The 144179-nt window shown below is 44.4% G+C and overlaps 2 protein-coding genes across 3 annotated transcripts; one reads left to right on the top strand and one right to left on the bottom strand.

The window, feature by feature from the left end:
* Window positions 1-16832: 16832 nt before the first annotated feature.
* Window positions 16833-100834, top strand: ccdc78 (coiled-coil domain containing 78). Its single transcript, XM_060840954.1, has 22 exons — window positions 16833-16954; window positions 21074-21276; window positions 23323-23486; window positions 28066-28155; window positions 33914-34057; window positions 36487-36683; window positions 39049-39223; window positions 48000-48131; window positions 52800-52931; window positions 54200-54286; window positions 59580-59759; window positions 64528-64701; window positions 65683-65733; window positions 66909-66997; window positions 69697-69775; window positions 78127-78252; window positions 78377-78588; window positions 82596-82770; window positions 83327-83367; window positions 84720-84801; window positions 94744-94844; window positions 98777-100834. Exons 1-22 carry the CDS (start codon window positions 16833-16835, stop codon window positions 98859-98861), a joined length of 2841 nt encoding a protein of 946 aa, XP_060696937.1. The 3' UTR covers window positions 98862-100834.
* A 6559-nt stretch (window positions 100835-107393) lies between these two features.
* On the bottom strand, window positions 107394-127530 carry antkmt (adenine nucleotide translocase lysine methyltransferase). 2 transcript variants are annotated; one of them, XM_060840153.1, is made up of 6 exons: window positions 127462-127530; window positions 120843-121003; window positions 118744-118848; window positions 114708-114848; window positions 110117-110167; window positions 107394-107668 (listed from the first exon to the last, which is right to left on the bottom strand). In XM_060840153.1, the coding sequence occupies exons 2-6, from the start codon at window positions 120999-121001 to the stop codon at window positions 107474-107476; spliced, it is 651 nt and encodes a 216-aa protein (XP_060696136.1). In that variant the 5' UTR covers window positions 121002-121003; window positions 127462-127530; the 3' UTR covers window positions 107394-107473. The 2 variants fall into 2 exon arrangements, with proteins under 2 accessions (XP_060696136.1, XP_060696138.1); XM_060840155.1 differs by having other exon boundaries at window positions 107581-107668; window positions 110110-110167.
* Window positions 127531-144179: the final 16649 nt, after the last annotated feature.

Here is a 144179-nt window from a genome sequence, read left to right on the forward strand (position 1 = left end):
CAAACATTACAATTTTACAAGTTTCCATGAGATCCTCCCTCATTCTTCTAAAGCCCAATATAGCCTTAACCGATCCAATCTTTCTTTACACGCCTATGCCTGTTATAGAGATGTACAGCATGGAAACAGATCCTTCGGTCCAACCCGTCCATGTCGACCAGATATCCCAACCCAATCTAGACCCACCTGCCAGCACCTGGCCCATATCCTTCCAAACCCTTCTTATTCATATACCCATCCAAATGCCTTTTAAATGTTGCAATTGTACCAACCTCCACCACTTCCTCTGGCAGACCATTCCATAAACATACCAGCCTTTGCGTGAAAAAGTTGCCCTTTAGGTCTCTTTTAAATCTTTCCCCTCTCACCCTAAACCTATGCCCTCTAGTTCTGGACTTCCCCACACCAGGGAAAAGACTTTGTCCACTTATCCTATCCATGCCCCTCATTATTTTGTAAACCTCTATAAGGTCACCCCTCAGCCTCCGACACACCAGAGAAAACAGCCCCAGCCTGTTCAGCTTCTCCCTATAGCTCAAATCCTCCAACCCTGGCAACATCCTTGTAAATCTTTTCTGAACTCTTTCAAGTTTCACAACATCTTTCCGATAGGAAGGAGACCAGAATTGCACTCAATATTCCAACAGTGGCCTAACCAATGTCCTGTACAGCCGCAACATGACCTCCCAACTCCTGTACTCAATACTCTGACCAATAAAGGAGAGCATGCCAAATGCCTTATTCACTATCCTATCTACCTGCGACTCCGCTTTCAGGGAACTGTGAACCTGCACTCCAAGGTCTCTTTGTTCAGCAACACTCCCAAGAACCTTACCATTAAGTGTATAAATCCTGCTAAGATTTGCTTTCCCAAAATGCAGTACCTTGCATTTATCTGAATTATATTCCATTTGCCACTTCTCAACCCATTGGCCCATCTGATCAAGATCCTGTTGTAATCTGAGGTAATCTTCTTCGCTGTCCACCACATCTCCAATTTTGGTGTCATCTGCAAACTTACTAACTGTACCTCTTATGCATCCAAATCATTTATATAAATAACAAAAAATAGAGGATCCAGCACCGATCCATTTGGCACTCCACTGGTCACACACATGCACTTTGAAAAACAACCCTCCACCACCGTCCTCTGTCTTCTACCTTTGAGCCAGTTCCGTATCCAAATGGCTAGTTCTCCCTGTATTCCGTGAGATCTAACCTTGCTAACCAGTCTCCCATGGGGAACCTTGTCAAATGCCTTACTGAAGTCCATATAGGTCACATCTGCTGCTCTGCCCTCATCAATCCTCTTTGTTACTTCTTCAAAAAATTCAATCATGTTTATGAGACATGATTTGCCATGCACAAAGCCATGTTGACTATCCCTAATCAGTCCTTGCATTTCCAAATACGTGTACATCCTGTCCCTCAGGGTTCCCTCCAACAGCTTGCTCACCACCGACGTCAGGTTCACTGGTCTATAGTTCCCTGGCTTGTCTTACCACCCTTCTTAAGCAGTGGCACCATATTAGCCAATCTCCAGTCTTCCGGCACCTTACCTGTGACTATTGATGATACATATTTCACAGCAAGAGGCCCAGCAATCACTTCTCTAGCTTCTCACAGAGTTCCAGGGTACACCTGATCAGGTCCTGGTGATTTATCCACCTTTATGCATTTCAAGACGTCCAGCACTTCCTCCTCTGTAATCTGGACATTTTTCAAGGTGTCACCATCTATTACCCTACATTCTTTATCTTCTATATCCTTTTCCACGGTAAATACTGTTGCAAAATACTCATTTACTATCTACCCCATTTTCTGCGGCTCCACACAAAGGCCGCCTTACTGATCTTTGAGGGGCCCTATTCTCTCCCTAGTTACCCTTTTGTCCTTACTATATTTGTAAAAACCCTTTGAATTCTCCTTAATTCTATTTGCCAAAGGGCAGCACGGTGGCACAATGGTTAGCACTGCTGCCTCACAGCGCCAGGGACCTGGGTTCAATTCCCGCCTCAGGCGACTGACTGTGTGGAGTTTGCACATTCTCCCCATGTCTGCATGGGTTTCCTCCGGGTGCTCCGGTTTCCTCCCACAGTCACAAAGATGTGCGGGTCAGGTGAATTGGCCATGCTAAATTGCCCGTAGTGTCAGGTAAGGGGTAAATGTAGGGGTATGGTGGGTTGTGCTTCGGCGGGTCGGTGTGGACTTGTAGGGCCGAAGGGCCTGTTTCCATACTGTAAGTAATCTAATCTATCTCATGTCCCTGTTTTGCCCTCCTGATTTCCCTCTTAAGTATACTCGTACTTTCTTTGCACTCTTCTAAGGATTCACTCGATCTATCCTGCCTGCACCTGACATATGCTTCCTTCTTTTTCTTAACCAAACCCTCAATTTCTTTAGTCGTCCAGCATTCCCTACTCCTACCAGCCTTTCCTTTCACACTAACAGGAATATACTTTCTCTGGACTCTCGTTATCTCATTTCTGAAGGCTTCCCATTTTCCAGCTGTCCCTTTACCTGTGAACATCTGCCCCCAATTAGCTTTCGAAAGTTCTTGCCTAATACCATCAAAATTGGCCTTTCTCCAATTTAGAACTTCATGTTTAGATCTGGTCTATCCTTTTCCATAATTATTTTAAAACTAATAGAATTATGGTCACTGGCCCCAAAATGCTCCCCCACTGACACCTCAGTCACCTGTCCTGCCTTATTTCCAAAGAGTAGGTCAAGTTTTGCACCTTCTCTTGTAGTTACATTCACATATTGAATCAGAAAATTGTCTTGTACACACTTAACAAATTCCTCTCCATCTAAACCTTTAACACTATGGTAGTCCCAGTCGATGTTTGGAAAGTTAAACTCCCCTACCATAACCACCCTATTATTCTTACAGATAGCTGAGATCTCCTTACAAGTTTGTTTCTCAATTTCCCTCTGACTATTAGGGGGTCTATAATACAATCCCAATAAGGTGATCATCCCTTTCTTATTTCTCAGTTCTACCCAAATAACTTCCCTGGATCACTTTTCTTGACATGAGCGAAAACATTCAACCAAAGACATTCACATTAAATGGATTCAATCCCTTCATCTGTGCCAATGTCAAATTTTCAACTTCAAATGTTGAGAAGATCCCACAATCCTGCTTCACAGCTGTTCATGGGGATTGGCTGTAGGACATCATTGATGGGCAAGCTGGAGATTCTGGAGGTTAAACTGTGAGAAATGGATTTGTAACAATATCCCAAAGCTCGTAAAGCTGAGAGGTCAGGTACCCGGTGGACTGTTGCATCCGGACAAAGACAGATGAGCATCATAAGGATGTGGGTTACTTTTTCTTTTTCATGATTCCTTCTAGCAAGGAGAGTTACTGAAAATGAAAGACCACTGGATGGTTACACCAGCAAAGAAGACTTAATGAATATTGCCATTTGATTGTGATAGCAGCACAGAAACATCTTGAGATCCCTGGCCAAATCATTGAGTGTTTTGAGAAGGAGATACATATGGAGCATAAGAACATCAGAAACAGAGGCAGGAGTAGGCCGTCTGGCCCCTTAAGCCTGCTCTGCCATTCAATAAGATCATGGCTGATCTTTTCATGAGCTCAGCTTCACTTACCCACCTGCTCACCTTAATTCCTGTACTGTTCACATGTCTGTCTATCTTTGCCTTATAACATTCAATAAGGTAGTCTTAACTGCTTCACTGGGCAGGGAATTCCACAGATTCACAACCCTTTGGGTGAAGACATTCCTCCTCAATCTGCTCCCCCTTATAGTTCTATTGGGCCAAAGACATCAAAGGGCATGGAGATTAAATGGGTTCAGTGTACTGAGTTGGATGACCAGCCATGATCATATCGAGTGGCACAGCAGGCTCGAAGTGCCGAATGGCCTACTCCTGCTCCTATTTTCTATGTTCCTATGAATGAAATGAAGAGTCAGAAATTCCTGTCTTTCAAGTAATGTAATAGTTACATCAGCTTGTAGTAATAACAATACTTCTCTTGATTGTGGGCATATTGCATGTGTGAAGTACATCCATTCATCCTATTATGAGAAATTGATTCCTAAATACCATAGGCAGCTTATTAAAATGGTAACATTTGATAAGAAATTGGTAAGTCGCAGTGAAATGCTTGGATGATGTTTGAGTTCAGAACTTGCTGCAATATATTCTGCACACAACGATTGCCTTAGCAAACAGGGTGGATGAAGCCGAACCTGGCTGACGTGCATTAATGTTTCACATTAATCTGAGTACTGTAATAAAGGATTATGGAGTGGGTGCAGTACTGAAGGAAGCATCATTATTTGTGCTGACTTTCTATCAAGTGACTTCTCAGTATCACCCCACCTTCTCTTGCACATACATTCTTCCTTTTCAGATACTGTTACAATCCCCTCTTAAATGCCTCCATTGAATTGTCTCCACTTCTCTATCAGACAATGCATTCCAAATCCCAACTGCATGCTCTATAAAAAGGGTTTTCCTAGGGTTGCCATTGTTCCATTTGCCAATTACATTAAAACTGTGCCCTCTAATTTAGAACATAGAACAGCACAGTACAGTACAGAGCCTTCAGCCCTTGATTTTGTGCCAACCTTTTACCCTACTTTAAGATCGGACTAACCTACATAACCTTCATTATACTATCTTCCATGTGACCATCCAAGAATCGCTTATATGTCCCTAATGTATTTGACTCTACTACCACTGCTGGCATCTCCCCTAAACCTTCCTCCAATCACCTTAAAATTATGTCCCCTTGTGATAGCCATTTCTGCCCTCAGAAAAAGTTTCTGCCTATACACTCTATTTTTACCTCTCATCATCTTGTACACCTCTATCAAGTCACCTCTCATCCTTCTTCACTCCAATGAGAAAAGCTATAGTGCCCTTTCTTCATAAGACATGCCCTCTAGTCCAGTCAGTATACTGGTAAATCTCCTCTGCACCATCTCTTAAGTTTCCACATCCTTCCCATAATGAGGTGATCAGAACTGATCACAATATTCCAAGTGTGGTCTAATCAGGGCTCTATAGAACTGCAGCATAACCTCATGGCTCTTAAACTCAATCCCTCTGCTAATGAAAACCAACACGCCATTCATCTTCTTGACAACCCTGTCAACGTGGGTGGTAACTTTGAGGGATTTATGGATATGGATCCTATGATCCCTCTGTTCCTCCACACTGCCAAGAATCCTGCCTTTAACCCTGTATTCTGCAATCAAATTCATCCTTCCAAAGTGAATCACTTCACACTTTTCCAGGTTGAACTCCATCTGCCACTCATCAGCAAAGTTCTACATCCTGTCAATATCCCGTTGCAACCTACAACAGCTCTCCACACTAACCACAACTCTACCAACCTTCATGCCATTGGCAAAAGTACTAACCCATCCCTCCACTTCCTCGTTCAAGTGTATTATAAAAATCACAAAGTGCAGAGGTCGCAGAACGGATCCCTGCGGAGCACCACTGGTCACCAAGCTCCAGGCTGAATGCATATGCTATCTACCACTACCCTCTGTCTTCTATGGGCCAGACAATCCTGTATCCAGACAGGCAAATTTCCCTGTATCCCATGAGTCCTTACTTTTTGAATGACCTACCATGGGGAACCTTATCAAACATCTTGCTAAAATCCATGTACACCACATCCACTGCTCTAGCATCATGAATGTGTTTTGTTACATCCTCAAAGAATTCGATAAGGTTTGTGAGGCATGACCTATCCCACACAAAGCCATGCTGACTATCTCTAATCAAACTATGATTTTACAAGTAATGACAAATCATATCTCTCAGAATCCTCTCCAATACTTTACCTAGCACAGATGTGAGACTGACTGTCTATAATTCCCTGGATTATCCTTATTCCCTTTCTTGAACAAGTGAATAACATTTGCCACCCTCCAATCATCTGGCACGACTCCAGTGGACAGTGAGGATGCAAAGATCATCACCAAATGTGCAGCAAACTTTTCCCTCACTTCCTATAGTAACCTACGGTATATCCCGTCTGGCCCAGGGGATTTATCTAACCTTATGATTTTCAAAATTTACATCACATCTTCCTTCTTAACATCAACCTATTCAATCATATCAGTCTGTTTCACACTGTCTTCAGAAATGTCAAGGACACTCTCAGTAGTGAACACTGAAGCAAAGTATTCATTAAGGACCTCCCCTATCTCTCCAACTTCAGACACAAGTTCCCTCCATTATTCCTGATCAGCCCTACCCTCACTCTGGCCACCCTCTTGTTCCTTACATAGCTGTAAAATGCCTTAGGGCTTTCCTTAAGCCTATCCATGAAAGCTTTTTCATACCCCCTTCTGGCTCTCCTCAGTCCATTCTTCAGTTCCTTCCTGGCTACCTTGTAACCCTGTAAAGTCCTGTCTGATCCTTGTCTCCTCCACCTTAAGTAAGCTTCCTTCTTCCTCTGACTAGATGTTCCACATCCCTTGTCACCCAAAGTTCCTTCACCCTACCGTGCCTTCCTTGCCTCAGTGGAACAAACCTGTCCAGCACTATCAGCAAGTGCTTCCTAAACAGCCTCCATATTTCTGTTGTGCATTTCCCTGAGAACGTCTGTTTCCAACTTAGGCACCCCAGTTCCTGCGTAATAGCATTATAATTCCCCCTCCCCAATTAAATACTTTCCCATAGCATCTGCTCCTATCCCTCTCCATGACTGTAGTAAAGGTCAGGGAGTTGTGACCACTATTACCAAAATGCTCTCCCACTGAGAGATCTGACATCTGGCTTGGTTCGTTGCCAAGCACCAAATCCAATATGGCCTTCCCTCTAGTTGGCCTATTTACATATTGAGTCAGGAACCCTTCCTGGACACACCTGACAGAACTGCTCCATCTGAACTATTTGAACTAAGGAGGCTGTGATCAAAATTAGGGAAGTTAAAGTCACCCATGACAACGACCCTGTTACTTCAGCACCTTTCCAAAATCTGCCTCCCAATCTGCTCCTCCGTGTCTCTGTTGCTATTGCGGGGCCTGTAGAAAACTCCCAATAAAGTGACTGCTCCTTTCTTGTTTCTGACTTCCACATACCGATTCACCTCAATGACCTTCCTTTCTGCAGCTGTGATACTATCTCTGATTAACAATGCCACTTCTCCACCTCTTTTACCTCCCTCCCTATTCCTTTTGAAACATCTAAACCCTGGAACATTCCTGCCCCTGTGATATCCAAGTCTACATTATGGCCACAACATCACAGTTCCAAGTAATGATCCATGCTCTGAGTTCACCACCCTTATTTCTGATACTTTTCGCATGAAAACATACACACTTCAACCTGCTACACTGACTGCACCTTTCCCCTATCAAGTGCCTATCCTTCCTCACATATTCTCTGCGTGCTGTATCTGCCTGTTCACTAGGTAAAAACAAGGGCTGCAGATGCTGGAAACCAGATTCTAGATTAGAGTGGTGCTGGAAAAGCACAGCAGGTCAGGCATCACCCAAGGAGCAGGATAATCGACGTTTCGGGCAAAAGCCCTTCATCGGGATTCGTGATGAAAGGCTTTTGCCCGAAACATCGATTATTCTGCTCCTTGGATGCTGCCTGGCCTGCTGTGCTTTTCCAGCACCACACTAATCTAGACTCTGGCTGTTCACTACCTACTCCTTCATCTGATCCATAGCTCAGGTTCCCACTCCCCTGCCAATCTAGTTTAAACTCTCCCGAAGAGCTCTAGCAAACTTCCCGTCCAGGATATTGGTGCCCCTCCAGTTCAGGAGCAACCTGTCTTTCTTGTACAGGTCCTACCTTCCCCAGAGGGTATCCCAATGATCCACATTTCTGAAGCCCTCCCTCCTACACCAGCCCTGCAGCCACTTGTTCATCTGCACTCTCTATTCCTAGCCTCACTAGCATGTGGTATCGGTAGCAATCCTGAGATTACTACTCTGCTCGTCGTGCCTTCTAGCTTCCAACCTAACTCCCTATATTCACTTTTCTGATCCTCATCCCTTTCCCTACCTATGTCATTGGTACCAATGTGTACCACAACTTCTGGCAGCTTAACGTCCCCCTTATAGAATCCTGTAGACTTGATCCAAGACATTCCTGACATCATTTGCAATCCTTCTACCAGTGAGAATAGTTTTCCACTATCTATTCTGTCCAGACCTTTCATGATTGAATGTTCCTCTATCAAATCCAGGGAAAACAGCCCTAAGCTCCAGTCTATATATGTAACTGAATTAGCGTGTATTAGGTTCATAAGATGCAACAGTACTTGAATAGATCAAACCTAACAGGAGACGAGATGGAAAGGATGTCCACTTCACTTGTCTTTATTCTTTCGTAGAATGTGGGCTTCATTGGCCAGGCCAGTATTAGTTGCCAATCCCTAATTGCCCTGAACTGTGTGGCTTGCAAGGGCCATTTCAGAGGGCAGTTAATTGCATTGCTGTGAGTCTGGAGTCCCACATAGATCAGACCAGGTAAGGATGATGGGTTTGTTTTCCCTAAAAGTGATTCATAAACCAGATGGATTTTATTTTGTGACAATCCATTCATGGTCACAGTTGAGCTGGCTTTTAATTCCAGGTCATATTCCTTGAATGGCAGGATTTGAACTCATTTCTCTAGAGTATGGGCCTGGGCCTCTGTATTCTGAGTCCAGTCACTAAACAGCACCTTCCCAAGTGTAATGGCTAGAGTTAAGTCTGAGAATGTAGGTGCAAAGGGGGTAAAGTAAGAGTAAACCCCTCCCCCTGCAAAAAATAGCCCTTACACTCGTCCTTGGCATTTAGGAATGTGTGCATTAACTCTAACAGAGGGCCCTAGAGAGCAGAAGGAGTTCACAGTAACCATTCCCTTTCTCCCCAAAGTAATAGGTCTGATCCCTAAAAATTGCAAATGAAAGCGCTGCATGAACAATTCAGTTCGACTGTTACAGGATCTACCAGCTCATTCAACAGCTCACAGCAACCACTCCGTCTGTCTGCTCCCTGGATAATAGCTAGGAGGCGGGATTAGTTTACACTAGTGTTACCAGGGTAACAATGGAATACATTGCAGTGACTCTGGGAGTCAAGAGGTGGGGGTAAAAACAATTCAAATCCTGACAGGCCACCAGGCATTCACAGCCCCAGAGCTTGAATACATCTGTGATAAATTCCAGGAGTTTAACACAGTGTTCCGTCATACCTGACCATTGAACAAGGTAGGAAATCTCCAGGGTTAGGAGATGACTGGTGCGTTGGAATGCATTGACGGTATAATACAGCAGGCTGTGACTGTCTGGGAGTTGGTGTTAGGTGTGATTGTTCGGGTGGGTAATCATCATGTAGATCCCCATTGTGATTGGGAACTTGTGCTCTTTGAGACACGTCCAAAGACTTTGGATTCTGATCCCAAAGTCCATACACAGTTGTCTTGTGGAACACAGGTGTAACTTTTATAGTTAAAAAGCAGTGGCTGCTATTTGTATCTGTCGTGGAGAAGCTTCCTTGTATCGCATCCGTCCCCTTCTGCTGCTGGAAATTCTAATGGAAATTTCAGTTCTCCTGGTCCACTTCCGACTTTCTGCTGAGGAAACAGTCCAATGTCAATGTAAATGGCATCTGGCATGATACGTACAGATTAAATGTAAAATAATTCATTTCTACTGCCAACAAGTAATCATCCAATCTGTATGGCTGGGTTAAAACAGGAATTTCTAATAGGAGGTGTATTGAAAAGTGAATAGGTTTTCACTAGTCTAAGTGCTGTCACTTTAAGGCTGAATCCAGCGGTGTGTGGGAGTTACAGGAGGAACAATGTTCAGGCTGTGGGGTTCTACGTGTCCATCTCTCAGTGTGTTAGCGAGGCTAGTCAGAGAGAGAGATAGAGCTGATGCTGCAGTCGACTAGTCAGCTGGACTGACCTGCTGCTCTGCTCAGTGACAAACAGCCTCAGTCTCCATATTGAGCAGTACGGTGGCTCAGTGGTTAGCACTGATGCCTCACAGTGTGGGGACCTGGATTCAATCCCACACTTGGATGACTTTCTGTGTGGAGTTTGCTGTTGTCCCTTGTGTCTGTGCAGGTTTCCTCCCACGGTCACAAAGATGTGCAGGTTAGGGTGGATTGGCCATGCTAAATTGTCCATAAAGTGTCAGGGATATGCAGGCTATGTGAATTAGCCACGGGAAATGCAGGATTACAAGGATGAGAGGACAGTGGATCTGGATGAGATGCTCTTTGAAGGGTCGGTGCTGACTCAATGGGCCAAATGGACTGCTTCCACACTGTAGGGGTTCTATGACTGCTTTACTCCTCTTGGATCTGCTCGTGGCTGGAGAACAGCGTGGTCATATACTTTTCCCTCACTGGGACATGCCCCATTGAAATCTGAGCAAATGGGCAAAACAGAGCAATAGAAAAGAGAGAAAAAAATCAATGTTTTGTAATATCAACATGAAATGATAGGTTTATCGAATTCTGAGATTAGATTCCCTACAGTGTGGAAACAGGCCCTTCAGCCCAACAAGTTCACACTGACCCTCTGAAGAGTAACCCACCCAGATCCAGACTCATGCCTGGGCAATTTAACATGGCCAGTTCAGCTAACCTGCACATCTTTGGAGTGTGAGAGGAAACCAGAGCACCCAGAGGAAACCCACGCAGACACGGGGAGAATGTGCAAACTCCACACAGACAGTTGCCTGAGGCTGGAATTGAACCAAGGTCCCTGGTGCTGCGAGGCAGCAGTGCTAACCACTGTGCTGTCCTGATATTGTGAGGACAGAATTTGGATGTGCAGTTTGCTTGGAGTGGTGTGAAGACCTTGAAAGCTACAACCGTCCTTGCCGTAAGCAGCTCCGCTCTGCTCCCCCTTTTGTTAGATTATCCTGGGACAGAATGTCAGTGCTGGTGTTGCACTGCAGGGTTTGGCTGGAGTGCCATCCACTTCTGGGGCTGATGTGGAGATGGTGAGAGGTGGCTCCTTTGGAATGAGGGGTGGAGGTGTGTTGAAGGGGACTGGGGATGGTACTGCATACTCTAGGAAGTTCTGTAGGGCCAACGGTGAGAGGTTGGCTCTGATCAAACCGCAGTTGGGCCCTGTATCTAAGGAAGGATGTGCTGGTGTTGGGGGGGGTCCAGAGGAGGTTCACAAGAATAGGATAAAGGGCTTGTCATTTGTGGAGTGGTTGAGGACTCTGGGTCTATACTCAATGAAGCTCAGAAGGATGAGCCGGGGTAGGGGGATCTGATTGAAACTTACAGAATAGTAAAAGGCTTGGATATAGTGGACATGGAGAGGATGTTTCCACTATTAGGAGAGAGTAGGACATGAGTGCACAGCTTCTGGATTAGTGGTGCTGGAAGAGCACAGCATTTCAGGCAGTATTCAAGGAGTAGTAAAATCGACATTTCGGGCAAAAACCCTTCATCAGGAATAAAGGCAGAGAGCCTGAAGCATGGAGAGATAAGCTTGAGGAGGGTGGGGGTGGGGAGAAAGTAGCATAGAGTACAATGGGTGAGTGGGGGAGGGGATGAAGCTGACAGGTCAGGGAGGAGGGTGGAGTGGATAGGTGGAAAAGACGATAGGCAGGTAGGACAAGTCATGGGGACAGTGCTGAACTGGAAGTTTGGAACTAGGGTGAGGTGGGGGAAAGGGAAATGAGGAAATTGTTGAAGTCCACATTGATGCCCTGGGGTTGAAGTGTTCCGAGGTGGAAGATGAGGCGTTCTTCCTCCAGGCATTTGTTGGTGAGGGAGCAGCGGTGAAGGAGGCTCAGGACCTCCATGTCCTCAGCAGAGTGGGAGGGGGAGTTGAAATGTTGGGCCACGGGGCGGTGTGGTTGATTGGTGCAGGTGTCCCAGAGATGTTTCCTAAAGTGCTCTGCTAGGAGGCATCCAGTGTCCCCAGTGTAGAGGAGACTGCAACGGCAGCAATGGTTACAATAAGTGATATTGATGGATATGTAGGTAAAACTTTGATGGATATGGAAGGCTCCTTTAGGGCCTTGGATAGAGGTGAGGGAGGAGGTGTGGGCGCAGGTTTTGCAATTCCTGCGGTGGCTGGGGAAGGTGCCAGGATGGGAGGGTGGGTTGTAGGGAGGCGTGGACCTGACCAGGTAGTCATGGAGGGAATGGTCTTTGCGGAAGGTGGAAAGGGGTGGGGAGGGAAATATATCCCTGGTTTTGGGGTCTTTTTGGAGGTGGCGGAAATGTCGGCGGATGATTTGGTTTATGTGAAGGTTTGTAGAGTGCAAGGTGAGCACCTGGGGCGTTCTGTCCTTGCTACAGTTGGAGGGGTGGGGTCTGAGGGCGGAGGTGTGGGATGTGGACGAGATGCGTTGGAGGGCATCTTTAACCACATGGGAAGGGAAATTGCAGTCTCTAAAGAAGGAGGCCATCTGGTGTGTTCTGTGGTGGAACTGGTCCTCCTGGGAGCAGATATTGCGGAGGCGGAGGAATTGGGAATACGGGATGGCATTTTCGCAAGAGGTAGGGTGGGAAGAGGTGTAATCCAGGTAGCTGTGGGAGTTGGTAGGTTTGTAAAAAAATGTCAGTGTCAAGTCGGTCGTCATTAATGGAGATGGAGAGGTCCAGGAAGGGGAGGGAGGTGTCAGAGATGGTCCAAATAAATTTAAGGTCAGGGTGGAATGTGTTGGTGAAGTTGATGAATTGCTCAACCTCCTCACGGGAGCACGAGGTGGCGCCAATGCAGTCATCAATGTAGCGGAGGAAGAGGTGGGGAGTGGTGCCGGTGTAATTACGGATGATCGACTCTTCTCCGTAGCCTACAAAGAGACAGGCATAGCTGGGGCCCATGGCTACCCCTTTGGTCTGGAGGAAGTGGGGAGATTCGATGGAGAAATTGTTAAGGGTGAGGACCACTTCAGCCAAACGAATGAGAGTGTCGGTGGAAGGGTACTGTTGGGGACATCGAGAGAGGAAAAAACGGAGGGCTTGGAGGTCCTGGAGGATGGAGGTGTAGAGGGATTGGATATCCATGGTGAAGATGAGGCGTTGGGGGCCGGGGAAATGGAAGTCTTGGAGGAGGTGGAGGGTGTGGGTGGTGTCTCGAACGTATGTGGGAGTTCCTGGACTAGGAGGGATAGGACAGTGTAGAGGTAGATAGAAATGAGTTCCGTGGGGCAGGAGCATGCTGAGACAATGGGTCGGCCAGGGTGGTCAGGCTTGTGGATCTTGGGAAGGAGGTAGAACCGGGCAGTGCGGGGTTCCTGGACTATGAGTTTGGAAGCTATGGGTAGGAGATCTCCTAAGATGATGAGGTTCTGTATGTTCTGGGAGGTGATGGTTTGGTGATGGGGGGTGGGGTCATGGTTGAGAGGGCGGTAGGAAGAGGTGTCCTCGAGTTGGTGTTTGGCTTCAGCGGTGTAGAGGTCAGTGCGCCAGAGTACCACTGCGCCCCCTTTATCTGTTGGCTTGATGGTGAGGTTGGGATTGGAGCAGAGGGATTGGAGGGCTGCGTGTTGTGAGGGTGAGAGGTTGGAGTGGGGGAGGGGGGTAGACAAGTTGAGGCGGTTAATGTCCTGGCGGCAATTAGAAATGAAGAGGTAGAGGGCAGGTAATAGGCCAGCGCAGGGTGTCCAGGTGGATGCAGTGTGTTGGAGGTGGGTGAAGGGGTCCTCGGAAGGTGGGCGGGAATCCTGATTGTGAAAGCAAGCTCGGAGGCGGAGGCGGCGGAAGAAGTGTTCGACATCACGGCGTGTATTAAATTCATTGATGCATGGACAGAGGGGGATGAAGGTGAGTCCTTTGCTGAGGACTGATTGTTCATCCTCAGTGAGGGGAAGGTCTGGAGGGATGGTGAAAACTCGGCAGAGCTGGGAGCTGGGTGTGGGTATGGAGCTGGAAGTGGGGGCAGAGCCGGTAACTGGAGTGGGTGTGATGGTGGGGGGGATGGGGGTGGAGTCATGAGCAGGGATGGTGTTCCCCTCGGGGTTCTGGGGGCTGGGAATGGTGACAGTGGGATATGTGGGGGGGGCGTGTCAGCAGAATGCAGGTGAGTGGCGTTGGTGGGGGCAGAAGTGGTGGCAGACACGGCAGTAGGGATGGCAGAAGTCACTGAGCGTGTGGCATCAGCGATGATGTGAGGGGCAGAAGTGATTTCACGTGTGATGTATGAGGAATTGTGAGGGGCGGAAGTGGTTGGAGGAGTGGCCTTGATGGGAGAGGAAGTGACATCATCAATCAGCGTGGGGGTGGCAGCTGCACCAGCCGCATGGCTAATGGTGTCTGAGCAGTTCCAGAGGCCGGGGAAATCTTTGAGGAGCGCTGGTTATGGAGGTGGGTAGATAAAAGTTTGTTGTACTTACAGTTTTTGATGTTTGAGATGGAGTTGAAATACTGTTTGTTGAGAGTATGAATTCTCCTGAGGATGTAGTACAGAGTGGGTCCTTTGCAATTCTGAGAGAGTGTGGTCCTCAGATGAGGCAGGGCTGACTGTAGAGAGGTTAAGAGCCGGCGCATTGCTGCAAGCGTGGAGCAGAGGATCTTGAAGGAGGACTGTTGCTGGTGTTTTTGAATCTGTAGTCTGTACTGTTTGTCCTGTTCGGGTCCAAACTCTGCTGGTTTAAAGGTGGTCCGGAGTCCGTGTGGGATGAGTTGGTTACGGAGGCAGGCACTGAGGAAGCAAATGTGGCTGTGGTAGCGAGTTTGTTTCAGGACATGGTTGAAGAACTTCAGGGCAGAGGAAATGACCTGGGAGTTGCAGTGGGAGAGGGACTCCCTGAGATTCTTGTAGAGAGAGGAGGAAAACTTCTTCAAGGCAGGCATCCTTGCAAGAGGATTCGCAGTAGGGTTAAAATCAACGAGGTAAAAACAATGTCTGCAGATGCTGGAAACCAGATTCTGGATCAGTGGTGCTATTGTACCCATTGATCCTGATGCGGTCTCCTCTACATTAGCAGAGCGCTTTAGGGAACATCTCCGGGACACCTGCACCAATCAACCACACCGCCCCGTGGCCCAACATTTCAACTCCCCCTCCCACTCTGCCGAGGACATGGGCCTCCTTCACCGCTGCTCCCTCATCACCAGACGCCTGGAGGAAGAACGCCTCATCTTCCGCCTTGGAACACCTCAACCCCAAGGCATCAATGTGGACTTCAACAATTTCCTCATTTCCCCTTCCCCCACCTCACCCCAGTTCCAAACTTCCAGCTCAGCACTGTCCCCATGACTTGTCCTACCTGCCTATCATCTTTTCTACCTATCCACTCCACCATCCTCATTGACCTATCATCTTCATCCCCTACCCCACTCACCTATTGTACTCCAAGCTACTTTCTTCCCACCCCCACCCTCCTCGAGCTTATCTCTCCACGCTTCAGGCTCTCTACCTTTATTCCTGATGAAGGGCTTTTGCCCGAAACATCGATTTCACTGCTCTTTGGATGCTGCCCGAACTGCTGTGCTCTTCCAGCACCATTAATCCAGAATCTGGTTTCCACCATCTGCAGTCATTGTTTTCACCATGAGTGCACAGCCTCAGAGTAAAGGGACGACCCTTTAGAATTGAAAGGAGAGGAATTTCTTCAGCCAATGGGTAGTGAATCTTTGGAAATCATTGCCGCAGAGGGCTGGGGAGACAAATCATTGAGTGCATTTAAGAAAAAGCGAGATAGTTTCTTGATTCAGAAGGGGACCAAGGGTTATGGGGAGAAGGCAGGAGAATGGGGTTGAGAAATATATTAACCATAATAGAATGGCAGAACAAACTTCAGGGGCAGAATGGCCTAACTCTTCTCCCATATCTTATGGTCCTGTGGTGCATTGAGAAGCTGGAGATCTCAAGTCTAGGAGTTGTATTGTGCAGATGGTGTCACTGTTCTCTAAGGCAGGGCTACCTTACCATTGTGGACTGGCTCCTTAAGAACTGATTGAAAATAATTGAATGAGGCCAGCTGCAATTTGCCACTTGTTCCCCAGCGACATTCTGTAGTGGGTTGGGGGTGGGGGGAGGGGGGGGGAAGTGTGGTGCAGATTCTTGGCAATGGCTTCCTGGCCCAGAGGATTCCCCTGACTACCTGGAGGCAACCCTTTCGAGGACCATCACTCTCTCTCTCTCTCTCTGTCTCTCTCTCTCACACGCATACCTCAGTAAAGATGGACTCTCTCATGTAAGTTTTAAAGTGGTGGGGGGTGTGGGGGGAGACGGGGAAGAAGGCCCACCCATTTTTGAAGCATGTTCTCCCTTACCTGCCCCTTGCTGTAATCTCTTCAGACTGAAAGGTCTCTGATTAACACCCCGCCCAGCTCTGAGAGCTTGGAGGGCAACCTCCAGGGCATTAGACAGGCACTCATAACATGTAAATTGACAGTGACAGTGCCACCCCTGAATCCCTCACCTGTGATCCCTGAATGTAGTTACCAGACCCTGGGCACTTATGAGCTTTTATTTCTAAAAAATCTCCCTTTGTCTGGCAATCACAACTGATTTTTTTTAAAGTTCCTCCCTTTTACCTCCCCATTCACACCCACTGTTGGGATCTCTGCAGTGAAATCAGCTGCAAAATATCTTTCAGTGCAGGGTAGCCACATACATGCCTATGTGCTGTCTATCTCCACGAAAGCAGGCACGGGCCAGTTACAAATTGGGACCCAAAACATGGACCACTCCGTAGCTTGGCATCGAAAACACATTCTGAGCTGAGATCAGCCAAACTCTAATTGAATGGCAGAACAATTTCAGAGAAGCCATACTCATTCTGTGTTGTTGATGATATGCTCAATGGGTGGAGTCATTTGTTCCTACCATTGATTTCCACAGTGACCTGTCGGAGAACATCACAGACATCAATCTTCAAATGCTCATTGGCTGTGAGAATGAACATCGATGTAGTGGCGCGAATACGGCCCTCTCGGAGACCAGAGCAGGGCCTCAGGCTACAGATCTCAGAGGACGGGAAGGCCATCTACACAGCCTCAGCTGGAGGAGCCTCCTGCAGGTAAGCTCTGGAAGCCAAGAAAAGGGCACATTCCTGGGCACACCATGTGACTTGGCAGGAAAGCCTCAGCAATCTCCTTCCTCGCTCAGACCTGAAGTCTCCTAAGCACCCTGAAGCAACTCTACAACTCAAAGCAGAAGAAAAAATGTTAAGTTTTGGCCATTGAGGCACAGTAAGGTCTTTGAAAGGAAAAGTTTAAATAATTAAAAGCTTCAAAGGATAATTCAAAGGACAAACGTAATATTTGTCTGTAGGATTTGGCACATTGCAGAATGCTGACTTAGGCATTAATTAGGAGCATGGCTTAACATTTACAGTTCTGGTCACCCTGCTATAGGAAGGATGTTATGAAGCTGGAAAGGGGTCAGAACAAGGGTGTTGCCAGGAGTGGAAGGTTTGAGTTATAACGAGAGGCTGGATAGGTCGGGACTTTTTTCACTGGAGCATAGGAGGTTGAAGGGTGACCTGATAAAATGATGAGGGATGCAGATAAGGAGGATGACAGATGCCTTTTCCCCAGGGTGAGGGATTCGAAGTCGGAGAACAGACATATTTTTAAGGTGAGAGGAGAAAGATTTAAAAAAGACAAGAGGGGCAATTTTTTTTTGCACAGAGAGTGGTTTGAGTGTGGAATGAACTTCCAGAGGTGGATGTGGAAACAATTACAACCTTTAAAAGACATTTGGATGAGTACACGAACAGAAAGGGTCTAGAGGGATATGGGCGAAGAGCAGGAAGGGGTGGACTAGTTTAGAATCCCTACAGTGTGGAAACAGGCCCTTCGGCCCAACAAGTCCACACTGATTCTCCAAAGAGAAACCCACCCAGACCCATTCCCCTACATTCACCTCTGACTAATGCACCTAACACTACGGGCAATTTAGAATGGCCAATTCACCTAACCTGCACATCTTTGGACTGTGGGAGGAAACCAGAGAACCTGGATTAGTTTGGGGTTATGGTTGGCTTGGACTGGTTGGACCAAAGAGTCTATTTCTCTGTTGTATGACTCTTCAAATAGAGTCATGGAGTCATACAGCACAGAAACAGACCCTTCGGTCCAACGTGTCCATGCTAACCAGGTTTCCCAAACTAAACATATCCGACCTCCCTGCATCTAACACATATCCTTCCAAACCCTTCCTATTCATGTACCTGTCCAAATGAGTTTTAAATGCTATAACTGTACCCACATCCACTATCTCCTCTGGAAGTTCATTCCACATATGAACTGCCCTCTGTATGTTGCCCCTCAGTTCTTTTTAAATTATCAAAACCAGCCTTTCTCTCTTTCACGAAGCACCATTACTTCCAGTGTTGTATTTCCTGTCCTTTTTAATCCATGATCATTGTTTTGCTCATGGGCAAACTTTGGGAATAGGCAAGCTTAAATGTAATATTTGACTCAAAAACAAATAACCGTAAATCATTTGTGACCATATGCAATTTTAAAAAAAGTTTTATTTTGGAGAATAGAAATTTCAAGTACTGACAAAGAAACAACAGCATTTCTTTTCCGCTTAACTTAGTTTCAGCAGTTTGTAGGCAAAATATTATATTATGTCAATTGGTGGCATAATAAGCGACATTAACTGACAAACATAACTTGACAGTACCTCTCCCATTAGTATACCACCTAACAGCATTAATGATAGTACCCACAGCTAATTTTAATTCCTGGTGGAATTATTTGTGATTTACTGCTATGCAAGGTTTTTAAAATTAGTTATTAAAGCTACCAGATGTAGAGTGCAATTTCCTACAGTAAGTTGTAACATTGATAATATACCAGGTTGTATTTATCAGGGATGCTGACTCTTAGCAGGGAGACAGTATTATGGGTTACTGCTCCTCAGATGCTGCCTGAACTGCTGTGCTCTTCCAGCACCACTAATCCAGAATTTGGTTTCCAGCATCTGCAGTCATTGTTTTTACCATGGGTGGCACACATTACTGCCTCACAGTGCCAGGGGCCTGGGTTTGATTCCAATCTCTGGTCACCATCTGTGTGGTGTTTGCACTTCCTCCCATCATCTGTGTGGGTTTCCTTTGGGTGCTCCGGTTTCCTCCTCCAGCCTAAACACCAGGAGGAAAACCGTGCAGACACAGAGTGAATATGGAAATGTCGCACAGATAGTCACCAAAGGGTGGAATTGAACCTGAGTCCCTGCCACTGTGAGGCAGTAGTGCTAACCACTGAGCCACCATGCCACCCAAGTCTGCTGATGTAACACTTGATTGAGACTATATGTGTGTATGCGATTTAACATCCACTTATGTTCATAAGGGGTTACAGTTAACAGACAAAAATATCAACTAGGCAAAAGTGAGGTCTGCAGATGCTGGAGATTAGAGTCGAGAGTGGGGTGCTGATAAAGCACAGCAGGTCAGGCAGCATCCGAGGTACAGGAGAATCGACGTTTCAGGCAAAAGCCCTTCATCAGGGATGAAGATGTGAGCTGAGGGGATGGAGAAAGAAATGGGAAAGGATGGAGTTGGGGGTAAGGCAGCTGAGAGTGTGATAGGTAGACGGAGGTGGGGGTAATGGTGATAGGTCAGAGAGGAGGATGGAGCGGATAGGTGGGAAGGAAGATGGACGGGTAGGACAGGTAATGAGGGCGGTGCCAAGTTGGAAGGTTGGAACTGGGGTAAGGTGGGGTGAGGGTAAATGAGGAAACTGGTGAAACCCACATTGATGCTGTATGGTTGGAGAGTCCTGAGGCGGAAGATGAGATGTTCTTCCTCCAGGCATCAGGTCGTAAGAGAGTGGCGATGGAGGAGGCCCAGGACCTGCATGTCTTTGGTGGAGTGGGAGGGGGAGTTGAAGTGTCCGACCATGGTGGGGTTGGTTGGTGCGGGTGTCCCGGAGATGTTCTCTGAAGAGCTTTGCAAGTAGGTGTTCAGTCTCTCCAGTGTAGAGGAGACCGCATTGGGAGCAATGGATACAGTAAATGACATGTGTGGAAATTCAGGTAAAATTCCCTGATGCTTATTTCGTCTCTTACTGTGTGTCTGACTGCTCTATTTCCCAACTATTTTGATTCTGATTTACATTTTCGCAATGAATGCATTATTAAAGCAGTTTGAACACTGACAATAAAAGCTAAATATGGGTTGTTCGGCTGTCATGCCACAATGGCACTCTTTTGCTGCCTTGCGCTTTTGTGAACTGCTACAGAAAATCACGCTGTAGACGATTGCTATAGAAAACCGGTCCACCCATTCAGTAGAAAGTTCACGTTATTCAAACAACATCCACAATTCATCAAATGCATTATAGCCAAAGGCTCTGTGAACTACAGCTCCCAATCAATTCATCTGCAGTGACCTTTAGTCCCAGTTTATTGCCTCCCCCAATTGTTCTGTTATGGACCCCCTCACAATATTTCAAGAAGGTAGCCCAGACCTTAACTTTGCTAGTTGTTTTAATCAGGTGTAGAGTGGATATTCCAGGAGGGATGCAGCTGGTCAAAACACTTAGATGTAAACAAAACAGAATTTATTTACAAGATTACTGAATGAAACACAATCAAAAGAGAACAGAATGACATAATCTATCAGTAAACCCAACAGACTATCAACTTAGTGATGCTGTTCCAAATACTTGCAACAATCCCCCTAAACACCCCATTGGCACAAAAGATAACATCAAACTCAGCATCTGACAGGAGAGATATCAGAGAGAGAGCACCAGCCTGGAACACTCTCTTCCATGTCGCTGTTTCTTGGATTAGTTTCAAACCTGCTTGACGGCTTTCTGTGAACAGCCAGACTACCAAAACCAAATCAAACCAGAGAAAAGCTGAGCTGGGAAAACTGACCACTCCCCTTTCATTTTACAAGTTTTTTTAAAATATGAAGGCCTTTTTTTGGAGGCAGTGTCTGTTAGCTATAATCAAACTGGCCCTAAAACCCATCCAAAGGAGGCTTTTCAGAGTTTGTGTCTTATACGATCTTTCTGGAAAAGAAAGAACAACATAGCCTTGTTAAAGGAGCAGCAGCATGACTCTTCTCCTTCCCGAACCAGCCTCATGTTCCATCGTGAAGCCCGTGGCCCCAGACCTCCTGCAAGAAATGGCATCCTGGATGTCCAGAACTTTACTATGTCTTGTTGTTCAGATTTCAGGAGATCTTTGACCAGAATGCTTCCACTCAGGCCATTTTCACCAGGACCGTGCAGCCCCTGCTCAGCGTGTTCATGGAAGGAATGAATGCCTGTGTTGTTGTATTTGGTGAAACCAACTCTGGCAAGTCCTACACATTGGTTGGAGAAGAGAATGATCGATTAGCAATCATACCTTTGACAATTGATTACATCTTTGGTAGGTTAATCATGGCTGAATAAAAAAACCACAGCATTCATTAAACAGAGAATAACTGTGAAATTTTGACTGCAGAGGGATCTAAGAGTTTTAGTTCGTGAGTCACAAAATGTTAGTATGCAGACATATAATTAAGAAGGTGAATTCCTTCTTATAAAACGAATTGAGCTTTAAGATAACGAGCTTTAGTCATTGGTGAGGCCATATCACAAATGCTGAGTACAATTTTGGTCTTCTTATTTAAGGAAGGAAGTAAATACAATGGAGGTAATTCATTAGAATGATACCTGGAATCATAGAATCCCTACAGTGTGGAAACAGGCCAACAAATTCACTCTGAAAAGCGTCCCACCCAGACTCACACCCCATCCTTTCTCTGCAACCCTGCATTTCCCATGGCTAATCCATCTAACCTACACATCCCCTGGGCACTACAGAGCAATTTAAGAATGGCCAATCTACCTGAGCTGCACATCTTTGGGCTGTGGGAGGAAACCAGAGCATCTAGGGGAAACCCATGCAGAGACAGGGAAAATGTGCAAACTCCACACCGACAGTCGCCCAATGCTGGAATTCAGCCAGGGTCCCTGTTGCTGAGAGGCAGCAGTATTAACCACTGAGCCACCATGCCCCCCTCCCAGCCCCAGCCCCTCAGGTGAGCAGGTTGACTTATGATTATTTTAGATGAGATGGTCTGGGCTTGTTTCCATTGCAGTTTAGAACAGTGAGGAGTGAATTGATTCAGCGTATAAGATGCTGAATAGTTTTGACAAAGCAGATTCGGAAATCACTTTTTTTCTCTTGAAGGTGAGTCCAGACCAGGACACCCTGTTTTATAAGATGGCGTTGCCCTTTTAGGACAAAGATGAGGAGTTTTTTTTCTCTCAGGGCGTTATGCAATTTTGGAACTCTCTGTCTCAGGGGCAGTGGAGGGGGTAGTTGTAAAACCCTTTTAATGCAGAGGTGGATGGATTCTCACTAGGCAGCTGCCTGAGATTGCAGTGGAGGTGATTTCAAGACTGGCTTCCAAATATAATTAGATCATTTTCTGAAAAGAAATGATTAACAAAACTACAAAGAAAAGGCAGGGGATTGACACCAACAGTGTTGCTTTAGCAAAAGGCACAGTTCAAATATCTTCCTTCTGTGTTGTAATCACTCTATAGTTGTTCAATAAAATTACACAAACTGATCCACTCATTAAGGTACCTTATGAGCCACGTCAAGGAAACTTTGGCACCGAGCTGCGTCAGATGATTGCAGGACAGATGACCAAAGGTTTTGTTCATGAATGAAATAGTAAGGAGCATCTTTAAAGAGGAAAGAGCAATTGAACAGCAGAGAGTTTTAGGGGAAGAATTCCCTAAAATGTAGGACCTAGAGAGCTGGAAGACTGGTTGCCAGTGATTGAGCGATTACAAAGGATGAACATGCAAGATTCAGACTTGGAGGATATGGAGGGGATTGTACAGTTCAAGGAGATGACAAAGAAGGGAAGGGTGAAGCATTGACAATCCAATTGTCTAACTTGATACCTGATGAATAAAAAGGATCTCTTCTCCAGTTGAGCATAATGTGACCTTTAGTATTGTAGCATAAAATTATAGCTTTCGTCATAATACCAGGACCTCATATTTGAGATCCTTGGGACCAAGGTTGACCCTAACTTGGGATGGTTTGGGGTTTTGAATTGTTACATTGGGCTGTTTTGAGTCAACTGGGTCATGTGGGGTCAAGGGTGGCTCGGAGTATTGAGCAGGAAGAATAACTAATCTGGAACCAAGCCACACCAGTGTTGAATCTAGCCAAATTGTCCTGGTAGATTATTATTTTAATATTTAATTAATAAATGAGTATGTCAAAGTTTCTGTCCAGTTTTTGAAGGAGTCCAGTTGTCAGGTATCTGGATTTGAGGCACTCCACTTGTAATTTAAAATTAGTAGTTGCCAACCTTTTGTCTTAAAAAAAGAGAGCTCTCATTTCTATAAATCACTGCAAATCTGGATTAAATTTATGCATCTTCTTCTTTCTGTGTTGGGACCCTAGGTGCACCATACCTGCAGAAGTTACAGGCCACTGCGATGTGGTCTCTTTCAATATCCATGTATGAGATTTATGCTGAAGTGGTGAAGGATTTGTTAGACTCGAGTGGAACGGACCCTGCCAATTTAAAGATCACGTGTAATGCACAAGACGGCACATTCATAAAGGTACAGTCACTTAACATTCCCCCAGGGAGAGTATTTGAACATTGCAGGGTCTCAGCAAGGAATTTTACTCACTGGGAAACCCGGAGTTATAGTACACAAAGTTTGGTCTCCCTTTGAATGCAGGTTTCCTTCTACGATTGGGGAATTACCTGGTAATCTCGTTGTTCCTATCTTGTGATAAAGTGGTGCCTTTTGAAGTTGTCAGTGTAGGAAAGCGAAGTGTTGTGGATGCTGGCAATCCGAACTCGAACAGACAATATTGGAAATTCTCAGCAGGTTAGGCACCAGCTGCAGGGAGTCAGAGGAAAAATAACACCAATATTTCCTGTCGGGGATCAGAACGAGTAAAGAGAGATGGAATAGCTTTGACTATAGCTCCTTCCACTTGCTGTGCATTCACCATTTTTCCATCACTGGACTGTAGTGACTGGGGAGTTCAGGTTATCTTAGTGTTTTTATTAAATGTATCTTGAGAGTATTCAGATGCCAAATTTAATTGGTTATTGGTGATTAATCAATTATTGTACCATCAGCTGTACAGAATATTCCATTAAGTAGCAGGGCATTTGTTTCCTATTGGCATGAATAAGTTATTTTTATGGTGAAAAACTGAAAAGAGGAAGTATTGTGGAATGGATACAGTTTTCTGAGGATTAAGTATGGAATGTAATAATGTGGTGGAATAAATATTGAGCATTGAATTGAATTTAATTGAATTTAATGTCAAGTGTACCGAGACACAGTGAAAAGCTTTGTCTTGTGAGCAATACAGGCAGATCACAGAGTTAAATGGCAGAGATGGTAAATAATAGATAAACAGCAGCAAAAAGAACATAGGTACAGGCGAATGCTAAGAGTTTGTGAGTCGATTCAGTATTCTAACAACAGCAGAAACTGTTTCAAAACCGGCCGGTGCATGTGTTCAGACTTCTGTATCTTTTCCCTGATGAGAGGTTGTAGAAAAACATTGCCAGGGTGGGATGGATCTTTGAGAAGAGAGTCATGATTAGAGTAGTGCTGGAAAAGCACAGCAGGTCAGGCAGCATCCAAGGAGCAGGAAAATCGACGTTTCAGGCAAAAGCCCTTCTTTGGAGCGAAACGTCGATTTTCCTGCTCCTTGGATGCTGCCTGACCTGCTGTGCTTTTCCAGCACCACTCTAATCTTGACTCTAATCTCCAGCATCTGCAGTACCCACTTTCGCCTGGATCTTTGGGAATGCTGGCGGCTTTTCCTTGACAGCGGGTAGATGGATTATATAGATGGGTGGTTGGCCTTTTTGATTGTCCGGGCCAAGTTCACCACTCTCTGTAACCGTCTCCGATCTTGAATGGTACAGATGCCATATCAGGTAGTGATACATCCAGACAGAATGATCTCGATGGCGTACCTATAAAATTTGGCAAAGATATTCAACATCATACCAAATTTCCTCAGCTGCCTGAGGAAGAAGAGACGTTGTTGGGCCTTTGTAACCAGTGCGTCCACATGAAGAGTCCAAGAAAACTTGTTGTGGATGACCACTCCCAGGAGCTTGACATTTCCACTCATTCCACCTCGGTGCTGTAAACGCTTGGGGGACATGGGTAACATCCTGCCGAAAGTCAATAATGAGTTCCTTAGTTTTGCTGGCATTGAGAGCTAGGTTGTTCTCAGTGTACCATTTTTCCAGATCTTCCACCTCCCGTCTGTAGTCTGTTTTGTCGCCATCGGAGTTTTGACCGACTATAGTGGTGTCATCAGAGAACTTGTAAATGGCATTATGGCAAATATTACAACATTGTCAGCTTAGTTCAGGTTGTGAGCAAATCCACTGGAACCATCTGGAATGCCTTGGGTAGATTCATTGCCCCCAATCCTTATTATTGGTATCAGTGTAAATACCATGTGGGGAAAGAAGCCCACACAGTGTCCTCCATCAGTAAATTGGGTGGTCTTGATAAATGAATTAGGTTTTAGCGAGTGTTGAGAAGATTTGTAGCTCAGGTTGAGGTTCGGGATGTAGATTTGCTCGCTGAGCTGGGAGGTTCATTTTCAGACGTTTCGTCACCATATTAGGTAACATCCTCAGTGAGCATCCAGATGAAGCATTGCTGATGATTCCTAGTTTCTATTTATATGTTTGGATTTCTTTGGGTTGAGGATGTCATTTGCTGCATTGATGTCATTTCCTATGATGATGTCCTTTGCTGTTCTTTTTCTCAGGGAGTGGTAAATCATGTCCAAGTCAATGTGTTTGCTGATAAAGTTCCGGTTGGAATGCCATGCTTCTAGGAATTCTCCTGCATGTCTCTGTTTGGCTTGTTCTAGAATGGATGTGTTGTCCCAGTCGAAGTGGTGTCCTTCCCCATCTGTATGTAAGGATATTAGTGAGAGAGGGTCATGTCGTTTTGAGGCTAGTTGATGTTCATGTATCATGTTTGTTACAGTCCTTGCACAGTATTTTGTAAATGACATTAGTTTTGCTTGGGGTATTTCAAGTTCATTAGCTGCTGTTTTAGTGTGTTGGTGGGTTTGTGGCCTACCATGATGCCAAGGGGTCTGAGTAATCTGGCAGTCATTTCCGAGATATCTTTGATGTAGGGGAGAGTGGCTCGGGTTTCTGGACGTGTTTCATCTGCTTGTTTGGGTTTGTTGCTGAGAAATCTGTGGACTGTGTTCATTTGGTAACCGTTCTTGTTGAACACGCTGTATAGGTGATTTTCCTCTGCTCTGCGTAGTTCCTCTATGCTGCAGTGTGTGGTGGTTCATTGGGAATAATATTCTGATGCAGCTTCGTTTGTGAATGTTGGGATGATTGTTTCTGTAGTTCAATATTTGATCTGTATGTATTGTTTTCCGATAGACGCTGTTTTGAAGTTCCCCATTGGCTGCACACTCTACTGCAACATCTAGAAATGGCAGTTGTTGCTGATTTCCTCCTCTTTAGTGAATTTTATGCCATTGGTTTCCACTAATTTGTTTCATTTAGTGATGACAAAGGTGTCATCCATGTAGTGGACACAGGTTTTGGGTTGGATGGTTGGCAGAACTGTTTGGTTTGAGTCTGTACGTTACTGCCTCTGCTAAGAACCCTGATATCAGAGATCCCATGGGTGTTCTGTTGGTTTGTCTGTAGGTTTTGTTGTTGAAGGTGAAGTGGGTGGCTTAGGCATAGGTCCACTAGCTTGACGATACTGTCCTTGCTGATGAAGTTGGTGGTGTTTGGTGCATGTGTCTTTGTGTTTTCTAATTGTGTAGTCAGTGTTTCCTTGGCCAGGCTGAAGTTGATTGATGTGAACAGAGATGTTACATCAAAGGAGACCATGCATTCATCCTCTTCCATCTTTGTGTCTTTGATGATCTTCTGGAATTCTTGGGTGGGGTGGATGGAGTAGCGTGAGTCTTCTACTCAGTGTTTTAGTCTTTGGTGTGGCTCCTTGGCCGATCTGTAAGTTGGTTTCCAAGTAGCGAGACTATGGGTCTATGGGGGGGGCTCCTAGTTTGTGAATTTTGGATAATCTGTAGAAGCGTGGTGTGTTGGATCCATTTGGTTTCATTTCTTGGAAGTCGGTCATATTTAATTCTCCAGATTTCAGAAGTGTTTTGAGTAGGGCTGTGATTCGGTTCTCTAGTTGTAGGGTCGGGTCTCTCACCACTTGTTGGTAAGTGTTGGTATCCGCAAGTAGTGCATTCACTTTTTCAATGTCATCTCTTTGATTTAAAATGACTGTTAATCATTCTTTGTCTTCAGATAGGATAACAATGTTTTTTTTAGTTTTTCTAGTGCTTTCCATTCTTGTGTATTGAGTGTATTTCCTTCCTTTTCACTGCTTAATGTTGGTGCGACTACCTGTCTGATAGTTGGCTGGGTTCCATCTGTGAGTTGGTTGTATTTCAGTGTTGTTTCTAATGCTGCGAAGAATTCTTTCTTGTCCGCATCCTGGAAGCTGTAATTTAATTCTCATACTAAGATGGCTTTTTCAGTGTTCGTTAAGGGTCGGTCAAATACGTTTTTTATCCATGCTTCTGTGTTGTCAGTGTTGTTACTTTGTGAATGTTTGTCTAGGTTTTTTCGGAGGTCAAGTTTTTTTCATTTTCTGTGTTTGTCGCTGTCTGATATCTATGGCTTGTTATACTGTGTCTGTCTATTCATGGTCTGTTGCATGAGTAAGTTAAAATTTTTGGTGCAAAATTTCCCAGTTGTATTTACGGAGTCTGTTGTGGGCATGCAGGCCTCCCCTTAACACCCCACTAGCTAAAAGGATAGCAGAGCAAAACGGCTGCAGAGTGACGTGGAGAAATGATTAATGATGCCCACAACAAATTTCGTTAATACAACCAGGAAATTTTGCACCAAAAATCTTTATTCACTCATGCAACAGACCATGAATGGACAGACACAGTATAACAAGTCATAGACATTAGACAGCGACAAACACAGAAAGTGAAAAAAACTAGACCTCCAAAAAAAACCTAGACAAACATTCACAAAGTAACAACGCTGACAACACAGAAGCATGGATAAAAAACGTATTTGACCAACCCTTAACGAACACTGAAAAAGCCGTCTTAGTACGAGGATTAAATTACCGCTTCCAGGATGCGGACAAAAAAGAGTTCTTCGATGAATTAGAAACAACACTGAAATACAACCAACTCACAGATGGAACCCAGCCAACTATCAGACAGGTAGTCGTACCAACATTAAGCAGAAAAAAGGAAAGAAACACACTCAATACACAAGAAAGGAAAGCACTAGAAAGATTAAAAAATATTGTTATCCTACCTGCAGACAAAGGATGATTAACAGTCATTTTAAATCAAAGAGACTACATTGAAAAAGTGAACGTGCTACTTGCGGATACCAACACTTACCAACAAGTGGTGAGAGACCCGACCCTACAACTAGAGAACCGAATCACAGCCCTACTCAAAAAACTACAGAAATCTGGAGAAACAGCCAGTGGGGAACTTCAAAACAGTGTCTACAGGAAAACAATACATATGGACCAAATATTGAACTACAGAAGCAATCATCCCAACATCCACAAACGAAGCTGCATCAGAGCATTATTCCAATGAGCCACCACACACTGCAGCATAGAGGAACTACGCAGAGCAGAGGAAAATCACCTATACAGTGCATTCAAAAAGAATGGTTACCCAATGAACACAATCCACTGATTTCTCAGCAACAAACCCAAACAAGTAGACGAAACACGTCCAGAAACCCGAGCCACTCTCCCCTACATCAAAGACATCTCAGAAATGACTGCCAGATTACTCAGACCCCTTGGCATCATGGTAGCCCACAAACCCACCAACACACTAAAACAGCAGCTAATGAACTTAAAAGACCCTATACAGACAACAAGGAAAACTAATATGATTTACAAAGTACTGTGCAAGGAGTGTAACAAACACGACATTGGGCAAACAGGCAGAAAACTAGCCACCAGGATACATGAACATAAAATAGCCACAAAACAACATGACCCTCTCTCACTGGTATCCTCACATACAGATGAGGAAGGACGCCACTTCGACTGGGACAACACATCCATCCAAGGACGTGCAAAACAGAAACACACACGAGAATTCCTAGAAGCATGGCATTCCAACTAGAACTCTATCAACAAACACATTGACTTGGACATGATTTACCACCCCCTGAGAAAAAGAACAGCAAAGGACATCATGATAGGAAATAATACCACTGCAGGAAATGACATCACCAACCCAAAGAAATATAAATAGAAAGCAAGAATCATCAGCAATTCTTCGCCTGGAGGCTCACTGAAGATGAACCTTCCAGCTCAGTGAGCAAACCTACATCCATGAAATAGATTTATAACATAGTACTTCATAGCTCCATAACAATGCAGTTATGTGATACTCTCTTGTGAGATGTCAGGCTGTTATGAATAAGAACACATTACTGTTAGATGGAACTAAACACTAGAACATCTATTGCAACAAACCAGTTAGCTCATCGTGGGCACAGTGCTTTATATTCTGATGGACGGAACTTTTCTTGTGGTGTCAGTTAACCACGATGGATCAGTGGTTGGCACTGCTGTCTCATAGCACCAGAAACTGAGTTCATTTCCCGTCCCGGGTGACTGTCTGTGTGGAGTTTGCATATTCTCCCTGTGTCTGCGTGAATTTCCTTCAGGTCATAGAGTCATGGTCATAAAGATGTATAGCACGGAAACAGACCCTTCGGTCCAACCCACCCATGCCGACCAGATATCCCAACTCAATCTAGTCCCACTAGCCAGCAACCAGCCCATATCCCTCCAAACCCTTCCTATTCATATACCCATCTCAATGCTTCTTAAATGTTGCAATTGTACCAGCCTCCACTACTTCCTCTGACAGCTCATTCCATACATGTACCACCCTCTGCGTGAAAAAATTGCCCCTTAGGTCTCTTTTATATCTTTCCCCTCTCACCCTAAACCTATGCCCTCTAGTTCTGGAGTCCCTGACCCCAGGGAAAAGACTTTGCCTATTTATCCTATCCATGCCCCTCATGATTTTGAAAACCTCTATAAAGTCACCCCTCAGCCTTCGACGCTCCAGGGAAATCAGCCCCAGTCTGGTCAGCCTCTCCCTATAGCTCAAATCCTCCAACCCTGGCAACATCCTTGTAAATCTTTTCTGAACCATTTCAAGTTTCATAACATCTTTCCAATAGGAAGGAGACCAGAATTGCACTCAATATTCCAACAGTGACCTAACCAATGACCTGTACAGCCGCAACATGACCTCCCAACTCCTGTACTCAATACTCTAACCAATAAAGGAAAACACACCAAACGTCTTCTTCACTATCCTGTCTACCTGCAACTCCACTTTCAAGGAGCTATGAACCTGCACTCCAAGGTCTTTTTGTTCAGCAACACTCCCTGGGACCTCACCATTAAGTGTATAAGTCCTGCTAAGGTTTGCTTTCCCAAAATGCAGCACCTCTCACTTATCTGAATTAAACTCCATCTGCCACTTCTCAGCCCTGCTTTGGTTTCCTCCCACAGTCCAAAGATATTCAGGCTTGATGAATTGGCTCTGCTAAATTGCCTGCAGTGTTCAGGGATGTGTAGGTCAGGTGCATTATTCAGGGGTAAATGTAGAGTAATAGGGTAGGGGAGTAGTTCTGGGTGGATTATTCATTGGAGGGTCGGTGTGGATTTGTTGGGCCAAATGGCCTGTTTCCACACTGTAGGAATTCTGTGATTCTCTGATTCTATTCTAAATTGTCCACTGTGTCCAGGGATGTCTGATTTACGTGGATTAGCCATGGAAAATGCAGGGCTCCAGGGATAGGGTTGGGTCTGGTGGGATGTTCTTCAGAGGGTCCATGTGGACTTGATGGGCCAAATGGCCTGCTTCCACACTGTAGGGATTCTATGATTCACTTCAAGTAGTAATTACTTCATACCACACTATGATATAGTGGAATGTAGGTGAATGAGGATTATACAAAGTGAATGTAATGTGGAACGGGAAAGACTTTTGCTGGGAAAAAGCAGAGTATGCAGCATGTTGTGAGCTATAACATTCTGTCAGACATTGCAAATTCACTCGGGTGGGAAACGTGCCCTTTGCAGTTTCAGTATACATCACCAAATACAGCCCACATTTAAAGATGGGGTAGGAGAGGATAAGAGGAAGAAGCTGAGTAGAAGCCAAGAGAGATTATATTAAATTAAACGACAAATCAAAAATGGTGGAAGACAAACAGGGGTATTGGGGCAAGAAAAGATGGGCCTGGAAGAGATGTAAAAGGGAAAATGTGGATTCAATACTGAATTCTTGAATTTTCGATTGTTGGCGCAGTCCTAACTTTATTGGTTGGTGTGCTTTTGGATATCAGATGTTGCTAATGATTCTGGAAATCTTAACATTCATTTTCTCACTGCAGACACTGCCAACCCTATTGACTGCTTCTACACCTTTTGACTTATCACGTATACAGAGGTCTTGAAATTATTCTTGGAGACACTAGTAGGCCATTGTTAGTTCTTTTGTGCAGCATTTATTTTAACAGAGTTTTCCGAAATAAAGGAACTTCATAGGAAAATGTTAACCCAAATAGTGTCATTTTATGTTTCTGTTCTAATCATTTTATACTATGACTTGGTTTGAGGAGTTTGCAAAATCATGTTGTACTTGATGTGTTTGAATAGTGTTAGTCAATACAATCTTGCCAGAAATTTAAAATTAATGTCATCTTGATGGATTGCTGATAAATTCAAGACTATTTCTATACCTTGTTGACTTATTAAGTATTGAGAAAAGCTGGAAGATCTGAGTATCTGTAATTCAAGCCATATATTGATTGGCACATGAATCTTAAACAATACAAATTGCTCTAGGATTCAGGCTCCAAGATGGCGACAGAGTGAATCGCTTCAGCCGGAACTCCTTTGCTCCGCCCATTCCTTTCCTTTTCCCCTCCCTTTTTTCCTCCATTTCTGTGGGGTTTTTTTCCATTTTTGACTTGGACTTATATATTATGAAATATAACATTTCATCGGCATGTATCTAATTAAATGTTACAAGTTCTCAATATGGACAGTATCCACATGCAATGTAAAATATATCAAAAACTCTTTTGACGCGATTGTAGAACATATAGAACATACAGAGGAGAAACTGGCTATTCAGCCCATCTGATCATACTGGTACTAATGACCCCAACTTTGCCTCCAATATCAATGTTTTGCTATAAATTCTGTGTCTTATGATCCTGCTCCACAGCTACTTGATGAACGCGCAGAGCTCCAAAAGCTAGTTCTTCCAAATAAATCTGTTGGACTATAACCTGGTGTTGTATGATTTTTAATAATATAGTTAATATAGTTTAATGTGCAGGAAGTTGATCATGTCAAAATGTTCAAGGTTATTTGGAAGTCGAGGGAATTGATTTCCAATTCTCAAATTTCCAGGATAAGATTGGAATTGTTGAACACTGGATAATTATTCCAGGTCGATGAGTTGTAACCATTGACAACTAATGAGGATGTTGAGTAAATGATTTCCTTTTAGAGAGAGCGCTCTGACGTTATAGAGAGGTAACAATGTCCTTGTACTGGTGAACGAGACCTTTAGAAGTCGGCTACACTACAGACGTAAATAGATAGGAGACAGCATTCCTTGAACTATACTGGTTCTAGTTCCAAGTGTGTGTTGACATTGGCAGCATCCCTGAGGATGCACGCTGTTCAGTAGCACAATAAAATTTAACTGTTATCCCAGAGTTGAGAAGACAATTTATCAGAAAAGGGGTCAAAAAGACTCAGGGCTGAAAGCAGAACTGAAAGAGCACACTTCGCGGAAAGACTGAACACTATGAGAGATGGTTAATAATATGATTGGGAATGAGAAGGTCTGGTTTAAAGTTATTTGCAAAAGAAACAAATACAAAGTGTGAATTTATTTCACACAACCCATGGTGCGTGATGTACCATATTGTTTGGAATTGCGGTGGAACCAGGTTCATTTGAGGCATTCAAGCAGGCATTGGATGATTATTTAAATAGAAATAATGCGCAGACTTACAGAGAAAGGAAGGAGAATGGTGCTAAGTCATAATGCTCACTCAGAGAGCAAGTGCAGACTCCATGGGCAGAATGGCCTCCTTCCTGTAACAATTCTGTGATTGCTTTTCTTCCTCAAGGTGGAGAGGTGACCCAATAAAATTAATGCATCAGACATTTAGCATATAAAGCACTAAATTGGAACTGTACTTATTGGGTCCTCATTGATGGAATTTTGCGGGGGAGCGGGTAAGGTTATGAGGCATCATTAACAACTGAGTTCTACCTTTTCTCTGTCTCTCTCTCTCTCTCTCTCTCTGTGTCTCTGTAAATGAGCCTTGGAGTCATGGAGTCATGCCGCACAGAAACACTCTTCAGTCCAACTGGCCCATGCCGACCTGATAACCTAAGATAATCTAGTCCCAATTGCTAGCATTTGGTCCATATCCTTCTAAACCCTTCCTATTCATGTACCAATCCAGGTGTCTCTTAAGTGGAAGTTGTACCACTTTCTCTGTCAGCTCATTCCATACACACACCACCTTTTTCATGAAAAGGTTGCCCCTTAAAAGGGATCAAATTCTTTTCCTTCTCATCTTAAACCTATACCTTCTAGTTTTGGACTCCCCCACCCCAGGGAATAGCCCTTGTCTGTTCACCCTATCCATGATTTTATAAACCTATATAAGGTCAGCCCTCAGCCTTTGATGCTCCAGGGAAAACAGCCCCAGCCCATCCGGCCTCTCCCCAGATCCGGCACAAACCCTCTAATCCTGGCAACATCTTTGTAAACCTTTTGTGAACCCTTTCAAGTTTCACAACATCCTTCCTATAGCCACGGTTCAGAGTTATTTATGTTTAATCTGGTGACACTCGACTGAAAGTTGACATTTGTTGGTTTTCAGGGATTAAACCGCGTCACCGTCTCCTCAGCAGCTGATGCAACATCCACCTTCCGCCAAGGTTGGGCACGGCGCACAGGAGCGAACACGGACTTCGGACCCGCGGAGAGCCAAGCCACTGTTATCACTCAACTGAACCTACAGGTGGTGGGTCTCCAAAGTTACTGCCTTCGATAAGGATGCATCACATACTGTACCTGAAGCTGAAGAACCTCCCCCGATGTTCACTCGAGCAATAGTGCTGTCATTCCACAAATAAATCATTCGTCACTTGTCCATTGGCCAGTCGAGAAATGATGGAAGCAATACAATTGCATTACACCATACGGGAAATGTTCCTTTCAAAATGGAATGATTAGACGCAAGGAGAAAGGTCATCATTATAGCTATTGTAACAAATGTAATCCAGGGCTCAACCATTTCTCTCACATCCATTCTTGATGTCCCTGGCATTAACAAAAAAACCTAACCTCCCATTTCTCTTATCTAGCATCCATTGTCGGCTGATCGAATAAATAAATATCTTCTTTCGCTTCTTTGAGACCATACTCAGACAGACCACACTTATAACTCCCAAAATAAAATGTCTGCTCTTGCATACGACGGAATGATTGGGCTGAACAATTATGATTGTGCTAATCGCATCACTGAAGGGCAGGGGCCCTTCACCAGAAATCATCTCCTGCTCCTCGGATGTTACCTGACCTGATGTGCTTTTCCAGCATCACTCTAATCTTGACTCTAATCTCCAGCATCTGCATTACCCACTTTCGCCTTTAGAGCAGGAAGTCTGCTGTCTTTATTTGAGCTGGCCTATTTGTGACTCCAGTCCCAAAACAATGTGACTCTGGAGCTCGGGCTGGAGCAACAAAAGTAGGCTTTGCTAGCGATGTCAACATCATACACAAGAATAAAAAAAATCTGAGCCAGTGTCAGGAAGAAATCAACAGGAGACTGTAGATAATTGAGCAAAATGAAAGGCATGAACATATTCCTTTCAAATTCAGAGAATGGGTCCCTTTGTATGAATATATGTTAATGTGAGCAAATGTAAATGGTCCACATTACATGTCTAACTAATTATTTTAAATTGGTTAAATTGTTAGTATTATGATTACCACAGTCAGAATTAGTTAGTAAGTGCTGCCCAGTCATACAGTCATATCCAAGAGTGGCCATTTTGTTTTGTGTTGTCAAGTCTGGGCTGACTGAGCGCCTGTCACTGACGACTGAAGGAAGATGCTGTTTTATTCAATCAGCCAATTACTTAAGAGATAGACAGCAGAAAAGAGAGTTGAGAAGATATTTTTTCCTCATGACAGGGGGGTCAAAATGACCACAAAAGTAATTGTTGAACCCCAAATTAAATTTGTAATAATAGGCGACAGGTGACATTGCTCCTAATCAGCCCATTACCGCATCCCTGTAACCCTGTATTTTCCATAACTAATCAACCTAGCTGACAGATTTCTGGTCACTATAGGTAACTTAGCATGACCAATCCATCTAACCAGTGTTTCTTTGGACTATGGGAGGAACCCGGAGCACCCAAAGGAAACCCATGCAGACATGGGGATTCCACACAATCACCCGAGGGTGGAATCAAGCCTGGATTCCTGGTACTATGAGGTAGCAGTGCTAACCACTGAGCCACTGTGCTGTCCAATAAAACAAGCTTTCTCTCAACATTTTCCCAAGAATGACGGACAATTGATTAAAAATCTATTTATGGAATGACAGCACAATTGCTTGAATAAACATTAACTCTAAATATTATTGAATTATCTATCTACCATGGTGGGATTCATCCTGTCATCAGAAGACATTAGTCTGGGCTCCTGAATGACTAGTCTAGTGACATTCCCATTCCATCATCACCTTCCCCTATGAGGATTAACTCATCAACTAATCAGCACCTTGTTGCTCTATAGTATGAATTGTTATGATAATTGGAAATTTGGCATTCTTGCATTTGTTCTGATGAGTACCAGATGAAAAGCTTTGACAACGTGACTGCCCATTCAGCTATGTCTCCATTTTGGTTCCCTTGAAGTCAACAGGTGTGGGCTTGAGTATCTAACACACAGTTGGTTGAACCATTCATCATTAGCTTTGGTTGGACTGCTTCAAGCCCTATCTGGTCTAATTCCCCTCTTCCAAAGGGACACACACTCTGCCACACCACTTCATAATCTTAGGGAGCACAGCAAAAACCTCCATTTCTTCTTTCAATCATCTCCATAAAGTTCATCTCTTTTGTCTCTCCCATTCTAGGCTCCTACCACAACTGCAATCCTAGCAGGAACCAAGCGGATGTTACAGCAGTTAAAATGATACCAGTTACTATCTACTTTTGGTTCTTGCTAGTTCACTGTCATGTCTCAATCTTAGTCTAATCCTTTGGGGAGGCCTGTGACACAATGTATTATTGGAAGCCTTTGATCTTTTCTTTAGCCATTAGTGATTCTATTGATTTGTGAAGTCAGCTTTTCTTATAAAAGCCCTTCACAGAGGTCAGCTAATCACACAATTCATGTTGCTACTCTTTTATCTAATTCTGGCCATAAATACTGTAGCAGGACCGAAATGATCTGCATCCCACCAAGTCAAGTCTGCAGCTCATCGATCTACCAGGAGCGGAGAAGCTTGCAGAGGACAGGAATACCTTACATTTTCAAGATGGTTCCTTGCTCAACATGTCACTTCTTGTGTTCGCTCAAGTAGTGAGTAACCTGGCTCACTCCCCCAATCCAGACAGAGTTATTAACTACAGGTAAGGACAGAGAGTGGCTGAAAGCATTTGTGGGGAACATGACATCACAGAATAACCATGTAAAATGTCTGTATTGTTGTTGAGGTGCCCTTGTGTGCCACAGATGATTACCACTTATCAGATGGTTCAATTTAACAGGTATCAAAAACTATTGACAGTGGAATCACTTTGTTCAACTAAAGTTGAACCTATACTAACTGTCACAACTTTGAAACAGTTATTATGCCTCACAAACATAGGAACCACACATATACTGAGTCCAAAATAATCACCACATCTGCCAATGAGGTAATGGGAACAATACTTGGCTTGGAATTTATTGGTCTGATTGTAATTTGATGGAGCTGGGCAAGCCCTTTTCCATCAGTTGATAACTTGGGGTGGGGGAATCTTTCCCTCGGTCAGTTCTGGCAGACACTGCCCCACCGACTGCATTTTTCAAGCATCAAGCAGTTCATTTCCCTTTAAGAACAAAGAGCCTCACCTTTAAGAGGCTTCTGGCAGGTCTTCAGTCTCAGCAGCGCCACTCAGAGCGGTGGTCACTGCTGGGCTTGCAGCCAGGCAGCAGCCAGCGTCATCAAATCCCAACAGTGTGGGAGCAGGCCATTTGGCCCATCGAGTCCGCACAGACCCTCTGAAGAACATTCCACCCAGACCCATCCTCTCCCTTTAACCCTTCATTTCCCACGGCTAACCCACCTAGCCTGCACATCTTTGGGCGAGTACCCGGAGGAAACCCACGCTGACATGGGGAGAATGTGCAAACTCTACGCAGTCGCCCGAGGCTGGAATCGAACCTGGATTCCTGGCGCTGTAACGTAGCAGTGCTAACCACTGAGCCACTGTGCTGTAGCCCCACGGCATCCGCCTGCTCCTAATACATTAGTCTGATGGACATTGAAACACAGCGGGATGTAAGATTTTGACTCGCACAGTCCCAGATATCAATTATGGAGGTCTGAGAATGGAGGGAAATAGAGGTGGGCCTCCCTAGGGCTATCATCAGGCATTGGTGACAGTGGGAGGGAATTGTTCCTGTGGCTGTTCTGAGGGGTGGCCTTTGCTGCAGAGAGAGAGGGAAAGACTTGCCTCTGCAAGCTACAGTACACCTAACCGGGAGAGATCTCAAACCACCTGCCTCATCTTGATCCTACAAGGAGGTCATCAGGGAATATATACCTGGAGGGTGGTCTCCCCATGTAAGATCTTCCTTCCTACCACCTGATCTGGGACAGTCAGGCCCTTAAGAGGCCACCAGTGTTCGCTGTTCTGTTGAGGTTATCCCTCAGGGTGGTGGAGTGGGTAGAGGGTCATTGGAGATCACCTTCCCCATGACTGGTAAAGTAGGAGAGAGTGTGGAAAGGTGACAGACACACCACCCTTTGACATCCCAGCCCATTTACACACCCCTGCCACCAGGGGCACTATAAAACCTGAACCAGTATAGAGGAATTGGACATTTCTGTGTCACATGACACTGCAAGTGTTTATTTTCCCCTGAGATAAACAACAACTGAGGCGACATCTGATATCTCATTGGATTGTGACATTGGGCTTCATCGCTGATTATCTAGGACAGGCTGGGCTAGGGTTGTGGGACAAACAATTGGGGTCACAGATCTAACCAGCAATAAGAGGCAGAGTCTCGCAATTGATAGTCCTGGGGTCAGCTGCAATGCTCCTTTCAATGTGTGGCCTGCCTAATTATTGCTGGGCTACAGTGTTTTAATCCGGAGACCCAGGTAATGTGCTGGAGTCATGGGTTTGAATCTTGCCAGGGCAAATGGTGGAATTTGAATTCAATTTTAAAAATCTGGAATTAAGAATCTAGTCCTGACCACATTAGATAGACCTCTCTGGTTTACTAATGTTGTTTAGGAAGGAAATCTACCGTCTTTACCTGGTCTGGCCTACGTGTGACTCCAGACTCACAGCAATGACTCTCAACTTGACTCTAAGCAATTAGGGATGGGCAATAAATGGGCATTCTGTGAATAAATATTTTTAAAAATCTGATACCAATGAAGCCTAAAACTGGTTGGTACCTCAGTTGCTTTCTGTAACCTTGCAATTCAAGGTTTCAAACCACCATCACAGCTCCCCAGCTTTCCATCCACCCTTGACTTCATTTTCACTCATGAATGAAGCTTTAAAATGGGGTCTCATGGAAAAATGTCTAGGAAGCACTGGCCTACAATACCCACCCATGATATGCCAACAAGGTCCTCAGTACCTTGAGCGTAAAGTTTTCAGGGAGCGTGTTATAGTCGTGCAAATGTTCACAAGGTCACCATCTGGGACTGAATTGCGAGTGTTAAATATAATTTGTTCATCAGGATCTTGACTTTGTCATTTTATACTGCAGCGAATCCAAGTTAACGCAACTGACGCAAGATGCTTTTGGAGGCAACTGCAAAACTCGGGTCATTTGCTGCCTACGTCCGGAGCCAGAAACGCAGCCACTGGCCGCCATCTTAAGAACATGCTCCACCCTCACTCAAGTGAAGAACTTCCCTGTACTGAATGACTACTTTGTTGAGGTAAATGATGGGAGACATCTCCTGCCAATCTTAAGAAGCTTTAGTTTTCATGGAATCCCCACAGTGCAGATAGAGGCTATTCAGCTCATCATGTCTGTACTGACCCTCCAAAGACCATCCCATCTCCCTTCCTATAACCCATGGCTAACCCACACAACCCCTGGTATGGATTGGGGATTGGCTGTCTGACAGAAGGCAGAGAGTTGGGATAAAAGGTTCTTTTTCAGAATGGCAGCTGGTGACAAATGGGGTCCCACAGAGTTCAGTGTTGGGGCCGCAGCTGTTCACTTTATATATTAGTGATCTGGATGAAGGGACTAGGAGCATTCTGGTGAAGTTTGCTGATGATACAAAGTTAGGCAGACAGGCAGGTAGTTCTGAGGAGGTGGGGAGGCTGCAGAAAGATTTAGACAGTTTAGGAGAATGGTCCAAGAAACAGCTGATGAAGTTCAACGTGAGCAAGTGTGAGGTCTTGCACTTTGGAAAAAAGAATACAGGCATGGACTATTTTTTTAAATCGTGAGAAAATTCATGAAGCCAAAGTACAAAGAGACCTGGGAGTGCTAGTCCAGGGTTCTCTAAATGTTGATTTGCAGGTTGAGTCTGTGATTAAGAAAGTGAATTTAATGTTGTCATTTATCTCAAGAGGGTTGGAATATGAAAGCAGCGATGTGCTTCTGAGACTTTATAATGCTCTAGTTAGGCTCTGTTTAGAGTACTGCATCCAATTTTGGGCCCCACAACTCAGGAAGGACATACTGGCACTGAAGCGTGTCCAGCAGAGATTCACACAGATGATCCCTGGAATGGTAGGCCTAACATATGATGATTGGTTGAGGATCCTGGAATTGTATTCATTAGAGTTTAGAAGGTTGAGGGGAGACCTAATAGAAACTTACAAGGCAATGCGTGTCTTAGAAAAGGTGGACACTGTGAAGTTGTTTCCATTAGGCGTGGAGACTAGGACCCATGGGCACAGCCTTAAAATTAGAGGGGGTCAATTTAGAATGGAAATGAGGAGACATTTCTTCAGCCAGAGAGTGGTGGGCCTGTGGAATTCATTGCCATGGAGTGCAGTGGAGGCCGGAACGTTGGGTGACTTCAAGGCAGAGATTAATAAATTCTTGATCTTGCAAGGAATTAAGGGAGAGTGCGGGTAAGTGGAATTGAAATGCCCACCAGCCATGATTAAATGGCAGTGGACTCGATGGGCCGAATGGCTTTGCTTCCACTCCTATGTCTGATGGTCTTGTAACCTACACATCTTTGGACACTGGGGGCAATTCAGCACAGCCAATCCACCCTAAGCTGCACATCTTTGGACTGAGGGAGGAAACCGGAGCACCCGAAGAAAACCCAAACAGTCACAGCGAGAATGTGCAAACTCGACACAGATAGAGGCCCGGACTGAACCAAAGTCCCTGGTTCTGTGAGGCAATGGTGCTAACCATTCAGCCACTGAGCTACCCTGAATCTCGGAGCAGTGTGTTAGAATTTGATGCATCAGGTTGTTGGGATTCAGAAACAAGACGTGAGAAAGAGATGGTGCTGATTCAGTCGGCCAAATGGCAGCCCTCTGTGCCATCCATGAACTGTGTTTGCTCAGAGGATGGTGGTGACATAGGCACCGTGTTATGGGCAACAGAGAGAAGCTGGGCATTTAGAGGTACCAGTCTCGGGTCTTCAGCTCGAATCTGTGGGGGCAGCTGCCTAAATACTGAGGGAAAGTTGGGGGAGGGGGTGGGTGTTTCCAATTGGTGGTACACTATCTTCTCAGGGGAATCCTCCTTCTGCAGTGTTTATGGCCAACCTGCCTGCACCACCACTGGTCTAAAGAGGATCTTGAGGTGCCAGTGCTGATGAAAGGTCTTGACCCCCCCTCTAGAACTCACACTCTCCTATCCAGCGGAAAGGCAAGTCCCACAGCAATTGTAAAGGACGATGCGGTCATCTCAATCCCTTGCAAACAATGCATCTGAGATAGGGCTGATAGAGGATGGAATAAGGAGGGGAGAGAGAGGAATGTGGAAAGGTGATTGAAGAAGGAAAGACATGTAGAATCATAGAGTCATAGAGATGTACAGCATGGAAACAAACCCTTCGGTCCAACTCATCCATGCCGACCAGATATCTCAACAAAATCTTATCCCATTCGCTAGCACTTGGCGTATATCCCTCCAAACCCTTCCTATTCAGATACCCATCCAAATGCCTTTTAAATGTTGCAATTGTACCAGCCTCCACCACATCCTCTGGCAGCTCATTCCATACACGTACCACCCTCTGTGTGTAAAAGTTGCTTCTTAGGTCTCTTTTATATCTTTTCCCTCTCACCCTAATCCTATACCCTCTAGTTCTGGATTTCCCGACCCCAAGGAAAAGAGTTTGTCTACTTACCCTATCCATGTCCCTCATGATTTTATTAACCTCGATAGGGTCACCCCTCAGCCTCTGACTCTCCAGAGAAAACAGCCCCAGCCTGTTCAGCCTCTCCCTGTAGCTCAAATCCTCCAACTCTGGCAACATCCTTGTAAATCTTTTCTGAACCTTTTCAAGCTTCACAACATCCTTCCAATAGGAAGGAGACCAGAACTGAATGCAATATTTCAAAAGTGGCCTAACTAACATTCTGTACAGCCACAACATGACCTCCCAACTCCTATAGTCAATACTCTGACCAATAAAGGAAAGCATACCAAACACCTTCTTCACAATCCTATATATCTGCAATTCTACTTCCATGGAGCTATGCACCTGCACTTCTTTGTTCTGCAACCGTCCGTAGGAAGAGTTTCTGTAGTGTGAGAGGTCAGTACTGTTAGCGTGGGTCATGAGGAGACAAGAGGATTGATTGTAGTCTGAATGGTACGATATAGAGAAGTTTGGGTGTGAGGGAGTGTGGAAATATTGAGGTTGTGAGGGAATGGTGGAAATAATGTGATCTGATGCCATTGCAAACAGGCTGGGGACATGAGGATCCTGTATATATTTCTGCTGCTCTTGTGAGGTGAATGAGCCTCTTTACGTATCAACCTGTTTTCTGGGGTTGTTGCAGTTGTCATTAACTCCATGAGCCCCTCTTGGTCTCGCTCTCTCTCTCTGTCTCTCTCTCTCTCTCTCTCTCTGAGGATCTGTTTGGGGATACATACACTATTCTTCCTGCCATTGACTTCTCCCAGTGAGGCAGCAGGAAAATGATGGCCTGAGACTCTCCAATTCCTTGGGAGACAATATAGTCCTTAGCTATTGAGGTGAAGATGGGGGTATTTTGGGGGAAACCTTGTTAAATCTGTACCCACCACCTTGGCCTTGTCTCCACTGCAGTTAACCAGAGGGGGAAAACTATATAAAATACAGAGTGCAATTCGAAAGGGGTGCAGGGACTGAGGAACCTGTGTGTGTACAGATCATTGAAAGTGGTCAGACAGGTCACAAGAGAGTAAATACAGCATAAGGTATTTTCAACTTTACTATTAGGGGCTTGGAGCACAAGAGCAAAGAGATGACATTGAATTTATACAAGAGATGTGTTGGCCCTCAGCTGAACTATTGTGTCTGGTTCAGTGTGCCACATTACAGAAAGATGTACATGTATTGGGGCAGAGTGCAGAAGCAGTTTACAACAATGGATCCAGAGATGAGAAACATCAATTATATGAAGAGATTGAAGAGGCGGTGCAAGCATGATGGGCTGAATGGCCTCTTCTTGTGTCCTAACTGTTCTGTGATCCTATGAATTGTCAAAGTTCTCAGTTTCAGTTATGTAATACAGTATGCTATCCAGAAGGTGGCACATTTAACCACATAATCATCTCCCATAGATGTTCCTGTGCTGCTGTTTCTCCTTATAGACTGCATTTCTTTACTGAAAGCTTTAGAATGATGGGGAAGGAGATGAGTTGATTTGACTTTGTACAAAGGCATAAGATGAGTGATCAGAATTTAATCCATACCAGCTTTCACTTCCATGCAGCGGGATGTAGCAAGTGGCGAATATGAGACGTTTGTATGAAGCCAGTGGAAAATTGAAAAGGTGTGTGAAGCGTTTGGAATGAGAAAGAGAATGGGCCATGCTGTATGGTAAGGGATGGGATAGAGAGGAGGGAGATATTGAAATTTGACCCACAAAGGGCAAAGGGAGGTCAATCAAAGCCAGAGTTTCCTTGATGATGTCTTTAGAGTTAGATAAAGCAGGTAAATTGTGTTATCGTGTCACAGAAACAGACACTTCAGGCCAACCTGTCCATGCCCACCAAGTTTCTCAAACTAAACTAGTCCCACCTACCTACTCCTGGCACATATCCCACTAAGCCTTTCCTATTACTGTACCTATCCAAATGGGTTTTATATGTACCTGCATCTATCATTTCCTCTGGTAGTTCATTCCATATCTGAATCACCCTCTGCGTGAAAAAGTTGACCCTCTGGACCCTGTGAAATCTTTCTACTCCCTCCTTAAAAAATATGGCCCCTTGCTTTGAACTCCTCTACCTGAGGGAAAAGACCTTGCTACTCACCTAATCTATACCCCTCATGATTTTATAAACCTCTACAAGGTCACCCCTCAGCCTCCTACACTCCATTGAAAAAGGTCCCAGCCTATCTTTACAACTCAAATCCTCCAGTCCTGGCAACATCCTGGTAAAACACTGTAAAACATTGTGTAAGATAGATGGGTCATATTGGCTGAATATATAAAGTTCAGAGGAGCAATGCAAAAGGATTTAACAGAAACAAAGGGAGGACATGAGAAGAGACTGGCAGCTAAAAGTGAATCCGAAAGTAAAAGTGAATCCAAAAGTCTTCTATAGGCACATCGATAGTAAAAAGGGAATGTAAGGAAGAGTGGGACCAATGAAGCAACCAAGAGAGGTATTTATATGTGGAGACAGATGGTATAACTGAAGGAAATATGAGAACAATGCAGCCAAATCTGTTCTTACTCTCACTCAATGTCTGCTCTCAAACCATTTTCCAAACTCTAGTTGCTGGGAACTGCCCTTTACTACCCTGTCCTCACTTCAACAAATTGTCAGCAATACCAACAACTTGCACTTTTCATGCAGCAAAATGTTCCAAGGTGGTTCACAGTATTGCGCTCAGCAAACAGAATTTGACATCAAGCATGTGAGGAGATATTAGGCCAGATGATTGAAAGCTTGGCCAAAGAAGTAGGCTCTGAGTATCTCGAAGAGACGATGTGAGGTGGAGAAGTGGGTGGGTTTACAGAAGGAATTTCCAGAGACTGGGTGACAAGAAGCATAGCCAACCACGCTGCAAATCTGGGATGCACAAGAGGCTACAATCGAAGGACTGTCAATATATTGGAGCATTGTGGAGGATGAAGAGAGCTGGGCAAGGTGATGGATTTGGAAACAAGGATGTCAGATTCAAAATGAAGATGTTTCTCAGTCAGAAGCCAATGTTAGTGAGTGAGCACACTAATTCTTGTATATCCAGATTCAGCAACACATCATATGGTGCAGAGCTCCTCTGAGCTGTGGCATGCTCCTATTGTCCAAGAAATAGTAAGAGAAGGTGCACATTGCAGTAGCAAGCCCCTTTGGAAAGTAGTGAAATATTCCATAAACACGGACCTCAGTGAACACAGCAAAAGATTTTGTTGAGCTTAGCAACCTGAGCTGTCTTTTGTTTTTGTCAAAATGCTGCTTGATGTTTTTATGCTTGAAACTTAGTGAAATTATTACTGAGCACTTTTCTCCCTCAGTTGTCTTTGTGTTCACTAAGAGGGCAAAGATTGGGCCCGATCTTATGGCTTTTTGGATATGCATGGGTTGCATCAAGTTTGGTGCAAAGATTCATGCTGTGAGGTCAAGCAGTTTCCTCACTGAATCTGACCAAACTCACTGCAGATATGGCATTTCAGCCCCTATGGTGAGTATCATGTTTGATTTCTGCCCAATCCTACCATATGCAAAGCAACTCACCACTTGCTGCAGATCCCAGAACTGACCTTCAGGATTCCAACCAAGCACGCAACTAAGACCATCACATTGAGGCCACTTACTTTGCTAACAATCCTGAACTATATCCTAAATGGTCTTTTGGTCTATAAGACATAGGAGTGTAAATTAAGCCATTGAGCCCATCGAGTCTGCTCTGCCATTCAATCATGGCTGATAAGTTTCTCAACCCTATTCTCCTGCCTTCTTCCTGTAACTCTTGAAGTCCTTGACAGTCAAGAACCTATCTATCTCTGTCTTAAATATACTCAATGACCTGGCCTCCACAGCCTTCTGTGGCAGTGAATTCCATAGATTCACCAATCTCTGGCTGAAGAAGTTTCTCCGTATCTCCATTCTAAAAGATCTTCCCTTTACTGTTAGGCTGTGCCCTCAGTTCCTAGTCTCACCCACCAATGGAAACATCTTCCCAACATCCACTCTGTCCAGGTCATTCAATATTCTGTAAGTTTCAATTAGATCCCCCCTCCCATCCTTCTAAACTCCATCGAGTACAGTTCCAGAGTCCTCAAATGTTCCTCATGTATTAAGCTGTTCATTCATGGTATCATTCTGGTAAACCTCCTCTGAACCTGCTCCAGGGCCAGTGCATCCTTCCTGAGGTGTGGGGCCTAAAACTGCACACAATATTCCAAATGTGGTCAGACTTTATAGAGCCTCAGAAGTGCATCCCTGCTTTTATATTCAAGCCCACTCAAAATAAATGCTGTCATTTATTTGCCTCCCTAATCGCTGATTCAACCTGCAAGGTGACCTTGAGAGAATCTTGGACTAGAACTCCCAAGTCTCTTTGCACTTCAGATTTCTGAATTTTCTCCCCATTTAGAAAATAGTCCATGCCTCTGTTCTTCCTACTAAGGTGCATGACCTCACACTTTCACACACTGCTCTCCATCTGCCACCTCCTTGCCCACTCTCCTAACCTGTCCAAACCCTTATGCAGCCTCCCCACCTCCTCAATGCTACCTGTCCTCCACTTATCTTTGTATTGTCTGCAAACTTAGCCAGAATGCCCTTAGTTCCTTCATCTAGATCGTTAATGTATAAAGTGAAAAATTGCGGTCCCAACACTGAGCCTTGCAGAACGCCACTTGTCACCGGCTGCCATCCTGAGAAGGAACCTTTTATCCCCACTCTCTGCTTTCTGCCAGACAGCCAAGCTTTTATCCATGCTAGCACCTTGTCTCTAACACCATGGGCTTTTATCTTACTCAGCAGCCTCCTGTGTGGCACATTGTCAAATGCTTTCTTGAAGTCCAGATGGATAACATCCATTGGCTCTCCTTGGTCTAACCTGCTTGCTACTCCCTCGAACAATTCTAACAGATTTGTCAGGCATGACCTCCCGTTAATGAAGCCATGCTGACTTTGCCCTTTTTTTAGCATACACTTGCAAGTATTCAGAAATCTCATACTTCACAATGGACTCCAAAATCTTACCCACAACTGAGATTCGGCTAATCGGCCTATAACGTTCTGTCTTTTGCCTTACTCCCTTTTCAAACAGGAGTGTTTTCAGGAAAAACTGAGTTTGTACATCTAACTCCAACCAGGACTATTTGAAATGACCTAAAATGCTATGGTTTTCCCTAAAGCAAAAATAAAACTTGATCCCTGATTCTTCTAAGCTGCAAATATGCTAATGCTTTTCAATGTTTACTCTGTCTAACCGTAAGACTCTAACAATGTAAATGAATTCCCATTACCACTCCAGCATTTCTTTCTCATACTGGATTTTTAAAAAAAGGTTCATGCCAGAAATACCTCCTCATTAAACCTCCTCATACATGCAAACCAAAACCCACATGCCACTAATTCAAAATCCAAACTCTAAACCAAATGATATTTATATGTATATCACATAAAATATATCACATAATCTGTCACACTTAAAGAGCACTGTCCCCAGTCCTGGTTTTCCTGTTTCAAGAAGGATTTAGAGGCAGTGGATGAGGTGCTAAAAAATTCTCAAATGTGCAAATAGAAGTGAGACATTGAAGCTATTGCAGAAGAAAGAACAGGTTATGGCTCTTTTCTTGAGAAGGCTAAGGCTAACCCAACAGCAATCTTTAAAACAATGGAAGAGTATTTGTCAGGTAAACTAACTGAAGTAATTTCTACTTGTCAGGTGACCAATACCAGTGGACATAAATACAAGATAGAGATTAATGGGAATTCAGGAGAAACGTTTTTTACTGAGTGATCAGAAAGTGATAACCCTACCACAAGAATTGAGAAGAATCATATAATTGCATTTTATAGAAAGATAGATAAGCATGAGAGAGAAAAGAAAAGGAAGTAGATAAGGTTAGATTAAGTCAGATAGGAGGATGCTTCTGTGAGCATAGGCAACACTGAGATTGAATTCCCAGTAATAAAACGTTGGCAGTATTTGCAAAGTGAATTTTATATGTGCAGATCCAGTAATGTTAGGTGAGGATGTGATCTTCAATGCTTACAAGAATGTTGCAACTTTGTAACAGACTTTTAATCCCTACTTAATCCAAAATGTTGTATTTAGAATTCAATCTATGTCCCATTCTGCAGCACAATGCCTCTCACAGCTGCTCTATAGTCTCAAAACTAACCATGAGATTTGTTTCTGTTCTTTCCGCTCCACCTCCCTCTTTGTGTTGGGTTGAATGGCTTGTCTTTAGTCAGAGTAACAAGAGAAATAGTAGCAACAAAATGTTTATAGCAACAGTCACAATGTGCCAAGCTGACTTTACCTTGGCTAGTCTGTGGTTAAAGGGTGTGCACCTTGCTTTCACTCTGTTCTCCCACGATTACAGTCACTGGTAACCCAGTACCGAGCACGAATCTTGGCATTGCAACACCAGTCAGCCAACGCAATGGGAACCAAAGACGCGAATGAGAAAGTCAACACACTCAAGGATCAGATACGTCGATTGAACAATGAAAACGTAAGCAAGTAACTCATTGCTTTAAAAAATGTCTCATATTTAAAGAGTGCAGGAAGGATGGGATCAGACTGGACTACAGACCAGCATTGGCCAGCACTATATCAGCTTATGAAAAAGAATGTCAAAAGTATTTCAACCAAAACTGTGTTTGAGGTTTTTAAAAAGAGTTTATTTTAATTTGAATCCATGCAAAATACTGTGGGTGCTGGAAATATGAACCAAAAACAGAGAATGCTGGAGAAACTCAGCAGGTTAGGCAGCATCTGTGGAGAGAGAACAGAGTCAATGTTTAAAGTGCAGTATTGATGCATCTGAAGTTTATCAGCACTTTCTGTGTTTGTTTCCCACATTTGCAGTTTTTAGTGCAAAAATCTTCTTATTTTGTATTTCTTCATTATGTCTAAAAACAGACAAAAGAAGATGCGGTTGATTCACCAAGGCTCCTCAGACAGCACCTTCCAAACCCACAACCACTTTCACCTGGAAGGTTAAGGGCAGCAGATACATGGGAACACCACCCCCTGCAAGTTGCCCTCCAAGCCATCGCAATCCTGACTTGAAAATAGATTGCCATTCCTTCACTGTCAATCCTGGAATTCTCTCCCTAAGGTCATTGTGGGTCAACCCACAGCAGGTGGACTGCAGCAGCTGACTCCCACCTTCTCACGGGGCAACTGGAGACTGGCAAAGTCAGCAACCCATCACCCAGAGGGAATTTTTAAAAATCTTGCCTTTTATATCCCGACCTTCCATCTTAAATAGTTCAACAGTTATGATCCTGTCTGTTTAGCACCAGCCCAAACTGGAGAAACTTACCAGGTCTGGCAGCATGTGTGGACAGAGAAAGAGAATTAAAGTTTTGATTCTGCTCAGCCTTTGCTGGAACCCTATATGAAACACAGAGAATGCTGGAGTAACTTCAGCTTCTTCCCTGCATTATTAGACTGATGAATGGACTCTCTAACTTCAAATAATGTTGACGTTGATCTTGCTTTGTGTACCTCCCTTGCAGTGTAACCTGTATACCTCACTCTGTCTAAGTATCCTCTGATCTGTATGCCCTTGCTCACTATGATCTGCCTATATTGCTCGCAAAGCTTTTCACTGTACTCAGGTACATGTGATCATGGTGAATCAAATCAAACCAAACTTGAAAAGTTATCTCTGTTTCTCTCTCCAGAGATGCTGCTGGACCTGCTGAGTTTCTCCAGCAATCTCTGTATGTATTTCTTTTAGTTTGAGGTTGTATTCATGACTGATGGGTACAGAGGTGAAAAATGATACTATGTTTATCTTCCTCTGACTGGTTGCAACATTATAGTTATATTTATTTGATCCTCCTTGACTTTTGAGGTGATGATACGTGAATCTAAAACCAAAGTTAAAATATTGCTCTCTCCACTTGGGTGTACAAGATCACGCAGCACTATTTTGAAGAAGAAGGGAACTCTTCCCCTGACGTTTGGTGAAACATCTGTCCCCCAGCAGGAGTAGGCCATTCGGCCCCTCAAGCTTGCTCCACCATTCAATGAGACCATGTCTGATCTGTGGCCTAACTATGTCCCATATCCCTTAATATCTGTGCTGAACAAAAACTTATCTGCATAAGATTTGAAACTAACAACTGATCCTGCATCCACTGCTATTTCTGGAAGAGAGTTCTAGAACATCTACCATCCTTTGTGTTTAGAAGTGCTTCCTAACATCTGTCCTGAAAGACCTGGTCCTAATTCTCAGGGAATGCCCCAGTTCTAGAATTCCTAGTGGGAATAGGTTATCTGCCCTGTCACTAACGCAGCTGGAGCTCTGGAGGAATTTCTTCTCTCCAAGGGTCGGGATTCTTTGGAATTCTCGATCTCTTAGAGTAGAAATGGCTGAGAAATCAAATATATTCAAAGTTGAGGTAGATGGATGTTTGATTGACAAGAGAGTCAAGGATAATGGGGAACAGGCAGGGAATGGTGAAGCTGAAAACAAGATCAGATTGGCATTAAATGATAGAACAGGCCCGAGGGGCCAAATGGTCTTCCCACCCCTATTTCTGATGTCCTTTCGAGCAGGCTTACTGTGAGCAAACTGACTCCTGGGTTTCTTTCATTACAATAGTCTTCGAGTCAAAAATGAGGTCTGCAGATGCTGGAGATCACAGCTGCAAATGTGTTGCTGGTCAAAGCACAGCAGGTTAGGCAGCATCTCAGGAATAGAGAATTCGACGTTTCGAGCATAAGCCCTTCATCAGGAATAAGAGAGAGAGTAGCCAAGCCGGCTGAGATAAAAGGTAGGGAGGAGGGACTAGGGGGAGGGGCGATGGAGGTGGGATAGGTGGAAGGAGGTCAAGGTGAGGGTGATAGGCCGGAGTGGGGTGGGGGCGGAGAGGTCAGGAAGAGGATTGCAGGTTAGGAGGGCGGTGCTGAGTTGAGGGAACCGACTGAGACAAGGTGGGGGGAGGGGAAATGAGGAAGCTGGAGAAATCTGAATTCATACCTTGTGGTTGGAGGGTTCCCAGGCGGAAGATGAGGCGCTCCTCCTCCAGCCGTCGTGTAGTTGTGTTCTGCCGGTGGAGGAGTCCAAGGACCTGCATGTCCTCGGTGGAGTGGGAGGGGGAGTTAAAGTGTTGAGCCACGGGGTGATTGGGTTGGTTGGTTCGGGCGGCCCAGAGGTGTTCTCTGAAGCGTTCCGCAAGTAAGCGGCCTGTCTCACCAATATAGAGGAGGCCACATCGGGTGCAGCGGATGCAATAGATGATGTGTGTGGAGGTACAGGTGAACTTGTGGCGGATATGGAAGGATCCCTTGGGGCCTTGGAGGGAAGTGAGTGTGGAGGTGTGGGCGCAAGTTTTACATTTCCTGCGGTTGCAGGGGAAGGTGCCGGGGGTGGAGGTTGGGTTGGTGGGGGGTGTGGATCTGACAAGGGAGTCACGAAGGGAGTGGTCCTTGCGGAACGCTGATAGGGGAGGGGAGGGAAATATAGTGACCAACTTCGATAAATACTCGGCTGATCGTAAAGCACATCCAGAAGGTGTGGAAAATCCTCTATTAACGCAAATCTTCATTTTATTATAAAATTTTGACACCTATATATTTTCCAGTATCAGTTATTTTAGTGCTTTAATGTGTAGGTAAAGCACTCACAGAATTATGGTTAATGTGTGTTTTAATATTACCATCTCTTCAACAGTGTTGAATATGAAACATTATTTTGTTTATCACCATCAGTCTCACTGGAGCTGTGTGAATTAGCCATTTGTTGTCAGTCAGAGAGTGGAATGCACCAATTGTGAATGATCAATGATCACAAAAAGTGCAGCATTAACAGATTAGATTAGAGTAGATTAGATTACTTACAGTGTGGAAACAGGCCCTTCGGCCCAACAAGTCCACACTGACCCGCCGAAGCACATCCACCCAGACCTATTCCCCTACATTTACCCCTGCACCTAACACTATGGGCAATTTAGCATGGCCAATTCACCTAACCTGCACATTTTTGGACTGTGGGAGTAAACCGGAGCACCCGGAGAATCCCATGCAGACACGGGGAGAATGTGCAAACTCCACACAGTCAATTGAACCCGTGTCTCTGGCGCTGTGAGGCAACAGTGCTAACCACTGTGCCACCGTGCCGCCCACATAATTTAAGGTGTGCAGAATAGCACTTTTTTTCTTATGTGTCACGGGATGTGGGTGTTTGCTGTTTGGGTCAGCGTTTATTGCCCAGAGGGCAGTTAAGGGTCAACCACATTGTTATTGAGTGACATATAAGCATGACAGATTTTCTTCCCCAAAGGGCATGAGTGACCCAACTGAGTTTTTAACAACAATGGCCACTGTGAGGTCAGCTTTTAATTCCAGGTCCTTATCAAATTTGAATATTACCATCCTCTTGAGTGGGATTTGAACCTACGACCCCAGGAAATTAGTTTTGGGTTACTAGTCCATGACATTACCACTACACCACCATCTCCTCTTAAGCTCTATTTTTAATTTGGTACATTTTTTGAAGAATTAATTTAGAATAGGGCAATTGGTAGGTGGAGTATTCATTAAGCTGCCCTTTAAAGTGAAGTGTGTATATCTGCTGTCTGTTACATAAGCAGAGATCAGAACTTGCTTCTGTCCACTGCACAACTGCTGACTGGAACTGCCATTATTGGTGTGTTTAAGCCAGCTCTTAGAAAACAAAACTCATTAAATCCTTTGTCTGCAGCAGCTTTCACTCCAGGGCTCTTGCCCGAAAACAACCGATTCCTCACAGCCATGCAGCAAGGTGATGTTTTGCACAGAGGGGTTTTTCACAATACCTGGCCTGGCCTCAAATTGGCTGCTTTGTTGCTTTAATAAACCCAAAAGGATCAAGATTAAAAATCACACAATACGAGGTTATAGTCCAACAGATTTAATTGGAAGCTTTCGGAGCTAGTGATGAAGGAGCGGCGCTCTGAAAGCTAATGCTTCCAATTAAACCTGTTGGACTATAACCTGGTGTTGTGTGATTTTTAACTTTGAACACCCCAGTCCAACACCGGCATCTCCAAATCAAAAGGATCAAATTCAATAAATGGCCAGTTGATGGCACCACCCTCTCATTGGGGTTATTAATGCGCTGTGCTGCGAGGAATAGTTATCCAGTCATTACCATTGTGTTTTGATGTATACACTATCCGCATAGGTGCAGCTACGAGACAGGAATGAACGTTTATACAACAAACTGGGAGAGCTTCAGGGGAGAATGGGACAGATGGCCGGATCAAAAAGTGATCTCTCCTCCAAACTCGTGTTCAGTGAGGAAGAAAAACTGAAGGTGAGATTCTCCACAACAACAACTTATGTTGGTACGTCACCTTCAAAGTAATGAAACATCACTTGTAGAGCACAGTATGATATCTAGTGTGACACATATTAGGTCAAATAGCCAAGCTCGGTCAAAGAGGTTGGTTTTAAGGAATGTTTTGAAAGTGGAGGGTGAGGTAGAGGAGGGCAACTGCAAGAGAGATGCAAATGTCTTCAACTCAAAGACCGGCCGTTGTCCACCGAAGCATTAGCACTCCAAGAAAATGACAGGGGAGCACATACATCCCACACGTATCCCAAAACAAAATAAGAATTTTGTTGGAGATTAGTCCCTCAAGCAAAAGGGAGGGAGTGGGGAGAGAACGTGGAGTAAAATTACGAAACATTCACAGTAAAATCTGACTGATAAAAGGGGCACTGTAAAAAGGAGTGAAGGGAGTTGTAGATTTCCATGGGGTTTACCTATTGAGTATATGTGAAAGGAGTCATGCCATACTGACAGCAGTTTACATGGAACTGGCACCTGGGCTCCGGGTAGGATGTCCTCTCTTACCATTCTCTGCATATAGCTATATTTAAAAGGGAATATTTCTAACCCTTTGATCCCATGAAGACCAAACAAGACTTGGGTTTCTTTGTCTAAGCATTAACTCATACATTTATGGGAAACAATGTCAAAGATGGCACACAAGTCCCTGATGTGCTGCAAAACAATATTTATGTATATTTTTAATAGATAATAGTTTCCTAATAAAAAGGTTGCACTCATTTCTATCCAACAATATTCTCTACATTGAATATTAGTAGACATGACTATATTATCTAAATATACTTAAATCTGTGCACATAATTGTAATAGCCAACAATTTATTGCATGTTCACATGAATATAATATCCAATCAAATCATTAATTGTTTACTGACTATAAGTACGTACTTTGTGATGATTAAAACTATTCTTCTTATCCCCTTTCTCATCAATAAAGCTTGTTGCTGTTCACTTGAAAAAGTGTAATTCTCACATTCCTGCCATTTTGCCAGTTGAGATGAGCTACTTTCGTATAGCCCTTGACACTGAATGTGACACATCCTCTCCAACTCCATATCAAAGCTAAGCAACCCAAAGAATCCTCAGAACAATTATCTCAATGCAGTTTCTTCATTAATCAGTTTCAGTTTTGTCCCAAACTCAAAATGCATTTTTCTTTTTATTGTGGGACCCTATAATTTTAAGACTAATTTGTTGATTCAACCTCAGAAATTCCTCTTATGTGTTTAGATTTCCAAGGATCTGATTGATTTGCAAATCCAAACAAACAAGATTCGGGAGCAATACGAAGCTGAGAACTTTGAGCTAAAGAATAAGGTACTTATTCCTTGCTCATTTCATGATAATATTTTCCACGACTTTTGTGATTGTTATTTTAACTGTTGTAGTTTTAACTACATTGAAAAGTAATGAAAAAAAGTACAAACTGTTGTCATGACAGTGTTAAAGCTTTTGTTTCTTTTTCAAGTATGAAGTATTTACAAAAGAAGCAAATTACAATTAACCTGGTTTGGCCTCAACTAGAGTATTGCATCCAGTTCTGGGTATCACATTTTCAGAAGGATACGAAGGTTTTAGAGAGGTTGTCAGAAGGATGTATGGGAAATAGTTTTTGATATATGGGAGCAACGTAGGGAATGCTGCAGAAACTCAGCAAGTCTGGCAGCATCTATGGAGAGAGAAACAGACTTAAAGTTTCAAGCCCAAATATTTAGAACTGATGAAAAGTCACACCGGACTCAATAAATGGTGGGTGCAGAGAAACAGATATCCATGATGAGGTGCACTCTTTAAGCTGTGATTATAGAGAGGTTTGATAATTTAGCTGGTCATTTTCAAGCAGATAGCTTTGTGCATTCCTTATTTAATAACAGAAAGACTTGGTAATCTGTTTAGGTGAAATGAAGGAGAGCAAGAAACAGTTTGATAACATGTCCCTAAATGAGAATATAAATGACCATTCAAAATCATCTAATGAAAATCAGAAAAGCAGTCCAAGGATAAATTATTTCTGATAGAGATCTGTACCTGCAGGATGAAAAACTGGAAATTACATTATTGGAGAGAGATAAGTATGTTTTTGGAAATTCTCTGCAATACATTCATGAAGCACGTTTATCAAGGAGATAAACACTGTAACATAAACAACCAGAAGTGTAGAGAATGGTGATGTTAATACAAAGAATGTATTTAAGGCATTGATAGTGGCCAATGTTAAGTTTAACTGACATAGAGAAATGAAGAGAGAAGTGGTGGTGGGGGGGATCCCTGCAAATCTTTTATTGCTGAAAAGAGAGATATGTCAGCTAAGGTTTCTTTTTGTGTCGCAAATCTTCACAACAATTTGTATTACAGAAGAAAAGGCATTACCATGGAGAAATCAAATATAAACTGAAGGTCCTTAAACTGCTGGACAATTCAAAAAATCTACAAGGCTTGAGCAGGTTCCTTTACTTTGTAGAGCACAGGTCCCTGTATACAATATAATGTTCCTTCCAGCAAGCATAAGTAAGCCACATTACAAGCTTGGCTGATTATCTTATTTTCGGTGTAGCTACTCAGATTGTTCAACAAGTGCTGCCCATATATGGAATTGCAGACAAAAAGTGAAAGAATTGTAGATGCTATAAATCAGAACCAAAAACAGAAATTGCTGGAAAAGGTCTGGCAGCATCAGTGGAGAGAAATCCAGTGACTCTGCCTCAGAACTGAGCTTTTCCAGCAATTTCTGTTTTTGGTTCTGATTTACAGCAGTTTGTTTTTTTATTTTACTTGGTATTTACCTCACTGCCCCATCTCTTCTAGACATGCCCACCTTGATGAAGTTCTGTAGCGCTCTCTCTCTGACAGTTCTGAGGAAGGGTCCCTGTACCCGAAACGTTAACTTTGATTTGTCTACACAGGCACTGCCAGAACTGCTGTGTTTTTCCAGCCATTTCTGTTTTTGTTATGGAATTGCACATAATGGTGGACTGTTATGGGTTTGGAGCTGTGGTCTAGTTGTAATGAATGGGATGCAAATACACACAGGCAGGCTTCTCATCACCCCTCTGTGGGGGGAGTACGGAATTGCAAACATTTACCTCGTTGGTGAGAACCTGAAATTTGGACTCTCGCAGGATTAAACCATCACTGCCACCATTATTTCCACCACCTCAGGGAGTGGAAAATTATGCTCGCAGTCTTTTTCTAGGGCTATTTTCTCAATTCTAACAATTAATTTCTTATCGCAGTACTTCCAACCATTAGCTTTCAAGTAGGTTTGTGAGTTCACCAATCACAGGTTGTTACCTCATTGCTGTTTGCGCCACACTGGGACAGTGACTACACCTATGGAGGATTTGATTGGTTATGAGTGCTGTGGGATATGCTGAGGTTGTGACAGGTGCTATAGCAATGTAAGTCTTTTCTTTCCCCAAGAAAGTGGCACTTTAACATTGAGCAATGTAACTTGCACAAGCATAAACTTTGCAAATCATTAGCCAGATTTCATTTAATCATTCTGCACTTACACTTTAGAGTCTTTGCTTACAGTTTGTGAAATGAATTGAATTCTCCATGACATTAGCATGTTGCATAGCAACAAGTATGCAGTCACTGTCATTGAGACTGTGGATTGCTTCGTTTGATTAACCTCATATTTTCAGGTGGAGACAAAATGTCCATTTTATTTTCCAGAACAATCTTTGACTCGGAAGCAGTTCAGTCAAGGAAACTTGTAATTTCTTCATTGTCTTAAAGGGTGAGGATGTGTCTTGGAGTCCAGTTTAACTTTTTCCTCAAATAGAGTCCAGAGGCAGCTTCAGATGTGTTCTTCAGTACCTAGTCACAGCTAGGAGGAAGAAGAGAAAATAAAAGTCCTCCATTGTACACTCCTCCACACCCTCCCCGACCCCTCCACACAAACTCCCCATGCCTATCATTCTTCCCATTCAATTCCCACAACCCCCAATCTCTCATGCAAACCTATTTCCTTATACCCTTTACAGAATCACAGAATTTTCACAGTGCAAAATGAGGCCATTTGGCCTGTCATGCCTGCATTGGTTCTGTTCCCTAGTGTCAATCTCCTGCCTTTTCCCCATTTCTATCCAAACAATCATCTGATGCCCTATTGAATGCCTCACTTGAGCCCATATCCACCATATTTCCAGGCTCTTTATTATCATCTATGCTAGCTTAATGCCAACTTGGTCCAGGATCTCCCCACATACATTTGGGACACCACCCATGCCCTCCACCTCCTCCATGACTTTCAGTTCCCCAGGTCCCAATGCCTCATCTCCACTATGGACATCCAGTCCCTGTACACGTCCATCCGCCATGGCAAAGGCCTCCAAGCCCTCCGTTTCTTCTTCTCTTGAAGACCCACTTAATCTTCTTCCACCAACACACTCACTTGATTGGCTGAACTGGTCCTCACCCTCAACAACTTCTACTTCGAATCTTCCCATTTCCTTCAGACCAAAAGGAATAGTCTATTTTCTGTAGTTACACCAGCACCATTCCCCACCATTTCCTCCATTACATCAATGACTGTATTGGTGCTACCTCATGCTCCCACGGGGAGGTTGAACAGTTCATCAACTTCATCCACCTCAAGTTAACCTGGACCATCTCGGACACCTCCCTCCCTTTCCTGGACTTCTCCATCTCCATTTTTGATGACCAATTCAACACAGACATCTACTTCAAACTCACCGACTCCAAAAGCTACCTGGACTATGCCTTCTTCAACACCCCCCTCCTGTACAAACGCTATCCCTTACTCCCAATTCCTCCAGCACATGTGCTCCCAGAAAGAAATTTCACTCCAGACTTCCCAGGTGGCCTCTGACTTCAAGGACCACTATTTCCCATCCCATATGGTCAACAATGCCCTCCAGCACATCTCCTCCATTTCCCACACCGTGTCCCTTGAACACCACCTCTCCAATCACAACAAGGACAGAACCCCCCAGTCCTCACCTCCCACCCCACCAACCTCCAAATATAACACATCATCCTACTTGTCCATCTTCCTTCCAATCTAACGGCTCCACCCTCCACTCCAACCTATCACATTCACCCCCCCACCTTCATCTACCTATCACATTCTTAGCTGCCTTCCTCCCAGCCCTACCCAGTCCCATTTATCAGCCCCCTTGCCCCCCTCATTCCTGATGAATAGATTATAGTCGAAATGTCAACTCTCCTGCTCCTCAGACGTTTGCCTGACCGGCAGTGCTTTTCCAGCGCCACACTCTTTGACTCCTATTGTCAACTTGTACCTCACCACCCAACCCTCATGCCCACTCCCTGGCATCCTCCACAGAGAGATCACAAGGCCCATGCTCAAATTAAATAAAATTCTTATATGGTGGAAATCAATGGTGATATGATTTAAAAAAAAGCTCTGATGTGAATCCATTTATTACATTTAGCGTTCTTCAAGTATTTAATTCCTTATAAAAACAAACATTTCTATTCATAATTCCACTTCAAAGATTTGTAGGCACTTAGAGCAGTCAGTCAAATGATGAATGGGCAGGTAGCCCAACTGTAACGATAATAGGCTGTTAATTTAATCCTGAAGAAGGGCTTATGCCCGAAACGTCAATTCTCCTGCTCCTTGGATGCTGCCTGAACCTGCTGCGCTTTTCCAGCAACACATTTTTCAGCTCTGATCTCCAGCATCTGCAGTCCTCACTTTCTCCCTGTTAATTTAATCATCCAGCACTAATCTTATCAAGATTATTCTCTGTTTTATGTCAATAGGTAGATTGAATACAAAAAAAAATTGAAATAGAAAGCACTGATTTTTTTTAACACTGTAGATATTACTTTCTCAAATATAAAAGAGCAAGAAACTTAAATGCCCTGATAACAACTTGTCGATCGCTTTCCAGCTCTCTTGACAGATCTAATGCAGCTTTCCCTCTATAACCCCTCTTTAGACCTACGTCTAACTATCCCAAAGCATAATTGACCTCCCAAAGGGCAACTTACCACTCCCAAAAGGTGTCCTAGACCAGATCCAAAATCATTTCAAAAGTGTAATCTACCTTTACAAAATATTCCCCTAAATTTAAATCATCTCCTGTTAGCTCTAAAGTCCACAAGTCATATTTTGGATATCCCACTGGCAAAAATGTGGTTCTGATTGAAGGCAGATGTTCAGTTGCCTCTATAAACCATAGATATGCAGAGTGCAATTCATCCCTGTTTCCCAATGACCCCCAAACCCTGGAACAATGGGAGAGGCAGGGTTTAGGGGTGGAATTTCTGGATTCAGGCTTCCATTACCATTTTGCTTCAATCATGGACTGCCTTCTACACAGAATTCCAGGACAAAGAATCTCCAGCTGCTTGAACTACCTTGTGGGCAGGGAGATTGCTTTGCATCAATTGATTGTGTGGTAAACCCCAGAGGTCTTGGTGCTATTTCAATGGGTCTCACCCAGAATGCAGTGATATCCACCTGTATCCGACACACGTGTGGGAGCTGAATATTAGTATTGCGTATACTAGACCATTACAACTATTCACAAATTTTACAGACTCTGAAGAGATTCTTGAAGTGCTTGTCTTTCCTTCACCAGCAGTCTTGCTGATGTTTTCATTTTTGTAGATTTTATTCCTGGAGAACAGAACAATGGAGCTAGAGTTGCAGAAGGACAAATGTGCCCATGAGTGTCAGATGGCTAAAGATCGTCTGAGGGCAGTGGAGAAAACCCATAAGGAACTGGCAGACGAGTACATTGTTCTGAAGAGCAATTTTGTGACCCTGAGTAAACAGCATGAAAATGAGGTGAGCGCATTGTTCACAAAAGCCTCTACTGGAGTTCAGAATTGATGAAAGCATCTCTGATAATCTACTCTAAATGTAGTCATTTTAAACTCTATCCAAATTGGGCAGTTTTTGTTAACAAACGAAAGCATTTTTAAAATTATTCTCTTTGCTTTGTACATTCTTGGTATGAGAGCAGCTTCTATTGTCATGCCCCTAACTGCCCTTGAGAGGGCGATGATCAGTTGAATCCCTACAGTATGGAAACAGGCCATTAGGCCCAACAAGTCCACACCGACCCTCCAAAGAGTATACCACCATGACCCATTTCCCTCTGACTAATGCACCTAACACAATAGGCAATTTAGCACAGCCAAATCACCTGACCTACACATCTTTGGATTGTGGGAGGAAACCCATACAGACACAGGGAGAACATGCAAACATGGTTGCCCTCTTAAATTGCTGCAGTCCATCAGGTATAGGTACCCCCACTGTGCTGGCAAGGAAGGCAGATCCAGTATATTGAGGTAGTGACAATGGAGGAGTGTGATCCAAGTCAGGATGGTGTTGGAGAGAAACTTGCAGGTAATGGTGTTCCCATGCATCTGCTGCCTTCGTTCTTGTAAATGGTTGAGCCTGTGGATTTATCGATCTGTCTTGAATGTGCTCAGTTGGTGAACTTCCCCAGTCCTCTTCAGAGAGAATTCCCAGAGCCTCTGAGAGACAGAATTCCTCCTTACATTCCAGTCTTAAATGACTTGTTCTTTATTCTGAGATTGTATCCCTCGGTTCGAGAACCCACTAGGAAGAACACTCATCCCAAAGTTCAGAGACCCAGCACAGAAAATGCCAGATGGATATTTCTGAGATGCGTATATAACTCTACACCTAGTTGAGAACGTAAGAATGAGGAACAGGGTCCATTACTCATAAAAAAAAACTCTCTATATCTCCTCATTAAATTTACTCAATGTCTCAGCATTCACCACGTTCTGGATTAACAAATTCCACAGATTCACCACACTTTGAGAAGGGTAATTTCTCCTAATCTGTGTTTTAAATTTGTTACGGGTAAAAAGTGAGGTCTGCAGATGCTGGAGATCAGAGCTGAAAATGTGTTGCTCGTTAAAGCGCAGCAGGTCAGGTAGCATCCAAGGAACAGGAAATTCGACGTTTCGGGCTAAAGCCCTTCATCAGGAATGAGGAAAGTGTGTCCAGCAAGCTAAGATAAAAGGTAGGGAGGAGGGACTTGGGGGAGGGGTGATGGAGATGTGATAGTTGGAAGGAGGTCAAGGTGAGGGTGATAGGCCGGAGTGGGGTGGGGGCGGAGAGGTCAGGAAGAAAATTGGAGGTTAGGAGGGCGGTGCTGTGTTTGAGGGAATCGACTGAGACAAGGTGGGGGGAGGGGAAATGAGGAAACTGGAGAAATCTGAGTTCATCCCTTGTGGTTGGAGGGTTCCCAGGCAGAAGATGAGGCGTTCTTCCTTCAACCATCGTGTTGTTATGTTCTGGCGATGGAGGAGTCCAAGGACCTGCATGTCCTTGGTGGAGTGGGAGGGAGAGTTAAAGTGTTGAGCCACGGGGTTGTTGGGTTGGTTGGTCCGGGCGTCCCAGAGGTGTTCCCTGAAGCGTTCCACAAGTAGGCGGCCCGTCTCCCCAATATAGAGGAGGCCACATCGGGTGCAGCGGATGCAATAGATGATGTGTGTGGAGGTGCAGGTGAATTTGTGGCGGATATGGAAGGATCCTTGGGGCCTTGGAGAGAGGTAAGGGAGGAGGTGTGGGCGCAAGTTTTGCATTTCCTGTGGTTGCAGGGGAAGGTGCCGGGAGTGGAGGTTGGGTTGGTGGGGGGTGTGGACCTGATGAGGGAGTCACGAAGGGAGTGGTCTTTGCGGAATGCTGATAGGGGAGGGGAAGGAAATATATCCCTGGTGGTGGGGTCCGTTTGGAGGTGGCGGAAATGACGGCGGATGATACGCTGTATATGGAGGTTGGTGGGGTGGTAGGTGAGAACCAGTGGGGTTCTGTCCTGGTGGCGGTTGGAGGGGCGGGGCTCAAGGGCGGAGGAGCGGGAAGTGGAGGAGATGCGGTGGAGGGCATCGTCGATTACGTCTGGGGGGAATCTATGGTCTTTGAAGAAGGAGGCCCTCTGGGCTGTACGGTATTGGAACTGGTCCTCCTGGGAGCCGATGCGGCGGAGACGAAGGAATTGGGAATATGGGATGGAGTTTTTACAGGGGGCAGGGTGGGAGGAGGTGTAGTCCAGGTAGCTGTGGGAGTCAGTTGGTTTATAGTAGATGTTTTAATCCTTGTAGAGGGAGGAAGAGAGCTTCTTCAAGGAAGGTTTTAATCCTTGTAGAGGGGTGTAAATTTGTTACACTTTATTCCTAAATTTATGACATCGCACTCCAAGAATATCTTTCTACAGCTACTTTATTAACCCCTGCGGCATCTTATATATCTCAATTGGATCTCCATACTTTTGAGATTTTTTTTCCTAAATCGACCTGTTCAAAGATGCAACATAGTTGTGGAGTGACAGGGACTTTAAACCTGTCTCTCCTGGCTCAGAGAGAGGAAGACTACCACTGTGCCCACGATAGCCCTTCTCCACAGAATATGCTGAATTGGCGACTGAATCAATGATCCTGTTATAATGATTTGGAGACGCCGGTGTTGGACTGGGATATACAAAAGTAAAAATCACACAACACCAGGTTATAGCTTAAAAATGTGTTGCTGGAAAAGCGCAGCAGGTCAGGCAGCATCAAAGGAGCAGGAGAATCGACTTTTTGGGCATAAGCCCTTCTTCTTTGACCTGCTGCGCTTTTCCAGCAACACATTTTTTAAGCTCTGATCTCCAGCATCTGCAGTCCTCACTTTCTCCGAGTTGACTAACACCAGGTTATAGTCCAACAGGTTTATTTGGAAGCACTAGCTTTCGGAGCGCTGCTCCTTCATCACCTGAGCAGCGCTCCGAAAGCTAGTGCTTCCAAATAAACCTGTTGGACTATAACCTGGTGTTGTATGATTTTTAACCCTGTTATAACAGGTGAACACACCAAGCTGCCTCAACAGGAGTGTTTTTGTTTTGCTTTTGTTAAAGTGAATGCAATTGCCTGTTAAAACTTTCCAAGCGTTCTTATGAAGTTAAGTATTCCCCTTGGCCGATGTATAATCAGATCTATAAATTAAAATGCGGTATAATATCTTCCCAGCCAGCAGTTTACATATATATCAACCTGGATGTATCCAACACTGAGGCAGCATAGTTTTCTGTGGGTGTTTAAGCTGCTCATTGTTGGGTAATTTCCTTGTTTGGTCAGGATGCATTACTCCCTTTGATAACACAGCTGCTCTGAACCATGCCTCTGAGCAGCGTGTTGAGCCTCATTAACGCTGGGGTTTGTGGAGTTAGATGCGGGTGATGATGAAGCGAAGTGAGCGCAATTTCTGGTGCCGGCGGTTCTCGGGCGATCAGACAGTTCAGGGCAAGGTCAGATCTCTGAGCGGTGGGCTCTGGCGTGGTTAGGGGATCAAAAGCTTAACTGCAAACGAAAGAAAAACCCTTAAAATGGAAATATAGAGGCTTCAAAACAGTCATCCCATTTCATATTTATTTTCAGTTCATAAATATTAAACACCCAGGAGAGGCCCAGTTGGCGCTCTAAAACAATATTAAACAATGAGGAAAAGTCCTAAAATTGGCCACTTTAAACTCTGCACATATTGTCCAAGGTAAGGCACTGTTTTTAAAAAAATTTAAATATAAACATATTCAAAAGTAGGGCTATTAGAATTCTTAAAAAGCAGAAGTAAAGTTCTAGATATAGAGCACTTAAATGTTACAACAAACTAATTTAAAAATTAAAAATGAGAAAACATTGAAGTCTAAAAGTTTAAAATCAATTCACTATAGTCCTACCAGAGGATAGCATTACTCTCAAGGGAGAAATGGTCGGCAGTGGTTTAACCTGACACTTTAGTGGATGCCCTCTTTTGGCACAGTGGTAATGTCCCTACCCCTAGACTGGAAGGCACAAGGCCCTACCTGCTCCAGAGGTGTGTAAAAACAGGTGGATTTGAAAAATAAATTACATTTTAAAATCGCTGACCCCTCGGTAAGGGGAGAGTCATAGAGATGCACTGCGCAGAAACACACCCTCTGGTCCAACTTGTCCATGCCAGCCAGATATCCTAAATTAATCTAGTACCATTTGCCAACATTTGGCCCATATCCCTCTAAACACTTCCTATTCACATACCTCTCCAAATGCCTTTTAAATGTTGTAATTGTACCAGCCTTCACCACTTCCTCTGGCAGCTCATTCCACCCTCTGGGTGAAAATGTTGCGCCTTAGGTCCCATCTAAATCTTTCCCCTTTCATTTTAAACCTATCCCCTCTAGTTTTAGACTCCCCTATCCTCGGAAAAATACCTTGTCTATTCACCCAGTCTATGCTCCTCCTGGTTTTATAAACCTCTATAAGGTCACCTCTCATCCTCCAATGCTTCAGGGAAAGAAGGCCCAATCTATTCAGCCTCTCCCTGTAACTCAATCCTCAGCAACGGGTTGAGAGGGAAAGTCCTTCATGGCTTCCTCAGCTGGTGTGGGAATTGAACCCATTGTTGTTGGTGTTATTCTAAAATTGCAAACTATGGCCAACTCACACTAACTGACCCCCAATGTAGCGAGGTTTGAAATATAATCTATTATGTTTTCACCTCATGTCCATCTGCGTTGCAGCTCATTTATTGTTCTATTGTGTGTGTGTGTTTGTGGCAGGTGACAAAAAATGATGAGCTGAGCTTGGAGCTATTGACTTTGGCCAATTCTAAGGATTCACTGACCAGGAAACAGGACGAGTATGCAAAATCCCGAGCCATTTACGATGAAGCTACAGCCGAATTAAACAGAGTAAGGGATCTTGTTGCCCGGCTCAGTAGCCAGAAGATGAAGGTAAATCGCCCTGAGTTACTCAATTTACAGTTCATTCATCTCCACACAATCTCACGCGTTTACACTGCAATGTAACATATGCAGCAATCTGTTTCACACTGATAAAAGCATGGTCCTGCCAATCTGAAATAAAAAGAGACAACAGTGGAGTGAGCCAGGAGGTGGGCAACATCTGCAGACAGAAGAACAGAGTTAATGTTTCAAGACCAATACAACTGTTCCTCAGAACTAGTTTTCAGCGATGCTGCTAGTTAGGAGCATATCAGGCTCTGAGCTGGAAGTGAGAAGCAAGGAGCTCCAAGCCAGTGTAGCATGTCATGCAAAGCAGTATCACTGCTGGTTTATAAGTACTTTGGGTCTTTCAGATGCTTTTTAAAACATACTTTGAGTGAGATTCCATTAAAAGCCTTTGGGCAGCACAGTGGTTAGCACTGCTGCCCCACAGAGATAGGGGAGAAAGTGAGGTCTGCAGATGCTGGAGATCAGAGCTGAAAATGTATTGCTGGAAAAGCGCAGCAGGTCAGGCAGCATCCAAGGAACAGGAAATTCGACGTTTCGGGCATAAGCCCGATGAAGGACTTATGCCTGAAACGTCGAATTTCCTGTTCCTTGGATGCTCACAGAGATAGGGACCCGGATTCGATTCCAGCCTTGTGGTGAGTATCTGTGTGGAGTTTGCACATTCTCCCCATGTCTGCGAGGGTTTCCTCTGGGTGGTTTGGTTTCCTCCCACAGTCCACAGCTATGCTGGTTAGGTGGGTTGCCCATGAGGAATACGGGATTACAGGGATAGGGTGTGGGTCTGGGTAGGATGCTCTTTGGAGGGTTGGTGTGGACACGGGCTGAATAGCCTGCTTCCATGCTGTTATGATTTGGTACAAATATGCCTGAGTTTGTTCTTCATAGAGAATTAGTTGGCTTTTAAGAAAAAAAAATGTAGTCACATTAATCATTTTGCCTTTATGTTTATGATGCATCAAGCCTGAAGAAATGTTTGTTTCTGAATCTGAGCGTGGCACTCTTGAAAGAAATGTAAGTATTATTCGAAGGCATTGACGTGTGGAATTTTTCTGACTTTTCATTTACTTGAATTTCCCATTTAAAATGTGGCAATTTAGGATGGACTGGTTTTGTACAGTTCTCTTAAGACTCCAGTAGCAATCCATGCTGAGAGGCAAGTTTCAAGATAGTAGATTCGATCAAGTGGATTAAAATGACAATGAATCATTTCCATAATGTTTATAGTGCCTAACTCATATTTATATTGGAAGAATCAGTTGTGAAAGTCTTAGAAACTCTTAAAAACTTGTAACCTTACAGAGCAGTGGAACATAAGAACTAAGAGCAGGAGGAGGCAATTTAGCTTTTCAAGCATGCTCTGCCATTTAATCCATCATGGTTGATCTCATAGAATAGAATACCTACAGTATTGGGATAGGTCATTCGGCCCATTGGGTCCACACCACCCCACTGAAAGGCATCCTATCCAGACCCATCCCCATCCTTGAATTTCCCATGGCTAATCCATCTCGCCTGCACAACCCCTGGACACTGCAGGGAAATTTCCCTTGGCCAATCCACCTAACCTGCACATCTTTGGACTGTGGGAAGAAACCGGAGTACCCAGAGGAAACCCACACCAACACGGGGAGAATGTGCAAGTTCCACACAGATGCTCACCGCGAGGCTGGAATCAAATTTGGGTCCCAGTGTCTGTGAGCAGCGGTGCTAACCACTGACCCACCATGCCATCTCTGCGTCGACTCCACTTTCCTGCCCGCTCCCCATAACCCTTCAACCTTTAAAAAAAATCTGTCCATCTCCTTCTTAAATGTACAGAAGAATTCTGTAGCATTGTAAAGTTCTATTGGATCGTTGCTAGAAGTCCATTGAGTTCAAAATTGTGGGCAACTTCCATTAAATAAGACATGTAGACATCAATGCCTACAAGAAGTGTCATGCAGAACCACAGATTCTATCTTGGGCTGATGGAAAAGCTAGCTTTGTATCGTATGTATGTCTCACATTGCAACCGGTGTCACTAAATCAGTATTTCAAACTGCTTCACTCTATAGTGCCAGATTTCTGCTGAGACTGTTATAATATTCATAAATGAGGGGCATTGTGTTTGTCATTTTTACAAACAGTGAAATATGTCTGCTGGGGTTTTGGCTTGGAAATTGGGAAGATTGATACATTTGTCTTAGTTGCTAGGTAACCAGGATCAGATCAAGGAACAAATAGAAATAATGAAGCAAACCCACGAGAAACAGCAAAATGCAATGGAAGAACGAATGTAAGTGTATAACAAAGATGGCCTCACATTCAGAATGGCAGAGATTCCTCTAATACAGCCATTAGATAGGATCAGGAACATTAAACAAAGAACTGTGGATGCTGGAGATCTGAAACAGAAATTGCTGGTGAATTGAATTGCATTGAAAAGAATTTATTGTCATGTACCAAGGCACAGTGAAAAGCTTTGTCTTGTGAGCAATACAGGCAGATCACAGAGTTAAGTAGCAATGGATAAGTAACCAGGTAATCAGCAGCTAAAACAAAAACACAGGTACAGGCGAATGTAACGAGTTTGTGAGTCCATTCTGTATTCTAACAACAGTAGAGTAGAAACTGTTCTGAAACCATCTGGTGTGTGTGTGTTCAGGCTTCTGTACAATCTCCCTGATGGTAGAGGTAGAAAAACATTGCCAGGGTGGGATGGATCTTTGAAAATGCTGGCGGCCTTTCCTTGACTCAGCAGTTCAGAATATCAGCGTTCTGATGATGAGTCACCAGACTTGAAACAATAACTCTGTCTTTTCTTCATGGATGCTCATCAGTTTTCTCCAGCAATTTCTGTTTTTGGTAGGATCAGTCTGTTTACATTACATTGATCAATTAGTCTAGTTTCATTTTCGCTATGTTAATAACTATGCAAACTCTGAATGGCACTTAATTTATACCAACTTAAGAGATTGATGGAATATTTTAAGAACATGGGTAACAGAGTCATACAGCATGGAAACAGACCCTTCGGTCCAGCCAGTCCATGCTGACCATAATCCCAAACTAAACTAGTCCCACCTGCCTGCACTTGACCCATATCCCTCCAAACATTTCTTATTCATGTAATTATCTAAACGTCATTTAAACATTGTAACTGTACTTGCATTCATCATTTCCTCTGGGCATTCATTCCACACACAAACCACTCTCTGTGTAAAAAACGTTGCCCCCCCCCATGTCTTATTTAAATCTTTCTCTTCTCACCTTAAAATTATACTCCCCAATCTTGAAAGTCCCACCCTAGGAAAAAGACACCTGCCATTTTTCTTATCTATACCCCTCATTATTTTATAAACCTCTATAAAATCACCCCTCAACTTGCAATGAAAAAAGTCCCAGCCTATCCTTGTAACTCAAACCCTCCATTCCCATTCATTCAATGAGATCATGGCAATCTTCCACCATAATACCATTTTCTCCACTATCCCTTGATTTCTTTGATATGAAGAAATCTATTGATCTGTGTCTTGAACATAGTCAATGACTGGCCTTCTCAGAGGTAGGGACTTCCCAAGATTTGCCACCCTCTGATTGAAGAAATTCTACCTCAGCCCAGTCCGAAATGGCCTAACCCTTATTCTGAGACTGGGTTCCCTTTTTCTAGATCCTCTAACTAGGGGAGATCCTCTTCATGTATTCCACCTGTTACTCCCTTGAACAATTTTCTGTATTGGAATGAGATCACCCCTCATTCTTCTAAACCCTAGAGATTTTGTCCAGTCTGTTCAATCTTTCCTTATAGATCATGGCTTAGTGCCACTTGTTTGATCCTTAAAGATCATTTAAGAACAGAACAGTATGGAAATACTGAATGATATTTATTTTCCATCTCCTCAACCCTAGAGGCCACTATATAGCAGTTCGACTGGTATCCTGATGAAGGTCAGTTAACAAAGCAGAGGTCAGGATTGAACCGATGAGCTTTTTATTCTGTTCTGGCACAGTGCTGCACCAAGTAGTGCATTTCTTTTATTCCTTCACAAGATGTTGGCTAGCATTCATTGCAATTTAAGGGTCAACCATGTTGCTGTGGGTTTGGAGTAACTTTTTTAAAATATTCATTTGTGGGATGTGGACATTGCTGGCTGGGCCAGCATTTATCGCTCATCCCTAGTTGCCCTTGTGAAGATGGTGGTGAGCTGCCTTCTTGAACCACTGCAGACCACCCACTATGGGTTGGCCCACAATGCCATTAAGGAGGGAATTGCAGGATTTTGACCCAGTGACAGTGAAGGAATGGCGATATATTTCCAAGTCAGGATGGTGAGTGGATTGGATTGGGACTTGCAGGTGGTGGTGTTCCCATGTATCTGCTGCTCTTGTCCTTCTAGGTGGAAGTGGTATGGGTTTGGAAGGTGCTGTCTGTTTGTGAATTTCTGCGGTGCATTTGTAAATAGCACACACCGCTGCTATCTACAGGGTTGTTTCTGCTGTTGTCTTTTCCAGTGTCTAGGTCGATGTCAGGTAATCCATCTGGTTTTATGTAGACCAGACCAGGTAAGGCCAGCAGTTTCCTTCCCTCAAGGACATGAGTAAACCACACAGATTTTTCTCTAAAAATTGGCAGCAGGTTCACGCTTAATTCCAGATTTTTATTGAAATCAAATTCCACCATGTGCTGTGGGAGGAATCAAACCCAGGTTCCTATAATACACTCTAGGTTTCTAGAGTAATAGACCAGACCCAGTCCTTCTCTCTCTATAGACTGTGAAGGGAGGTTGAGTTAACATAGCATGATTCTTGTACAATTAATATGTTCTTGTAGTTGTACCTTTGTACAACATTTATTATGTCAGGGTATAATTGTCCTTAAGTTTGAGATTACTTCACATGGAGACACTGAACATGGGATTTTATTAATGTAGTTCTTGCAAATGATGTTTCAACTAATTAACTAAGTTTTTTAAACCATTAAAACCTCTGCTTTAGAGCAAAGATGGGTAAAGAACTTCAAGAGGCCAAAAGAGCTATTCGAAACACCCAACACAAACTAGCGGAGCAAACTGTGGTAAGAAATAAAATTAGTGGAAGAGACTGTTGTGGAGTACTTTAGATCGAATTTCCACACAAGGTTCTGGTCAATATATCTAGCAGATCTCTTTACACCAATGGGGCGACACTCTCAATGGAACACCAGGAAATTTCTCCAATGAAACAAAGGCTATAAGTTGCTGTTGTTGTGGGTATTCTCATTGAGCTGGGATGTTGGTTTGCAGATGCATCATCCCCTTTCTAGTTGACATCCTCAGAGCTGTGGAGCCTCCTGTGAAGCCTCTGTAAACTCCAAATGACACAATACAGCAGCACTTCACAGGAGGCTCTCACAGCACTGAGGATGTCAACTAGAAAGGGGATGACGCGTCTGCAAACCAACTTCCCAGCTCAACAAGAATACCCACAACTACAACCAGCACCTGAGCTACAAGTCTTTACACAAATCTTGAAAAGATATAGAGTCATAGAGTCATGGAGATGTACAGCACGCCAACAACTCGTCCATGCCAATCAGCTATCCCAGCCTAACCTAGTCCCATTTGCCAGCTCTTGGCCCATATCCCTCTAAACCCTTACTATTCATATACCATCCAGATGCCCTTTAAACATTGTAATTGTACCAGCCTCCATCACTTCATACATACAGCACCCTCTGTCTGAAAATGTGTGTTATATGCCTTTATTAAAATTCATATTGGCCCCCTTCTGTTGTGCACCATCATTACATCATAGTGCATGTTCATTTACTTGCCAATTTAAAAGGCAAAGCAATGACCTTGATTAATTCAGCTTGTGCATGCATACATGTAACAGGATATCTGTAATATGCAGGTAACGTGAGGTTATAGCACATAATTCTTTGTGAACTCTGTCTGCACCTTTATCTCATACTGGTGTCAGCTGCATGTGATTCCGGTCGTCAGAGGTCCATTTGCCCTTGTTTCCCTTATTACTTAACTGCCTGGTACCTTTTCACTCACTATTAACCTTTTCAGCACTAGCTACGTATGTGTATTGCTCCTATTTCAAAACTGTAGTAAGATTTGTCTTTTCTGACCTTGTGTAGATGGAAAAAGTTAAATCAATCAGCTTGCCTTGTTACCCTTTTTTGGAAATATCTGGTCATTTTTGGTTGCTAAATTAAATATTATCAAACTCAGATGAACATAGAAATAGTGACATTCATGAAATAACTGCATGGAAGCCAGTATCCTGTCACCCTTTATTTACATGTGCATAGCGCATTGGCTTTGACTGGCCAGCCCAGAGCCAGTTCCTCGAGTGAGGAGACCTTCTGAATCTCCTGTTTAATTTAAATTTTTTTTATTTTACAGGCTGAGCATTTTATTTGTCTGGAGAGTACAAAACAAACGACTAGACGCGAGCAATTCAATCTCCTGTTTATTTTTCTTTTCTTTTTTATTTTCTTGCACACGTGCACACACTCACACTGATTCAGCTCTCAAAAGGGAAACACCCGAGTCGTCCAGTGGCAATCAGTGCCCTACACTCCTGTTTTTTTTTCTTTTTTCTTTATCCCCATTCTACCGCCTAACTGTGGTAGTGCTTATTTTTTTCCCCAGCACCCATGGTGTGGGTGCAGTTTTGGTGCAGTTTTGTGTGTATTATTGTGTGCAGTTATTGTGTTGCTGTTGTGTTGGAGTTATTGTGTGCAGTTTTGGTCGCCATACTATAGGAAGGATGTGGAAGCTTTAGAACGAGTGCAGAGGAGGTTTACCAGGATGTTGCCTGGAATGGTAGGAAAATCTTATGAGGAAAGGCTGAGGCACTTGGGGCTGTTCTCATTGGAGAAGAGAAGGTTTAGGGGAGATCTGATAGAAGTGTATAAGATGATTAGGGGTTTAGATAGGGTAGATACTAAGAACCTTTTACCGCTAATGGAGTCAGGTGTTACTAGGGGACATAGCTTTAAATTAAGGGGTGGTAGGTATAGGACCGATGTTAGGGGTAGATTCTTCACACAGCGGGTTGTGAGTTCATGGAATGCCCTGCCCGTATCAGTGGTGAACTCTCCTTCTTTATGGTCATTTAAGCGGGCATTGGATAGGCATTTGGAAGTTATTGGGCTAGTATAGGTTAGGTAGGATTCGGTCGGCGCAACATCGAGGGCCGAAGGGCCTGTACTGCGCTGTATCCTTCTATGTTCTATGTTCTATGTTCTATGGTGTGTGTGCGCAAGTGCGAGATGCAATGAGAGACACAAAGTGCATAAATCTTTATTTAATTTCCACCACCAGGAAAAGTAGGAAAACACCCGAGTGGCCTGTGACAAGCAGTGCCCTTCACATCAAAGCTGCAAATGTGTTGTTGGTCAAAGCACAGCAGGCCAGGCAGCATCTCAGGAATAGAGAATTCGACGTTTTGAGCATAAGCCCTTCATCAGGAATAAGAGAGAGAGCCAAGCAGGCTAAGATAAAAGGTAGGGAGGAGGGACTAGGGGGAGGGGCGATGGAGGTGGGATAGGTGGAAGGAGGTCAAGGTGAGGGTGATAGGCCGGAGTGGGGTGGGGGCGGAGAGGTCAGGAAGAGGATTGCAGGTTAGGAGGGCGGTGCTGAGTTGAGGGAACCGACTGAGACAAGGTGGGGGGAGGGGAAATGAGGAAACTGGAGAAATCTGAATTCATACCTTGTGGTTGGAGGGTTCCCAGGCGGAAGATGAGGCGCTCCTCCTCCAGCCGTCGTGTTGTTGTGTGCTGCCGGTGGAGGAGTCCAAGGACCTGCATGTCCTCGGTGGAGTGGGAGGGAGAGTTAAAGTGTTGAGCCACGGGGTGATTGGGTTGGTTGGTCCGGGCGGCCCGGAGGTGTTCTCTGAAGCGTTCCGCAAGTAAGCGGCCTGTCTCACCAATATAGAGGAGGCCACATCGGGTGCAGCGGATGCAATAGATAATGTGTGTGGAGGTACAGGTGAACTTGTGGCGGATATGGAAGGATCCCTTGGGGCCTTGGAGGGAAGTGAGTGTGGAGGTGTGGGCGCAAGTTTTACATTTCTTGCGGTTGCAGGGGAAGGTGCCGGGGGTGGAGGTTGGGTTGGTGGGGGGTGTGGATCTGACGAGGGAGTCACGAAGGGAGTGGTCCTTGCGGAACGCTGATAGGGGAGGGGAGGGAAATATATCCTTGGTGGTGGGGTCCGTTTGGAGGTGGCGGAAATGGCGGCGGATGATACGTTGTATGCGGAGGTTGGTGGGGTGGTAGGTGAGAACCAGTGGGGTTCTGTCTTGGTGGCGGTTGGAGGAGCGGGGCTCAAGGGCGGAGGAGTGGGAAGTGGAGGAGATGCAGTGGAGGGCATCGTCGATCACGTCTGGGGGGAATCTGCGGTCCTTGAAGAAGGAGGCCATCTGGGCTGTGCGGTGTTGGAATTGGTCCTCCTGGGAGCAGATGCGGCGGAGACGAAGGAATTGGGAATATGGGATGGCGTTTTTACAGGGGGCAGGGTGGGAGGAGGTGTAGTCCAGGTAGCTGTGGGAGTCAGTCGGTTTATAATAGATGTCTGTGTTGAGTCGGTCGCCCGAGATAGAAATGGAAAGGTCTAGGAAGGGGAGGGAGGAGTCTGAGACAGTCCAGGTGAATTTGAGGTCGGGATGGAAGGTGTTAGTAAAGTTGATGAACTGTTCAACCTCCTCGTGGGAGCACGAGGCAGCGCCGATACAGTCATCGATGTAGCGGAGGAAAAGGTGGGGGGTGGTGCCAGTGTAGTTGCGGAAGATGGACTGTTCCACATATCCTACGAAGAGGCAGGCATAGCTGGGGCCCATGCGGGTGCCCATGGCAACTCCTTTAGTTTGGAGGAAGTGGGAGGATTGAAAAGAGAAGTTATTCAGGGTGAGGACCAGTTCAGTCAGTCGAAGGAGGGTGTCAGTGGAAGGGTACTGGTTGGTGCGGCGGGAAAGGAAGAAGGGCAATCATCACTCTCCTGTTTATACCTGTCAGCCAGGGCTCCCTGATTGGCCCAGGGTAACAACCCCAATCAAGGATCTCAGAGTCAATGAGATCCACCTTACCCTGGCTCCAATCGTTACCAATCCAATTTATCAAACATTTTCAATTGGAATGAGTAACATCAATTTCTAGTTTATATTGTAGTGTTATCTGTTACTGTCCATCCCATTGACACCCTGGAACTAACATGAATACCATTCCATTAGATCTTTGTATGGTTTAAAAAGTTTTTTCTTAATTTGTTCTCAGGATGTGGGTTTACTGGTGAGGCCATAATTGTCCTTGTATGAGATAACAATTGTAGAGATGTTTCGGCTTGTGAATATTCCAATTCCCTTTAAAAGCAATGCAATTGCTAGGAAAACAAACAAGACATTCAGTTGCAATTTCTTTGCTCAGAGAGCAAAGAACATGGAACCCACTACCACAGGGGAGCCTGAGGGAATCAGTGTAGATGTGTTTTAAGTCACCGTAGTTCCAGAGGACCATAGAGCTTCTCTCTCACTGGAGAGAGGCAACTCACTCTGTCTGAGGGTCATCATGCCTTGAGGTGAGGTGAAAGGTCAGGAATTGTCATGGTCACCTTAGCCAAAACAGAAATTGAACCCATGCTGACGGGGTCACTCTGTATCTCAGACCAGACCACCACCCAATTGAGCTAGAGGCTGGATAAAGGTACGTGTGAGAAAGAAAGCAGGATAAGGTATAGCCTTGCTTGGCTGAAGATCCTCAGTCCGTACTGTAACATTCTATAGAATTTCTTATAAAACCATAAGGCATAGGAGTGGAAGTAAGGCCATTTGGCCCATCGAGTCCACTCCACCATTCAATCATAGCTGATGGGCATTTCAACTCCACTTACCAGCATTCTCCCCGTAGCCCTTAATTCCTCGTGACATCAAGAATCCATCAATCTCTGCCTTGAAGACACTCAGCATCCCAGCCTCCACTGCACTCTGCGGCAATGAATTCCACAGGCCCACCATTCTCTGGCTGAAGAAATGTCTCCGCATTTCTGTTCTGAATTGACCCCCTCTAATTCTAAGGTTGTGTCCACAGGTCCTAGTCTCCTCGCCTAACGGAAACAATTTCCTAGCATCCACCCTTTCCAAGCCATGTATTATCTTGTACATCTCTATTAAGTCTCCCCTTAATCTTCTAAACTCCAGTGAATACAATCCCAGGATCCTCAGCCGTTCCTCGTATGTTAGGCCAACCATTCTAGGGATCATCCGTGTGAATCTCCACTGGACACGTTCCAGTGCCAGTATGTCCTTCCTGAGGTGTGGGGACCAAAATTGGACACAGTACTCCAAATGGGGTCTAACCAGAGCTTTATAAAGTCTCAGTAGCACAACGGTGCTTTTATATTCCAACCCTCTTGAGATCAATGACAACATTCCACTCGCTTTCTTAATCACGGACTCAACCTGCATGTTTACTTTCAGAGAATCCTCGACTAGCACTCCCAGATCCCTTTGTACTTTGGCTTTACAAATTTTCTCACCGTTATAAAGTAGTCTATGCTTTTATTCTTTTTTCCAAAGTGCAAGACCTCGCATTTGCTCACGTTGAATTCCATCAGCCATTTCCTGGACCACTCTCCCAAACTGTCTAGATCCTTCTGGAGCCTCCCCACTTCCTCAGTACTACCTGCCTGTCCACCTAACTTCGTATCATCGGCAAACTTCGCTAGAATGCCCCCAGTCCCTTCATCCAGATCATTGATATATAATGTGAACAGCTGCGGCCCCAACACTGAACCCTACGGGACACCGCTTGTCACCGGTTGCCATTCTGAAAAAGAACCTTTTATCCCAACTCTCTGCCTTCTGTCAGACAGCCAATCCTCAATCCATACCAGTAGCTCACCTCGAACACCATGGGCCCTCACCTTGCTCAGCAGCTTCCCGTGTGGCACCTTATCAAAAGCGTTTTGGAAGTCTAGATAGACCACATCCACTGGATTTCCCTGGTCTAACCTACTTGTCACCTCTTCAAAGAATTCCAACAGGTTTGTTAGACACGACCTCCCCTTACTAAATCCATGTTGACGTGTTCTAATCAGATTCTGCTCTTCCAAGAATTTAGAAACCTCATCCTTAATGATGGATTCTAGAATTTTACCAACAACCGAGGTTAGGCTAATTGGCCTATAATTTTCCATCTTTTGTCTTGATCCTTTCTTGAACAAGGGGGTTAGAACAGCGATCTTCAAATCATCCGGAACTTTCCCTGACTCCAGTGACTTTTGAAAGATCTCAACCAATGCCTCCGCTATTTCCTCAGCCACCTCTCTCAGAACTCTAGGATGTATCCCATCGGGGCCAGGAGATTTATCAATTTTAAGACCTTTTAGCTTATCTAGCACTTTCTCTTTTGCAACCATACTCAACTCTGCCCCCTGACTTCCTTTAATTGTTGGGATATTACTCATGTCTTCCACTGTGAAGACTGACGCAAAGTACTTGTTAAGTTCTCCTGCTATTTTCTTATCTCCCATCACTAGGCTTCCAGCATCAGTTTGAAGTGGCCCAATGTCTACTTTTGCCTGTCGTTTGTTTCTTATCTATTGAAAGAAACTTTTACTGTCATTTCTAATATTACTGGCTAGCCTACCTTCATATTTGATCATCTCCTTCCTTATTTCTCTCTTTGTTATCCTCTGTTTTTGTAGCCTTCCCAATCTTCTGATTTCCCACTGCTCTTGGCCACTTTATAGGATCTCTCTTTTTCTTTAATACATTTCCTGACTTCCTTTGTCAGCCATGGCTGTCTAATCCCTCCCGGATAATCTTTCTTTTCTTGGGGATGAACCTCTGTACAGTGTCCTCAATTATACCAACAAACTCCTGCCATTTTTGCTCTACTGTCTTCCCCGCTAGACTCTGCTCCCAGTCTATTTTTGTCAGTTCCTCTCTCATGCCCTCATAATTACCTTTATTTAACTGTTAACACCATTACATCCAATTTTGCCTTCTCTCTTTCAAACTGCAGACTGAACTCCACCATATTATGATCGCTGCATCCCAAGGGTTCCCTTACTTTAAGATTTTTTATAAAGTCTGGTTCATTACAAAGCACTAGGTCCAGAATAGCCTGCTCCCTTGTGGGCTCCATAACAAGCTGTTCCAAAAAGCCATCCTGTAAGCATTCCATGAATTCCCTTTCTTTGGATCCACTGGCAACATTATTTATCCAGTCCACCTGCATATTGAAGTCTCCCATGATCACCGTGATCTTGCCTTTCTGACATGCCTTCTCTATTTCCCGGTACATGTTGCGTCCCTGGTTCTGACCACTGTTAGGAGGTCTGTACATAACTCCCATTATGGTTTTTTTGCCTTTGTGGTTCCTCAATTCCACCCACGCAGACTCCACATCATCCGACGCTATGTCATTCAGTGCCATAGATTTAATTTTGTTCTTAACTAACGAGGCAACCCCACTCCCTCTGCCCATCTCCCTGTCTTTTCGATAAGTTGAAAATCCTTGGAGGTTTAACTGCCAGTCCTGACCCCCCTGCAACCACGTCTCTGTGATGTCTACCACATCATAATCATTCACTATGATCTGTGCCATTAGTTCATCTGCTTTGTTATGAATGCTACAAGCATTTAGGTAAAGTGCCTTAATGCTAACTTTATCATTAGAGATATTGGAAGTCCTTTTTGCTGCATTCCCAGTCTGCCTTGAGTTTAGATCTGCCTGCACATATGCTATCCTGTTGCTTATCTTCCCATTTAACTCCATACTCTCTGTCGCTTTCACTTTCCCTTCCCCCCAACTCAGAAGTTTAAAGTCCTACTGACCACCCTATTTATCCTCTTTGCTAGAACATTGGTACCTGATGGGTTCAGGTGGAGACCATCCCAACGGTACAGATCCCCCCTGTTCCAAAACTGATGCCAATGCCCCATGAAGTGGAATCCCTCTTTCCCACACCAATCCCTTAGCCACGTGTTTACTTCCCTAATTTTCTTATCCCTATGCCAATTGGCACGTGGCTCGGGCAGTAATCCGGAGATTATGATTCTTGTTCACAAACAACCAATTTCTTGGTGCAAAAAGCCTCTCCCAAATGAAGTCTGAGTACAACTGATAGTTTTTTGTGATGCAATTTTCAATAGTAGCCCTTTATTAAAACCTTTGAAAAATTATAGCTGGATAGCATTCCCTTCTTTTGTTTATCTATTGATAAGGAACTGTTCTGTTATAAATACTTCTCCATATAAATAAGCACACTTAGATATATAAAATGTTTATATTTCAGAATCTATTCTCACCTTTCAAAGAAATAAACTCCGATTTCTCTCATTGTGAAGCAAATTGTTCTTGTTGAATAAAATAATCTTTCTAAATTCAGACACACGCACTTAACATGATCCCATTCTGGAATCCCGTATAGGCGCTACTAGGTTCGCAGAGTCATCTGAAGGAAGTTGAAACTGAGAACTCTCAGTTGCAGCTCCATTTGAAAGAACTGAACGAGGAATATCGCATGCGGCTCGTCCGTTACATTGAAGACGTGACGGTGAGTAAATAGTTTAGTGCAAGCTCTGAAAGTTCAAGAGTGTAGCGAATCATATGTTCAAGCAGATGCAAGTGTCTGTAGAAATAGCTGAGAAGTGCACTAATGGTGTGTTGTTCTGTGTAAGGAATATGTGGATAACACAGTGAAACCTGGCAATGACAACACACAACCCTCTGCTGACCAGCCTTACTTGAAGAGATTTGTGGACAGCATGCTAAAGGATATTCGATCTGCCTACAAATCACGGGAAGAACAATTGGCAACAGCAGCTAGAAACTACAAGAAACGGATGCAAAATATAGTCAAGAAGCACGAACATCTTTTGATTGCCTACAGGTTAAAGAAACATCTAGCTAAGTCATTCTCGTCACAGTTATACAGTATTGCTCCTTGGATGCTGCCCGAACTGCTGTGCTCTTCCAGCACCACTCATCCAGAATCCAGTATTTCAGCTTTGAGTTTCAGCTAGCATTTGAGAACGTGAGAAAAATTTGCGGATATGATGTGCGGTGACCAGTTGCTCAATTTATTAGTTTTGAGATTGTGCGCCATTGTGTGGCATTCTGATGAGCAATGCTGACTCGTTCCTTCTGTCACACCACATTGCAATGATACTTGGGCACATCCCCAACACCTCTGCCATGTACAGCTCGAGTAAGCTATTAAGGTGTTGTATATATCTTGCCCTCATTCCTTGTGCTGTTTGGCAGGAATTTATTTCAGAGTCATAGAGTCACACAGCACAGATACAGACCCTTTGATCCAACCAGTCCATGCCAAACATAATCCCAAACAAAAGTAGTCCCACCAGCCTGCTCCTGGCCCATATCCCTCCAAACTTTTCCTATTCATGTATTTATCTGTCTTTTAAGCTGTACTCACATCCACCACTTCCTCACAAAGTCCATTCCACACGCAAACCTCTGTAAAGAAAATCCCCTCGTGTCTTTTTTAAAAATCTCTCTCCTCTCACCATAAAAATACGCCCCGTAGCCTTGAAATCCCCCATCTCCAAAACATCTTGATGAACGTAGAGAGGTTTGATGTGTCATTGCTGCTCATGGGATTATTTTCCAGTTGTATTCAGCAAAGCAATCATGTCACCATTCAGCATCTGAGTAAGGGCAAGACATTAATAATATTCCAGTCCATTATAACCCTGATTCCAGATGGTGGAGTTTCCCTTTTAGAGTCATAGAGATCTTCAGCACGCAAACAGATTCTTCGGTCCAACTATCCATGCCGACCAGATATCCTAACCAATCTAGTCTCATTTGCCAGCATTTGTCTTACTTTTATGTGACAGGCTCAGAGAAACTCTACAGCTCAGACTGTTGACTGAGTCTTGGAACCACGTTAAAAAGTTGCTCAGGAGAGATGGAATAGTGATTTGTAGATAAACGTGAACCCACTAAGGATATATAAAGGTAGAAATAATCATAGAGATAGCTGGAGAAACTCTGCACCTATGGCAGCAACTCTAGAGAAGGAGAGAAATGGAGTCAATGTTTCGAGTCTAATGTAACTCTTCAGTTCTGAAAAAGAGTCATACAGGACTCAAAACATTTGGATCAGCAAGATCTGATTTACAAAGCAGATTCAAGGACCTGAATGACCTACTCCTGCTCCTATTATTTATGTTCCTAAAATGTTTTGCAATCTCTTAGAATGGTATAGTTCAAGTGCTTTTAAGATTTTGGAGATCAAATATATGGTGAAAATGAGACCAGATGAGTTGATCGATTTACAAGGTAAAGAGACTGACACCCATCTGAAACAAAAACAGAAATTGCTGGAGAAACTCAGCAGGTCTGGCAGCATCTGTGGAGAGAGAAACAGAGTAAATGTTTCAAGTTCAATATGATTGTTCCGTTCTGAAGAAGAATACTGTGCTCATTTCTGGTTTCCCTGCTATTGAAAGGATGTTATTAAACTTGAAAGGGTGCAGAAAAGATTTACAAGGGTGTTGCCAGGTTTGGAGTGTTTGAGTAATAGAAGGATCTCATTACAGCCTTGGTTCAAACATGGAGAAAAGAGCTAAATTCCAGAGGTGAGGTGAGAGTGACGGCCTTTGACATCAAGGCTGCATTTGACTGAGTATGGCATCAGGGAGCTCTGGCAAAATTGGAATCAATGGGTATCAAGGGACAAACACTCTGGTTAGAGCCATACCTGGCACAAAGAAAGATGGTGGTGGTTATGGAGGATCAGTCATCCCAGCTCCAGGACATCTCTGCAGGAGGCCCTCAGGGTAGTGTCCTAGGCCCGACAATCTTCAGCTGCTTCATCAATGACCTTCCCTCTGTCATCAGGTCAGAAGGGAGGATGTTCGCCGATGTTTGCACAATGTTCAGCACCATTCGCGACTCCTCAGACACTGAAACAGCCCTTGCTGAAATGCAACAAGATTTGGACAGTATCCAGGCTTGAGCCAACAAGTGGCAAGTAACATTCATGCCACAGAAATGCCAAACAATGACCATCATCAATAAGAGACACTCTAACCACCGCTCCTTGACATTCGATTGTATTACCATCACAGAATCCCCCACTGTCAACATCCTTGGGGTTACCATAAACCAGAAACTCAACTGGACTCACCACATAAGCACAGTGGCTACAACAACAGGTCAGAGATTAGGGATACTGCAGCGAATAACTCACCCCCTGCCACCCCAAAGTCAATCTACCATCTACAAGTCACAGGTCAGAGACTACTCCCCACTTGCCTGGATAGGTGCAGCTTCAGTAACATTCAAGCAGCTTGACACCATACAGGTCAAAGCAACCCACTTGACTGGCACTGCATCCACAAACCTTCAATCCCTCCACCACTGGTGCTCAGTAGCAGCAGTGTGTACTATCTACAAGATGCACTGCAGAAATTCAAAGATCCTTAGATAGCACTTTCCAAATCCATGACCACTTCCACTTAGAAGGACAAGGGCAGCAGGTAGTTGGGAACACCATCACTTGCAAGTTCCCCTCCAAGCCTCTCACCACACTGACTTGGAAATATTCTGCCGTTCCTTCACAGTTGTTGTGTCAACATCCTGGAATTCCCTCCCTATTGGCGTTGTGAGTCAGTCCACGGCAAGTGGACTGCAGCGATTCAAGAAGGCAGCTTGCCACAACCTTCTCAAGGGCAACTAGGGATGGGCTATTAATGCTGGCCAGCCAGTGACACAAATGAATTTTTAAAAAGAGGCTGAATAGGCTGGGGTTGTTTACCCTGGAATGTCAGAGGTTGAAGGGTAACCTTTATAAGAGGTTTATAAAATCATGAGTGGCATGGAAAGGGTGAATAGACAAGGTCTTTTTTTCCCAGGGTAGGGGAGTCCAACGAGAGGAGATGGGTTTAATTGAGAGGTGAAAGGTGTAAAAGGGACCTAAGGGGCAACATTTTCATGCAGAAGGTGGTGCATGTAAGGGATGAGCTGCCAGAGGAAGTGGTGCAAGGCTGGTACAATTACAACATTTAAAAGACATCTGGATGGATATATGAATAGGAAGGGTTTAGAGGGATATAGGACAAATGCTGGCAAATGGGATTGGATTAATTTAGGATATCTAGTCGGCATGAGTGTTGGGAACCGAAGCAAATGGAAGCTGAAGTATGTGCCGCAACACATTTATCTAATGTGAGCCAAGAGTCAATTTAATTTTGATCTTTTTTTTAACAATGTCAACAATATTACAAAGGCTTTGTGAAAGAATAGGTGTAATTTAGTGGAGCCTACCAGACTCTGAGCAGGGAGCAATGGTTGTCAATGTTTCACTATAACTGATGCTCTCAAGAGTGAATGTGGTCTCACCTCGACCTTGGGAAATTGCTGAATAGCTTTTTGCCCTCTATCTTTGGGTAAGAGGAATGCACCACCCTCAAATAAGTACATAACTGGATGTGTCATGAGTGATTTTGCAAGAGCCACAGTGTATTAAATTTATAACTCAGACTTCTTATTAACAGAATAATTTCCTAACACTACCATCTCCAATCAGAGAGGTAGGGACCCGTGTGCAAACCTTCAATCTCATTTGTTAGTCCATTGTTCACCACCCTATCTGCCTCATTGCCCCACCTGGGTGGGGAGTGGTCACAGTTTATTAACCACATGGCCATTCTTTCAGTCTGCTTTCACTGGCAGGATGGTTAGTTTGTCTCCCCATGTCTTCCTACCTGAAAATGGTGGGGGTGTTGATGGGTATTCCATGAGAACGTGGGGTGGGGAAGATGCTCAGCAATGGAAGGAATCACATTCCATGATGCTGGTGCCAGTGGGGATACATTTGAGGTGTAACATGTCTGTGAGGGTGTGTGTGTGTGTGTTTACTTGGCACAGAATGCAGCGGGAACAGATTCTATCATCAGGCAGCAAGGATATGGATCCAGGCCCGTCTGAAATAACCTTTGTGATCACTGACAGTGAGCTGTTGTCCAAACAGAGCCAGGAGCTCAACAGGCTTCGGGAGGACAAAGCTCACCTCGAGGCAAAACTCCAAGAGCTTCAAGAGAGGGTGAGAGACGTGGAGAGAATCTGCTTAATCCGAGAGCTATAAATTTTCACCATTCTGCTGAACTCTCTGTTGAGCGGGGTTATAGGGAAAAGGCAAGGGGGTGTGAGTTGCTGGGTGACACTTGCAAGGAGCTGGCATGAATGTGACAGACTGAATCGCTGTGATGACGCCAGGATTCGGGGTTTCAATGTGGTATAAGTAAAAATGGTGTTGAATATTCCAATTGGCAGCTCAGGTATTTTGTTTAAAAGTCACCATAAGCTATCGGCAGCTGATAATTTTGAAATAGTTAGTCACAAAGGACTGGCTGAGTGAACTGTCAGCATCATAGGAAGTATTTGTAAAGGCATCACTGTGTCATTCAGCGGCCATTTTGAATGGAAACAAATGGGATAGCACCCAAAATGGCTGATTTGTTGATGGATGCATGTTAAGGTGGGGGCATTGTCTGTACGTTTAAGATCTGTTTGGTTATTGGAATACCTAACTGACAATGTATCCCTTCGAAACATATTTCATTGTAATTGCACCATTTTAATTTGGATTTCGGTTGCAGGTGAGACTGGGTCGGAGTGCACCAGTCATATCTTCCTCGCTGTGAGTATTGCTCTCATTTTATGTCCACACAGTGGTATTGTATTAACAACAACTGCTTTCTGTCCACAGATGCTGCCAGACCTGCTGAGTTTTCTGAGCAATTTCTGCTTTTGTTTCTGATTTCTGCAGTTCTTTGGGGTTTTTTTAATGTACGGTAATTCGTTGCCACACAGACTGCTTCCCGTGACCAGGCAGTAGTCTTGGGTAATGCCACCTTACACTTAGCTGCTGAATGGTGGCACATGAGTGTTTTCCCACTCTACTTTCCCCTTCTCCTCTCCAAGAGGATAAGCCAGGTGCTGTGCCTAGTAATGATATTTATACCATTTGCTAATTGTAGGGTTCACTACAGTTATTGTGCGTCATACAGTCTTGGGCATCCACCAGAGAAATGACACTAGAGCCAAAATGAAACAGAGAATGCAGAGATATTACCTACTGGGATGTTTCAATTGAATCAGAGAAGGTCAAGGGATTAAGAGCATTTTTTTTTAATTATGGAAGGGTTATGAAGTGGTAATTGCTGAAAGGCTAATTCCCCTCAAGTGGATCAGTAGCAAACATTGTCAAAGTAAAATGTCACCAGAAAGTGAGGATAGAATTGAGAACATTCTTTCATGAAGTCTTTAGAGTAACAGAGAGCAATTGAGGCAGACATCATTGTTTTACTGAAAGGGTGAGTCGATCAAAACTCAAAACAGAGGAAAATGCGATGTTATTGGAATAAAGGCAGGATAATAACATTGGATTTCGATTTTTTCTAGTCAAGAAAGTTCTCCTCCCAGAGCAGAAGCTTGAGTATTGCTCAAAAAATTGTTGATATTTTGTTGAAGTTTTTAATCTTGCGCTCAGGACATTCTGCAAGAATACAATCTCAAGGTGAACACCATCATTAATACTGCAAGAGATATGTCAATTCTGATTGTCAAGAAGAATGCTGATTGACAGTAAGCAGACATTTTAACATGTCTTTATTACATTTCATTCCAGGCAGGTTGACTCTTGATTAGTCAGGGCATAACCTTGTGAAATGAAGCAACAATAGATATCACTCATTTTGATGAGGGCCTGTTCTTTGCTGACAGAAAGAACATGTACACACACTGCGTGTATGTCACCGATTTTGCTGAGTCAAACAATTGCTGGTTAAGTTCTTCATAAAAACACCTTGACTATTCAAAGTACATGTGCCAACCAATGAGCACCCTCCTCTAATGCAGTATAAATTCCTTTGAATTTGTATTCTTGCAAAATGTCCTGATGAAAGACAAAAGGTGTCAGATAGTTAAGTTCTGTACCACCAAATTACTAACATGCGAAGACCTAAAGTACTGCTTTTGATTCTTTTTCAGCCTAGAGACTGATGGGAAAGCAAGTAGTGAAAACTGGAGTGAACTAAGGAAACAGCTAAAAGAGTTCACATTTACTACTCAGGTCTGTACTGTTGCTGATTATAGATTTTGACAGGACCCATGTTATACTGCACTGGGGAATGGGCTCCTCTTTGATTGAAAATACAACTAATCAATTGTTTGTGCTGACTTGATCCATTACAATAGGAAGGCTATAAGTGCATGAGAAACAGGTCAGAGAAGGCTCATGCAACTGCTTTGAGGATTTGCAGATTGTTGGGACATCTTTTAAGAAATGGTTGAACTGGTTGCACCTATGTACACTGGAATCTAGAAGTGTGAGAGATGACCTTATTGAAACGTAGAAGATCCTGAGGGGACTCGACAGAGTGGGTACTGGATGTTTCCCCTGGTGGGAGGGATTAGAACTGGAGGATTTGGTTTAAAAATAATTGGACTTCTATTTGAGATGGACATGAGGAGAATTTCTTCCCTTAAAGAGGATCTTCAGTCTTTGGAATTCCCTTCCCCAGAGAAAGATGGAGAGAGGGTGATTGTAAAATGGGGGTTCAGATGAATTCTTGTAGACATTTGATTCTCTCTGCCTTGGGTTGTCCTTTGCCCTTCTCCAGCCAATCTCAGACAAACAGGCAGTCAAATTCTTGACTGAGAAAGGAGTCAGAGTTATCAGGGGGAGATCAGTGTGGACTTACAGCCCCGTCAGAGCCTAGACTTATTAACTGATAGTCTAGGCTAAAAGGACTGAATGGCCTCTTACTGCTGCTGATTACCTTGTTTGTGTGTTCTTATGACTAACATTGTTATAAATAATATAGTGGGGCCCATGCAAAATAACCTGTTGTCTCAATGCTGTTTTAATCTAAATCAACACTATGAACATAAACATGTCCAACGTGGATCCAGGGGTTTGAAAAAAAGGCATGTAATTTAATCTGAAGCTTAATAGCTTGCAAAGCAATAATGTAGGTATTGAAAAGATTTGAAAAGATGAATCAAGACTTGCACCAAACTCCATGCTTTTATGAAGATGGAAGCAAAATGTTAAGTAATGTAGATATCAAAAAGACAATAACTGAAATGATGGTGGAATCATGTGCAGTAAATCTGGTGGTCGGGGCATTTAATCAGGCAGTGATGTGGAAGGCAGGAACCCACCCCTCGCTGGCCTCCATCCCAATCAAATCCGTGTTTGGAAGGCAGTTAAATAATGTCCATTTCAGACACTCATCCCTCTGCTGCTGATGTTGAGCTGGGATGGGGTGCAGACTGACCAGAAATGAGGGATTTCCGAGGAGCCAACCATGACACATTAGCTTGTGAGCATGGGGTCCTTGGGCTTGCAGTTGGTGGGAGTAGTCCCTGCTTCAAAGATAGAGAGCCTGAGTCAGCGTCAGGGACGGTTTGTTCTGCTGAAAGCATGCCCTTCCCTTGTAACCAATCCCTGTGGCCCCCACATGCTAGGATCTGCTTCCTACCATTACACTCCGGTGCCCAGTCCCTCCTCGATCTCAGCTGTAGTACTGGCAATGGCATTAACCCCTGTTGCACTATTGGCCTCTAATTAGCTGTCAGCTCTCCATAGGCACCAGGTCCTTGACTCCTGGTGATGGCCTATCCAGGGCCTGAATGGTACAAGAAGTAGCAGGTGTCAGGAGGACAGTTAGAGATGGGCAATAAATGCCGATCTATCCTGTGACACTCAGGTGCCTTGAATCAACATGGACAAAAGACCCTGCCTGCCTAAAGCTGCTAGCCAATCAGAGGCTGAGGAACAACACCTTCCCACCACCCCCCTATGCAACCCCCCCCCCCCCCCCCCCCCGCCCCCCAACCCCAGCCCTCTCCTCCGCAAACCAGCACCACTAGAGCTGCCGCTTGATAGGACCAAGGGATGGTGAACTATTGATTTTTTTGGAAGGGGACAAACTCTTAGTATAGACATTTCACTGTGGGACACCTGCTAAAATACTAGAAAGGTTCAGGAGAAATGGAGAGAAAGTAAGAAGGGGAACAAATGTACCTAGAAAGAGATGGGAAGCATATAGACAATAGGTGCCATTCTGCCCTTCGAGCCTGCACCACCATTCAATATGATCACGGCTGATCATCCTTAATCAGTATCCTGTTCCTGTCTTATCTCCATAACCCTTGATTCCACAATCCTTGAGAGCTCTATCCAACTCTGTTTAAACGCATCCAGAGACTGGGCCTCCACTGCCCTCTGGGGCAGGGCATTCCACACAGCTACCACTCTCTGGGTGAAGAAGTTTCTCCTCATCTCTGTCCTAAAAGGTCTACCCTGTATTTTTAAGCTGTGTCCTCTGGTTCGGCACTCACCCATCAGTGGAAACATGTTTCCTGCCTCCAGACTGTCCAATCCTTTAATAATCTTATATGTCTCAATCATATCCCCTCTCAGTCTTCTAAATTCAAGGGTATACAAGCCCAGTCGCTCCAGTCTTTCAGCGTAAGGTAATCCTGCCATTCCAGGAATTGACCTCGTGAACCTCCGCTGCACTCACTCAATAGCCAGAATGTCTTTCCTCAAATTTGGAGACCTGAACTGCACACAGTACTCCAGGTGTGGTCTCACCAGGGCCCTGTACAGCTGCAGAAGAACCTCTTTGCTTCTACACTCAATCCCTCTTGTTGTGAAGGCCAGCATGCTATTAGCCTTCTTCACTACCTGCTGTACCTGCATGCTTGCCTTCATTTACTGGTGTACAAGAACACCCAGATCTCTCTGTACTGCCCCTTTACCTAAATTGATTCCATTTAGGTAGTAATCTGCCTTCCTGTTCTTGCCACCAAAGTGGATAACCATATATTTATCCACATTAAACTGCATCTGCCATGCATCTGACCACTCACCTAACTTGTCCAGGTCACCCTGTAATCTCCTAACATCCTTAACACATCTCACCCTGCCACCCAGCTTAGTATCACCAGCAAATTTGCTAATGTGATTACTGATACCATCTTCGATATCATTAACATATATTGTAAAAAACTGTAGTCCCAGTACTGATCCCTGCGGTACCCCACTGGTCACTGCCTGCCATTCCGAAATGGAGCTGTTTATCACTACTCTTTGTTTCCTGTCAGCCAACCAACTTTCATTCCAAGTTAGTACTTTGCCCCCAATACCATGCGCCCTAATTTTGCTCACTAACCACCTATGTGGGACTTTATCAAAAGCTTTCTGAAAGTCCAGGTACACTACATCTACTGGATCTCCCTCGTCCATCTTCAGAGTTACATCCTCAAAAAATTCCAGAAGATTAGTCAAGCATGATTTCCCCTTCATAAATCTATGCTGACTCTGACCTATCCTGTTACTACTATCCAGATGTGTCGTAATTTCATCCTTTATAATAGACTCCAGCATCTTTCCCACCACTGAGGTCAGACTAACTAGTCTATAATTTCCTGCTTTCTCTCTTCCACCTTTCTCAAAAAGTGGTATAACATTAGCCACCCTCCAATCCGCAGGAACTGATCCCGAATCTATCGAACTCTGGAAAATAATCACCAACGCATCCACAATTTCTCGACCCACCTCCTTCAGTACCCTGGGATGTAGACCATCAGGCCGCGGAGACGTATCAACCTTCAGACCTAACAGTCTCTCCAACACCAATTCCTGGCAAATATAAATTCCCTTCAGTTCAGGTCCTTCAGCCACTGTTACCTCAGGGAGATTGCTTGTGTCTTCCCCAGTGAACACAGATCTGAAGTACCAATTCAATTCTTCTGCCATTTCTTTGTTCCCCCTAATATATTCCCCTGTTTTTGTCTTCAAGGGCCCAATTTTAGTCTTAACCATTTTTTTTGCCTTTCACATACCTAAAAAAACTTTTACTATCCTCCTTTAAAATATTGGCCAGTTTACCTTCGTACCTCATTTTTTCTCTGCGTATTTCCTTCTTTGTAATCCTCTGTTGTTCTTTAAAAGCTTCCCACTTATCTTTGCTATGCTATACTTTTTCTCTTTTAACTTTATATGTTTCTTAACTTCCCTCATCAGCCACGGCCACCCATGCCTCCTCCTGGGATCTTTCTTCCTTTTTGGAATGAACTGATCCTTCAACTTCTGCATTATACACAGAAATATCAGCCATTGTTCCTCCACTGTCATTTCTGCTAAGGTATTGCACCATTGAACTTTGGCCAGCTCCTCCCTCATAGCTCCATAGTTCCCTTTATTCAACTGAAAAATTGTCACTTCTGATTGTACCCTCTCCCTCTCAAATTGCAGCTTGAAGCTTATTGTATTATAGTCACTACTTCCCAATGGCTCCTTCATTTCGAGGTCCCTGACCAATGCTGCACAATACCAGATCTAGAATTGTCTTCTCCCTGGTCGGCTCCAACACCAGCTGTTCTAAGAATCCATCTTTGAGGCACTCCACAAAGTCTCTTTCTTGAGGTCCAATACCATCAAGATTCTCCCAGTCTACCTGCATGTTGAAATCCCCCATAACAACTGTAGTAACATCTTTGCGACAGGCCAATTTCAGCTCCTGATTCACCTTACATCCGACATCCAGACTACTGTTTGGGGGCCTGTAGATAACTCCCAAGAGGGTCTTTTTACCCTTAGTATTTCGCAGCTCTATCCACACTGACTCTACATCCCCTGATTCTAGGTCCCCCGCGCAAGGGGGGAATCATCCCTTACCAACATGGCCACTCCACCCCCTCTGCCCGTCAATCTGTCCTTACGATAGCACATGTAGCCTTGAATATTCATTTCCCAGTCCCTGTCCACTTGAAGCCACATCTCAGTTGTCCCCACAATATCGTATCTGCCAATTTCCAAAAGAGCCTTATGCTCATCCATCTTATTTCTAATGCTTCGTGCATTCATGTATAGTATTTTTAATTTGTTACTGCCCTCACCCTTCCCATCAACTCCTATTTCACTCAACCTTACAGCATGAACCCTTTCTGTGTTTTCTGCCTCATTGATACAGTTGTCTTTCTTGACTTCCCTTGTTCTAACTTTCCCTCCAATTTCCTTCTTAATCATCCAGCTTGTCCCCTCCCCCCGGCTATTTAGTTTAAACATAGCTGTGTTGCAGTAGCAAACCTGCCTGCCAGGATGTTGGTCCCTAACCTATTAAGGTGCAAACCGTCTCTCTTGTAGAATTTATGCTTACCACAAAACATACCCCAGTGAACCAAGAATTTAAATCCTTGCTTGCTGCACCAGTTCCCCAGCCACACGTTTCTGGCCTCACCAGCCCGAAGAACTGGAAGCCAACCGGAGATAACCATCCTGGACGTCCTGCTTTTCAGCCTTCTTCCTAGTTCTCCGAAGTCCCGCTGTAGTATGTTCCTCCTCTTCTTCCCGACATCATTCGTGTTGACATGTACCACCACCTCTGGCTCTTCACGTTCGTCCTTGAGGATTTCCTGCACTTTGTCTGTGATGTCTTTAACCCTGGAACCAGGAAGGCAACACACCATCCCTAAGTCCCGTCTGCTGCCAGAAAAACCCGGTCAGTTCCTCTCAAGATGGAGTCCCCTATTACCACGGCTCTGTGAGATGTCTGACTCTTCCGCTCTGCTTCCACGCCAGCTTTTGATTGACAGACCTGACCGCCTCATGGACTGGCAGTGTCATCTGTCTCTACTGTTTCCAAAAGATTCAACTTGTTCCTGACAGGTACTTCCCCTGCGGTCTCTTGCACCTGTCTCCTCACTGCCTTCCTCATCGTCTGCTCTCTTCTGCTGTCTTTTGCTCTCTTCTGGTATGATTGGTCTAATAACCTCGCTGAAGGTCTTGCCAGAAAGATCTCGTTCTCTCGGATGAGCCTAAGGTCCTCGAGTTCTTTCATATGTGAGAAATGAAAAGTTATTTCAATGGGGAGAAAATGAAAGAACGTAAGATGTTTAAATTTCAGGTCTATTATAAAGCTAAAGGAGTTGGGGGCATTTGAGATGCAGTGGTAATATCCCTACCTCTGGACCAGAAAGCACAGATTCAAGTCTCACCTGTTCCAAAGTTTGGGGACAGGGGGGGTGAAGAATAGCAACAAGGGCTAAACAACAGCATCTTCCTGTCCTCTAATAATCTGCAGGGTCAACAGATATGGAGTTGATAGTGTAGTTGTAATGTCAATGGACTAGCAAATAAGAATTGAGAGTGTAGTGCTGGAAAAGCACAGCAGGTCCGGCAGCATCCGAGGAGCAGGACAATCAATGTTTCGGGCATAAGCCCTTCGTCAGGAATGAGGCTTGTGGGTCGGGGCTGAGAGATAAATGGGAGGGGGGGTGGGGGAAGGTAGCTGGGAAAGCGATAGTTGGATGAAGGTGAAGAGAGAAGGTGATAGGTCAGAGAGGAGGAGTGATGGACAGGTCCAAACAGCGGTGGCGAGTTGGAGGCTTGGGACTGGATAATGTGGGGGGAGGGGAAATGAGGAAGCTGTTGAAATCCACATTTATCCCGTGTGGTTGCAGGGTCCCAAGGTGGAATATGAGGTGTTCCTCCTCCCGGTGTCGGGTGGTAACGGTTTGGTGGTGGAGGAGGCCCAGGACCTGCATCTCCTTGACGGAATGGGAGGGGGAGCTGAAGTGTTCAGCCATCGGGCGGTGGGGTTGTAGGTGCGGGTGTCCCAGAGATGTTCTCTGAAACGATCCATAAGAAGGCGACCTGTCTTCCTGATGTAGAGGAGACTACACTGGTGCAATGGATGCAGTAGATGACAAAGGTGGAGGTTCAGGTAAATTTCTGATGGATGTGGAAGGATCCTTTGGGGCCTTGGACGGAGGTGGGGGTAGTGGTGTGGGCACAGGTTTTGCAATTCCTGCGGTGGCAGAGAAAGGTGCCAGGAGTGGGGAGTGGGCTGGTCAGGGGTGTGGACCTAACGAGGGAGTCGTGGAGAGAATGGTCTCTCTGGATCGCTGACAGGGATGGGGAGGGAAATATATCTCTGGTGGTGGGATCCGTTTTGAGATGGCGGAAATGGCAGAGGATGATGCATTGTATGCGCACGTTGGTGGGGTGGGAGGTAATGATCAGGGGTGTTCCTCCTTGTTGCGTTGGGAAGGGTGGGGTTTTTACAGGAGGTGTAGTCTAGGTAACTGTGGGAGTCGGTGGGCTTATAGTATATGTCTGTGGTTAGTCGGTCACCAGAGATGGTAATGGAGAGGTCTGGAAATGGGAGGGAGGCTTCCAAAATGGTTCAGGTGAATTTCAGGTCAGGGTTGAAGGTGTTTGTAAAGTTGATGAACGGTTCAACTTCCTCGTGGAAGCATGAGGGGGTGCCAATACAGTCATCGATGTAGCGGAGGAACTCGTGGGGGGTGGTGCCAGTGTAACTGTGGAAAATGGACTGTTCCATATACCCGACAAACAGGCATAGCTGGGTCCCATGCGGGTGCCCACGTCTACCCCTTTGGTTTGGAGGAAGTGGGAGGATGGGAAGGAGAAATTGTTGAGAGGAAGACCAGTTCAGCCTCCACCACATCTGTAAATATACCAGCTCTTATTCCCAATTCCTCCACCTCTGCCGCATCTGTTCCCAGGATGACCAATTCCATCTCAAAGTCCCAGATGGCCTCCTTCTTCCACGATCGCAACTTCCCTTCTCACATGGTTGACGATGCCCTCCAGCGTATCCCCTCCATTTCACTGCCCTTAAACTCTATCCCTCCCAACACAAGGACAGAAACCCCCTCCAGTCCTCACCTTCCACCCCACCAACCTTCGCATACAATACATCATCCTCTGCCATGTCCGCCATCTCAAAATGGACCCCACCACCAGAGATATGTTTCCCTCCCCACCCCATCAACATTCCGGAGAGACCATTCTCTCCGTCACTCCATCAGGTCCACACCCCTGACCAGCCCACACCCCACTCCTAACACCTTTCCCTGCCACCACAGGAAGTGCAAACCTTGTGCCACACCATCCCCTCACCTCCGTCTAAGGCCCCAAGGGATCCTTCCACAACTGTCAGACATTTACCTGTATCTCTATCAATGTCATCTACTGCATCCGTTGCACCTGGTGTGGTCTCCTCTACATCAGGGAGAGGGGACGCGTTCTTGTGTATCATTTCAGAGAGCATCTCTGGGATGCCCACACCCACCAACCCCACCACCCCATGGCTGAGCACTTCAACTCCCCCTCCCACTCCGTCAAGGACATGCAGGTCCTGGGCCTCCTCCACTGCCAAACTGTTACCACCCGACGCCTGGAGGAGGAACGCCTCATATTCCATCTTGGGACCCTGCAACCACACGGGATAAATGTGGATTTCAACAGCTTCCTCATTTCCCCTCCCCCTACGTTATCCAATCCCAAGCCTCCAACTGGGCACCACCCTCCGAACCAGTCCATCACTCCCCTCTCTGACCTATCACCTCTCCCTCACTTTCATCCACCTATTGCTTTTTCAGCTACCTTCCCCTCAACCCCACCCCTTCCCATTTATCTCTCAGCCCTGACCCAATAGCCTCACTCCTGATGAAGGGCTTATGCCCGAAACATTGATTGTCCTGCTCCTCAGATGCTGCCTGATCTGCTGGGCTTTTCCAGCACCACACTCTCGACTCTGAGCTCCAACAGCTGCAGTCCTCACTTTCTCCTGGTAAATAAGAATCCCTAACTAATGTTCTGGTGACAGGGCTTTGAATCTCACTTAGTCTATGGTGAAATTTGAATTTAGTAATAATCTGGAATTGAAAAAAAAACATTAATGGTGATCCTTTAGACTAACAAACCTGTCTTACATGGTCTTGCCTACATATGACTCCAGATCCACAGTAATGTGGTTGACCCTTACTGTCCTCTGGGCCATTGGGAATGGATGATCAAAGCTGACACTAAACATTGATGCCCACATCCCATGAAAAAGATGAAGCGAAAATGGACAAAGAGCTCATTTTCTGGATGGCTACAATTTACAATGGAAGGCAATGTGCCCTTCTCAGATAGAGATTTAATAAAATCAATGGAGATAGAAATCCAAGATAGTGTAAAAGGACGTTAAACAAATTGTGAATAGATTGTATGTCTCAGCGATGAAAAAGACAAGGGAGGAGATTGCTGAGGCATTGATGACCATGATTCATTGTCACTGGAAACTGAAAACGTACGGGCAAGTGTCTTGTTATTATCAAAATGGGAAAGTGGCAGATATAGGCAACTATAGAATCATCAATCCAGACATTGTAAAATAATGCAATCAATTGTAAACAGAAACCCTGAACAGTACCTGCCCATGATAACCAAGTAAAGCTAACATGCATTCACAAGATTCTACCCAGCCAACCTTAGAACATAGAACATAGAAAGATACAGCGCAGTACAGGCCCTTCGGCCCTCGATGTTGCGCCGACCGAATCCTACCTAACCTACACTAGCCCAATAACTTCCAAATGCCTATCCAATGCCCGCTTAAATGACCATAAAGAAGGAGAGTTCACCACTGCTACTGGCAGGGCATTCCATGAACTCACAACCCGCTTGGGTTATTTAATTTCTGTCAACACAATCATTGAACAGTTCAGTAGCATTCACACTGTTCATTGGCACTTCTGAGCTTCGGATATTTCAGAGATGTTATTAGACATTTCTAGAGCAGGTAGAGCTTGAATCCAGGCCTCCTGTCTCAGATGCACAGACATTACCACAGTGCCACAGCAACCCTTCCTGAAGGGACTAGATATTTTGAATCAACCCGTTCAGATGTTCTGACACACCTCTGGAGGTGGTGAGACTTGAACCCAGGTCTCCTAGCTCAGAGGTAGGGACATTACCACTGTGCCACAAGAGTCCTTCCTGGCTTTTGTTATTAGTCTAGTGACATTACCACTTCATCAGCACCCCCTTTCCCAAATGGACTCTGGGAGTCTCTGCAATACAGCAGACCGTAACTTCCAAGTGGCACTAAGTAACAAAGTGAACAGCTTCACGTATGCCCTGTAGATAGTCAAGACATTTGGAATTATTGATCTATTAATACCCTGTGCTGGCTTTCACCCACAGGAGGAGTTGGAACGTGAACGTGCTCAGTTGATCTCACGTGTCACAGTTGCTGAGGAGCAGTTGGCTGAACTGCAGGAGTATGTAGATAAGCACCTGGGAAGGTAAGGTCAGGCAGCACAGAATTCAGAAGACTTGCATATCTTTCATTCAAGCCAGCCTCTGACTGATTCAAACTTACTTTTCACCAAAAAGGTTTTTTCTATGTAACTACTCCTGATGCCCTTGCATCAACCAACAGTGACTCTCCTATCACTGTAGAAAAGTTTATTTGTCGTAGGCAATGAAATGTGTATAAACACTATTTTGGGAGGTGAGGGAGGAAATTACAAAGGCCTCTAAACCAATTTTTAAAATTCCTCTCTGGTCATAGGGAGGTGACAGACACTGGAGGACAGCTAAAGCAGTTCCATTTTTCTCGAAGATTGGTGAAGATAAACCAGGGAATTATAGACCAGTGAGGTCGACAAACTATTGGTCAGGGAAACTCACATTTTTCTTTCTTATGGGATATCTGGTCGGCATGGATGAGTTGGACCGAAGGGTCTGATTCCATGCTGTACATCTCTATGACTCTATAAAGAATTAAATATATTGTCAATTTTGCGCAATAAATACTGTAAATCAGTGAATCAGCGCAGCTAATAAGTGACTGTTATGTTGAGACTGATGACTTCTAAATAAAAATATTGATTACCCAATGACCTACTCAGAGAATTACCAAAAGTTTTGAGTTTTAAGAGTTTTATCGGACTAGGTTTGGTTGGGATATCTGGTTGGCATGGACAGGTTAGACCAAACAGTCTGTTTCCGTGCTAAACATCTCTATGACTCTATAAAGCAACTGAAGTCAACATTGATTAAATATTACTTAGTAGGAAGAAAATACACCAAACTGCAGTACAGATATTCCCCCCTTAACTTGTTAACACAATGGAAATCCTACGTTGTGCTTAGACATTATTCTGTACTCTGCATGGTCATTTAGTCTTAAACTTAAAGTCCATCTCCTCCAGACCCCTTTCTCCTGTGTCACCAATGTGAGTTGACCATGTCTTCATTGAACCCTTTGAGCATAATCATGTAGACCCTCGCTGTAAGATTCCCAGCCTTGATTCTGTGGTCCGTAACTTTTCACAATCCTTATTTCCTTGAGTGTAGATTCTGTTCTAAACAGGCCTTCATTTGGGTGGCTAACACAAAAGCAATGCTAACTGGGCTGGAAGGTTTGTTTTCAGATGTTTTATCATACTACGTAATATCATCAGTGAGCCTCCAGTGAAGCACTGGTGTTATGGCCTGCTTTTTATTTATGTGTTTAGGTTTCCTTGGGTTGGTGAGGTCATTTCCTGTGATGATGTCATTTCCGGTTCTGTTCCTCAGGGGGTGGTAAGTGGGATCCATGTCAGTGTGTGTGTTGATAGAGTTTCGGTTGGAATGCCATGCTTCTAGGAATTGTCGTGCATGTCCCTGTTTGGCTTGTCCTAGGATGGCTGTATTGTCCCAGTCATAGAGATGTACAGCATGGAAACAGACCCTTTGGTACAACCTGTCCATGCCGACCCGAAATCCCAACCCAATCTAGTCCCACCTGCCAGCACCTGGCCCATATCCCTCCAAACCATTTCTATTCATATACCCATCCAAATGCCTCTTAAATGTTGCAATTGTACCAGCCTCCACCACATCCTCTGGCAGCTCATTCCATACACGTACCACCCTCTGCATGAAAAAGTTGCCCCTTAGGTCTCTTTTATATCTTTCCCCTCTCACCCTAAACCTATGCCCTCTAGTTCTGGACTCCCCGACCCCAGAGGAAAGACTTTGTCTATTTACCCTATCCATGCCCCACATAATTTTGTAAACCTCTGTAAGGTCACCCCTCAGCCTCTGACGCTCCAGGGAAAACAGCCCCAGTCTGTTCAGCCTCTCCCTGTAGCTCAATTCCTCTAGCCCTGGCAAACATCCTTGTAAATCTTTTCTGAACCCTTTCAAGTTTCACAACATCTTTTCGATAGGAAGGAGACCAGAATTGCATGCAATATTCCAACATTGGCCTAACCAATGTCCTGTACAGCCACAACATGACCTCCCAACTCCTGTACTCAATACTCTGACCAATAAAGGAAAGCATACCTGACACCTTCTTCACTATCCTATCTACCAGCAACTCCATTTTCAAGGAGCTATGGACCTGCACTCCAAAGTCTCTTTGTTCAGCAACACTCCCAAGGACCTTACCATTAAGTGTATAAATCCTGCTAAGATTTGCTTTCCCAAAATGCAGCACCTCGCATTTATCTGAATTAAACTCCATCTGCCACTTCTCAGCCCATTGGCCCATCTGGTCAAGATCCTGTTGTAATCTGAGGTAACCCCCTTCGCTGTCCACTACACCTCCAATTTTGGTGTCATCTGCAAACTTACTAACTATCTCTTATGCTCGCATCCAAATCATTTATGTAAATGACAAAAAGTCGAGGACCCAGCACCGATCCTTGTGGCACTCAACTGGTCACAGGCCTCCAGTCTGAAAAACAACCCTCCACCACCATCCTCTGTCTTCAACCTTTGTATCCAAATGGCTAGTTCTCCCTGTATTCCATGAGATCTAACCTTGCTAATCAGTCTCCCATGGGGAACCTTGTGGAACGCCTTACTGACGTCCATATAGATCACATCTACTGCTCTGCCCTTTTCAATCCTCTTTGTCACATCTTCAAAAACCTCAATCAAGTTTGTGAGACATGATTTCCCACGCACAAAGCTATGTTGACTATTCCTAATCAGTCCTTGCCTTTCCAAATACATGTACATCCTGTCCCTCATGATTCCCTCCAACAACTTGCCCACCACCAAGGTCAGGCTCACTGGTCTATAGTTCCGTGGCTTGTCTTTACCGCCCTTCTTAAACCGTGGCACCACATTAGCCAACCTCTAGACTTCCGGCACCTCACCTGTGACTATCGATGATACAAATGTCGCAGCAAGAGGCCCAGCAATCACTTCTGTAGCTTTCCACAGAGTTCTCGGGTACACCTGATCTGTGGAAGTGGTCTCCTTCCTTATATGTATGTAAGGATACTAGTAGAGAGAGAGGGTCATGTTGTTTTGTGGCTAATTGATGTTCATGTATCCTGGTGGCTAGTTTTCTGCCTGTTTGTTCAATGTAGTGTTTGTTACAGTCCTTGCAAGATATTTTGCAAATGACATTAGTTTTGCTTGTTGTCTGTTTAGCAGCTAATGAACCTGAAAGACCCTATATAGACGTTTACCAAATACCTTGCAAGAACCGTAACAAACACTACATTGGACAAACAGGCAGAAAACTAGCCACCAGGATACATGAACATCAATTAGCCACAAAAAGACATGACCCACTCTCACTAACATCTTTACATACAGATGAGGAAGGACACCACTTCGACTGGACAACACATCCATCCTAGGACAAGCCAAACAGAGACACACATGAGAATTCCTAGAAGCATATCATTCCAATTGGAACTCTATCAACAAACACACTGACATGGATCCCATTTACCACCCCCTGAGAAAAAGAACAGGAAATGATCTCACCCAAGAAACCCTGAACACATAAATAAAAAGTGGGCCATACCACCAGTGCTTCACCAGAGCTCACTGATGTTACCTAGTATCGTGACAAAACATCTGAAAACAAACCTTCCAGCTCAGCAAGTAAATTTACATCAGAACCTCAACCTGAGCTGCAAATCTTTTCAAAACTCACTAGCATTGCTTTTCTTCGGCAGACATCGCAGAACCTGTTGTGGCTCTAATTCCTCTCCTCCCTCCCTTACTCCCACAATCTGACTCTGACAGTCTAAGCCTGCCCAGAAAGCCAAGGCGCTTGCTCCTTTGGTGTCTGGATGTTCAAACAACTTTGAATAAGCTTCAGACTTGGCCTTCTGGTCCAAGGCGAACCAAGGCACCCTTGCTCGACCAGTCTTTCTGAAAGGCGCTATATAAGTGAGGGGTTTTCGAAACTAAATTGCCGTTTTGTTAAATAATGCAGGTACAAGCAGGAAATTACCCGCCTCCGAAAACTGGTTGGAACTCAAGTCCCAAGAGCAGCCAGTGCTGATGTTATCCGTCATTAACTTCCTTGGCAATCGCACAGGATCCTCAACTCTGAAATGGAAGTCTCACCCCCCCTGCTGTCACCAGGAATTTTCTGAGCAGTTATTTAGAAATGAAAGTTGTGATTAGTAAAATAACGTAGCATTTTTACTGACAGTGTGCTACAGCAAAATAAGGTACTCATTATTTACGGTCCGCCACGCGGGATGAGACAGTGGTTCTACCATGTGCAAGTAAACTTATTCACAAACGAGACTATTTACACAGGAACAGGAGAAGGCAATTCAGCTCTTCACACCCAGCTGATCTGGACTTTTGCGCAGCTGCCTTGATTCCGTAACCTTTAATATCCCTGCCTAACAAATGTCTTATCAATCTCCGATTTGAAATATTTAGTTTATCTCCAGCTTCCGCAGCTCTTTAGAGAGCAAGTTCCCAATTTCCATTACTTTGGCATCAACTGGGAAAGGCTAGGTTTCTAATTATTCCCACACACTTGGATCCTACTCAACGGATTCATTGGAAACCTGCATTCAAACCCAGGTTTCTAAAAACTAAACTGTTGTAAAAGTAAAGTCATTTTCCTTCTCAAATTCTCACATTCAGGATTATTATTATTCTGTGTGTATATATATTTTTTCTCATTAAATCATTTCCTGCTGAAGTGCATTATCAGATCAGATTCTCATTGAAATATGTTTCCTGTCTGACCACCCATTTTACTCTGTACAGACCAGTTCATATTCAGAATAATGGATAGGTAGATGTGATTTTAAACCAGCAATCGCATTGTATGGTCTATATAACATCGTTAACTACATGGGGAACTAATGCCTGACTCCAGGATGACATTAGCCTTGAAATCAATCCATGAGAGCCATTTTCATCTTGCCATATATCCCATGAAATTATTGGGGCAACTTTTGTTCCATTTTATTTAATTTTCCCAGTGGCAAATGGTAAAATGGGCAGTAATGTACAACACAAACTGTCATCTATTAATTTAAACTGGGATATAATTATGAATTCTTAGTGTACATCAAACTTGATCACAGGGAAAATGTCTGAACATGTATCCTGTGTAAAATAATATCAATTATATCAGACATCATGCTGAGTTTTTCTCTCAACTGCAGAAACATGAAAGCCAACCATTTTAATCCTGTGTTTCCTATTTCAAGATGAATTGCCCAAGCCTGAGAAGATTCCTTTCAAACATTTGGATATTATAATGAGCAGAAAATATGCTTAGTCAATTGTACAGGAAACTCCGATAAATTTTAATCACTGAAAATTGTAGACATTAGGATAATTGGTTTATGTACTGCAATTTGTAAGAATAAATTATACAATTTAGCATGAAAATTCTCACTCTGCCTTCCAGCTCTCTTTGAATGTTTGCTTTTTGAATCAGTGAGTTTCATGTAGATAAATTTTAATCAACCTGTTTTGACCTATTATTACACACCTCTGGAGGAGGTGGAAGTTGAACGGTGACAGAGATGCTATCACTGTACCATAGAGGTGTGCTAATTATGTCATTACACAGCCAGCGTTTAATGGAGGACTATTAACACTCCTCTTATCTCAGACTGGAGTTAAACAAGGAATTTCCTCCAACTGTATTGTGAAGCTATGTCTGAGCATGTTTAATCAACCTGTTGAGGCTTGTTATTTGGGGCTCATGTAGTACAGTGGTAGCATCACTATCTCTGAGTCAGAGGCCTGTGTTCAACTCCCACCTGTTCCAGAATTGTGCTGTAACAACTCTGAACAGGTTAATTAGAAAATATATATCTTGATCCAGAGGAAGAGCAACTCTCAATCCACCACAAGAGCCCTAAAGGGGAGCTGTTTCTATTCTCAGGCTTTTCAATGATAGACCAAATGGAGACTAGTCATTTGTACCCTTGCCATCTTTGCAATATGTAATAACCTTGCACTTTTCATGTACATTTTAACTCCACTGGTTAAATTATTTTCTCTCTTATCTAGAAATGGCAAGGAAATGTTGATTTGTCAATTCCACCTGTCTTGCCATGATCAAAAATATTATGTATTTTAGCAGAATTGCAATAAATCTTCTACTCAGAGGTACTAATTGATTTACTATCCCCTCCCTTAGAGCTCCCATTTGATGTAGAACCCTCCTTCTTTAATCCATCTCCGCTGTCCACTTGTCACTGCACTAACAAGAAAGCAAGATTTTTTTTTCCCTTTATAAATATTACTTCCTGCTTCTATGGAAATAATTTTAAAAATTGATACAGTAGATAAGAAAAAGGAGGCTTAATTGTTATGTGAACTATATGGTCTGAATGCCCTACACAGGACCATAGAATCCTCATAGTGTGGAAGCAGGCCATTCAGTCCATATCGCTCCTCTGAAGAGCATCCTACCCAGACCTCCCCGCCCCCACTATCTCTGTAACCCTGCTAATACTCCCAGCCTGCACATCCCTGGACACTATTGGCAATTTACTATGGCCAATCAACCTAATCTGCACATCTTTGAACTGTGGGAGACACGGGAAGAATGTGTTAATTCCACATAGGGTGTGAGGGTAGAATTGAACCTGGGTCCCTGCACTGGGAGGCAGCAGTGCTAAGCAGAGGTTGCCCTATGCCTTTCCTCATGCTAGCCAGTGCAACTAAAGATGCTGGGCCTCCAAAAGTGAGGGAGCCAACTCTTGCTTTGTGTGAAATGCTGTCAGGAGCAAGATTGGGCCCTAATGTGACCATTGACTGGCAGGTTTAAGGCCTAATAAACGCAAGGGCCATCTGAAGCCTCCCTCCCTTGGTAAAAGTGCAGATAGGTTGGGGATAAATAGTAGACAGAGAATTTTATATGTCCCCAACCTGTCTTTGAATCTACCAACAGAGAAGCATAAATTGCAGCCTATTGCAATTATTATTTCTGCAATAATATAATGTTTTCAGCAAACATTTCTGACTTCTCAAGACAAGGAAGCAGGAAGTAATATTTATAAAGGAAAAAAAAAATCTTGCTTTCCTGTTACTGCAGTGACAAGTGGACAACGGAGGTGGATTAAAGAAGGAGGATTCTATGTCAAATGGGAGCTCTAAGGGAGGGGATAGTAAATCAATGAATACCTCTGATTTGCAATTCTGCTAATTCTTCAATCCTGCCTCCATCCCACTGATCTTCATACCTGTTCCATATCACAGGTGCTTTTGATCACAGGAAGGCCCGAGGGGTGTAGGGGTCTTGTGGTGAGGTGGTAGTATTCCTAGCTTAGAGCCAGGAGGCCTGGTTCAATTCCCACCCACTCCAAAGGTGTTTAATAACATTTTTGAATTGGTTGGTTAGAAAATGTCTGTAGCTATTGAAGAGTGCTATTCACAACTTTTGAAGAGATACTACAAACCGCATTTGTCTGTTTCTGCAAACAGATTATAAATGTCATCTTGTATCTCGTGTTTTCTCTGTCTCGTAATCTTAGCTATATTTATGTAGCCACAAGAACAGGTTTTAATAATTTTTAAGTTTAAATACTCCTAAAATTATGTGATACTGTTCAGCAACACCAGGGATTCCGATACCAATCTGGAGAGATGTGCTGTACATTGTTAACTCATTTTTTTTCTGTTCATGTGCTTTTCCAAATAGACCTTTTTATAAAACAAAACCAATTGCCTCTAAAGTCTGCATAGGACAGTTCTGCTATGTTTCTTTGCCACGTTTCAAATAATCCATTAACGGTGCACATGATGCTTTCCATTTCTTTAGTTCAGCGGCATAATACCCAGCATCAGTGCCCTATTTTTAAACTGTAATGCTTTTTCATACTCAGAACATCAACATGAATTTTCCATTCCCAGACTGTGAATGTAAAAACTGCCCACTACTGACAGAATGGTTTCAAATGTGAACCATGAAGTGGGGATGATGGAGAACGTTTACACAGGGTTCCCACCAACTCCATACTATAGCCTTAGTGAAAACAGCAGAGGAATGCCAGTAAACAACCACTTTTGACAATTTATGCTATTGGTCCAGAGACATTGTTGGTTATTTGGTTGTGTCATAGTGGCAGGTGAAACCCAACAAGGAAACTTCTGACAATACGCTTCAAGTATGAATAACTTTGGGGTGTATGGAATAATTTCCAATTTTTATTGGTAAATAATTAAATATAACAAAGCTTTTTTTTAAACTGTTGTTGTAGAACTGTAATAAATGCAATTGAACAAAGAGGAATGCTTTTTATATTGATATGTAAATTGACTGAAGGCTTTCCACATTGTAGACTTTGTTCCTGTTCTTTGCATTGTCTTTCATTCCATAACGGTTTATTAAACGTTCATTTCAGGCTAGGATGAAATATTTTCATCTTCAGTTTGTTGAGCTGCAAAAACTGTAGTAACAGAAGAATATCAAGTGCTCAGACTGGAAGCCTGTGACCAGCGATGTGCTGGAGGGATTGATGATGGGTCCACTGCTTTTTGTCATTTATATAAATAATTTGGCTGAGAATAAAGGAGGAACATTTAGTAAGTTTGCAGACAACACCAAAATTGGTGGTGTAATGGACAGTGAAGAAGGTTACCTCAGAGTACAACGAGACCTTGATCAGATGAGCCAGACGGAGTTTCATTTTGATAAATGCGAAGTGTTGCACTTTGGTAAGGTAAATCAGGATAGAACGTAGAACATTACAGCGTAGTACAGGCCCTTCGGCCCTTAATGTTGCGTCCCCCTGTCATACAAATCTGAAGCCCATTTCACCTACACTATTCCATGTATGTCATATGCCTGTCCAATGACAACTTAAATGCACTTAAACTTGGCGAATCTACTACCGTTGCAGGCAAAGCATTCCATACCCTTACTACTCTCTGGGTAAAGAAACTACCTCTGACATCTGTCTTATACCTAGCTCCCCTCACTTTAAAGTTGTGTCCCCTCGTGTTTGTTGTTCCCATACTTGGAAAGAGGCTCTCCCTGTCCACCCTATCTAACCCTCTGATTATCTTGTATGTCTCTATTTAATCACCTCTCAACCTCCTTCTCTCTAACGAGAACAGCCTCAAGGCCCTCAGCCTTTCCTCGTAAGACATTCCTTCCATACCAGGCAACATCCTAGCAAATCTCCTCTGCACCCTTTCCAAAGCTTCCACATCCTTCTTATAATGTGATGACCAGAACTGTACACAATACTCCAAGTGTGACCGTACCAGAGCTTTGTACAGCTGCAGCATAACCTCCTGGTTCTGGAACTCAATCCCTCTATTAATAAAGGCCAAGAGACTGTATGCCTTCTTAACAACCCTGGATAAGTCCGATACACTTAATAGGAGGATCATGGGGAGTGCTACCAAAGAGACACCTTAGGGTGCAGATTTATAGTTCCTTGAAGGTGGAGTCACAGGTTGACAGGGTAGTGAAGACGGCAGTTGGACACATCTTTATTGGTCAGTGCATCGAATGTAGGAGTCATGTTGCGGCTAATACAGTACATTGTTTAGGCAACCTTTGGAATACTGCATTAAATTCTGATCTCCCTGTTAGCAGATTTGTTAAACTTGAAAGGCTGCAGAAAAGGTTTACAAAGATGTTGCCAAGTTGGAGCTTTAGTGAGAGGCTAAATAGGTTGGGACTATTTTCCTTGAATTGTCAAAGTTTGAGGGGTCACCTGATAGAGGTTTATAAAATCATGTTGGGCATACATAGGATGAATAGCCAGTCATTTTACTAGGATAAGGGAGTCCAAAACTAGAGGGTATAGGTTTAAAATGAGAGGCGAATGATATAAAAGGGAGAACATTTTCACAGAGAGTGGTGCGTATATGGAATGAGCTGCCAGAGGAAGTGGCGGAGGTGTATACAATTACAATATTTAAAAGGCATCTGGATGGGTATATGAATAGCAAGAGTTTAGAGGGATATGGGCCAAATACTGGCAAATGGAATGAGATTAATTTAAGATATCTGATTGACATGGATGAGTTGGACTGAAGGGTCTGTTTCCGTGCTGTACATCTCTCTGACTCTTAATGAAATTAATAGGGTTCATCTTGGTGGAGCAGGGAGAAAAGTTCCTGTTAAAGTATGGAGGAGTTCACAGACTTCATCTCTGCTCAGAGTGTGGGATAATATATAAATGAGGTGTGGGTTTTTTTGGTTGTATTAGGAACCTAATGGGGAAATCTTTTTTTATACCCTAGATGACTACTAAATCATGTTTAGTCAATGTTGAGTTTAATTTGCTTGTTGCAGTAAGAAGTTTAAAATGTTACATAATTTTGTGGAATTATTTGCATTGGTCAGTGAAAGATTCACGGTTTTAAAGGATAATAGTCTCAAAGGGGCTCAAAACAATCACCATTCACAATCAGGAGGAGAGCCAGACACATGTTCATAAGCTCCATAAAGTTATGCTCTAAATGGATGCCAGCATGAGGACATTGGCTCTCTGCTTCTCTCAAACTAACTGGAGAATGTCATTTATGTTGGAAGTTATGGCAAGGGAAAGTCTTGCACCCCACTGCTTGGCATAATAGTCACACATTATGACAAGTGGCAGCATCTTTGAAAGTTTGAGCTGCCTGAAAACCTCACTAAAATTTCCTGTGTTGTATTGAGGAAGGAAATTCCTCTTTTAAGCAGACTCGCCACCTACGTTCGGGCCACCACCCACGCCCTCCACCTCCTCCAGGATTTTCGCTTCCCCGGTCCCCAACGCCTTATTTTCACGATGGACATCCAGTCCCTGTACACCTCCATCCCCCATCATGAAGGACTCAAAGCCCTCCGTTTCTTCCTTTCCCGCCGCACCAACCAGTACCCTTCCACTGACACCCTCCTTCGACTGACTGAACTGGTCCTCACCCTGAATAACTTCTCTTTTCAATCCTCCCACTTCCTCCAAACTAAAGGAGTTGCCATGGGCACCCGCATGGGCCCCAGCTATGCCTGTCTCTTCGTAGGATATGTGGAACAGTCCATCTTCCGCAACTACACTGGCACCACCCCCCACCTTTTCCTCCGCTACATCGATGACTGTATCGGCGCTGCCTCGTGCTCCCACGAGGAGGTTGAACAGTTCATCAACTTTACTAACACCTTCCATCCCGACCTCAAATTCACCTGGACTGTCTCAGACTCCTCCCTCCCCTTCCTAGACCTTTCCATTTCTATCTCGGGCGACCGACTCAACACAGACATCTACTATAAACCGACTGACTCCCACAGCTACCTGGACTACACCTCCTCCCACCCTGTCCCCTGTAAAAACTCCATCCCATATTCCCAATTCCTTCGTCTCTGCCGCATCTGCTCCCAGGAGGACCAGTTCCAACACCGCACACCCAAATGGCCTCCTTCTTCAAGGACCGCAGATTCCCCCCAGATGTGATCGACGATGCCCTCCACCGCATTTCCTCCACTTCCCGCTCCTCTGCCCTTGAGCCCCGCTCCTCCAACCGCCACCAAGACAGAACCCCAGTGGTTCTCACCTACCACCCCACCAACCTCCGTATACAACGTATCATCCGCCGTCATTTCCGCCACCTCCAAACGGACCCCACCACCAGGGATATATTTCCCTCCCCTCCCCTATCAGCGTTCTGCAAAGACCACTCCCTTCGTGATTCCCTCGTCAGGTCCACACCCCCCACCAACCCAACCTCCACTCCCGGCACCTTCCCCTGCAACCGCAGGAAATGTAAAACTTGCGCCCACACCTCCTCCCTCACTTCCCTCCAAGGCCCCAAGGGATCCTTCCATATCTGCCACAAGTTCACCTGTACCTCCACACACATCATCTATTGCATCCGCTGCACCCGATGTGGCCTCCTCTATATTGGGGAGACGGGCTGCTTACTTGCGGAACACTTCAGAGAACACCTCTGGGACGCCCGAACCAACCAACCCAACCACCCCGTGGCTCAACACTTTAACTCTCCCTCCCACTCCACTGAGGACATGCAGGTCCTTGGACTCCTCCACCGGCAGAACATAACAACACGACGGCTGGAGGAGGAGCGCCTCATCTTCCGCATGGGAACCCTCCAACCACAAGGAATGAACTCAGATTTCTCCAGTTTCCTCATTTCCCCTCCCCCCACCTTGTCTCAGTCGGTTCCCTCAACTCAGCACCGCCCTCCTAACCTGCAATCTTCTTCCTGACCTCTCCGCCCCCACCCCACTCCGGCCTATCACCCTCACCTTGACCTCCTTCCACCTATCACATCTCCATCGCCCCTCCCCCAAGTCCCTCCTCCCTACCTTTTATCTTAGCCTACTTGGCACACTCTCCTCATTCCTGATGAAGGGCTTATGCCGAAACGTCGAATTTCCTATTCCTTGGATGCTGCCTAACCTGCTGTGCTTTAACCAGCAACACATTTTCAGCTACCCTTCTCTAATTAGCAAGGCAACAACTTTCCATTCTTAAACGATGTACATTGTCAAGTTGCAACATTGGATTGAAAAAGAATCAAAGATTATTGTATAATTTATTTCGTAGGATCCTCTGGCTTTGAAATAAAGAGCTATTGTAAGTTTTTTTAAAAATCCAATGTGCGGCTTGCAGCTTAAAATAAAAATTTATTTAACTGTCTCCTCTTGAAAGTTGCCTTTTTGCAACTATTGGCTTGTCAGCGGATGTTACACTGCAGTCCCTTCATGTGTGATCTGGGAAACATGTTCTTGTCGTAGTTGCTTGACACTATAACGCCAAGTTCTGTCCACTCCATCCCCAACAGTGCGGCAAGGTTTCCAATTTGGGAAAGGGAATCGACCAGCAACAATCCAGGCATCTTCTGGAAGTTCAGATAACAACTTGACTTCGAGTAACGAAAGCTGTGTAGAACGAAGCGTGTTTTAATGTCTTTGATGGACTAATTTATTGTAGGACCAAGTAACTTAGTGTCATGCTAATTTTAATGTCCATAGGGCATGTCCAAGCATAAGGGTGGAAATTATTACAATGATATTTCATAGCCTGAATCACATCATGTACCTCTCCAAATAACCACTCACTTCAGAAAATTAAACTAACATTCAGAAAATTGAACAAGAGAGTTGTGATATCTAGTTAATGAAGTGGGATTGGGACAATTGTGTGAGAAAACATAACCTCATTAGAGAAATCCTCCTTAAAACCTGACAAAATGCCACAGCTAATTTCTGGTAAAGGCCAGTCTTATTTTGACAGCGCAATGGAGATGCTTTTCCTCTTTTAAATTCTAGAGGTACAGAATAGACTGCTTTTACTGTAAAACATACTGTGCTCGAAAGAGTTTGTTGACCTATGCTATGTTCAATAAACACAGAAATTGCTGTAGAAACTCAGCAGGTTTGGCAACATCTTTGTTCTGAAGCAGGGCCTCTGGACCTAGAAATGTGGACTCTGCTTTTTCTCCACAGATGCTGCCAGACCAGCTGAGTTTCACCAGCAATTTCTGTTTTTGCTTTAGATTACCAGCATCCGCAGTTCTTTGTTTTATTTTTGATGTTGAATAGTGTTGTCTTAATACTTCATAGAATCTGATGGGGTGTTATTCTTCTACCTATGAAAGACAAGAGGCAAAATCCTTCCAGCATCTGAACAACGCGGGTAATAGTGAGAAAATTGAACGCTTACAACGAGAATGAAAAATGTCAGGAAAAATGTCAGATTTTCTCTCTAATATTTTAACGGTTAGATGAGGATTTGGCTGGAGAGCAACAAGGGGCCTACTTGCAAGTATTAACACCTATTATTTCACAATCTTGCTTCATTTTTATGCAAGTTGCTATTCTCCCAGATACTGGTGAAAAATGAGACCGCACCAATTCCAGACGTGAAAGTCGGAGTTGTCATGTGGTGGCTGCAGCTTACTGGTGTCTTGTCAGGGCCTCTACCTCAGTCATCATTCCCCAATATCTCATGGCATAACCCATGGCAGTGGTTGCCTGCATCCTTCGTCATTGGCAAAGCAACAGCCTCAGCACAACATCTTGGCATAGCTCAGACAGATTTATTAAACGGTTTAGCACTTCAGTTGTGTAGTTTGGAGATCACCAACATCTTAAACTGCAACGCTGTTTCCAGGCCGCTGGGTGTGCAGGGACAGGCACTCCATCTCACTCTGGGCTTTTAACTTGTTTTCTTGGCACACTCATTTTGCACTTATTTGGACACAGCATCTCTGCCCTACCTTACCTCTTTGTGTGGACAGAAAGAATGACAGCTTGTCCTGCTTACCAGCAGTGAACAGTCAAGGGAGCAGTAATGTTGGTGGGCACCACTGTGGTACAACAATGTCACCCCTAAAGCATTTGCCAACAGCTTATGCAGCAAACACACCGACCATGCTTCACTGAAATATCTTAAAGAAACTAGTCCTCAGACCAATTAAGGGGCCTGTGGTCAATCAGGAAAGATGGTGAGGTGTCCTGCATTACTGAGTGAGTAGGATGGACAGAGGACAGGAAGGCTTTGTAGTTTGGGGGTTGGGTTGTGTTAGAAGTATTAAAGGAAAACGCTGCATACAAGAGCAACAGCAGTAGATTTGATGGGAACTGGGTGCAGCAGTGGGGTTAGAATCATGTGAGGTAATGGAGAGGAGATGGGTCACGTTCCCTGTGGAGTTTAGAAAGTCATACACCTTCTTACGGCATGACTGAGCATTCCTTCAGACTGTGGACTTTGCACTAACCTGCTGGCTATTTCAATCCAGGCTGGTAGTGTTGAAAATGGTGCATGACTGGGGTATAAATATGGTGCCTGTGGTGTGACTATCCTAACTCCCAGCACCAGTGAACACTTCCGCTACTGTTGACTGCAAAATTGCACACATGCAGCACAGTTGAGGTGGGGTGCAGACTCAATGAAGCAAGCCGGGGAGAATTATATGATAAAATATTGCCTGGGCTCATGGCTCAATGAAACTGTCTGAAACTGACACTTAGCTGAAATATGGGAACGTTCAGCCCAAGGAGTTATGTGCTGCACATGACATACCACAGCAATGCAGAGAACAGTGAAAAGTGTTCGCTGTTCAAATCTTGGTTATTTACCCTGATATTGGACAAATAAAGTTATATGGATTATTGGAGACAAGGGGTCTTCTTAGGGAGTGACCAGAGACAGTGAATTCAAAGAAATACCTAACATAAGAAACCAAACAATATAACATAGGTATATTCGGAGGTTGCAAGCAGAGATCCAAGATTGTAAAATTACTCAGAACACACTGATAAGCCAGGCTTATGGATTAATAAGAGAGAGATAAAGAGAGTGAAAATGAATCACCTACCACTTACCACACTAGGAGCTAGGAAAACCGTGACATTCGAGCAGTCTGACAAATCAACCTGAAATAACAATAAATCAATCTGTGTCATGAATATTTCACCAGTTCATTTCTGAGAGTCACATTAGAATAATTCCTAATTTACACAGAGGCCATGCATAGATTTTACATTGTTGTTTAAGTACATATGCAACAAATCTCTTAGTGGGTTTTGAGAATATTTGTAGCTCAGGTTGAGGTTCTGGATATAGGTTTGGTCACTGAGCTGGAAGATTCACATTCAGACATTTCGTCACCATACTGGGTAACATCTTCAGTGAGCCTTCGGATGAAGCATTGCTGATGATTCCTGCTTTCTATTTATATGTTTGGATTGCTTTAGATTGTTGATGTCATTTCCTGTGTTGATGTCATTTCCAATGGTGACACCATTTCCTGTTCTCTTTCTCAGAGGGTGGTAAATCGGGTCCAAGTCAATGTGTTTGTTGATGGAATTCCGGTTGGAATGCCATGCTTCTAGGAATTCTCGTGCGTGTCTCTGTTTGGCTTGTCCTAGGGATGGATGTGTTGCCCCAGTCGAAGTGGTGTCCTTCCTCATCTGTACGTAAGGATATTAGTGAGAGAAGGTCATGTTGTTTTGTGGCTAGTTGATGTTCATGTATCCTGGTGGCTAGTTTTCTGCCTGTTTGTCCAATGTAGTGTTTGTTATGGTCCTTGCATGTTAGTTTGTAAATGACATTTTAAAATACCGTGCAAGGACTGTAACAGACACCACATTGAACAAACAGGCAGAAAACTAGCCACCAGGATACATGAACATCAACTAGCCACAAAACGACATGACCCTCTCTCACTAATATCCTTACATACAGATGAGGAAGGACACCACTTCGACTGGGGCAACACATCCATCCTAGGACAAGCCAATCAGAGACACGCACGAGAATTCCTAGAAGCATGGTATTCCAATCAGAACTTGATCAACAAATACATTGACTTGGACACAAATTACCACCCCCTGAGAAAAAGAAGAGGAAATGACATCGCCACCGGAAATGACATCACCAATCCCAAGAAACCCAAACATATAAATAGAAAGCAGGAATCATCAGCAATGCTTCATCTGGAAGATCAGTGATGATGTTACCTGGTATGGTGCTGAAACGTCTGAACATGAACCTTCCAGCTCAGCGAGCAAACCTATACACAGCAACAATTCTCTACTTGAGGTTTTGGTTTCTGATAGTCTGTTCTTTGCCTGTAATTTTCCAATCTCGCAAAGTTCCCTCAGCAACATTCTACAGGTAACAAAGATGAACAAGATCTGTTCCAGGCTTGTACCAATGTTACTCAGTGACCAGAATGTGTAAAAGATTGGCCTTGGGTTCAAAAGGCTGAATGGTCAGCCCTGTTCTTACTTCCAAACAGCTCCCACAAATCAGCCTGGGATGCTTTATTATAATAATAGTGTTCCGTAAATGCATGATGTCAGGGTGCCAGTGTTGGACTGGGATGGACAAAGTCAGAGGTCACATGACACCAGGTTATAGTCCAACAGGTTTATTTGAAATCACAAGCTTTCAGAGCGATGCTCCTTCATCAGGTGAAGTGGAGGGAAGGGCACAGGCACAGACTAAATAGGCAGAGAGATAAAAGCAAGATGATCCCAAGTAATAAAGAGTGTCAAGAGAGAAGTACAAATAATGTGAGTAGAGGCTGAATAACAAGTTTTTCAGTGATCAAAAGTGTCCAATGGTGATCAAAAGTGTCAACAGCTGAATAACAAGTAAAGAGATGACCTCTGAACTGATTAATTAAGACAGAGAGATAATTACAAAAAAAGTTTTTGTTTTTTTTGTAATTATCTCTCTGCCTTAATTAATTGGTTCATAGGTCATTGCTTCACTTGTTATTCAGCTGTTGACATTTTACTCACACCATTTGGACACTTTCGATCACCTGCAAGGACTTGTTATTCAGCTTCTACTCACATTATTTGCAGTTATCTGCTGAAACTCTAAACTATTGGAATTATCTTGCTATTACCTCTCCAGCCATATATTCTGTGCCTATGCGCTTCCCTCCACTTCACCTGACGAAGGTGCAGTGCTCTGAAAGCTTGTGATTTCAAGTAAACGGTTGGGACTATAACCTGGTGTTGTGTGACTTCTGACCTTTTCATAAATGTAATTTGTTGTTGTATCACACCTAGGACTAGGGGTCACAGTTTAAGAATACAAGGTAGACCATGAGGAAAGATTTCTTCACCCAGAGGGCGCTGAGCCTGTGGAATTCTCTGCTAAAGAACGTGGTTGAGGCTAAAACATTGAATGTTTTCAAGGAGGAGTTAAATACAGTTCTTGTGGCTAAAGGAATCAAAGATACAGAAAGAAAGTGGGAACAGGGTATTGAGTCAGTTGAAAATGTGTTGCTGGTTAAAGCACAGCAGGTTAGGCAGCATCCAAGGAATAGGAAATTCGACGTTTCGGCATAAGCCCTTCATCAGGAATGAGGAGAGTGTGCCAAGCAGGCTAAGATAAAAGGTAGGGAGGAGGGACTTGGGGGAGGGGCGATGGAGATGTGATAGGTGGAAGGAGGTCAAGGTGAGGGTGATAGGCCAGAGTGGGGTGGGGGCGGAGAGGTCAGGAAGAAGATTGCAGGTTAGGAGGGCGGTGCTGAGTTGAGGGAACCGACTGAGACAACCGCCGCATCTGCTCCCAGGAGGACCAGTTCCAACACCGCACAGCCCAGATGGCCTCCTTCTTCAAGGACCGCAGACTCCCCCCAGACGTGATCGACGATGCCCTCCACCGCATTTCCTCCACTTCCCGCTCCTCCGCCCTTGAGCCCCGCTCCTCCAACCGCCACCAAGACAGAACCCCACTAGTTCTCACCTACCACCCCACCAACCTCCGTATACAACGTATCATCCGCCGTCATTTCCGCCACCTCCAAACGGACCCCACCACCAGGGATATATTTCCCTCCCCTCCCCTATCAGCGTTCCGCAAAGACCACTCCCTTCGTGACTCCCTCGTCAGGTCCACACCCCCCACCAACCCAACCTCCACTCCCGGCACCTTCCCCTGCAACCGCAGGAAATGTAAAACTTGCACCCACACCTCCACACTCACTTCCCTCCAAGGCCCCAAGGGATCCTTCCATATCCGCCACAAATTCACCTGCACCTCCACACACATCATCTATTGCATCCGCTGCACCCGATGTGGCCTCCGCTATATTGGGGAGACGGGCCACTTACTTGCGGAACGCTTCAGAGAACACCTCAGGGACGCCTGGACCAACCAACCCAACAACCCCGTGGCTCAACACTTTAACTCTCCCTCCCACTCCACCGAGGACATGCAGGTCCTTGGACTCCTCCATCGGCAGAACATAACAACACGACGGTTGGAGGAAGAGCGCCTCATCTTCCGCCTGGGAACCCTCCAACCAAAAGGGATGAACTCAGATTTCTCCAGTTTCCTCATTTCCCCTCCCCCCACCTTGTCTCAGTCGGTTCCCTCAACTCAGCACCGCCCTCCTAACCTGCAATCTTCTTCCTGACCTCTCTGCCCCCACCCCACTCTGGCCTATCACCCTCACCTTGACCTCCTTCCACCTATCACATCTCCATCGCCCCTCCCCCAAGTCCCTCCTCCCTACCTTTTATCTTAGCCTGCTTGGCACACTCTCCTCATTCCTGATGAAGGGCTTATGCCCGAAACGTCGAATTTCCTATTCCTTGGATGCTGCCTAACCTGCTGTGCTTTAACCAGCAATACATTTTCAACTGTGATCTCCAGCATCTGCAGACCTCATTTTTTACCCTATTGAGTCAGTTGATCAGCCATGATCATCTTGAATGGTGGAGCAGGGCTTGAAAGACCGAATGGCCTGCTCCTATGTTTTTATGTTGTGCTTTATACATATCCTCACTGCTTATCTGAGACTGATATCTTGCTGTGCAGCAAGTATGAATGGGAATCTATGTCAGACTCTGCACTAAAATATTAATCTGTCATGCAAGTGAACTGTTCTTTGCTTTTAACTACAGTGGGACAACTTTGTTCAAGTTGTAGACAATAATTTTCCATTGAAAATCTTCACTTGATCTATGTGATTTTTATATAGTGTCAGACCAAAAATTTTCCCAGTGTAAAGCTACAGCATTATTTCTTGGGAAAACATTTGCTCTATGCTATTACTTCCTCTTGTGTGGGACAATTAGATTGAGGAGTCTACTTATCAACAGCTGTTTACTTAATGAAGAACATAACTCCTTGATGCATGAAATTGTTTCTGAACCGCTGTAATGTTACTTGAGAACCGAATAGAGACTGTATTGGCATCCCTAAAGCTGGAAAATAATGGCTAGTCATCAGTTTGTGCTAACCATGTACATGCTTGTAGAAGCCTGTATTTTATTGGAATCTGATGGCCAAAATGAATTAGCATTTAAATGTGATTTTTAATGGATATAATTTCTCAAAAGGTACATATTAGAGATTGAGAAAGCTTATGAGCATCATCCAGTAATATAAAATAATGAAGCTTTTACCCCTACTTTAAATATTAATTCAAAATTAAGGCTTTCCTACCTTCCATAAGTCTTGTCTCACGTAAGAAACCTGACTGTAACAGCCAGCTCTCCAAGCGTAGAACTTTGACAGCCTGATGAGCCATGGATTTAATTCATAGCCAACTGCTGGATGGAAGCCACGTCTACTGGCTTCTAAAACCTGCAAAGTAACAGGGATTCTGCTACTTATTATCATAATGAAGAATCTGGTTTGCACGACTTTGAAAATGACAAAAAAAAATGGTGGTAATGCAACAATGAGAAAGAAGTTCTTGCTTCAATCTAATTCTGCACAACTGCAAACATTTTACCTGGTATCCTTCAGAATCTTCAACGTAAAAACAGACCGGTCAGCACAAGTGGTCACATATGCCTTCTCCCTACTATACTATTAACTCTCATATCATTGCAATGGGGGAATGGTTGATAGATTTGTCCTTTAAGTGAGGAAGGAGAGGTAAAGGCAAGGCAAAACCTCCATTGTTCCAGAGGACTATATGGATGCTTGCTCATTAGAGGGAGATGACTGGCAGTGGTTTAACCTGAGGGTCATCGTGTCTCAGGTGAGGGGAGAGGTTGAGTAGATGGGACCTCTATGGTAACCTCAGCTGGTGTGGGAACTGAAGCCACGTGTTGGCCTTAGTCTAGATGCCAACCAGCAGTTGAGGTTGAACAGTCCATCAACTTCACCAACATATTCCACCCCGACCTCAAATTCATCTGGACCTTCTTATGGACACCTCCCTCCCCTTCCTGGACCTCTCCATCTCCATCAATTGTGACCGCCCCAAAACTGACATCTTCTATAAATCTACAGCTACCTGGATTACACCTCCTCCCACATGCTATCCCTTATTCCCAATTCCTCTGCCTCACTGCATCTCCTCCCAGAAGGACCAGTTCCACCACAGAACACACTAGATGGCTGCCTCCTTTAAATATCGCAATTTCTCTTCCCTTGTGGTTGATGATGCCCTCCAGCGCATCTCATCCACTTGCTGCTCCTCTGCCCTTGAACCCCATCCCTCCAACTGCAACAAGAACAGAACCCCCCTGGTCCTCACCTTCCACCCCACCAACTTCCATATACATCGCATCATCCCCTACTATTTCGACCACCTACAAACGGACCCCACCCCTGTCTGCTTTCTGTAAAAACCATTCTGTCCGTTACTCTCTTGTCAGGTCCACAGAACCCACCAACCCACCCTCCCCTCCCGGCACCTTCCTCTGCCACTGCAGGAATAGCAAAACCTGCGCCCACACCTCCCCCCTTATCTCCGTCCAAGGCCCCAAAGGAGCCTTCCACATCCATCAGAGTTTTACCTGCACTTCCACACATGTCGCTTACTGTATCCATTGCTCCTGATGCAGTCTTCTCTACATTGGGGAGACAGGAAGCCTACTCACAGAGTGCTTCAGAGAACATCCCCAGGACACTCGCACCAACCAACCCTACTGCCCTGAGGCCGAACACTTCAACTCCCCCCTCCCACTCTGCCAAGGGCACACAGGTCCTGGGTCCCCTCCATCGCCACACCCTTACCACCCGATGCCTGGTTGGGACCCTCCAACCACAAGGCATCGATGTGGCTTTTACCAGTTTCCTCATTTCCCCTCCCCCCACCTTATCCCAGTTCCAACCTTCCAACTCAACTCCGCCCTCATGACCAGCCCGACCTGTCCATCTTCCTTCCCACCTATGTGCTCCACCCTCCTCTCTGACCTATCACCATTACCCCCACCTCCATTTACCAATTGTACTCTTAGCTACCTTCCCCCTAGCCCCACCCCTTCTCATTGATCTCTCCACCCCCTTAAGGCCATAAGACATAGGAGTGGAAGTAAGGCCATTCAGCCCATCGAGTCCACTCCGCCATTCAATCATGGCTGATGGGCATTTCAACTCCACTTACCAGCATTCTCCCCGTAGCCCTTAATTCCTTGTGACATCAAGAATTTATCAATCTCTGCCTTGAAGAATTTTAGCGTCCCGACCTCCACTGCACTCTGCGGCAATGAATTCCACAGGCCCACCACTCTCTGGCTGAAGAAATGTCTCCGCATTTCTGTTCTGAATTTACCCCCTCTAATTCTAAGGTTGTGTCCACGGGTCCTAGTCTCTTCGACTAACGGAAACAATTTCCTAGCGTCCATCCTTTCCAAGCCATGTATTATCTTGTAAGTTTCTATTAGATCTCCCCTTAATCTTCTAAACTCCAATGAATACAATCCCAGGATCTTCAGCCGTTCTTCAAATGTTAGACCTACCATTCCGGGGATCATCCGTGTGAATCTCCGCTGGACACGCTCCAGTGCCAGTATGTCCTTCCTGATGTGTGGGGGCCAAAACTGGACACAGTACTCCAAATGGGGCCTAACCAGAGCTTTATAAAGTCTCAGTAGCACAACGGTGCTTTTATGTTCCAACCCTCTTGAGATAAATGACAACATTACTTTCGCCTTCTTAATCACGGACTCAACCTACATGTTTACCTTTAGAGAATCCTCAACTAGCACTCCCAGATCCCTTTGTACTTTGGCTCACAGCCTTATTCCTGATGAAGTGCTTTTGCCTGACACATTGATTTTCCTGCCCTTTGGACGCTGGCTGACCACAGTCTTGAAGCTAACTGAACTAACTGACCTCCCAGTCCAAAGGCGGCGGTGGCAGGGCACCGGTGTGGGGGGGAGGGTGCGGACAGAGAGAGACAGAAAGAATACCTGTCATTGCTAATTTACCACTTCAAGTAGGGTGAATGCACAGTATGTTTGTCAACAACTTGAAGAGGACTAATTTACAGAGTAGTTGGGAAAGAGCTGGATGTGGAAGTTAAGCACAATACTAGCTTTAAAGAGTCAAAATGGGTTGAATGTCCTCCCTCCTGTAATATAATTTCTATGATCATTCAAGGTACTTTTTTGCAAAATCAAGATTTTTTTGCCGAGTGTTGCAGTATTTGACAGTGGTCATTAATGATGATTGTACACTACCAACTACACCAAAGTCACTCTATTCCCTACCTACACCTTCCTGAGCACCACTCTCTGACTGAAACATTAGAAAGGTAACCATCCACCACTCTCCTGTAACTAGAAACGACTCATTCTCTACTTAACTCCAATTCACCTAGCAAGAATCACAAAGTGGTAGGAAATGGGGTAGGAGAGGGTAATGGAGGCACTTCCTTTAGATGAAAAGGCAAAGAACAAAGCACTTTTACCTCAGTATGTATTCCCAGCTGGCCGAGTGTGCACCAAATTCTCTAGGCTAGAGAACTAGAACTACAGAAATAACTTGAGAACCAGATCATGTCTAAATGGGCAGCTGAACAGAAGAGCAATTTAAATGGGTGCACTGGGAAATAGATTCATGCCCAAAACAGTGAATCACATGGTATACTCAGACATGCTCAGATGGGAAGGCAATGGAAAGATTAGCCACAGTGTATTTATTAAGTTAAAAACTCCATGTAAGTTGCTGTTATTATTGTGCAGGACAATACTGGATAAAATCCACCCAAAACACAGAAAAACTACATAGTTACAGTATTAATATTCTAGCATTTTTACATACTGACAATAGGGAATGAGGCAGAGTCAACACAGAACTTATACTATAAATGTCAGAGCTTGGGGAGTAACAACTGAACCCAAATATTCTTCATGATTCTTTGAATATGGATTAGCATGCCACTTTCACTTGAGGAAGAGGGGAAGAAATTCAGTCCAGCCCACTCTCATGCACTCCCTGGGAAAGCTAAGGGAACTGTTTCAGAGCAGAATTACTAAAATTGAAAGTGTTGGGTAGTTTACCAGGTGGGAATGGTTTGTGGAAACGCAAAGAAAGAACAGCAAGAATTTCAACACTTGTAAACAATGTGGACAAGATAGTTAATCAGCTTCCAAAAAATGAGACCAATTATTAGGTTATTTCATCAATAACTTTTATAAGATTGGTCTTAGGTATGCACTGAAATCCAAGTTAAATTGGAGAAGTTGTTCACATTTTTGATTACAGAATATATTGCGTTTTAGTCCAACGATTTACGTACAATTCGGCCGTCTCCTGATCCCAAGTCCACCACTTTGCCAGACCGGCCTTCCAGTAAAGTCATCACGTTTTGCACCTGTTTGTGGCTTGCAGGTATGTAGGGTACCTGGTAAAAAGATATTCATCTCTTCATTGTGTCCAGCTGGCTTTCGTCGAAATTCACTTACCCAAACCAATTCTAAAAACCTGACAAACCATTTTTTCTGATTCAGTTGTTACAAATTCAACAGTACAATAACCTCCATTTTTCAGACTAATAGTAACTCCTGATCATTCTTGTTGTCCGATCAGGAGCAATTTGAATTGTCCTTCATTCATGTCCCAATGACTGGTAGATCACAGCAAACTGAACTCCCCTTTGATTGTTCTCATTAGTACCTAACCAGTCTGTGCTTTCAAAACTCAAGAGTACAGTGTCCAACATTAGAAATGACTCTATGATTGGCATTTGGATGGGTATATGAATAGGAAGGGCTAGGAGGGATATAGACCAGGTGATGGCAGGTGGGACTAGGTTTGGGATATCTGGTCGGCATGGACGAGTTGGACCGAAGGGTCTGTTTCCATGCTGTGCATCTCTATGACTCTATGACACTCTCTTAGCAATTATCACTGTGCAAAAGATTATACTAACAACTAATTTGAGCTTATCAATTTGATCTTGCAATGTGGCTCATCTGTGCATACTAGGAACGGCATATATTCATACACAGGGCCTGCCTTTTGCAAAACATTGTGGTTTATCAACTAAACAAAGGTTGGGTGACATTCTTTTCCCGCTGTGTCCTTCATGGCAATTCTTTAACTAATCAGAGTCAACTTGTCTAGCTTGAATTTAAAAATTTCGCAGTTAACTGCTCCATGGTGCATTTACCATGGCAACAGCTCCATGAGGCAGAGACCACTTGCCAAAAGAACTCTGCATTTGCAGAATGAATTGCTGCTCCCTTTCTGCCTTGATTATTCCTGTGATTCTGTCCTGACCAGTGTAAGAAGGAAAGCTTCAACAGCATGTTGTTTCTTCTTAGCAATATCAGAAATTTCCTGCTTACTGGTATAAATTAGGTCACACTTACGGACAACATTCTCAGTTCAAGATTGTTGAGAGAAACTGGAAGAGTCATAGAATAATACATCACAGACACAGGCCATTTGTCCCGCCCATTTGCGACCTCTTTCAAACAGCAATTGAGTTGAACCCACTCCCATACTCTTGTTCCCACTATCATACATAGAACAGTACAGTACAGGCCCTTCGGCCCTTGTAACAGCTAGTAGGGTATTCCAAATCCTAGCAACCTATTGTGTATAAGAGTTTATTTTGTGGCTCAGTGGTTAGCATTGCTGCCTCACAGCACCAGGGACTTGAGTTCAATTCCACCGTCCGGTGACTGTTTGTGTGGGGTTTGCACATTCTCCCTGTGTCTGTGTCAGTTTTGTCCATGTGCTCCGGTTTACCCCCACAGTCTAAAAATGTGCAGGTTAGGTGGATTGGCCATGCTAAAGTGTCCACTGTCCAGGGGTGTGCAGGCTAGGTGCATTAGCCATGGGTAATGTTGGATTACAGGAAGAGGGTAGAGGGTTAGATCAGGTCTGAGTTGAATGCTCTTTGAGGGTCAGTGTGGACTCAATGGGCTGAACAACCTGCTTCCATATTGTAGGGGATCTAAGGTAAGGTCTATGATCCCTAATTGCCCTCTCTGACCCAGATCTTCCTGAAATCCTATTGTTTCTGAGTGTATTTGGAGCTGAGATCTGACCCAAAGACCTTTATCTGAAAATAAATCTAATAACAGTTTTATGATTTGGGGATGGTTGCTTGTGGACCTACTGAAAAAGTGGTGCTTCTTTGTTTAGATCCTTTTATCTGAAGATACTGATCTAGTACTCAAAACAATGAAAGGAACTTAGATATACAGGTGCAAGGAGTACAGATGATGTGACACTTCAAATGAACATTTCAGCAAGCTGACAGTATTAGCAGTTGGTTAACCAGAGAAATTTACTACACACTCATTTTATATGGTTATCTTAAGTCAAGCTATCCGATCTGCCTTGTGTACATCTAATGCATTTTGTAGAAAGTTGTGTTTTCCATACCTGTAATCTTAGAGGGACCCTTCTGAAACCAGGCATCAGTATTCCTGCCCATACTACATATGCAGTTAATCCTGTGCATCCAGCGATCTGAAGTAAACCCCAACCGCCAACCGACTGCTTCCTGAGTTCAGCCTCCCCTTCACTGTCATCCTGGTCCATTCCTAGAAACACAAAATGACTGTAAGAATTTCGTCGTGTCCATGTACTGAAATAATTCTCATACAAGGAAATCTAACAATCAAGTGTTAGCAATCCTAGTAATGTGGAAAAGGTTAGTATTAAAGCCTCGTGAATCATTGAAGGCTGTTCAGTCCATCTGCTCAGTACTTCCTCGCTTGCTTTAGTTTCCAGGCATTTCCTTTACTTTGGTCATGTCAGCATCATAGAAGATATTGATATCCCACCCAATATTTATGGATTGGGTTAGCAACATGATAATGACCAGTCTTTGTCTCGAGGGATAGATATTGTACAGAAGACCAAGGATAACTCCCTTGCACTTCTTTGAAATAGTGTCTGGAATTTTTATATCATTCCGAGCAGGGAGATGGGATCTCAGTTTAATGTCTCATGTGAAAGGCAGCACCTCTAATAGTGTGGTGGAATTCCTGGATTGGAATGAAAGTCTTGACTTTTATGTTCAATCCCAGGAATGAACATAAATCCTGAACATTGAGAGGCAATAATGTCAGCGACTATGCAATAGCTCCATCTGGAAGGTTCTTCATCATGACAACTCAGGAATGAAAAGCTTAACATATGGGAAACGTTTGAGGACTCTGGGTCTATACTCGATGGAGTTTAGAAGGATGAGTGAGGATCTAATTGAAACATACGAAATACTGAATGGCCTGGACAGAGATGTTAGGAAGATGTTTCCATTGGTAGGAAAGACTAGGACCTGAGGGCACAGTTTGAGAGGAAAAGGAGATAAGGAGAAACTTCTTCAGCCAGAGAGTGGTGAATCTATGCAATTTATTGCCAGGTCTTTGAGTTTATTTAAGACTGAGAGATAGGTTCTTGAGTATTAAGGGGGTCAAAGGTTATGGAGAGAAACTTATCAGCCATGATTGAATGGCAAAGCAGGCTTGATGGGTTGAATGACCTAATTTCCGCTCCTATGTCTTATAATAACATTCCTGAATAGGGTGATTAGTGAGCGGCACGGTGGCTAGCACTGCTGCCTCATAGCGCCAGAGACCCGGGTTCAATTCCCGCCTCAGGTGACTGACTGTGCGGAGTTTGCACATTCTCCCCGTGTCTGCGTGGGTTTCCTCCGGGTGCTCCGGTTTCCTCCCATAGTCCAAAGATGTGCAGGTCAGGTGAATTGGCCAAGCTAAATTGCCCGTAGTGTTAGGTGAAGGGGTAAATGTAGGGGAATGGGTGGGTTGCGCTTCAGCGGGTCGGTGTGGATTTGTTGGGCCGAAGGGCCTGTTTCCACACTGTAAGTAATCTAATCTAAAAAATATCTTACAGTTTCAAAAAAAATGTAATTAATGTACACATTCATAAAAGGTAACCTTTTTCCCTCCTATTGCTGCCCATTTTCCCTTATGGGCATTAATTTCATGCCATGTTTCAATGATGATCAGTTAGCCACCTAAATCAGTGATGAGCTACCTAGTACAGGGCAAAAGGTTAAACCCCAGCTTCGTCGTCTAAACATGTGATCCATACATTCCCTTAAAGCCTCACAGAAACAAGCATGTTTCATTATTCAGTCTTGTGGGGGGCCTTTTAAATTACTTTCAGCCATATTTTCATTCTTGCTAAACTTGTAAAATAGACTCAACATTTGTTGAACAAATTTTTTTGGATAGGACATAAACAGTCTGCTTATTGCATAGATGTAAAAGGTCCCGTGGCCCTATTCAAAGTAGAAGTTACCCCCAGTGTGCTGGCCAATACTTAATCCTCAACAAACATTACAAAAAAAACAGTTGTTTGGCGATTATAACTTTTTTGTTTGAGAGAGCATGCGCTGTGCAAACTATCAGTAAGTATATTTCAAAAGTACTTTATTGGCTGTGAAATGCAATGGGACATCCTGGAGTTGTAAATTATGTTATACAAATGCAGGTCTCTTGCTTTCTAGTTACATCAAGGTAAGAAGAAGAATACATTAACGCTGTACATGTCAAATTTAAAATCAAAGCATCAAGGTTACTGGTTAGTATACAATAGTAAAACCAGGAACTTGCAAAAATTGGGATAGAAAACATCAAAGTGAACATTCCAAACTGAAGTTAACCATGAAAATATTTTGGATCAGACAAAACTCCCTACAGGGTGACCAATTCTTATGCTAGGAAAGGGAATTTCCACTGGAGAAGAGGGAAAGGTTGGAGGGTTGTGGTAAGCATAATGGCAGGGGATGGGTGCAAATCTTACAACTTATGGGCTAAATTTATCATCTCTCTCGATGTGCAGACCCACTCAAAGCACTCGGTTAAGACCTCCAGGTTCAATCCTGGAGACAAGGGACACAGTCAAAAAAAGAGAGAATCGCTTCAAGTATAGGACAATCAACTAAGTTTGATACCCACTCTAGGAGAATATAAATCTGCCCCATTAACAGGTGATAGAGGGAAAAACAACTTAGAACAACCAATTAAGACACACCTTAGTGGAAGATGGGACTTGAACTCAAACCTTTTAATCCAGAGGCAGGGGCATTAATCTTGTAACACAAAACCTTTAATTTTTAAAACTCACCATCTATCACAGCTGGATGTAAAACCATGTATGCACAATGAGTCTAGAGTCATGAATAACTAGGCCAGTGACGTTACCACTATACCACCTCCTTGCTGGATACTTTAAATTAACATATTCAGACATGTTATGGAGCAAGGAGGGTTTGGACTAGGTGCCTCTGTTTCATGAGTAAGGACACGAGAATTTTAATTAACCAGTTCAGATGTGCCATGACATACCTTTGGAGCAAGTGGGACTTGAAAATCCAGGTCTTCTACCCTACAGATAGGGCACTACCTCAACACCACAAATACCTTTAGCCATTAAAATCTGATTGAAGATTTGTAGCTCGGGTATCCGTTGTTGTGGTTCTGCTCGCCGAGCTGGAAGTTTTTGCTGCAAACGTTTCGTTCCCTGGCTAGGGAACATCAACAGTGCTGTTGGAGCCTCGTGTGAAGCGCTGCTTTGATGTTTCTTCCGGTATTTATATTGGTTTGTTCTTGCCGCTTCCGGGTGTCAGTTTCAGCTGCAGTGATTTGTATGTGGGGTCCAGGTCGATGTGTCTGTTGATGGATGTTCTTGCCGTTTCCGGGTGTCAGTTTCAGCTGTAGTGGTTTGTATATGGTGTCCAGGTCAATGTGTCTGTTGATGGAGTTTGGGGATGAATGCCATGCTTCTAGGAATTCTCTGGCTGTTCTCTGTCTGGCTTGTCCTATGATAGTGGTGTTTTCCCAGTCAAATTCATGTTGCTGGTTGTCTGAGTGTATGGCTACTAGAGATAGCTGGTCGTGTCGTTTTGTGGCTAGCTGATGTTCATGGATGCGGATTGTTAGCTGTCTTCCTGTTTGTCCTATATAGTGTTTTGTGCAGTCCTTGCATGGTATTTTGTAAACTACGTTAGTTTGGCTCATGCTGGGTATTGGGTCCTTTGTTCTAGTGAGTTGTTGTCTGAGCCAACATCCACGCTCAGACAACAACTCACTAGAACAAAGGACCCAATACCCAGCATGAGCCAAACTAACGTAGTTTACAAAATACCATGCAAGGACTGCACAAAACACTATATAGGACAAACAGGAAGACAGCTAACAATCCGCATCCATGAACATCAGCTAGCCACAAAACGACACGACCAGCTATCTCTAGTAGCCATACACTCAGACAACCAGCAACATGAATTTGACTGGGAAAACACCACTATCATAGGACAAGCCAGACAGAGAACAGCCAGAGAATTCCTAGAAGCATGGCATTCATCCCCAAACTCCATCAACAGATACATCGACCTGGACACCATATACAAACCACTACAGCTGAAACTGACACCCGGAAACGGCAAGAACATCCATCAACAGACACATCGACCTGGACCCCACATACAAATCACTGCAGCTGAAACTGACACCCGAAAGCGGCAAGAACAAACCAATATAAATACCGGAAGGAACATCAAAGCAGCGCTTCACATGAGGCTCCAACAGCACTGATGATGTTCCCTAGCCAGGGAACGAAACGTTTGCAGCAAAAACTTCCAGCTCGGCGAGCAGAACCACAACAACCTTTAGCCATCTCCCCACTATTGTAAATCCCGTTTAAATCAATCTGTTCAGACTCTGGGCAGGGGGGACTTGAGCTCAGAACTTAAGGACCAGAAGCAGGGACATTATTCCTGGAGCACAAAACCCTTCATTATTTTACAAAACTGACCTCCTTCCATGATGGGATGTAATACCAGATCCCCCAGAATGTGAGCAATTTGTCTAGTGATTTCAGCATATCCACACTCTCACAAACCCTGTTTAAAATCAACGTGTTTGGACATGTTACCCTGAGAAATAGAATTAGCCTTTATTGTCATACTTGATGAGTATAATGAAAAGTTTATATGTCTTCACTTACAGCACCATCTTTGTTGGAGAGAAGGTTGAGAGGTGACTTAATTGAGACATAAGATAATCAGAGGGTTTGAGAGTGTGGACAGTGAGAGCCTTTTTCCTAGGATAGTGATGGCTAGTCCATGCATAGCTTTAAACTGAGGGGTGACAGATATACCACAGATGTTAGAAAGTAGTAGGGGCATGGAACTGCCTGCAACGGTAGTAGACTCACCAACTTTATGGGCATTTAAATGGTTATTGGATAGACATATATGGAATACAGTAGATTGGTTCCACAGGTCAGTACATCGAGAGCCGAAGGGCCCGTATGAGGCACCTAGGTACAGCTTCTTTAGTTACAATATCTTAGAAAATGGAGAAGTAAAATGTTCAGCATTACAGAGATAGACGTTCAGAACCACAGTCTTCCAACCCAGATCAAGCTGGTTTGGATGCGGGAGGCCAGAGTCAATGGACTTGGAGCTGGAAAAGCACAGCAGGTCAGACAGTATCCAAGAGGCAAGAAAGTCAATGTTTCGGGCCAAAACGGTTCTTCAGGACTAAGTTAAAAATCTCACAACACAAGGTTACGTTCCAACAGGTTTATTTGGAAGCACTAGCTTTTGGAGCGCTGCTCCTTCATCAGGTGGTTGTGGTGTGTAAGATTGTAAGACATGGACTATAACCTGGTGGTGTGTGATGATGCTGCCTAACCTGCTGTGCTTTGACCAGCAACACATTTTCAGTTGTGATCTCCAGCATCTGCAGACCTCATTTTTTACTCGAAGATTTTTAAACACAGTCCAGCAAGTTTATTTGGTCGTACACTCTGAAAGCTAGTGCTTCCAAATAAACCTGTTGGACTATAACCTGGTGTTGGGTGATGATTTTTAAACTTTGTCCACCCTGGTTCGTCAGGACGTTGCCCTTGCTGCTCCTGGGTTGCTGTCTGGTCTGCTGCGCTTCTCCAGCTCCACGTTGACTGACCTCGACCCAACTGGGCACCGAGGTAGAGGAGGTGCAGGTTCAGGTTCCACCCGGCCCAGGTGGACCTGCCCCCCCGCCTTTCCCCCCAGGGGTGGGTGGGTGCCGCCTTTCCCCCCCAGGGGCGGGTGGGTGCCGCCTTTCCCCCCCAGGGGTGCCGCCTTTCCCCCCAGGGGTGGGTGGGTGCCACCTTTCCCCCCCAGGGGTGGGTGGGTGCCGCCTTTCCCCCCCAGGGGTGCCACCTTTCCCCCCCAGGGGTGGGTGGGTGCCACCTTTCCCCCCCAGGGGTGGGTGGGTGCCGCCTTTCCCCCCCAGGGGTGGGTGGGTGCCGCCTTTCCCCCCCAGGGGTGCCACCTTTCCCCCCCAGGGGTGGGTGGGTGCCGCCTTTCCCCCCCAGGGGTGGGTGGGTGCCGCCTTTCCCCCCCAGGGGCGGGTGGGTGGGTGCCGCCTTTCCCCTCCAGGGGCGGGTGGGTGCCGCCTTTCCCCTCCAGGGGCGGGTGGGTGCCGCCTTTCCCCTCCAGGGGTGGGTGGGTGCCGCCTTTCCCCTCCAGGGGCGGGTGGGTGCCGCCTTTCCCCCCCAGGGGTGGGTGGGTGCCGCCTTTCCCCCCAGGGGCGGGTGGGTGCCGCCTTTCCCCCCCAGGGGCGGGTGGGTGCCGCCTTTCCCCCCAGGGGCGGGTGGGTGCCGCCTTTCCCCCCCAGGGGCGGGTGGGTGCCGCCTTTCCCCCCAGGGGTGGGTGGGTGCCGCCTTTCCCCCCCAGGGGCGGGTGGGTGCCGCCTTTCCCCCCAGGGGCGGGTGGGTGGGTGCCGCCTTTCCCCCCCAGGGGCGGGTGGGTGCCGCCTTTCCCCCCAGGGGTGGGTGGGTGCCGCCTTTCCCCCCCCAGGGGTGGGTGGGTGCCGCCTTTCCCCCCCAGGGGTGGGATGAACCAGATACTGACTGCGGCTGAAACAGAAACAAACTCGGTGGTAATTTAAAAGTGAGCGGGAAAGACGCGGCGGCAGCTCCAGGCTTTTAGATCAGCGCCGACCCCCTCCCCACTCCCCAAACATCTGACTTCCAGAACCTTCTCCAGGCCCCGTTGGAACCTCACGCCGTTTCCTCCGCCATGTTGTCCCGCGAACCTCTTTGCCCCACCCCCAACTTCACAAGCACCGGATCGGACCGATTACCTCGACGGAACGGGAGAAAAAAGGTGTCGCTGCCAAACCGTTCCCCTCAAATCCGGGGCCCCGCTCTTTAGTTCCGCCCCACCCCACGCCGTGTCCTTTAGTTCCGCCCTTCCCCCACCGTGTTCCAGAAGGTTCCAGGCGCCGGCACGGAGTTGACCGTTGGCGGCTCCGCTGCTCTTCTCCTGATCGCTCAATCCCCTGAGAGACAGCGTGATAAAATGTAATCATTCACCCCTTTGTTACTTGGAATTGAAATATAAAAAATAAAGAATGACAGTTGTGGCGAGTTGCCCCCCCGGGTGTTGTTGGCGGGTAAATGTCGCCCGGACGGATCTTGTGGAATTGGACAGAAAAAAAAACACCATGGAGATAATTTACTGTAAAACGGTGACCTCTTCGGCTGGAATATCTCACTGAGCCCCACAGAGGCCCGTGTGCCTTTATAAACCCAAAGGAAAGATCTTGCATTTACATAGCACCTTCAACAACCTCAGCCTTCACTATTCCTGAAGTGACTCGTAACTCACAGCCGATTTATTCACAACCAGGCACCAGGCACACAAACAGACTTGACCAGGTCATATGTGGTGTACATTTGAATATAATGCAGTTTTTTTTTAAAAAAACACAGAACTGCAGATGCTGGAAATTAGAAACAAAATGAGAAGTTAATGGAGAAGCTCAGCAGGTCAGGCAGTATCTGTGGAGCTGAAAATGTGTTGCTGGTTAAAGCACAGCAGGTTAGGCAGCATCTCAGGAATAGGGAATTCGACGTTTCGAGCATAAGCCCTTCATCTTTCCTGATGAAGGGCTTATGCTCGAAACGTCGAATTCTCTATTCCTGAGATGCTGCCTGACCTGCTGTGCTTTAACCAGCAACACATTTTCAGCTGTGATCTCCAGCATCTGCAGACCTCATTTTTTACTCGAAGTATCTGTGGAGAGAAAGCAGAGTTGATGTTTCGGGTTCAGCTACCCTACTTCAGAATGACTATCTGTATTGGATAAATATTGGTCTGCACACTGGGAAGGACGGTGATGCTCTTATACATGGTGTGCCGTGGAGTTGTTCACAAAGACCTGAGACAAGGACAGATTTCTGACAGTGTAGCGCTCCTTGACTATTGCATGTGCTCATGCCTGGAGTGAGCGACTTAAAGCACAGCTTTTCTGCAGTTTTTTTAACAGTCTGCAGCTAAACACCTACAGTGTTGCAGGATTAAGTGCCCATGTATCAGCATTTCTGATTTGAAAGCAGTTCCCCTGAGGTAGTTACAACATATAGCTTATCTCTTGGCTGATAAATCATGTTTCATTTCATGTTAGATCATTGCTTCTCAAACATTCGCTGGTTTTGACACCATTTCTAGGCATGAAAATTGTTGTGACCCTTCTGAAAATGTAATTGAGGCTGCTGTGACCAAATGGGCCTATTGGTGTGGGAACTCAGTTTACATAATGTGGTCAGAGTAAAAAATGAGGTCTGCAGATGCTGGAGATCACAGCTGCAAATGTGTTGCTGGTCAAAGCACAGCAGGTCAGGCAGCATCTCAGGAATAGAGAATTCGACGTTTTGAGCATAAGCCCTTCATCAGGAATAAGAGAGAGAGCCAAGCAGGCTAAGATAAAAGGTAGGGAGGAGGGACTTGGGGGAGGGGCGATGGAGGTGGGATAGGTGGAAGGAGGTCAAGGTGAGGGTGATAGGCCGGAGTGGGGTGGGGGCGGAGAGGTCAGGAAGAAGATTGCAGGTTAGGAGGGCGGTGCTGAGTTGAGGGAACCGACTGAGACAAGGTGGGGGGAAGGGAAATGAGGAAACTGGAGAAATCTGAATTCATACCTTGTGGTTGGAGGGTTCCCAGGCGGAAGATGAGGCGCTCATCCTCCAGCCGTCGTGTTGTTGTGTTCTGCCGGTGGAGGAGTCCAAGGACCTGCATGTTCTCGGTGGAGTGGGAGGGAGAGTTAAAGTGTTGAGCCACGGGGTGATTGGGTTGGTTGGTTCGGGCGGCCCAGAGGTGTTCTCTGAAGCGTTCCGCAAGTAAGCGGCCTGTCTCACCAATATAGAGGAGGCCACATCGGGTGCAGCGGATGCAATAGATGATGTGTGTGGAGGTACAGGTGAACTTGTGGCGGATATGGAAGGATCCCTTGGGGCCTTGGAGGGAAGTGAGTGTGGAGGTGTGGGCGCAAGTTTTACATTTCCTGCGGTTGCAGGGGAAGGTGCCGGGAGTGGAGGTTGGGTTGGTGGGGGGTGTGGATCTGACGTGGTCAGAGCTCAATGGTAGCCATTACTGCCTTAGAGATTGTAATAGCAAATTGTCAGCTCATGACCCTACTTGAACTCCCTACCCACACTTTGCGAAATCCTGTGTTAGATTGCAGGTTTTACACCAATCGTTGTATAACTTCACTGCAAACTAATGAGATTCTTGTGTCACTCTTTCTTGTTCATATTTACGGTGTTGGCTGGGACTTGATTAAGATTGTGGATTCAAGTCTCACTGTAAGGTGCTCAAAAATCAAGGCTAGCAAAACAGGGCTGAGGAAACCACTAATAAAGTACTGTTAGAATGTACTGTCTCTTGTCTGAATTGACCCTGAGGCCTATTTACCTGATGTAAAAGATCGATGGCACCACCTCCAGGAAAATTATTTCTGGTGTTTCTGGCTAATTTTTAATTTAGTTTCTTTATTACCCAGTTTAAATTAAGAAAGACTTTAATTTTGAACATAACCGTATTTCTTTACATTTGTGCTTATTCTGTGAAGGTAATGCTTAATTTTTAACTCTGTTTCTCTTACTACTTTGCAGCTAAGATTTTTTTTTAAACCTAGGTAACTTTGTACCTAAGATGGCACCTTGTGTGGTGATATTTTACACTTCTCACTGTTTTCCTGTACTTGAGTACACATGACAATAAAATCTAAATCTAAACAAGACCTATACTTATCTCTCAATCAACATTGCAAAAACACAAATTACATGGTCATTATCACACTATTGTTTTGCTGAGCACAAATATGATGCTGTGTTTCCTACATTACAACAGAGACTTTTTTCAGTCTTTCACACTCCATACATGTCACAGGCTAAGTGAGCCTGTTTTCCTTTTTCATGGAATTTGGATGTCAATGGCAAGGCCAGCATTTATCTCCCAACCCTACTTGTCCTTGAATTGAGTGACCTTCAAGACCATTTCGTACCGTAGTTAAGGGTCAGCCACGTTGGTGTCATTGAGGAGTCACAAGTAGGCCAGACCAGGAAAGGATGGCAGATTTTCCTCCCTATAGGATTTAGTGAACAACATGAATTTTTAAACAATAAAATCAATGAAGATTTTCCAGGGACTGGCTTTATAGCAAGATGTGTTAATAGCATCAAGTGTCGTAGTGAGATGTGAACCCATGTCTCCAGTGGACTAGCCTGACTTCTGGATTTCAAGTCCATTGAAATTTCAGCTCTGCCCCCATCACCTTTTTGGATGAGCTGCAGTTGAGGTGATGTGGATATAGTTAGGAAGCAAATTACAGGATTTTGACCCAACGAACGAGCAGTGGCATAAAAGTTCCAAGTCAGGATGATGTGCGGTTGGGAGGGGAACTTGCAGTTGATGGGTTCCTGTTTTTGAAAATGCTGTTAGAGGAGCCTTGGCAAGTCACTACAGTCCATCTTGTGGTTGGTACACACTGTGTGTTGGTGGTAGATGGGGTAAATCTGCTCAAAGAATTGTGCTGTGCTTTAACCAGCAACACATTTTCAGCTCTGATCTCCAGCATCTGCAGACCTCACTTTTTACTCAAATCTAAGCACTACCACAGTTAGGTGAGAGTGTGGAGGTAATAAACAAAAAGGAATAGCAACTGTTGTCAGGGAGCTATTGCTCAGGAATCTGCACCTCTGTACGCGTGGGTTCAAGTGGCTGTCAGAGGGGAGGACCGTGGTTGCGAGGGTGACCAGGGTCAGGGATGTGGTGGGGGTCTGGGCTGGACCTGCCACAGGATATAGCGAGCAGGGCAGCGGTAAACGTCCAGTTCATGGCCACTACCATTTGGCACCTTAAAATGGCGGTGCTCGGACCCGACATAGTGCACCAGTTGGAGGATCGTCAGGTGTGTGGTGGAATCCCATCTGTGTTTACCCCTGCCTGGACAGAATTTCACATTGGCCACAAGGTCCCGTACTTTCCCTGGAGCCTGTGACCCACAACCTGAGCCACCTCCCGGAATTTTAGTTTTGTCCCCCCTCAGTGATGTAACGTGGTGGGCCCTTTATCAACTGCTGCTGCACACCATCCACCTCTTTTTCCCTCTTCATCTGCCTGGACATGCCACCAAACACCAGGAATCCCCAGTGGAGGGCTCTCTACGTAGGAATCCTCCCCCTTTCTCTCGGGGATCTGGGGTGGAGCTTGCTGCACGCAGTGATCCCCTCCAACCGCAGATTGCCGTGGTTCATGGAGTCCCAGCCCAACTGCTTGGTCCATGGATTTCACAGCACCACAGGACATGTGTGTATGTGGTGTGGATGTTTGCACTCCCTTTTTAGTTTTCTAGAGAACCTTCTCTGCTTTTGGCTGCACTTCAGCCCCATGCTCCTGATGTTTGGGCACTCCGTGCGGAAGGTGGAGGGTAGGTCAAGAATCTCCTTGTGGGTCTGCTCCTGGGTCTGGCCAAACTGGCCATTAACAGGTCCAGGGAGGGGGTCATTATGGCCGATTGCCTGCCCCTCTTCCGTGGTTGAGCCTGGGTGTCCCTGGAGAAGGGGTATGTGGTGTCTCCCAATACCTTTTGAAGTTTTCAGAGAGAGATGGACACTGCAATGAGTGGAGTGCTTTATTTTCTCCCTCCAACTCTATTTTGATTTAATCCCTGCCCTCCCCTTCACTTTTTTGATCACACCTTCTTTGATGAGAAGGGCACTCTAGTGTTTCCTTTCTTCCTGGTGGTGGAAATTGAATAAAAATTTGTACACCTGTTGTTTTTCCACTGACTCACACCTGCACGCACACACACACATACATCAAAGGAGCTGGGGAAAATATAAGCACTACCAGCAGTTAGGCGGTTGTGTGGGGGTAATACAAAAAAAATGGGAGATTTAGAATCTCATCAATTCAGGGAGCTGACTCTGTACTGGCTGGGCCACAGTCTGTGTGTTCCTGCTGCTGTTGGCTTTTGGTTTTTTTGGGGGGGAGGAGGGAGTCCTGATTCCGGAACTGGCTGAATTATTTAGGCAGCTTGTTAACTGGTATTCCTTTTTATTGAGGACTGATTTTTAACCTGCCTGATCTATACAGTCAATGTGTTTCAGGTGTAACTCAGTTCTCATGAGGGAACTATTGTTTTGCTGGCTGGTTACAACCTGTGTGTTATTATCTTCCCTTTCTCTTTGAGAAGAGAACTATGCTGCTTTAATGGCAGGGTTCAGCCCTTGCACTCTGGTTTTCTTTCCTTTGAATGCGTTTTCACTTTTTTGGTGTTTGGACTGAATCCTTGTGACAAAATACATCTTTCTAGATGTGGGTAGGCCTGGCCCTTTGTAGGTGACTAGGCCTCTGTAAAGACTGAACACCTGTGTGTGTGCTGGGAAGTGAGCAATTGCTGCATCCTGGAATGGACCAAACTCTTAAGATTTAATTGCACCTTTACAATGTTCTGTGTTCCTGTGAGTGGGTTTGATCCTTTGGATGGACCAGGCCTCTGAAGACTGAACACCTGTGTATGTGGCATGGACTCTGCCTTCAGGATCGGACCAAACCCGTGAGTTAACTACAGCTTCACAATATACTGTGTTCCTGAGAATTGGACCGGTTCTCCCTGGGGGGGTGGGGGCAGGCCTCTATGGAGAGTGAACACCTGGGCGGCACGGTGGTTAGCACTGTTGCCTCACAGCGCCTGAGACCCGGGTTCAATTCCCGACTCAGGCGACAGACTGTGTGGAGTTTCCACGTTCTCCATGTGTCTGCGTGGGTTTCCTCCGGGTGCTCCGGTTTCCTCCCACAGTCCAAAGATGTGTGGGTCAGGTGAATTGGCCACGCTAAATTGCCCGTAGTGTTAGGTAAGGGGTAAAATGTAAGGGTATGGGTGGGTTGCGCTTCGGCGGGTCGGTATGGACTTGTTGGGCCGAAGGGCCTGTTTCCACACTGTAAGTAATCTAATCTAAACCTGCTTGTGTGCTGGGATGTGAGCACTTGTTACAGCCTGAAGTTTGGGTGTGGATTCAGTCTTTGTACTGGAAACTATATTGAGAATTTTGTGAATTGTTACAGTATGTGGGTTTTGTAATTTAATTGTGTTTGCGTGCGGGCCATAGTGGGCTAGTCAATACATGGGGTGGGCAGAGCTGGAGGGTCAATGATCAGCCTGCAGGAATGCAGACGGGGGGTGGGGGTGTTCTGTTAGTACACAGGGTTACTGGGGGCTAGGCAGCTGACAGCATGTCTTTAGGAAAGCTGGTCAAGCGAGGGATAGCCTGTACGTGTGCTGGCTGGGGGCTGATGACCGGCCTGGAGGAAAGGGGGCTGGGAAGAGTCTGTCAGTACGCAGGGGGGTGGGGCTGGGCAATTGATAGCGTCCTGACAGGAAAGCCGGTATAGAGGAGGCCGGTCGTTACGAGGGAAGGCTGAACCAGGCGGCTGACTGGGGGAGGACTGGTCACTGTGTAGGGAGGCCGGGAGTCAGACAGCCGATGGCCGGTCCATAGGAACACTGGCCAGGAGAAAGGGTCAGTCGATACCTGGGGTGGGCGGGGCTGGGCAACTGATAGCATCCTTGCAGGAAAGCTGGTACAGGCCAGGCTGATCAGTATGCGGGGAGGCTGAGCAACGGCAGCCCATAGGAAGATTGACCAGGGGGAGACTGGCCACTATGCAGGGAGGCTGGGAGTCAGACAGCCAATGGCCAGTCTGTAGGAACGCTGACCAGGAGAAAGGGTCAGTCGACGAGGGGTGGCCAGGTGCTGCAAGGCCAACAGCCCAACTGTAGGAGAGCAGGTTGAGGGTGGTTTGGTTAGTACGTGGGGTGACCAGGAGCTGGTGGCTGACTTCCATCACGGAAGAAAGTGGGCTGGGGAGGGTCGGTCAGCACGCAGGACGGCCAGAGACTGGAAGGCCAACATCCAGCTTGTAGGAAAATGGCCCGGGGTAGTCCGGTCAGTACACGGGACAACAGGGAGCTGGGTAGCCGACCACCAGCCTGGAAGCAAGCAGGCCTGGGGAGGATCAGTCAATACGCAGGCCGGGCAGAGAGCAGAAGGCTGACGACCCTTCTGCATGAAGGCTAATCAAGGAAGGTCTGAGCAGTATGTCGTGTGGACGGGTGTCAGGTGGTTTTTTTATAGCTAATATTGGTTCTGTGTTCTATGCACTGTTTCTCGTTTGATTGCACTGTCTTGTCTGTGTTTGTAACTGTTATCTTTGTGATGAATGAAAGTGGTTTGTCCTCATCTCCCTGAAAACTGATTGAATGGTGGGGTTTGGAGTTTGGCTTTGCTGGCCTTTCTCCTGTGTATCATGTTTTTTGTGAACTATTGCTTTCTATTTATTGTTAACTGTATTTTGTACTGTTTAATTAAAAAAAACAGAAGGCCTCGTACAGTGGTAGTGTCCTTACCCCTGGATCAAGGGGCTTGAGTTCAAGTCCCACCTACTCTAGAGGTGTGTAATAAAATCTCTGAGCAGGTTGATTAGAAAAAAAAACCAGGAGATTAGAATCTCTTCAGTTGCACACTACTCTGGCTGCAGCCAGCCAGCTCAATGTACCATGTACTGATAAATAAAGAGCACCTGGAGAACTTGGACATAGTACTTATGTTTCTCCCTGGCATGTGTATGCCTTAGAGAAAAATGTGTGTTCCAGGTGCCCCAAGTGGCCAACTTGGGTTACAGAGTCGACAAAGTCAGGTTACACCCGTTGGAAGAGAAAGTGAGAGCAATTGAAGGAGCCCGGCTCCCACACATGTATCGGAACTTAAATCTTTCCTTGCGTCAGTGAATTATTGTAGAAAATTCATACGTGACCTGGCCTCTACCTTACACCTGCTGTTGATAAAATGTCAGCCTTGGAAGTGATTGTAAAGCCAAGAAGCAGCCTTTAGGGAAGTGTGAAAGCAGCTCTTGTCATTTAAGGTGTTGGCCCATGAAGACCTGAAGTGAAAAGTAGTGCTGACATGTGATGCCTTCCTGTAGAGTATTAGAATAGTGTTGGCTCACTGGTTGCCCAATGGAGTAGAGTCCCCATAGCGTATGCTTTCTGGACATTGGCTGATGCCAAACACAAGTACACGAAGGAAGCTTTTAGTGGTCTTTGGTGTGAGGAAGTTCCACTAGTAGCTTCAGGGATGGGATCATAGCAACAGATCACCAACTCCTACTCGGGTTACTGAAGGAAGACAAAGCAAAACATACATGGTTCCTCTGAACAGCCAGGACCTGCAGATGCTCTCTCTCCATCTAATGTTGAGCAAAACCTCAGTCTGAAATGGATGCATCCTTGATACCATTGCCACAGGAAGAAGAGGAAGAATCTCTCCCAAGATGTTCTGGATTCAAGACATGGGCCACATCTGGCACACACCACCTGCATCTGAGTCAGAATCAGAGGAACTGGACCTGGGGCAAAAACGTCACGAGAAGCTACGAGCGAAAAAAAGAGCTTACATCCCTGTACTCGGGGATGAGTGATGTAGTGATTTAGGATGAGGTGGACCTCCGTTGGCTGTGAATTTCTTGGTTGGGTTTGTTAACCTAGGTTAATCAGGAAAGCCTTGGCTGACTAATGTAACCAGAAGATTAGAACTCTTCAGTTGAGGACTGATTACGAACTGGCTGGCCACATACAGAGTGACTTGGTGATGGGACCCAGCCCTTCTGCAGTTAGGGTGCTGTGGAATAAATTTCCTAAGGAAGGGGTGGATGTGGGCACAGTTGCAATATTTAGAATTCACTTAGACAAGTAGATGAATAGGAAATATTTAGAGGGCTTTGTGCCTAGTACTGTGTCCAGTGGCAGGCAGGTGGGACTAATCTAGTTTGGAATTATGTTTCGCAGGGACTTGTTGGACTGAAGGGTCTATTTCCTTGCTGTATGACTGAGCTTGTTCTGCTGTTCGATTTAGGTCAAGGTAGATTAGTACTTCAACTTAAGTTATCTTACTTTTTTGATCCATGACATTGTTATAAATCCTTAGCAAAGTGTATTGATCTCAATATTGAAAGTCTTAATGATGCTCTGTTGACAGCCTTCTGTTCCAGATTAAATAATAAATGAAGTTCATCTTAGTTTCAGATCTTTGCTCTTTTTTTTCTTGTGAAAAATATTTCTAAATGTCGCATTCTTTTAATTTTAAGATGTCCTCTTGATCTGAATACTTATATCAGAGGAAGTAATTTCTCTGTTAACTCATTGAGTCTCTCAATCAGTTGATACATCTCCATTCGACACAAGACCTTCTGTCCTGAAGAGAATACAAAACAGGTTTGTGTAATTTCATTATTATTTACACTTTAAATTCCAAATCTCACCCTGATGAATCATCATTGTAACCTTTCTTTGTCTAAGAAATCCATTCTCCGTGGCTTAAAACAGAATGCAATACCTAGGCAAAAGTGAGGACTACGATGCTGGAGATTAGAGACGAGAGTGTGGTGCTGGAAAAGTGCAGCAGTTCAGGCAGCATCCGAGGAGCAGGAAAATCAACGTTTTTGGCAAAAGCCCTTCATCAGGAATGCAGTACCTGCCTTGTAGTGTGTGATTTATATATATTTATTATCATTGGTTTTGTTTTGAATATTTAACTTGGTGGGGCATTTGAGGTTTCTGTGTTTCAGGTGTTTACAGTGATTAATTTGTAAATATTTCTGTAACCATTATGAATTCTTTTAAAACAGTGTGAGAGATAACTAATGGATTTTTGTTTTATCTTGGAGAGTTTTTACAACTGAACAAATTTAAACAGGTTTAGGTTAGCAGGTTCTATTATGTGTTATTAAATTTAGAGGAGTACTCATGGCTTGGAAAAAATGTTTTGGGTTCACTTTGTAACGCTGTAGGAGTTCTGGCTGAAGATCAATGTGTGACGCAGTTTCTCCTGAGAAAGGAAGAAGATAGATTTGGTTTTTTTTTAAAAAAAAGCCTCCAAGCAAGGAGTTTAGTAATAGTTCCAGACCAGAACTACTTAGGTAAATGCTGAAGGTTATTTATTGCTGAGAAAGTTTAAATGCAGGTGAATGAATATTCCAGAAAGAGCAATCCATCAGATTCTTCAGACTGGGAGTGGTAGTCACAGTTTCTACTAAACCTATAGAGGTGATAGAAAAGAAGATTCTCTCTGGTGTGAGTACAATAAAGATTTTTTTTGTATCTGTGCAGGAGAGTTTTGGAATTAATGGGATTATATTTTTTTTGCTGCATGTTTCAAAGTCTTTACTCTGCTACATGGAAATTGTTTGGTTTATTCTATTTTATCTTTTTCGCTTGTGAAATAAGTTTTATTGTTTTAAAAACAATAAAATATTGCAGATTTGATGTTCTTATGTTTCCGTAAGAGATTACCTTGTAAAATTCAAATAAAATCAAAACATGATCAACCAATATCAGTCTGGCATTTGACTTAACCACTAGTAATATTAACTTGGATCATAACATTTGGAGGCTCACAATAGAATTTGAGCAAAACTTTGCACAATTAATGCATCAGTGTCTCAATGTAAAGGTCCATTAGGTTTACTCATTACATTTGTACCTGGGAAGAAAGGCAGATTGAACATACCCATTTCCTTTCCAACCATCACTCAATGCTCATTTTATGTTTGCTTGTTTGGTTTGAATTTGCCAGCATCGCTTAGAAATATACGGTCGTTGTGTGTCTCACTCTCGAACAGCATTGCAGGATATCTACAGAACATGGAGAGCAGCTGTTCTGGAAAGTGATTCACTGCCTTTTTGTGGGCAGTTACAGATGGGAAGTAAACACAGTGTGCAGTAATCCAGGCATTCAGTAAACAAATTCTTCAAAAAAGACCTGACACTTGGAAATTTTTTTGGTAACTGCTTTCAGTTTATGCAGTGATCAGGAAAGAGTAAGATAAAGTTTCTTGTCCTTGTTTTCGACTGTCTTTGCTGGAAGATTTAGGTGTGTAGGCATAGTGATGGTAACGCATCCGATTTATGGCAATGCTTCTCACTGTCGAAAGGCCCATCCAAACCCTCTGCTTAGATTCACACCAGGACAATAGACATTCAGACAATGCACAGAGGGTGCCTGATGTTTATACAGCCATACCATAGTGTGACTCACTGCATTGGCAGCAGTAGGAGGAGATTAATATCAGAAATATTGCTGCATCGCAACCATAAAATGATAAGTGCTGAGCACCAGGTCTAAATATCTTCAGTGCTGACTTGAAATAAAATTAAGTGGTGGCTCATATTTTTCTTACTGCTCATGATAAAACAGCATTGCTGTTATTGGGAGAGCAAGATGGTGATTTTTTTTAAAAAAAGTTTTAATCTGGGCTGATGTCAATGGAGTGTGAATTGCATCATATCTGAATGTTATATCTGGAACAGGCCTGATATAAAGGCCAATCATTTGAGTTCAAATAAAGCAGGTTAGGTTTAACAGAATTGATTTTCTTTTTAACCTTCTCTAGATCATCCTTTTCATTGTTCCTTTGAAGTCCTACTATTAGTCCTAGGAATGAGAGTCACTCTAGAGAAACAAGAGCATTATCAGCTGAGGAATAATCAGCGATGGTTCATGCCTACTTCTCCTGTTTGTCTTCCCCCTCTCAGCTGTGTCCCTAGTGACAACCACTCAGTGCAGGTCAGATGTGGCAGAATGCAGGAAGGAGAAAGCTGCAGTTTGTGGTTCAAACAGAGCAACTCAGTAAGTCTGACAGTACCTGTGAAGAGTGAAACCAAGTTAACATTTCAAATCCAGTCTGACTCCTCCTCAGATCTGATGAAGACTCATTCCAGACCCAAAATATTAACTCTGTTTCTATCTCCTGATACTGTTAGGCATACTGAGTTGCTCCAGCTTTTCTCTGTGCTTTCATAGAGCTCCTACAGTGTGGAGGCAGGCCATTTGGCCCATCAAGTCTGCACCAAACCTCTAAAGAGCATCCCATCTAGACCCACCCCATCCTTTTAACTGTACATTTGCCACAGCCAATCCACCTAACCTACACAACTTTGGATTGTGCTTAGAAACCCCCACAGATACATGGAGAATGTGTAAACTCCATATTGGCTGTCACCCAAGGATGGAATTGAACCTCCTTGGCACTGTGAGGCAGCAGTGCTAACCACTGAGCCACCATGCTACATTTCCAGAATCCTCAGTATGTTGCCTTTATTACAGTTTGTGATTGGTATAAGCTGATAATCAGCCTGAAATGTGAAACTAGGAGAGAATGAGATGACACCCAAGTAAAGCAAAACACTGCGGTGCTGGAAATCTGAAGTTAAAACAAAGTGCTGAAGAAAACTCTGGAGTTCTGAAGGAGAGTCATACAAGACTTGACACGTTATCTCTTTCTCTCTACACAGATGCTGCCAGACCTGCTGAATTTCTCTACCATTTTCTGTTTTTAGATTAGATAGGTTAGATGACTTCTCTGTAAGGAAGAATCCATTACCTTAATATTAATAATCCTAACATTGTGTGGAAGAATGAAATTTCATTCAGGAGGGAATAAAATTGTTCCTCCCTGTATTATTTTCTGCTAATGAAGGGGCATTGTCAGGTACTTTGGAACTGAAATGAGTTTCACAGTTTGTTCTCGGCTGTGATTAGTTTAAATTATACAGGTTACATTGATCTTTTCCAAAGCTTTCAGTGCCTGCAAGACTTGGATTACACCTCATCCCTTCATGTTAAGTGCTTCAGTGCTGTATTGAGGGAAAGGTTGCAATGTCAGAGATGCCATTTTTTTTGGGGGGGGGTGAGATGTTACGTTGACATCCATTTGTCTTTGGGGGTGGAATCACACAACCTAATTTTGAAGCTGAGTAGGGGAGTTCTTTACAATGTAAATTCTTAACACTTAACCAACAGCACAACAAACAGGTTGGCGTGTCATTGCTGTTTGTGGAAGTTTGCTGTTATCTTTTCTTGTGTTGTACATTGAGACAAACCAGCAGGTGGCTGCTTCTGTTGTAGTTTTAAAGGTTCTTTGTCTCATTCCTATGTGAATCCATATAAAATGTATCAATACTACATAATATAAAGAATTAACACACAGCTCAACATTTTATTGTGTAAGTTAATGGATATTATAGAAATGTGCTACAGTTATTAAATAAAAACTGAAAGAACTGTGGGTACTATAATTCAGAAACAAAAGCAGAAATTATGGAAAAGCTCAGCAGGCTGACAGCATCTGTGGAGACAAATCAGAGTTAGCATTTCAGGTCAAGTGACCCTTGTTTATTTTACGAAATGGTAATAAGATGAATATTTGAGCATCAGCTTGCAACAAAACATCACGGCCAGGTCTCCCTCATGTCAATGCACATTAACAATTCAACTGGGATAATGTTACGATACTGGGACAGGCAAAATAAAGAGAACCTTGGGAATTCCTGGAGGCTTGATATTTATCCACTGGCGCCATAAACAAACATGTTGAAATAGGCCCCCTCTACAGACCACTACAGTAAAAAAAACAGAAATAGAACCACTTGCCATGACAGACAGAACAGTCTGAGCAGATCACCTGGAGTGCTTCACAACAGTGCTTCAGCTGGAGGCTACACAGCCCTGAAGATGTCACCCAGCAGGGGGATGAAACATTTGCAGAAAAATCAACTGGTTCGGCAAACTGACCAACAACTTCAGTGGTAATAAATCATTAAATCTCCTCAATGTTCTCTTCTTGAGGGAAAGTCCCAACTTCTCACCTTTCCATGAAGTTCCTCATCCTTGGGACCATCGTTGGGAATGCTTTCTGCTTTAATATTAATGCCTTTACATCCTTCCTCATGTGTGGTACCTGCAACTGACTACAATATCCCATTTGAAGTTGAACCAGTGCTTCATACAGATTTAACATTTTCTTTCTGTTGTACTCTCTGTCCCTTTTCATGAAAGCCAGGGTGTTGTATACTTTATTGCTTTCTCAACCTGTCTTTCAACATTGATCTCATGATTTGAAGATGCCAGTGTTGGACTGGGGTGTACAAAGTTAAAAATCACACAACACCAGGTTACAGTCCAACAGGTTTAATTGGAAGCACACTAGCTTTCGGAGCGACGCTCCTTCGTCAGGTGATACTTACCTGTTGAAGGAGCGTTGTTCTGAAAGCTACCGTGCTTCCAATTAAACCTGTTGGACTGTAACCTGGTGTTGTGTAATTTTTAACCTTGATCTCGGCAGCCAGGAGGCAGCATATTATCCTGGAGTCTTATTTGTGGCCATACAAATATCTACATATACCCCTTACAACTGAAAGCCCAATTACCAGAGCATTTAGATGCCTTAGTACAAAATGATCACTATCAGGTTTGAACACTGCAAAAACTGGTGCGCAGGTGAAAAACTGGCCATGAGAGACAGGACCATAACATTGATACCGGGATTACACTTGGTGAGGGACCCAGACCAGATTTTCTGGTGACTTTCAACTCACTGTGTGCCCTACAATTGACTCGACATTACCTGTTGACTTTGATCAGGACTGTGAGAGACTTAGAGCAGCTTTCTCCAGTGACTTAGAAGGACAAGGGGAGTGGAGCTGGTGTGTCGGAGCGTGGGTAGGAAGCAGAAGCAGAGAGATTTCATATACATCTTATGTAGGCTGTAAACTCTGAATAAGATCCTCCAGACCCCTCAATTTCCTGCTGATTATTTAGGGGCCTATAATAAAATCCCAGCAATGTGATCAACCCTTCTTACTTTTCAGTTCCACCCCTAAAGCTTCATTGAATGATACTCCAGGAATATCATCTCTATGTACTGCCATAATGTTTTCCTTAATCAAAAATGCCACTCTCCCTCCTCTCTTGCCTCCTTTTCCTTCCTATAGCTTCTGAGGCCCAGAACATTGAGCTGGAGTTCTGTCCTTCCCTCGGCCATGTTTCTGTAATAAATATGATATCCCAGTTCCATGTTCCCATCCATGCCCTTGTTCATCCACCTTACCTTACATTGAAATAAATGCATTTTAATTTCATAGTGTCACAGTGTCATAGTCAACAATGAAGCAAACATTTTGGTCCGACTCATCTGCCTTCCCTCTTTCTCTGCTGTGCTCTTGCCTGCCTTGTCTACTTGCTCTCTTTTTTAGCTTTTGTATGAGCCTCAACCTTTCTCTCTTGCCTAACCAGTGCTCAGGATTCCACTCCCCCACCCCCTCCCCCCGAATTAGGTTAAAGCTTCCTGAATAGCTCTATCAAAGCTCTCCACCAGGATATTGGTACCCCACCAGTTCAGGTGAAACCCATCCCTCTTATAGAGGTAATTTCTGCCCCAGAAGAGATACCAATGATCCAAAAATCTGAATCCCTGCCCCTTGCACCAGCTCCTCAGCCACACATTCATCTGTCCTATCCTCTAATTTCTACTCTCACTAGCATGTGGCGCTGGGAGAAAGCCAGAGATTACTACCCTTGAGTGCCTGCTTTTCAATCTCCTGACTAACTCCTATATTGACTCTGCAGGACCTCATCTCTTTTTCTATCTATATTGTTGCTACCAATGTGTACAATGACCTCCGGCTGCTCAGACACCCCTTTGAGAGTTTGCTGCAACTGCTCAGAAGCATTTTTGACCCTGATACCAGGGAGACAGCACACCATCCTCAAGTCTTGCTTGCAGCCACAGAAATGTCTGTTTGTGCTCCTGACTAGAGAACCCCCTATCACAATCAAGTGCTTGGGCTTTGTCTTTACAGCAGAGCCAGTTATTATGCTGGAAGACCTGGCTGCTGCTGCTAGTTTTCCCTGAGAGGCTACTCCCTCAGCAATATCCAAAACAGTAAACTTGTTTGAAAGGGGAATAACCACAGGAGTCTGCTGCACTACCTACCTCCCTCCTGACAGTCATCCATCTACTTGACTGTACCTGCGGTGTGACCATCTCTCTGAAGCTACTACCTATCACAATCTATGCCCCCTGTATGCTCCTCAGTGGATCAAACTGCTGCTCCAACCGACTGATGTGGTCTGAGAGGAGCTGCACCCACGTACCCTTCTGTAAACATAGTTGCCAGGGACACTCAACTGGTCCCAAACTTCCACATATGACAGGAGGAGAATGCCACTCCACTGACTGCCATCACTACCCCTTTACAACTGGTGGACCTAGGGAAAGAAAATGTCTTACTCTTGCCTTGTTGCTTCTCACCCTCCTCAACAAAACATGGTACTTACCTAGGCCTGCTCTTAGATCCAACCAGCACCACTTCGAACAGAAGGCAGCCTCATGCAAAAATGCCCAGAACGAAGGCACAGCAATCCCCCTCTTCCCCAGTTGCCAGTCTCCCATGCTTAGCTCAACTCCCAGTTGTAAGATATAAGGTTAAAATTGTGCAGAATAAGGGAACAGGTGTTGTTTCTGCAAAAGCTTACATTATAAAATTAGGCTACGCTTGCAAATACTAAACAGGTGAG

Source organism: Hemiscyllium ocellatum, chromosome 20 (genome assembly GCF_020745735.1).
Source record: "Hemiscyllium ocellatum isolate sHemOce1 chromosome 20, sHemOce1.pat.X.cur, whole genome shotgun sequence".
NCBI lineage: Eukaryota > Metazoa > Chordata > Chondrichthyes > Orectolobiformes > Hemiscylliidae > Hemiscyllium > Hemiscyllium ocellatum.

Excerpts from the sequence above, each read along its gene's own strand:
- ccdc78 (XM_060840954.1), top strand. The coding sequence starts at position 16,833 with ATGAACATCGATGTAGTGGCGCGAATACGGCCCTCTCGGAGACCAGAG. Across the intron at positions 16,955-21,073 it reads GCTGGAGGAGCCTCCTGCAG|ATTTCAGGAGATCTTTGACC; the intron begins GTAAGCTCTGGA and ends CTTGTTGTTCAG. Across the intron at positions 69,776-78,126 it reads AACTAGCGGAGCAAACTGTG|GCGCTACTAGGTTCGCAGAG; the intron begins GTAAGAAATAAA and ends AATCCCGTATAG.
- antkmt (XM_060840153.1), bottom strand. The coding sequence starts at position 121,001 with ATGGACCAGGATGACAGTGAAGGGGAGGCTGAACTCAGGAAGCAGTCG. Across the intron at positions 114,849-118,743 it reads GATCAGGAGACGGCCGAATT|GTTTTAGAAGCCAGTAGACG; the intron begins GTACGTAAATCG and ends GTTACTTTGCAG. Across the intron at positions 110,168-114,707 it reads TGAGACAAGACTTATGGAAG|GTTGATTTGTCAGACTGCTC; the intron begins GTAGGAAAGCCT and ends TTGTTATTTCAG.